General features: G+C 41.7%; 1 protein-coding gene and 1 non-coding gene across 5 annotated transcripts; both read right to left on the minus strand.

Moving 5' to 3' along the window:
* Positions 1-19666: 19666 nt before the first annotated feature.
* Positions 19667-82119, minus strand: AP1S3 (adaptor related protein complex 1 subunit sigma 3). Of its 4 annotated transcripts, none has more exons than XR_005020726.1 (6): positions 81987-82119; positions 41531-41709; positions 39199-39307; positions 30992-31129; positions 24295-25730; positions 19667-19848 (listed from the first exon to the last, which is right to left on the minus strand). XR_005020726.1 is itself a non-coding variant. In XM_036859081.1 (5 exons), the coding sequence occupies exons 1-5, from the start codon at positions 81987-81989 to the stop codon at positions 25695-25697; spliced, it is 465 nt and encodes a 154-aa protein (XP_036714976.1). In that variant the 5' UTR covers positions 81990-82119; the 3' UTR covers positions 23730-25694. The 4 variants fall into 4 exon arrangements, 1 of the variants encoding a protein (XP_036714976.1); XR_005020724.1 differs by lacking the exon at positions 19667-19848 and adding an exon at positions 23357-23574; XR_005020725.1 differs by lacking the exon at positions 19667-19848 and adding an exon at positions 23730-24053.
* On the minus strand, positions 25893-25965 carry TRNAK-UUU. Its single transcript has one exon. It is a non-coding gene; the product is annotated as a tRNA-Lys (tRNA).
* Positions 82120-122748: the final 40629 nt, after the last annotated feature.

Below are 122748 nucleotides of genomic sequence, written 5' to 3' on the forward strand. Positions count from 1 at the left end.
GGAGACATTCAAATATAAATGAGTAAAGTGAGGAAGTCAGACAGTTGGCTTTTTTTTTAATATTCTTTTTTTTTAATTGAAGTGCAGATGATGTACAATATTATATAAGTTACAGGTAAACAATATAGTGATTCACAATTTTTAAAAGTTATACTCCATTTATAGTTATTATAAAATATTGGCTATATTCCCTGTGTTGTACAATAACAGGTAATTGGCTCTTTATTGTCAAATGGTGCCTATAACAAACAAGCATGGAACCTCTGTGGAATACAGCACTGAGCTTGTGTTGCCCACATGTCCAGGGGGCTTAGCTAGGTGTCTGCTGATCTTGGCTGGGCTCCATCACAAATCAGGGGTGAAAGCCAATATGGCCACAGTAAACCAAAGGGGAGAGCAACCTGAAGGTAGAGATGTTGGCTTGAGCCAGGTTCATGCAGATGATGATAAAGAATTTGAACTTGATATATGTGTGATGGGAAGCTTTGGAGGCTTTTGAGAAAAGAAGTGCCATGATGTGATTATTATTTCAAAAAGATCACTCTTATTGTTACAGGATGAACTGTAGTAAAGCAAGAATGGAAATGGCCAGCTAAAGGACCTTTATGATATCCAGGCAATAAATTTTGGTGGCTTGACAGACTCAGATATAGAGAACAAACTAGTGGTTACCAGTGGGGAGGGGAGGGAAGGGCTATATAGGGGTGGGGGAGGGGGAGGTACAAAATATTGCGTGTAAGATGGGCTCAAGGATGTATTGTACAACCCAGGGAATATAGCCAATATATTGTAATAATTTGTAAATGGAAAGTAACCTTTAAAAATTGTATAAAATTTTTTTTTAATTTGGTGGCTTGAACTAGGGTAGTAAAGGCAGAGGTGACAAAAATAGTCTGAATTTTTAAAAGCTTTTGAAGAGACTTTTGACAGGTCTCAGAGGTGAGCTGGAGGTGAGGGAGAGGGATAAGCAAAGCCTAGAAGCAGATTCTGCAGGCTGGACTCACCAGTCAGCCCCACAGCAACATAGATTGGGTTCCCTTCTTAGCCCCTCTGACAGTTGTCCAGAGAGGTGACATTGCCCCTCTCCTCCACTCTGACAGGGGGCATCAGCAGATTAGACATAAAGCAGAGTGTCCCTCACCCCTGATTGCCAGTGGGAACGCTGAATCCACACCCAGCAGGCTCAGGGTCAGCAGTCTTGGGATTAAACCCTGTCTCTACAGTCTCTGCAAAACTACTTCACCTCTTGAGTCTCAACTTCCTCTTTACAATGGAAGTAATGACTGACAGCAGCAAGTGCTGGCAAAGATGTGGAGCAACAGGAACTCTCATTCATTGCTGGTGGGAATGCAAAATGGTACAGACAGTTTGGAAGACAATCTGGCAGTTTCTTAAAAAACCAACATACTCTTACCATACAATCTAGCAATCACACTCCTTGGTGTTTACCCAAAGGAGCTGAAAACATAAGTCCACACAAAAACCTGCACACGGATGTTTATAGCAGCTTTATTCATAATTACCAAAACTTGGAAGCAACCAAAATGTCCTTCAGTCAATAAATGGATAAATAAATTCCAGACCATGGAATATTATTCAGCATTAAAAAGAAATGAGCTATCAAGCCATGAAGTCATGGAGGAAACTTAAATACAAATTACTAAGTGAAAGAAGCCAATCTGAAAAAGCTACATACTGTATGAGTCCAAGTACATGACATTCTGGAAAAGACAAAACTACAGAGAAAGTAAAAAGATCAGTGGTTGCCAGGATTGGGGTAGAAGCAGAGCACAGAGGACTTTCACGGCAATGAAAATATTCTGCATGGTATTATAATGATGGATGTATGTCTTTATAAATTTGTCCAGGCCCATAGAATGTATAACACCAAGAGTGAAGCCTTAAGTAAATCATGGACTCTGAGTAATTATGATGTGTTAATGTAGGTTCATCCTTGGTGAAAAAAAGAAAAATGTACCATTCTGGTGAGTGATGTTGATAATGGGGGAGGCCATGCATGTTCTGGGGTAGGGAGTATATGGAAAACATCTATACCTCCTTCGATATTTTATTGTAAACCTAAAAATGCCTAAAAAATAAGAAAATTCAATGGGGGTAATAATGTCCACTCTGTAGGATTCTTGTGCACTAAGTGGGAAGACCGTGTGGACAAGCACCTACCATGGTGTGACCCCCTCCCCATCGGAGCATCAACTTTACATAAAGCCAAGGCAGCATCCTACATGAAGCATTAGTTCTCTGGGTTGTTAATAAGTACTTTCTGGAAAAAATGTTTCTATCACTCAAATACAATTAGGAAACACCAAATTCAAAGGTCTCTTTGCAGTAGGAGTTTCCCAAGCCTTCAATGGGCTCAGATGTACTGTGACTCTCCACGAGGGAGGAGAGACTGCAAAATTTCTGAATGTTTCTAAAGCATTTTTCATCACAGGACCTTATTTTCTTGAGTATCTCCTGCAAAGACTTGGATGTTTCACACCTAGGGGAGGAGCGGGGTAAAAGCAGGGTAGTCCAAGGACCCCCTAGTAAATACTCAGGAGAAGAAACCATTAACCCACTCACCTCTGCAGGGAAGTGGGTATGATGAGGTCCAGTCTCAGCCTTCAAGCTGCTGGGAAGGGTGATTCAGAGGAGTGGACTCCGAGGCCAATTCCAAGAGGTCAAATACCAGGGAAGGTTCTGGAGCCACACGGAACTGGGACGAGAGTGCAAGCAAGGAACCTGAGGTCAGAGGTCAGAGGTCAGAGTTGGAAAACCCCTCCTCTATGGGCCCCAAAGCTGGGGGCAACAAAAGAAAAGAGGGAATACGGAGCCAGGGATGAGCACAGGTTGACAGAGAGGGAGCCACGTTCAGTCTTGGCTCAAGGCAAACCTTGTGACTATGGAATTGTGACCCTGTGTCCCTCCCCTGATCTCTGGCTTGGCATGTTCTATTTGGGCTGGGGCAGGGCCTCTTAGAGGCAAGGACTGCTTCAATGATTGGGATGTTTGCATGGATTTGCCAACGGGACAGAAATGGGTCACTTTGCACCAAGGTCGGGTACCTCTGCTGGAGCAGCAAACATGGAGAGACCCCTTGGAGAAGGTTGGGGGCAGGGAGGGACTCCAAGCAAGAGTCTGCAAAGAAGAGCCGGGGACGGGCCACATGGTGAATGGCTTGTTTCTCAGTGTTGCACGGGCTTAGCTTGAACCCACAGCGATTTCTCTCACTCTAGGTCACAAGTCCATGGAGGACCCTGTGCAGGATCCTGTGTATCTCCAAGGACATCCAGAACTTGGAAGCACCTGAAAGACAGAACCACATTCCTCTCTTGCCCTCCTCCTTCTGGTCGAACTTCCATTCTTCCGTTTTGAGTACATTCTTGGCCAATCTAGGAATAGGCAGGAGTCCATTTTTAAAAACACTGAGAGCCAGGAATTTGACCTTTCACTCAGCTGTTTCTTTGGCAAAGTTCTTCGACACATTTCTCATCTGCCCACTCACCAGCATCCCGGACCAATTTACTTTCTGACTGCAGTGTGGCTGCCTCAGAAGAATGTCTGTCACTGCAACAGCTCAGTTCCACTCATTCAAGTACCCATAACTGGCTTTAGCTGACATTTATTGAGGACTTTCTGATTGTTAGGCATTGAACCAAGCTCTTACAAGCTTTACTTCTTTTAACTCCTACAACAACCTTAAACAAAACGGGGATGTTTTTCCCCTCAGTTTCACTGATGAAAAAATTGAGAAGTTAGGCAAAACACAAGGTCCCACAGAGAATAAGTGGCAGAGCTGAGATTCAAACCCAGCTCCAGCTTCAATATTAAATATGTTAACTATGACATCGAATAAGGAATTCTAGTTTAAACATGGCATTGAATAAGGAATTCTGGTCTAACTTCAACACTAAACAAGAAATCTGGAGATGTGGGTTCCAGCTCCAACTCCGCAATTCGTTATCCAATAGGAAAGTCACTTGCTGAAAATAAATTTATTTTAAACTTATTCGAAAGCTTTTCAATTATAATAAAGACATGGTGGGGTACGGGAAAGTGTTAAGGGTGAGAGAGCTAGATTGCAACTTAACTGGAGTGATCAACAAAGAACTCTCTGAGGAGGTGACATGTAGGTAGTAAGTTCCAAACATGCAAAAGTGCAGAAGAAAGCAAGAGCTTATCACATGTTGGAGGTGCAGTTACATGGGGTGTACTGTGATCACTGAGGTAGAGAGACTGGGACAAGGCCTCGTTCCACGCCAAGGAGTTTGGACATTATCTTACTGGCACCAGGGGACCATGGCAGGGTTTAGAGTAACAAAGGGAAAAGTATCTTAGCTGTGTTTTGCTCAGTCCCAAAGAAATCACTGGCGCAGGACCTGAGTTAGAAAATTCCTCTCAAATTCTTCATTGGAAAGACTGAAACAATCAACGTCTCTTTCCCTGAAAAAGGGCAAACAGGGGGGTCTGGGCAAGATGGCGGAAAAGTAAGACGCGGAGATCACCTTCCTCCCCACAGATACAGTAGAAATACATCTACACGTGGAACTGCTCCTACAGAACACCCACTGAACGCTGGCAGAAGACCTCAGACCTCCCAAAAGGCAAGAAACTCCCCACGTACCTGGGTAGGACAAAAGAAAAAAGAAATAACAGAGACAAAAGAATAGGGACGGGACCTGCACCAGTGGGAGGGAGCCGTGAAGGAGGAAAGGTGTCCACACACTAGGAGCCCCTTCGCGGGCGGAGACTGCGGGTGGCGGAGGGGGGAAGCTTCGGAGCCACGGAGGAGAGCGCAGCCACAGGGGTGCAGAGGACAAAGCGGAGAGATTCCCGCACGGAGGCTCGGCGCCGAGCGGCGCTCACCAGCCCGAGAGGCTTGTCTGCTCAGCCGCCGGGGCGGGCGGGGCTGGGAGCTGAGGCTCGGGCTGCGGTCGGATCCCAGGGAGAGGACTGGGGTTGGCGGCGTGAACACAGCCTGAAGGGGTTAGCGCGCCACAGCTAGCCGGGAGGGAGTCCGGGAAAAGTCTACAGCTGCCGAAGAGGCAAGAGACTTTTTCTTACCTCTTTGTTTCCTGGTGCGCGAGGAGAGGGGATTCAGAGCGCCGCCTCAACGAGCTCCAGAAACGGGCGCGAGCCGCGGCTATCAGCGCGGACCCCAGAGACGGGCATGAGACGCTAAGGCTGCTGCTGCCGCCACCAAGAAGCCTGTGTGCGAGCACAGGTCACTCTTCACACCGCCCCTTCCGGGAGCCTGTGCAGCCCGCCACTGCCAGGGTCCCGTGATCCGGGGACAACTTCCCCGGGAGAACGCACAGCGCGCCTCGGGCTGCTGCAACGTCACGACGCCTCTGACGCCGCAGGCTCGCCCCGCCTCCTCCGTACCGCTCCCTCCCCGCGGCCTGAGTGAGCCAGAGCCCCCGAAGCAGCTGCTCCTTTAACCCCGTCCTGTCTGAGCGGGAACAGACACCCTCAGCCGACCTACACGCAGAGGCGGATCCAAATCCAAAGCTGAACCCCAGGAGCTGTGCAAACAAAGAAGAGAAAGGGAAATCTCCCCCAGCAGCCTCAGGAGCAGCGGATTAAAGCTCCACAAACAACTTGATGTACCTGCATCTGTTGAATAGCTGAATAGACAACGAATCATCCCAAATTGAGGAGGTGGACTTTGGGAACAGGATATACTATTTTTTCCCCTTTTCCTCTTTTTCTGAGTGTGTATGTGTATGCTTCTGTGTGAGATTTTGTCTGTATAGCTTTGCTTTCACCGTTTGTCCTAGGGTTTGGTCCATCCGTTTTTTTATTTTACTTAAAAAAATTTTTTTTCTCAATAAATTTTTTATTAATAATTTTTTTCTTATTTTTTATTTTAAAAAATTAAAAAAAATTTTTATCTTAATAATTTTTTCTTATTTTTTATTTTAATAGCTTTATTTTATTTTATCTTTATTTTATTTTATTTTATTTTATCCTCTTTCTTTCTTTCTTTCTTTCTATTTTTTCTCCCTTTTATTCTGAGCCGTGTGGAGGAAAGGCTCTTGGTGCTCCAGCCAGGCATCAGGGCTGTGCCTCTGAGGTGGCAGAGCCAACTTCAGGACACTGGTCCACAAGAGACCTCCCAGCTCCACGTAATACCAAACGGCAAAAATCTCTCAGAGATCTCCATCTCAACACCAAGACCCAGCTTCACTCAACGACCAGCAAGCTACAGTGCTGGACACCCTATGCCAAACAACTAGCAAGACAAGAACACAGCCCCATCCATTAACAGAGAGGCTGCCTAAAATCATAATAAGGCCACAGACACCCCAAAACACACAACCAGATGTGGACGTGCCCACCAGAAAGACAAGATCCAGCCTCATCCACCAGAACACAGGCACTAGTCCCCTCCACCAGGAAGCCTACACAACCCACTGAACCAACCTTAGCCACTGGGGACATATACCAAAAAACAACAGGAACTACGAACCTGCAGCCTGTGAAAAGGAAACCACAAACACAGTAAGATAAGCAAAATGAGAAGACAGAAAAACACACAGCAGATGAAGGAACAAGGTAAAAACACACCAGACCTAACAAATGAAGAGGAAATAGGCAGTCTACCTGGAAAAGAATTCAGAATAATGATAGTAAAGATGATCCAAAATCTTGGAAATAGAATAGACAAAATGCAAGAAACATTTAACAAGGACGTAGAAGAACTAAAGAGGAACCAAGCAACGATGAAAAACACAATAAATGAAATTAAAAATACTCTAGACAGGATCAATAGCAGAATAACTGAGGCAGAAGAATGGATAAGTGACCTGGAAGATAAAATGGTGGAAATAACTACTGCAGAGCAGGATAAAGAAAAAAGAATGAAAAGAACTGAGGACAGTCTCAGAGACCTCTGGGACAACATTAAACGCACCAACATTCGAATTATAGGGGTCCCAGAAGAAGAAGAGGAAAATAAAGGGACTGAGAAAATACTTGAAGAGATTATAGTTGAAAACTTCCCTAATATGGGAAAGGAAATAGTTAATCAAGTCCTGGAAGCACAGAGAGTCCCATACATGATAAATCCAAGGAGAAACACGCCAAGATACATATTAATCAAACTATCAAAAATTAAATATAAAGAAAACATATTAAAAGCAGCAAGGGAAAAACAACAAATAACACACAAGGGAATCCCCATAAGGTTAACAGCTGATCTTTCAGCAGAAACTCTGCAAGCCAGAAGGGAGTGGCAGAACATATTTAAAGTGATGAAGGAGAAAAACCTACAACCAAGATTACTCTACCCAGCAAGGATCTCATTCAGATTTGATGGAGAAATTAAAACCTTTACAGACAAGCAAAAGCTGAGAGAGTTCAGCACCGCCAAACCAGCTTTACAACAAATGCTGAAGGAACTTCTCTAGGCAAGAAACACAAGAGAAGGAAAACACCTACAATAACAAACCCAAAACTTTTAAGAAAATGGTCATAGGAACATACATATCGATAATTACCTTAAACATGAATGGATTAAATGCTCCAACCAAAAGAGAGACTTGCTGAATGGATAAAAAAACAAGACCCATCTATATTCCGTCTACAAGAGACCCACTTCAGACCTAGGGACACATACAGACTGAAAGTGAGGGGATGGAAAAAGATATTCCATGCAAATGGAAATCAAAAGAAAGCTGGAGTAGCAATTCTCATATCAGACAAAATAGACTTTAAAATAAAGACTATTACAAGAGACAAAGAAGGACACTATATAATGATCAAGGGATCGATTCAAGAAGATATAACAATTGTAAATATTTATGCACCCAACATAGGAGCACCTCAATACATAAGGCAAATACTAACAGCCATAAAATGGGAAATCGACAGTAACACAGTCATAGTTGGGGAATATAACACCCCACTTTTACCAATGGACAGATCATCCAAAATGAAAATAAATAAGGAAACATAAGCTTTAAATGATACATTAAACAAGATGGACTTAATTGATATTTATAGGACATTCCACCCCAAAACAACAGAATACACATTTTTCTCAAGTGCTCATGGAACATTCTCCAGGATAGATCATATCTTGGGTCACAAATCAAGCCTTGGTAAATTTAAGAAAATTGAAATCCTATCAAGTATCTTTTCCGACCACAACGCTATGAGACTAGATATCAATTACAGGAAAAGATCTGTAAAAAATACAAACACATGGAAGCCACACAATACACTACTTAATAAAGAAGTGATCACTGAATAAATTAAGGGGAAATCAAAAAATACCTAGAAACAAATGACAATGGAGACACGACGACCCAAAACCTATGGGATGCAGCAAAAACAGTTCTAAGAGGGAAGTTTATAGCAATACAAGCCTACCTCAAGAAACAGGAAACATCTCGAATAAACAACCTAACCTTGCACCTAAAGCAATTAGAGAAAGAAGAACCAAAAAAACCCCAAAATTAGCAGAAGGAAAGAAATCATAAAGATCAGATCAGAAATAAATGAAAAAGAAATGAAGGAAACAATAACAAAGATCAACAAAACTAAAATCTGGTTCTTTGAGAAGATAAACAAAACTGATATACCATTAGCCAGACTCATCAAGAAAAAAAGGGAGAAGACTCAAATCAATAGAATTATAAATGAAAAATGAGAAGTAACCAATGACACTGCAGAAATACAAAGGATCATGAGAGATTACTACAAGCAACTCTATGCCAATAAAATGGACAACCTGGAAGAAATGGACAGATTCTTAGAAATGCACAACCTGCCAAGACTGAACCAGGAAGAAATAGAAAATATGAACAGACCAATCACAAGCACTGAAATTGAGACTGTGATTAAAAACCTTCCAACAAACAAAAGCCCAGGACCAGATGCCTTCACAGGCGAATTATATCAAACATTTAGAGAAGAGCTAATACCTATCCTTCTCAAACTCTTCCAAAATATTGCAGAGGGAGGAACACTCCCAAACTCATTCTATGAGGCCACCATCACCCTGATACCAAAACCAGACAAAGATGTCACAAAGAAAGAAAACTACAGGCCAATATCTCTGATGAACATAGATGCAAAAATCCTCAACAAAATACTAGCAAACAGAATCCAACAGCACATTAAAAGGATCATACACTATGATCAAGTGGGGTTTATCCCAGGAATGCAAGGATTCTTCAATATACGCAAATCAATCAACGTGATACACCATATTAACAAATTGAAGGAGAAAAACCATATGATCATCTCAATAGATGCAGAGAAAGCTTTCAACAAAATTCAACACCCATTTATGATAAAAGCCCTGCAGAAAGTAGGAATAGAGGGAACTTTCCTCAACATAATAAAGGCTATATATGACAAACCCACAGCCAACATCATCCTCAATGGTGAAAAACTGAAACCATTTCCACTAAGATCAGGAACAAGACAAGGTTGCTCACTCTCACTACTATTATTCAACATAGTTTTGGAAGTTTTAGCCACAGCAATCAGAGAAGAAAAAGAAATAAAAGGAATCCAAATCAGAAAAGAAGAAGTAAAGCTGTCACTGTTTGCAGATGGCATGATACTATACATAGAGAATCCTAAAGATGCTACCAGAAAACTCCTAGAGCTAATCAATGAATTTGGTAAAGTAGCAGGATACAAAATTAATGCACAGAAATCTCTTGCATTCCTATACACTAATGATGAAAAATCTGAAAACGAAATTAAGAAAACACACCCATTTACCATTGCAACAAAAAGAATAAAATATCTAGGAATAAACCTACCTAAGCAGACAAAAGACCTGTATGCAGAAAATTATAAGACAATGATGAAAGAAATTAAAGATGATACAAATAGATGGAGAGATATACCATGTTCTTGGATTGGAAGAATCAACATTGTGAAAATGACTTTACTACCCAAAGCAATCTACAGATTCAATGCAATCCCTATCAAACTACCACTGGCATTTTTTTTTTTTTAATTTTTATTTATTTATTTATTTATTTATTTACTTATGGCTGTATTGGGTCTTCGTTTCTGTGCGAGGGCTTTCTCCGGTTGTGGCAAGCGGGGGCGACTCTTCATCGCGGTGCGCGGGCCTCTCACTATCGCGGTCTCTCTTGCTGCGGAGCACAGGCTCCAGATGCGCAGGCTCAGTAATTTTGGCTCACGGGCCCAGTTGCTCCGCGGCATGTGGGATCTTCCCAGACCAGGGCTCGAACCCGTGTCCCCTGCATTGGCAGGCAGATTCTCAACCACAGCGCCACCAGGGAAGCCCACCACTGGCATTTTTCACAGAACTAGAACAAAAAATTTCACAATTTATATGGAAACACAAAAGACCCCGAATAGCCAAAGCAATCTTGAGAACGAAAAATGGAGCTGGAGGAATCAGGCTCCCTGACTTCAGACTATACTAGAAAGCTACAGTAATCAAGACAGTATGGTACTGGCACAATAACAGAAACATAGATCAATGGAACAGGATAGAAAGCCCAGAGATAAACCCACACACATATGGTCACCTTATCTTTGATAAAAGAGGCAAGCATATACAGTGGAGAAAAGACAGCCTCTTCAATAAGTGGTGCTGGGAAAACTGGACAGGTACATGTAAAAGTATGAAATTAGAACACTCCCTAACACCATACACAAAAATAAACTCAAAATGGATTAAAGACCTAAATGTAAGGCCAGACACTATCAAACTCTTAGAGGAACACATAGGCAGAACACTGTATGACATAAATCACAGCAAGATCCTTTTTGACCCAGCTCCTAGAGAAATGGAAATAAAAACAAAAATAAACAAATGGGACCTAATGAAACTTAAAAGCTTTTGCACAGCAAAGGAAACCATAAACAAGATCAAAAGACAACACTCAAAATGGGAGAAAATATTTGCAAATGAAGCAACTGACAAAGGATTAATCTCCAAGATTTACAAGCAGCTCATGCAGCTCAATAACAAAAAAACAAACAACCCAATTCAAAAATGGGCAGAAGACCTTAATAGACATTTCTCCAAGGAAGATATACAGATTGCCAACAAACACATGAAAGAATGCTCAACATCATTAATCATTAGAGAAATGCAAATCAAAACTACAATGAGATATCATCTCACACCGGTCAGAATGGCCATCATCAAAAAATCTAGAAACAATAAATGCTGGAGAGGGTGTGGAGAAAAGGGAACCCTCTTGCACTGTTGGTGGGAATGTAAATTGATACAGCCACTATGGAGAACAGTATGGAGGTTCCTTAAAAAACTAAAAATAGAACTACCATATGACCCAGCAATCCCACTACTGGGCATATACCCTGAGAAAACCATAATTCAAAAAGAGTCATATACCAAAATATTCATTTCAGCTCTATTTACAATAGCCAGGACATGGAAGCAGCCTAAATGTCCATCATCGAATGAATGGATAAAGAAGATGTGGCACATATATACAATGGAATATTACTCAGCCATAAAAAGAAACGAAATGGAGTTATTTGTAGTGAGGTGGATGGAGTTAGAGTCTGTCATACAGAGTGAAGTAAGTCAGAAAGAGAAAAACAAACACCGTGTGCTAACACATATATATGGAATCTAAGGGATAAAAAAAAAAAAAAAAAGGTCATGAAGAACCTAGTGGCAGGATGGGAATAAAGACACAGACCTACTAGAGAATGGACTTGAGGATATGGGGAGGGGGAAGGGTAAGATGTGACAAAGTGAGAGAGTGGCATGGACATAGATACACTACCAAACGTAAAATAGATAGCTAGTGGGAAGCAACCGCATAGCGCAGGGAGATCAGCTCTGTGCTTTGTGACCGCCTAGGGGGTGGGATGGGGAGGGTGGGAGGGAGGGAGATGCAGGAGGGAGGAGATGTGAGAACATATGTATATGTATGACTGATTCACTTTGTTATAGAGGAGAAACTAACATACCATTGTAAAGCAATTATACTCCAATAAAGATGTTTAAAAAAAAAACGACAAACATTGTGAACTATATCTGATGTTTTTCAACAGAACAAAAATGTGACCATGATTATATTCCTGGTCAAGCTTCTGAAGACAGACTTTTACAGAAATAACCACAAAAGCCACAAGAAATGAGATATATGTAACAAGCCTTACAGTATCTGGTTTCAGAAAGACATAAATCAATTAAAGAGTGTAAGAATCCCACACACCCACAGCATACTCTGTGGAAATGTGGAGGAAGGGGTCCTGAGAGATGCTGGGAAAAGGAGAAGCTTCTTTAAGAGAAAATGAAGAATAGAGTGTCCTGAGCTTGAACACCTCTCCAAGTAAACTGTGCAACCCTGGTCACCTCCTTGCTACAAGGGTCCTAAAAGCCAGAGCACAGGTATCAGGAGCTGTCAGGTCTATTCCTTAAGTTCAAGGCAGAACATCCTCAAATTTTTAAATGTGCAGTTTATCCAACATCTGCGTTGAGCACTTAGGAGTGAGAAGACGTGGGTGAGACTTGGCAATCCATAAAGCCTTCCTAAGACAGACAAAATTCACAATCACAGACCCGTGGCCCTCACTAGCCGTCACTTTATTGGTGGTCAAACATCCTCACATGAATTACTTAATAGCTACATAACTATCCCTCTATCCTAGGACCAATAGATCTAAATCTATCCATTTAGATTGGTCCTAATCTTTTGAACTATTGCAAAACTATTGCAAAGATCATCCTTGTTCAAGTAGATGCTCCATATTTTTGATTATTCCCTAAGTAAGATCTGGAATAGGCAAATTTATTGTGGAAAGGGCCAGAGAGCAAAAATTTTAGGCTTGTGGGGCATGCAGTCTTCCTCCTCCTCCTCCTTTTTTTTTCTCTTTCCTCTTTTAATAATTCTTTAAAACTGCACATCCATCCTTACCTGGCTGGTCATACAAAAAGAGTCCTTGGGTTGGATTTGGCCCATGGACCAGTTTGCCAACCCCTGCATTACATTCTCAAAATTCCTGGGTCAAAAGATATGACCATTAAAATGTTATTTACAGGCACTAACATTGCTTCTTCAGCAACGTATGCTGTTCACCTCTGGCATCCAATATTGGGTGTTATTTTTAGTTTTCATTCTTTTTTTGCTAAATATCACTTGAATTTTCATTAAAGAAATTTTGCCAGAAATTCTTATCATTTCAATTTTACTAAAACTTTTAAGAGTTTGGAAATGGAGCCCATGGGCCCAGAAAAATAAAATGCCTCCTTATGCCTTTCTTTTAACTGTACCGTGGAGAGGAAGCCTAACCATAATCATAGAAGGTAGCCGTGTCACGTCAGACCCTCAGCACACTGAGGATATTACGCTCCAAGATTAGCCTGTGGCCTTTTCAAGCTATGTAAAAATTAGCTTTTCATTTGGGAATTACCCTGAATATGTCAAAGGAAGAGACTATTTTAAACCTAGAGTTTGCCTATGATTAAAGCTCGTCTTGTGTCAAATTTGTCCTCTTGGCCTCAGGGGTGATATTAGTCTCACGCTCGCTTTGTCCACTGAAACAAGAAATTCGTCCTGGCCCCCATCACAGCTGCAGGCAGGAGTCCAGGAAGGACCCCACGGGGAGAGGGGGAGGAGGAAGACCACCACGTTTGCCTTAAAGGAATCCTCTTCTTTGAATTCAATATGTAAGAACTGGTATTCAAGTGCAATTTCTGTCATCTCTAATATCTGTAAACTCACAGGATGCTCTATTTTTCTTCCATGAAGCTATTTTAGGCAAAACAAACCACCTCCCCGACATCAGAGTTGGGATAGCTCTTCTGCCACTTATCAGACTGATCTCAGATGGCCTGGATCGGCAGCAGCTTGAAGCAGGATCTCAGTTCCCCGACTAGAGACTGAAGCCAGGCCACAGCAGTGAGAGCACTGAATTCTAACCACTAGACCATGAGGGTCAGTGGCTAGCGACAAGGCCCTGGCTTGTCTGCTTTGTAGAAATGAATGTCAACAAAGAGATGGAAAGTAGTGAAGCAAGTAAGGTGTTTAATGGGAGGAAAAAGAGTATAGTACTTGTGGATAGACACACGGGTGGGTTCAGAGAGAGAGTCACACCTCCATAGTAGTTTGAATCACTTATATGGGGCATTTCTTCCGGGTTTCCTCTGGCCAATTATCTTGCTTTGCCTGGCTCTGAGTCCGCATTTGGTTTATCTCAGGGTCCTCCCCGTGCGCGTGTGCATCTCTTAGCCAAGACGGATTCCAGTCCAGAGAGAGGCCTGTGGGAAGGTTGACACCACCTATTATGGGGTGGTTCCCCTTTCTTTTTTGATCCCCGAGGAAACTTTCTGCACAAGTGTAGTCAGGAAGTTCTCCTTGACCTCAAGAATGAGAAATATGTGGTCTGTTTATCTCTTATCTAGGCAGGACTCAGCTCCTCCACCCCACCCCTCCCACCTCACCCCCAGCATTGTCTTTATCTTAGAGTATCTGTCTACAGGGGACAGACTTCACTGCTCAGCCTGGGGCCTATCTATCTCCTGCCTCAAGATGATCCAGAAGAGAAACCAACACCAGCATTGACTAAGCACTTTCGAAGTTCCAGACCCTGTCCTGAGCACAGACAGGAAATTGAGGCCAGCGGAATATACCTGCCAAAGTCACACAATTGGTGTGTGACTGAATCCTGAAGTTCCAGGTCCAAAACCCACCTTACTAATCAGTTCAGAGATTCTAGGTACTAATTTCAAGAGTTTATAAAATGGAATACGTAAAGAGATTCCCCTGGTCTTAGAAGCTGAGAAAGACCCACCTCTCCCCTTGCTCCCATGCAGGTCTGCCTTTCCTGACCCTCAGAAGGACCAGTCTCAGCAAGGCTGATGGACAACCTTCCCCGGGCAGAGTTAGAACCCCAAGTCTGCAAAATTGTCAGTTCTACATACTTACCTTTTGTTTACCTCATCTTTTTCCCTTGGGAAAGTGGAGATGCCTCCAATGTCAGAAGAAATAGAGTTAAGTGTATCTCCCCAGCCACTTCAACTCTGGCTCTAACTATGTAATCCCAGGAAAGAGGAAAGACCCAAACTCCTCACAGGACCCACTACACTCTGCCCCCAAAACACCTTCCCTGGCTTTCCCCTTACTGGTCTCCATAAATATTTGTTTTCAATACCATACTCCTAAGCGATAGCATCTGACTACGGATGTTGTCGGGGGTCTACAAGACCAACCTCAGGCTCGATAATTCACTAGGACTCACAAGTCTCAGAAGCTATGAGGCACAGTTACAGTTTATGGCAGTAAAAGGATAGAAAACAGAATCAGCGAAGGGAAAAGAGATGTGGGGCAAAGTCCAAGAGAAACCAGGCACAAGCTTCCATGTGTCCCCTATTGGTGGTGTTGAAACAGGAGGGAAAGGGGCAGGGCACAACTTTTAAAAGAATGACATAGCCCAAGGACATGACATAAACTGATTAGAACAAAACAGGTCCAAGATGGCAGACAAGTCGACTTCCACTAGACCTTGAACCTCAGTATATGCTCATTGTAACACATCAAGAACCTAAATGACACACCCACACGCTCCATGACAGTTCCAAGGCTGGCCATAAAGGTCAAAAAGTGGGCAGTGGCCCAATTCCTGGAAATCCTCACCCCTTCCCCAGAATAGCTGGAATAATCCTCCCACTCATTAGCCTATGAAATGACCCACCCCTATAAAAACTGACAACCCCATACCCTGGTGCCACTCTCGCCTTCTGAGATGGCCCACACTCTGTCTGCGGAGTGTGTTTCTCTCTAACTAAATCCACTTCTTACCTATCACTTTGTCTCTCACTGAATTCTTTCTTTTCAATATATAGTGTAATATTTTATTGAGGTATAACTGATATATAACATTATATTAGTTTTAGGTACAACATATTGATTCAATATTTGTATGTATTGCACAATGATTATCACGGTAACTCTAGTTAATCTCTCTCTCACTGAATTCTTTCTGTGATGAGACATCAAGAACCTGAGCTTCATTAAGTCCTGTTACCAGGTGTGTCATCTCAGTTAGAGAACCATGGGTTCAAGACCCAATCTCAGTTGCACGGTTTCAGTGTCACATGGGAATACGCTTAATTCTCCCAGCAGCCATGTGCACAAAACATGCTAAGTGCTGCCAACTGGGGATGCTCACTGGGCCTTGGTATCCAGGAGTTCTACTGGGGATCAGTCCTGAAGGAGGGCAGAGCCCATGTGACTGATCTCAGGTACTCAGACTTCAGCCCCAACCCAGAGTTAAAAAAAAAAAAAAACAGGTGTTCACCATCAATCACATTGTCAGGATAAACTGTCACACTGCGGTAGCATGGCCCAGCCCTCAGGCATAAAAAACACTCTTATCAGGCAGAGCACTCCAAGGGCTCAGAGGTTATCTCCCTAGAGCCAGCCAGCTGGAGGCAGGTTTTTATTTAGAATGTGCAGGGTCTGAGCAACCCAGACCTGCTGAATTAACCCTTTCCTGTACTAGTTGTGATCTGAGAAAAAGATATATATATATATTTATAGATATATAAATAAGGTTACTTTTCTAAGTCCTCTCTCTAAGGTCAACTTTGTAAGGCTAGTTTTTACTGGGTAGTTTATGGCAGTTTCCCAACATTTTTTACATCATAGCACTCATAAAAAATAATCCAACTTGGCTCTCAGACCTCCTTGACAATATTTGCTCATTCTAAATCCTTATGCTACTATTGTTCATCTATTAACAGGAGCATGAGATGAGAGAATCAATAAATGGAGAACCTTTACATTTACCAACACAAAATAACTTATTCTCTTTTATGCTGCCTGTCCTTCCTTACCTGCTCATCTGTTCTAAATTTTTAAAAGAAACGGCCTTTCTTGTCCCTTATAAGTAATATCTTAGCTAGGTCTAGTGTGAATTGTAATTTATTGGTGGTTACCATTCCCATGGCAAATACCACCTTCTGCTATAGTAAGCTTCTTTGAAAGGTGTTTTTCCATTTCTGTTTACCAATGTGCCTTCATACCTTTGTTTTCACATCACTTGCGTTTGTACAGATCTCACATGGTACCTAAAAAGCAAGTCAACTCATTTTTGGAGCAGAGGGCAAAGGAAGACTGAAGAGACAGAGAGGAATTAGCACATCACTACTTTCTACTCCATGAGTTAGAAAAAAATAATCAGAAAGGGAGGTTCCATTCTAACAAAAAGCCAACCCCTGTAATAATCACGTAGAAGAGTCATACATTGTCCATGTGACACAGTTAAAAACACAAAGAGTGTACACCTTTGGGTAGAAGTGAACCATATATATATTTTTTTAGGAGGCTGTTCTTCTTTGTACAACCTCATCAACAAAACCCTCGGGTTCTCTCACCTTGCTGGTAAGAGCTGGTGATGGGTTTGCCACCCAGATGAATGGCTTCAACATAAAAGCTCAGTGTCACTCACATAAAAGATATTGAATTAAGGCTGACCTGGAAATGTGATAGTTTAACTTCCGGTCCCAACTCACTTGTGTTCTTTTCTTGTTTCTTCTTTCTCAAGAAAATAAATATATCTTTATGGTACCACCACTAAGCGCTCAGTTTTAAACTTAAGTCACTTTACTATCACAGGAACAACTGCAGCCAATTAGTTGCCATATTGAATTTAGTTTTTTGTCATCCAGTTTCATTTAGCAAACATTTATTGATATTTTACTGAGTGTCAGGCACTGGTAAGATTTCTGGGGACCCAGCTGCAGACAGAAGTGCAGCAGTGTCACCTGAAGTTTTGGGAGCCTGTCGTGCTTCAGAAATACAAGATTTTAATGCTATTTCTTATTTATTTGTTTGTTTGTTTGTTTATTTAGGCTGCACAGGGTCTTAGTTGAGGCACGTGGGATCTTCGTTGTGGCATGTGGGCTCGTAGTTGCAGCAAGCACGCGGGATCTAGTTCCCTGTTGGACCACCAGGGAAGTCCCTAATTTCTGAACTCAAGACAATACAAGAGATAGTATATCTTGATCAAAAATAAGCTATTCTGGTGATATTCTAGAAATGAGCAGACTGCTTGCTGGTCTAATGAATTTCTTTTTTTGTTTTTTAATGAATTCCTTAAGGTTCTTCAAAAACATTCCAATCTGGGAGTGTTAAGGAAAATATACCTTTTTAATTTTTTTTTTTTTTGGCCACACCATGCGGGTTGTGGGATCTTAGTTCCCCGACCAGGGTTTGAACCCAGGCCCATGGCAGTGAAAGCGCCGAGTCCTAACCACTGGACCACCAGGGAATTGCCAAAAAAACATACCTTTTTAAACGGGGGAGTTTCAGATTCTGGTTTGATATCTATAGGTTTCCTCCATTATCCGAAAGCAGGGTGTCCTATGAAACATTTCGTAAGCCAAAATGGTATAAAAGCAGATAAAGCACAGATGCTTATAGACACAGTTCAAAGCTATGGCGGCTTGAGGCTGAGATGCTGACTGTAGCTCCTGGGGAAGGAGCTTGGCAGTGCCAGTCTCCTGTTCAGGGTGCCCGCTGCCTTTATAATGGCTCCCCGCAAAACACACACTGAACCCTATTTCGTTTTCTGCTTTTTTGTAAAATCAAAAATCCTCTTCAGATTTCTTTTGGTTATAGAAAACAGGTACTAATGCAGGTCTTTTGTAAAAGCCAAGGGGCGTAAAGCGAACTTTCAAAAAGTAAGGAATAACTATATGAGAAATTGTGTCAGTGAATATAAAACTTTAACAGGCCCTTTAGGAGATTCAGAAAAGCAATCTTTCTCTGGCTGTCTGTCTCTCACTCACACACACACACACACATAAACACACACATACACACACACACACATGGCTCTCAAGGATTGTTCACATCAGCAAGAGATAGGGCACATATATAAATATTTATAATATAATACTAAAAATAAGTACCCTGGGAGGTACAAATGTAAAACAAAGGGGTCTTAGAGGAGGAAGGAAGGCTGGACTAAGAAAGGAGTCATGAAAGTGACACTTGAGCTGGGTATTAAAGAATCTGGACATAGGGAGGGGGTAAATAACATTTCAGGTAAAGGGAAAAAGTAGAACAAGCAACAGCCAAGAAGAAGAGTAATACATCGACCTGTGAAAGGATAGGATATGTGACTTGGAATTCAGATCATGGAAGGTCTCAAAAGCCAGACTAAGAAGCTGCATCAGCAACCACAGAAGCAAGGTAAAAATTTAGGGTGACAAGTGTGTAAATCGGTGAGGTGGGCAGGTATAGCAGTGGGGACTGTAGAAGTCAGCAGTACACACCCTCTAGCTTCAGTTGATTACTGCATGCAGATGTGCAGGCCCTAAGTGGCCAGTCCTTACAGTTTTTCAAGAGAAGGGGGAAAAAATCCAAGTTTTATATAAAATCACAAAATTGATTCCATTTTTCATACAGTGAGGGCCAAACAAAATTTGTATGCAGGCTCAGGGTAGCTTGTGGTACCCAATTTTTACCTCTACAAAACTGACTTCTTGTGTGGATAGTAACATTATCTTTCTACTTCTCAGCAGCCTCAATTCTTTTTTTTTTTTAATAAATTTATTTAGTTTTTTTTTTTTTTAATTTTCATTTTTGGCTGTGTTGGGTCTTTGTTGCTGTGCATGGGCTTTCTCTGATCCCACTGATGGTAGCCCACGATTGTTTCATGTGTCAGGGTAGGTTCACCGCCCTAACCAACAAATCCTGGAGTTCAGGGACTTAACACCATAGAAGTTTACTTCTGTCACACATGTTTACTTCTGTCCAGTGTGACTATTCCTGCTTGGTTGGCTTTCCTGACAGCCATTTTTAGGTTCCTTCCATCTCATGGCTCTCTGCCTTCTCTGGATCCTAGAGTATTTTCCTTTGGCTATAAACCGGGAAAGACAGAGAATGGAGGGTCACACGTGGGAGTGTTTTAAGAGTCAGACCTGCAGTTGGGCATATGTTACTTGGACCCACATGCCACTGGTTATGATTCCATTATGGATAAACCAAACTTCAAGAAGGGTGGGAAGTGAAGTCCAGCTGTAAACCCAGGAGGAAACAGGAAATGGTCTGGTAAACAAACATCTGGTCTCTATCATATTTTCCAAGCAGTGCTTTGGTTTCATCCAGCACTGGCTCCTTGACTCAGAACTACATGTGAAGGTCTTACTTCATAGTTAGGTATAAACAAGGTTGAAATGACAAGCTTTAGCTGAATGCAAGAAATGTCACATAATTCAATGACTTTTCTAGATCATTAGTCCCTTTTATTCACATTAGCCAAAAAATGTATTGCTCTCCTGTTCTCTCCTTTCACCTAAAACACGTAAGATATTCTACCTCCAAAATTCACCAATGCAACCTTGGTGATTCACTCTTTATCTGTAATCCAAGAGCAGCTCTTCTTTCTACTCCTATAATGGCACCCTTCATTTAAAGTGCACTCAATATACTTCACTTGTATCATTTAAAAGGGTGAAAAACATGCTTGAATGTCATTAGGCTTTTATTTCATACCAGGAAACAAGCTCATCAAATACTTTCATGAGGGGCTTCCCTGGTGGCGCAGTGGTTGAGAATCTGCCTGCCAGTGCAGGGGATACGGGTTCGAGCCCTGGTCTGGGAAGATCCCACATGCCGCGGAGCAACTGGGCCCGTGAGTCACAACTACTGAGCCTGCGTGTCTGGAGCCTGTGCTCCGCTACGAGAGGCCGCGATAGTGAGAGGCCCGCGCACCGCGATGAAGAGCGGCCCCCGCTTGCCGCAACTGGAGAAAGCCCTCGCACAGAAACGAAGACCCAACACAGCCAAAAATAAATATAAAAAGAAATAAAAATGCAATAAAATTTTAAAAAAAACTTTCATGAGGTAACACCTTTGATCAAGGCAAGATTTAATTAAGCAAATGATTAGCACTGGGACCTGATCAAAACATAAATGTCAATGTAATGATTATTCTTTCCTCTTCTGTATAATGAGTGGTTCAGACTAGCTCACTTCCGTGATCCCATCTGATTCTGCCATTCCATCCATTCCAAAGAGCAAGTGCATGAACCTTGTCAGTGGTACATGCAGGACAAGCGTGAAGGCTCCCAACCCCTAGTCCATTTTGATGCTCTAAACATCATTATGACACTTAGTCTTATGTCTCAGAACATCCCTACCAGAGAGAAAACCCACTTGCTTGCTCTGAGACTGATGGGTGAAAATCATATACAGAAGTTTTAGAAATGATAAGCAATTATTTCCCATCGATTCAAAAGTTCACAAGAGTTGAACTTATATTTGAATGGCATTTGGATGGCTGCCTCAGAAAAATTCCTAAATTCAGTAATTATGCTCATACGATTTTGAATACAGAAAGCACAGAGAACTGATAGGGCGTAAATAAAATATACACACATGTAACACTTCCAGATGAGGTAGTCTGATTTTTACTTTATGATTTATCATTCTTGAGCTTCTTTTTGTGTAGGTAAAAACTTTAAACTTTCTTCCAACTTAATTTGCTCTCTGCTCTTACATTTTTAATGAAGTGTTCAACTAATAGCGGAAGTATGTATACATCATTTTCTTTACAACTATTACTATCATCATATAAGATTAGACATTTTAAGTAGAACATAATTGATTTTATCCATTTTTCTTATTATGTGCCTTGGTTTATTCACTCATCCATCCATCATTTCAGTTTTAGCTTTTAATATTATAATTAGCCAAACTCTGACCCAATAAAAGAGCATTAAAATTTGGCTTCAAGAAATAAAAATGCTTATTTCTAAAAACAGGAAAATATAATCAATCCTTTAAATACAGATTCTCCAAAATTATTTAATCTTACATAAGTGAAAGTTATGTTTATAATTTAAGACATTTTTAGAAGTTTATTTTATTAAAGGGAAATTAATATTTTAATACTTCCAACACTGACTGCATTCATCTTCAAAATTATATTTTTATAATTTTAAAATTTATTTTTGTACCATTCTTAAACACATAAAAACTTAAATTATTTTTGAAACAATTTTCAACCATAAACCCCTTACAAGTCCGTTAGTTTTTTTTCTTCACATTTATATAGTCTCAAATTTTACAGATATTTTTCTACCGTAGAGGAAAAATTTTATTAAAACTGGAGGCTTCACAAATTCAACAGATTTCTCTCCCTGCAAAAAACAGTATAAAAGAGAGTTTAAAGTCACTATTAAAGCCGTATGAGGATTATCTCACATTTGGAACCAAGTGTTCTCGTAATTTTTCCTCTTCTTCAGTCTAAATGTCTTATTTACTTCAAAATATTATCAAGTAAACTATGCTGGCATCTTTCTACTAAACATCCACTTTACACAAGATTAACATTTTAAACATGCACAAGTATAAAATAAGAAGCAAAGTTCTCTTATAAATTATAGCAATATCAGGTGTAGCTCATAAAGCTAGTTATAAGATCATGCTAACAACAGCAAAAGCCCACATTAACTCACACAATTGCATAAATGCTCTCTTTACCACTCTCCATGGAAACACTCACTATTTTCCAAAGGAATGAGTAAAAATGACCACTTTGGAATAATACTATTAGTTAAACAAAGGACATGTCAACGACATGAAAACAACTCTATCTAATCTAGAAGACGGTTAAGTCTACCCTTGTTAGGAACTATGCTGTAAGCCCTGAAGGGAAATGCTTAGAACGTTCAATAAGGATTAAAAAAAAAATTTAATGACCCTCCCTTCACAAATTATTGAAAGAGTCATTGGCTTGCTTACTCACATTCTAGAGCATCTACTGAACTTAATTTAAAATTGCAGGGACCATGTGAAAAAAATATATTAACACTTACCAATAAAGTTTATTGATTAAAACTTAGAAAAGTAAAGTTAAAGACAGTTCTGAGCGATATTTCATGGGTATTATAACACAAATCCTAAAGAAGAATTACTAGCTGTAGAAGAACAACATTTGTTGTATGTTTGATGAAAAAGCTTTATACTGTTTTAGAAGACTTGACATGGGAAAAAGTTTGAATTAACAATTCACTTGGGCTTCCCTGGTCATGCAGTGGTTAAGAATCCACCTGCCAATGCAGGGGACACAGGTTCGAGCCCTGGTCCGGGAAGATTCCACATGCCGCAGAGCAACTAAGCCCCTCTGCCACAATTAATGAGCCTGCGTTCTAGAGCCCTCAAACCACAACTACTGAGACTGCATGCCACAGCTACTTAAGCCCGCACGCCTAGAGCCCATGCTCCGCAACAAGAGAAGCCACCGCAATGAGAAGCCCACGCACCACAACAAAGAGTAGCCCCCACTCTCCACAACCAGAGAAAGCCTGAGCGCGGCAACGAAGACCCAATGCAGCCAAAAATAAATAATTTTTTTTTAAAATTCACTTGATTTATCATAAGAAATGTCAACTTTACATTTGTTAATGAAAGAAAAGTAGTAGATTTAAAGGGTGATTGAGTCATTAACTACGTGTAAAGAGATCAGATTATCAAAATGTGGGTGAATGGTGAGAAAAAAGCCAATAGGAGCAAAACAATAAATTCTCTTCTCTCATTTGCTGTCACCTGCTTATGAAGTTCCACCTTGATAGGTAATTGCCTAGAAAATGAAGAGGTTATATTAGAAGGACTTCACCAAGAATTATGGGTAGCAATTTCAAGCATAAAATCTGATTTAAAAAAAATTATATTCATAAAAACACGCTTAAGCTCCTCAATAAAAAACTTAAAAAAAATTTTATTTGGAAGTTTTTATACAAGTTTAATATTTCTTATCTTTCCTTTCCCTTGGTGGTTTTATTACAATTATATGATATAAAGAAAACATAATGACAATTATATGATATAAAGAAAACATAATGATTATTTTCACCAAAGTCCATGTAAGATGTCCCCCAAATCCCTCAAATTTACCCCAGAGTGCCATATCATTATGTTCACGCTCTACGTGTGCTGTTGACACGAAGTCTGAGGAGGCTCCGCTATAACTAGACAGTGTCTAATATGGAATTCCCCAGAATATGTGGAGTACATTTGAATGAGATTCAATCAATACATTCATCCAAAAATGGTGGAGAGCTTCAAAAGAACCAGAAAAACTTACATCAATTTACATAAAGTTTATCTTTACACAATGTTTTTTAAAATAAAGAGTTCTGCCATATTAAAAAAAAAAAAAGCTAAAGCACAAAATCAAAGATCTAAAGTAAACAAAGTGATAAAAATGACAAACTTCAATCTGATGCCCTAATTGTAAATACATGATTAATTTGAGGAAATATTAGATATTAAAAGCCCCATAATTACTTCATATACTAACCTGAAGTATTTCCTTTTAATAATGGTTATATTTTGGAGTTGGTCAATTTTTCCTCATGTTCTTCCACTCTTGTCTTGCCATCTTTCCCTAAATACGTCCGGCATGATGAATCAAAGAGGACATTTTCCCCTCATGTTGGATTCTCCAACAGCAAGCACACTCTTCTCTTAGGAAGAATACTAGAAGGTCCCTAACCACTGCAACATGATGACATTTGACCTCAAAACTAACATTGAAAATGTACAGGTAAGACATCAAAAGCACGGCACCAGACGGAACAGTACAAGCTATTTCCCTAGAATGTCTGATCACTTCTACCACCTGGTTATATAGAACTTTCCAGGAAGCATGAATGCGACATAGTCATAATAATAACAGTCAGCAGCAAATATTTTCTTTGGGAGATGAGGAAAGAAAAAGGAGGAAAGGCACCTACTATACAGGCTGCAATAATATTAAATGCTCCAAGTAAGCCTAATAAACAGTGTCTTCAAATATATTAGATATACATGAAAACATACTGGAAACAAAAATCTCTCAAGCAACTAAGGGTGCTTGTAACATAAAAGATTATTAAAATAATAGTATTAATAAGTATTATTGCTACTGTTATTAATCTTTATTATACTATTTTTATAGTAAGGGAAGTTATAGACACTTTTTCAGATGTCTCAAAACCTTAATAAATACATAGAGTCTGTACAAAACACAACCTTATTGGAATGCCCCTTATATTCAATTAAAAGGTAAAATTAAAACCTCAGCCTAGATAGCAGCTTCCAAGGCATCAAAAACACTTAAGGCCTATACTATCTTTGGTTGTTGCCCTTAATTCCAGCTCTGAAAAATTAATGAATTCAGGACATTAAAATCAGATACACTGTATCTGGACTGAAATTACAGTATTAAGTGTATTAAAAATGTCTAACATCATGTATGAACTCTGAACTATTAACATAATTTTGAATCATTATACAATTTAAAAAGCTAAACATTTAGAAGAAGTATTATAGATACAAGATATACTTTACATTCAAAATCATGGGTAATGACAATATAGTTTACACCCTGTCAGTAGAGGACCAAATGCAACAAAATAAATGTATTTAAATTAGCTCAAAAATATGACATGGAGTTAAAACACTGCAAACAAACATTCAGCCTATTGAGCAATGAAGCAGTTGTTTTAACATCCAAGCAGTCATATACAGTATAATACAGACACGAATAATGATAAATACATTATGTTAAACAACTTTAATTTTTGCTAATTAAAAAAAATCCCTTTTAAGTTATTTTTGGCATGGTGCCAGAGGCTTTGTCAAATAACTGGATGCAAGGCACTGCTTATTTACAGGTTCACAACATGTAGCACTTGGAGTCTTCAAGTAGATGCATGGTTAAAACGTAGGCTTGTTCATGTATTCTTCCATTGTCTGAAAGAGAACCATAGATTAGAGCAATTTTCCCTTAAACCACATCCTTTAGCAGACTGTGAAAATTCTTCATTCTCTTACTCATTTATTTTGCCATTAGAGGAAAGAAGTTTTTGTTTTTGTTTTTGTTTTGGCTGCACCACGCAGCTTGTGGGATCTTAGTTCCCCGACCAGGGATCGAACCCAGGCCCGCAGCAGTAAAAGTCCGGAGTCCTAACCACTGGACCACCAGGGAATTCCCAAAAAGAAGTTTTTGAAGTGTACATGGTCATAAATCTTTGCATTCTAATCAAGAAAGGTGGTTCAAAGTTTGAGTATAATTTGTATACACATCCATATGGCTGGAATTAAATAACTTTCAACAGAGAAATGGCTAAGCTTGACCATAAAAGGAATGTCTGATAAGAGAAATGCTAAAGCAACAGCTGCGAAGCTATCACTGTTGACTTCAGAAAAATGTGCCTGCTAAAATAACCATGAGGACTACCTCCAGACACAGGCATTAGAGAAATTTGAATTGTATTTGTATAACGTATGCATCATTACATACATACATAACATACGTATCATTACACATACAGAACATCTTACTGCCAAGACATAAGGGATAAACAGACCATAATTCTTTTTTTTTTTTTTTTGAATTTTTTTAAACATCTTTATTGGAGTATAATTGCTTTACAATGGTGTGTTCGTTTCTGCTGTATAACAAAGTGAATCAGCTATACGTATACATATATCCCCATATCCCCTCCCTCTTGTGTCTCCCTCCCACCCTACTTATCCCACCCCTCTAGGTGGTCACAGAGCACCAAGCTGATCTCCCTGTGCTATGCGGCTGCTTCCCACTAGCTATCTATTTTACATCTGGTAGTGAACACATGTCCATGCCACTCTCTCACTTCATCCCAGCTTACCCTTCCCCCTCCCCGTGTCCTCAAATCCATTCTCTAGTAGCAGACCATAATTCTTAAGCATTTCTTTCACGTATTTTGAAAAGGCTTTCCTCCAAAGTACATAAATTATGTTTCTTCATCCTCCTCATCACTTACCAAGTTTGTTAACATGCCACAAGGCCCTAATTTTTTCCCAGTACTTTAAAAACAATGTTTAAATGGATTCACAGCCACAGGCAGAGTTCAAAGTTACAGTGATGCTGCAAGCCCTTTATTATGCATGATGGATGGACTTCCTCTTCCACTCTCTCCTGTTATAAACATATGTTTGTGTAACAAATATATTTGTGTAACAAGGCCCCTGGGTTGAATCAATCAGGGAGCTCAAAGGGCCAGCCCTTGGTAACACCCCTACCTCTTCCATGGAAGTCACAGCACAGCCAGCAATGCTTAACCTGTTCTTAAGCTTGAACCCCAGGAGATGTGATTCACGTGCACCTGCCAGGGAAGACATTGACCAGCCTTGCCCAAAGAGACCAAGACCATGGCTAAGCAAGACTGCTCAGAAGATACTAGGGTTAGAAATCAGGTTTTCTAACTGTGTTCACCAGCTCTACGTAGAACTCCAGTCCTCCTCTGCTGAAAATACCTGTGGTCCATTATCCACACTTTTCTTATAAAGCTCTTAAACCTCCTGGATGAGCAATGGCCAAGAGAAGCCCACACCTTAAGACCTCTGCCCTGTCTCTCCTCTTACAGATACTGCCCATGTCTGTCAACTTGGCAGGGGTATCACATTGGCCAGGGGCCCATGACTGTTTCTTGGTAACTAGAGTTTATCCCATTTAGAAGAGTATACAAAATTACAAATATAAAATTGGGTATAAAGTTTACTTAGAATGAGAAAAAAATGAAAGTAGATTACAATTTTGTTTTAAATTACAAATATCACAAAATCCAGAACAATAGCAGAATGGGTTTTATTCATTAAGTGCCTGACACACTTCTATAATATCTTATATGTTCATTATGTGGCCACAAATTCTTTGCAGCTGAGCTATCTTACCTTTGCAAATTTGACCATATGAGCCTGCAGCCTTAGAAGGGGTCTGGGCCAGGAAAGGCCCTGGAGTTGTCACTTCACTGGCTTCACAGTTCATTGGCCTCTAGCTATTGGCACTGCTTCACACCACCGGATAAGTCAATCTGCCTGAGACTGCGCTGGCTGCCCTTTCTGAGCTGTGCTGTTACTTAGAGTTACATGAGCCAATGACATATGAGGTTCGTACTTTCTTGGGCTTGCTCCCTTTAAAAGCTGGAACAGACTTTTAAGGCTGGCACAAACTTAAAGAGCTCTGCCCTAGCCTTTCACAAGAGGACTAGGGTATCTTGGGACCCCAGTTATCCATCCAGCACAGCAGTGTTTCTTGTGCATTCAGCACTATGCATGCTACGAGTTTTTACTGCATTATGGTTTAACCTGGTTAAACCATAATGCAATAGCTGTTTAACATGGTTTGTGCTTTTAAGGGTGACAGTGTTGGGGTGCACCTAGCCAGTTCTCATGAATCCACACATACACATATGAGGAATCCCATTGCTTGCCCTAATGAGGTACCATTTGACCCTCCCTTCTTAACTTGCTTTCTTATTCTGTGGTCGGAACATCTTCTGTTTGTCGCCCCCACTGGTGATCCCAAGAATTGCAACCTCTGTGTTTAAGGATCACTACCTTCCCCTTTCAGAGTTTCTTTTTCCTTCTAATCATTTTTGCACCATTGTCCACAGGTACCTTCAAAATAAGGTACCTCTTAAAGTCATCCCCAACCAATTAAACTGTTCCTTTCTTTCCATATTATCAACATCTAGCCCCGGTACACTCAGAATAAGCTCTGAGCATTTAGGGCTTTAAGACTACGTATCTTCTTACTAAAAATGTAGAGACAGTCTTTTTATTCTAAAAAACTTTTATTGGGTAGGGGTCAGGGAAAAGACCAGGGCCTACTCTGAGATTTTCAGTTGTGCTAAAAGTAAAAGCAATGTGACAAAGGCCTCCCTTAAACTTAAGCAACTAAGTTTGTATTCAATACAAATACGTGCTCAGGTCCGAAGGACAGGGAAAAAAGAAAGCAATAATTTTTTTCTCTTTATAAAATTATATTACTTGTGCCTATTCATATGCTCAACTGCTCTGACCAGATATACAAAGCAAACCATATATACAAAGTCAATTTTTCAGCCAGCTCGCCAGATGTTCATTGACTTAGCTGAAGTACCAGATCCCAAGAGAACACTGGTAACACTGTTTCTATTTGGCAGGTGCTGTGAATTCAGTGAAAGATTTAGAGGGCAGTCTTGATACTGCCTGCCCACTATGGGGACACAGCAGCTAAATGGAGGGTCCCCTGAGACCCACCTATCAAGACCTTCCACTCAATCACCAGGGACACCAGGGACACCAGGGAACGACCAATTAATGTTTAATTGTGAAAGGCCTCTCTCTTGAAATAGCAGTCAATACCTGCTTCCCAGATTTAAATGGAACTAGAAGCACCAGATAACCCACAAGCCCTTTAAATTCTACTTCCTACAGAGGGGAAATTCAAAATAACCCAGGTATATCTTGGCCCTAATTCAAGGAGCTTTAATTACTGAAGTGCCAAAGACCCTGTTAAATGTCTGTTTCTCCTATAACGTGAGTCCACAGTAAGGACCCTGAGGATAGAATTATAAATAACCCCCTGGCATATTTTAAGAAAGGTTATGTAGAATTTCCAAACCACTCGATTTCTCAAGTACCTTGTAAAATTCCCTTCCTATGTCATTTGGAGAGAGCCAAGTGAACATCAGAAAGTTTAAGTGCATTTTTTTGAGGTGATAACACGTCTAGAAATAAATGCATCAGCTTCCTAATAGGCAAGCACAGAGGCTCAGGGGTACCCTGTATCTTTCTTGGTATCCATTCACCTGAGGACTGGTTCCCTAGATGGGCAGGAGCAAGTAATCAGCTCAAAGATGTGCCAAAACTGTTGCTTGGAAGTCGTGTCTAATGTTTTATTAACTGAAGCAGGCTCTTATTTCCAAACAGCAGCAAGAATGGCTTTAATGCCAATTTTTAAAAGACACTTGATAATGCTCTGGAATCTTCTGACCAGCTATCATGAAAATAGAAAGATAGATTCAGTGATGCTGTGAGAAGAAGAACCTAGAGGTGGCAGAGCTGGGATGGAACCCAGGTCCCCAAAGGCATGCTGGGAGGGCAAAGTTCAGTGGGGTGAAGCGCTCTTTCTCACAGTGCCCACGGGAGGACTGAAGGGGTTAATGTAGGTACGTTCCGTTATTAGGGACGATGCAAATCTGGACTGTATCTACAAGAAAAGCCCCAGTGTATTTTATATAAGTATCACAGAGTCAGGAACATGACCAAACGGCTGCTGCAGGGCCCATTTATCCCTTGACAAGCAAGCCACAGAATTCCCAATTTATTTATGCAAATAGGAGCACACATACAGCCTCCCAGGAAGGTAGGAAATTTTCATTAATATGATGATCGCCATCTTCAATAATAAAGCTCTAGTATCCCTGGCAAGTAAAATCATGATGTATTGCTAGTCTCCTTTCCCAGGGCAGCACAGATATTTTAATGAAAGGCTTTTTATACCTCCCATAAAATTATTCTTGAAAAGAATAGCACCAAGTATGTAATCCCTTTTCGATAGTGTGGTGTCTGAAAAGCTCAGACATGAAGAGCAAAGACTCTGGAGCCCAATTACCTGGGTTCAAATCTCTAACCCATGCTTACTAGCTGTGTGAGGTTGAACAGTCATTAAACCTCTCTGTGTCTTAGTTTACTCATCTTTAAAATGAGGGTAACGATATACCTACCTCTTAGAGTTGCTGTGATAAGTAAGTTAATACACGTAACTTACTTAGAAACTGTACCCTGGGACTTCGCCGGTAGTCCAGTGGTAAAGAATCCGCCTTCCAATGCAGGGGACTCTGGTTCGATCCCTGGTCAAGGAACTAAGATCCCACATACCACGGGGCAACTAAGCCTGTGCGCCACAACTACTGAGCCTGCACGCCTCAACTAGAGCCCGCGTGCTGCAAACTACAGAGCCTATGCACTCTGGAGCCCACGTGCCACAACAAAAGATCCCACATGCTGCAACTAAGACCCAATGCAGCCGAAAATTTAAAAAATAAAATAAAAATTAAAAATAAAGAATTTACTTAAAAAAAAAAAACTGTACCCAGCACAGAGTAAACACCCAGTAAGTGTCAGCCAATCTATCACCACTACCACCATCACCATCACAGCACCACCATCATCTTTTCCCAGGGCATGAGAAACTGTGTACTGACCTCCTGTAACATATCAGAATCCTCAATGGCTTTAACAGCAGATTTCTTGGATGTTTCCTGAATTTCTCCACCGATTATAAACTCGTCCAGGATAAAATAAGCCTTTTCAAAATTAAAGATAATATCTAGCTCGCAGACCTGGTAAGACAAAAACGAATATTTTGATAAACTTGCAGTAGTATCAGGGGAAACATGGGCCAGTGATTCAAGCTTTTCAACAGTGACACCCACGTGGCACACCAAAGATAAAAATATCAGATGGTATTTTAAAGCCAGAAAAGTAGAACTGCGGAAATCCGGGCCCTGAATAAAAGTAAAACCACATTCTATTAAAGCAGAGCATGTCCTTAGATAATATTGTTTAATGTCACAACAGGAAATTTGAGACTCAGTCCAGGAGTCAAGCTGCCTAACTCATCTCTCCATCTGCACAGATAAAAGCTGAGCCGCCCTGCGTTACAGGCACGAGGGCAGTGCTTCGTTGCTCCTGCCCTCTGGTCTGTACATTTGGCTCCTAGCTTTAGAACTCTCAGAAGCTCATTCTTCAGAGGCAAATTAGCTCAATTGTGTTAATTTTTCTCAAAATTATGTCCCAGGCCGGTGCTTCTCAAACTACAGAGTATATCCCAATCACCCAGAAAGCTCATTGAAACACACACTACTGGGCCCTACCCTGGAGTTTCTGATTCAGTAGGTCTGGGTAAAGCCCGACAGTTTGAACTTCTAATGGGTTCCCAGGTGATGCTAATGATGCTGGTGTGGGGACCACACGTCAAGAACCGCTACCACTGTCACAGACCAAAGCAGAGTCTGATAGATTTGGTTAAATGTAGCAAGTAGCAAGACCACTCCCCATAATCCAAATAAGGCTCAATTCCAATGTTTCAACCAGACAGCCACTCAGGCACCATCCTTGCTGTTTCCCTTCTCACATATCCCTCAGCTCTCGCTTTCCACACCTTACGGAAGGTCTGCTCACTGAAAGTTTTCAGTCCTCCCCCACTTTCATGGCTCAACAGCAACTGATACACTTCACCCATCCCTTGTTTGAAAATCTCCTCTTGCTTACTCCCTGATGTTGGCAATACCACTCAGTGCCCGTTTTCCTCCTCATCATTTCTGATGATCATCTCTGATGATCCTTCTCAGGCTCCTTGGATGATTTATCTCCCCCCGGAAACTTGCATTCATTTAAGAAGTATTTACAGAATGCTTGTGACACATCAATCGGCAAAACAAACATCTCTGCAGCAGGATGCTTACATTCTAGGGACCCACCTTCTTCTTAAAGACTGGTGCTTCCCAAGAGAGCCTCTTCTCTTTGCAACATGTACATTCTCCTAGATAACCTCATTGACTCTCTACATCTGGGTCTTCCATGCAGGTGGCTTAACAAAGTGAGATCTTTGTCTGGGCCTGATCTCCCTCTGCAGCGTTAATCCAATATTTTCACCCACTCACCAGACATTTCTGCCTGGATATTCCTCAGTCCACATCCCCGTATTCCAAACTGAATCAAGCATATTCTTTTCCCTTTAGTCCCTATTTTGCTTAGTAGCTGCAAGCTCTATCTAGTGGCTCAATCTAATTCATTCTACAGTTCAGCTTCAGTTCCCCTCCCTCTCATTCCTCTCTCCCCCTTGATCTCATCCCTCTCAATTTGATCACCAATTTCTATTGATTCCATCTTGTAAATGAACCCCTAACCTCTCGTCCATTTTCGCCGCTGCTCAGGCCTGCAACGTCTCTCGCTTGGGGCGCTGCAGTGACTTTCTAGGTGGTGTCTACCCACGTGAGTCCAATGACCACTAGCACTTTGCTAAAATGCTGATCTGGGTCCTTTCTTGGGTGAGGTCTTCTGTTCAGGACAGTTTTGATTCCTCAGCATGACATATAGGAATCTTTACAGCCCAGCTCTCTGGCTTCCTGTGCCGGTACCCACACCATGCTAAAGCTACACATTCCACAAACTCACCCCGTTCTTTCATGCCTTTGCCCTTTGCACATTCCAGAAATTCCTGGAATGTTCCCCAAATGTCTTTTCCTTTATTCTGCTGGCAAAATCAAACTCATTTTTCAAGGCCATATTCAAAAGGTATGAGCACAATGATTCCCCCAAATCCTCTTTTCTCCCATAGAGATTCTGCATCACTTCCTTTGTGTTCTCTTACATCTTGTGTGCCCAAGTATACGTTTACTTATCAATCACTTCCCCTGAGCTCAGGTACAGAAATTGTTTCAGTCATCCATATACCTCTGGAGCCTGGCACATAGTAGGATGCAATAAATGTTCGCAGGATAAATGAATGAGTCGGCCACCACACAGGCCTTATTTTTATGATGCTGGGGACTAATGGCTTCCCAGATCAACAATCCTCTGATCCTGCTGAATTCTATGACTTTACATAAAATGGATGCCAATATTTTAACAAATTGCATCATATATTTAGGATTTAGGTCAATAAACTTGCAGACTCTCCAAGGAAAATGGTTTATATTGACAGATCCAACTGAATCTAGAAGCATAAGAACAAATAAGTAGAAAACCACTATAATAAATGGCCAGCTCAGAAAAACTAATGTAATGAATCTGCAAAGGTTATCGTCTCTTCATTCGTTAGAAAACAGCATCAAATCAACAAGTGTGTGTGTGTGTGTGTGTGTGTGTGTGTGTGTATACACACACGCACAGCTTATTTCCCCTTCCCTACAGGGTCTGTCTCTTTCTCTCTCTCTCCACACATACACATACACACACATATATGTGTAAAACCAGTTGAAAATAAGAGTCTATTCACTGGGACATGATACTATAATCCAGGACTTCCCCAGAACTTTAGGGTTCCCTCTTGAGAACAACCATCAGAAAAAGGATGGCATCACAGGAGGAAATATTCTCAGCTTATAAACCCCTTTATTTCTAGAACACTCACTCCAGGAATTTGAATGAGACTAGAATTGAGCTTCCCAGGCAAAAATGTAGAGATCAGAGTACAGGTTAAAAGTACAACAATGGATTGGGAATAGTATTTGCAACATATATAACAGAAAGGAAAGCATAGTATCCATGATATAGAAAGAATTCTCATGAATCCCTAAGATAAACACCACAACATAAAAAATCAAATAAAGGCTGTCAAGAAGCAATTAATAGACAAGGCAAGAAATGGAAAAGGCCAATGCACATCTAATAATATATACAGCCTCACTAGTAATCAGAAAAATGCAAATTGAATTAATGACCATCTGACTATTAAGAAGAGATAATATCCATTGCTGGTTAAGTGTAAGGATAAATAGGTACTCACACTCACTGTTGGTGGAATTTGTAAATTTTATAGGCATTTTGAAGGCTCAAATTGTAGTGTCCATCAGTTTCAAATGTATAAATCCTTTGACCCAATAATTCCGCAAGGAATTTATTCCTATGCTATACCCAAACCAGTGCATAATAATATATATTAACAACAAGGATGATGGCAGCATCATTTATAATAAAAATTGGAAACAACTCAAAAATCCAGCCATGATAGAATTGCTTAAAGTATGGTCTACCCCTACTTGTGTATCATATTATATACCATGGGAATTCTATGAATAAAGTTGGAAAGAATGAAGTAGATTTCCATGAATAGACGTGGAAATAGCTCTAAGATAGACTGGTAAGGGGAACAAAAGAAAGTTGCAGAATAATATGCATAATACAATACCATTTTTTATTTAAAAAACTGTATATGTCTAGAAGGATATGTAACAATATGCATTATTTTGCAATTTTAAACAATATAGATAAACAGAAAGAAAGCACAGTAGATTAGACATTCATGCACATTAAAGAAGGTACAAGAAGTAAGCAGTTACCAGAGATCAGAAGAGGTGGGAAGTCAGGATTTATAGTAGCAAGAGCTGGGGAACCCCAGAGTTCAAGGCAGGTGTAGACCAGGAATCCAGGACAGACAGGAACCTCATGAGAAGAAACAAGCAACCAGAATCCTGCAAAGTGAACTTGACAGATACTAATGCAAGTTCTCTGGGAACTTCTCATACCTCACTCTCCACTCTCCTAGCAGCAACCCATCCCCAAGGCTGCAGGGCTCGCCAATGGCCACGGGGCAATTAATTTACTGCACCTAGTTTCAAGGGGTAGGGATAAGGTTAGGTAATATGCAAAGCCAGATACACACACACACACACACACACACACACACACACACACACACACACCTTGATTATACAGTTACTATCTCCAGATTATAAGGGAAATGGCTACACAAGTTCTACTGGCCTTATAGAGAATGTTACAAACAAGCAAGTCATTCATATACAGCAACTTCAAAATACTACTCTATTTGCTATTCTTTGAGTCTAACCCCAAGGGGTTATTGTACCTGAGAGTAAGAAGAGAAAACACCTCAGAACCTGAGACATAATGTAGATTTCTTTAGCTACTGTCTAATTCCTCAAATACTACTCCTAATTCTACCTTCGGGGCGCTGCCCCAGTATATCAGAAATGTACCCTTGATGCTCAGATGACTGCACTCCATCTAATTCCGCAAAAGCACATGGCTTCTGTGTTAATAAACACATGAGCCTCTTTCCTTATTTTTTTCTCATTTTCTCATATCTCTCTATTCTGGAAGAAAGCTTATAAAAGGAAAAAGCAGTGGTAATTTAATGTTATCTTTGATCTCCTAGCCTTGTGCTTTACTACAATTTTACTATAATTTGGCTTGAGGGACTTCTGTTATAGCATAATACATGATGTAGTGAGATTATTTCTGGCATTTAAATAACTAACTCTTTTTGGATAGAATCTAAGAGGGACCTTCCCTTACTGAATTCTGTTCTAAAGTAAGTACAAAAAGTTCAAGTTATGTACAGCAAATGCATAAAAGGATGTATAAAATAATAATGCAAAGTACAGTTACATAGCGATTGACAGTTTATAGGTATTGTTAATTACACTATGTCTTTGATCCTCCTAATAGCCCCCATGAGATGAGCAGAGTAAATAGTCCTATTCAACTTTTTGAATGTCATTTTTCTTATCTGTGAAATAGAGATCTGTGATGAGTCACATCATGGGTTTGGTGAGAAAGCCAGCTGACACCAGGGTCCAGCAGGACACACAGCACCCCTCCCCCGACAACAAGAAAACTCCCTGAATCAAGACAGAACCTCTCCAGCGCAGCAACCTCTGCACCGTCTGGGGGCATCAGTAAAACCTCCCATAACAGCCTGTAATGGGAAAATATGGCAGGTGTCTAAGTCCTCAAACTGACCCTTATCTACTGTGAGACTCTGAGGCATTGCCTCTTAGCCTCTATAAACTGGGCTTCATGCTACTTACTGAAGACCGAAAGATTAACTAGTTAATCCTTGTAAATCTCCTGGGAATTGAAAAGTGCTAAAATAAATAAATAAATAAATAAATAAATAAATAAATTAGTAGCCAGAGATTTTGATTTATCTGTCATAGGAAGGTAATATTTTCTAGTCTTACGAGAAACTCAGTACAGAGTTCTTTTCTGGGATAATATAAGGGTAAAATTCAAGGAAACCTTCAGGATTAACACAAGAGGAAAAGAAAACCAAAGAGAAATATATCATTCCTGAGACAACGTCATAAGAATCAGTATTGCTGGGCTTACTCATCACAGCGAATTAATAAGAATTGAACGTGTACTGGGCACAGAGGCTTGAACTGCTCTTAGCTGCTCTTAGCTTAATGAAAGATTCATTGAATTTTTTTAGTGAATTAAATTTTGGTCCATGACAAAGACAGAGCTTCTAAAGGTATGCCAAAATAGGATGAAAAATTAATAATATTAGAGAAATAGGAATGCATCCTGATTCTACTGACACTTTAACTGGGCTTAGAATTAGTGAAGTTGATTCAAATTCTCTCGAGAAAGCAACGTGTTCTGAAATATCTGATATTTGGTCAGATAAGATTGAGATAAAATTCAATCCCAATTCACATGATCACAGTTGGATAAATCTAAGAAAACACAACAGGTCAAACCAGAGTGTGGAAACGAGGGGGAAAAGGCAGGCTATGGGAATCTCTGGGCCTCAGGAGAACTGTTTCAGGGTTTTGCTAAAGGCCAAGTCTGCGGTTTATTTCAAAAGAAAGTACTGCAATGTCAGAATTCCTCTGAATAATTGAAAGCATAAAATTAAATAATCTCAGGTTTGAAAACTTGCCACAATATATTTTCAAATCTCTCTTTTAAAAAATGAAAGTAAACTTGGTGAACCAGGAGACAGCAAAAGAAAAATGGTCTGTCTTATTATTTCTATACACTGACCAACAAACTGAAATCTCTGAAGCAATATTTAGGTCTTATAACATAACTTACAAGACAAAAAAAAAAAGAAGAAGAAGAATCAAAGAGAGGGAGAGAGGGAGGGAAAATTATTTCAGAAACCTTTCAGGTACTCATCCTTGTGAAAACTGTTGCAACAAATCTGATAAAACCTTAAGCAATACTTCAACTGCTGTTCATTCCATTATATAGAATACAGTACAGAAAACTCTTCTGAAAGCAAATTCTCCTAACAGCACTTAATAAAAATCTTCAGTGAGCCAGGAAATAGGGAAGAGAGTATAACTGAGAAGAAAACATTTTCCTAATCCACTGATTCATTTCTTGAGACTGTGAACTAGATAAAATGTTTCTGGAACATTCTTTAAAATCTGGCCCAGATCTGGTTCCAAGTGTTGAAAAGTCGAACAGATAAGTCCCAGGTCATAATCTCGAGATACTGGCAGTTTGGTGGTCAGGCAAATCCTGTACAAGTTGAGGATGATACAAGGCGGCTCCGTGTGGCTGGAGCCCTGGATATGTCAGGGGTAAAAAGACAGAGAAGTGAGAAGGCTGGAGCAGTGGTCTGGGACCAATGTTTACAATGAGTAAATGCCAAGCTAAGAAATTTGAATTGTATTCACTAAAGATGGAGGAGAGTGACTGAATGACACCAGAGATCTTTGCATTGGAAGGAAAATGGTAACAAACAGGCCAGGAAAGGCAGGCAGAGATGAGCCCAGAGGCAGAAAGGGGGAGAGGTGAGGTTTAAAGGAAAAGCAAAACTGTAATCCCAAGTGAAACTATACTAGTGAGAGTGAAACGAGATGAATTTTCATCCAATTTGAATAGACAGAGGCAGACTTAAGTAAAGGGTGGAGAAATATGTAAGGAACACTGTCCTTCTGCATTGAAAGATCCTAGGACATAATAATTTCAAGCACAAGACTGAACAGGTTTTCAGGAGCTGATTTTTTCTTGTCACGTGAAGACTGAGGTGACTGTGAGAAGCCCAGTGAAGACCGTCATCAGCAAAGTGAAGAAGAGTCATCTGGTGATGGATTTCCAGGAGAGAGTCTAGTAGACACACAGGAGAGAAGAAAGAAAGAGCAGGAGGGCATTTAGAGGGCAGGGGGGAGGGAGGGAGCTGGGGAAGAAACCAAGTTGGGGCCTTCAGAAACACAGGATGAGAATTAGCAGAACTCAGTGTCAGGGCAAAATAAAGAGGAGCAGATTTAAAGAAAGGATTGCACTGAGCAAGGGTCCAGTGCTGCAGAGAGGTTAAGGCAGGTGAAGATTAAAGCAGCGTCACTGGTGTTGACCATTATGATTTCCTTGCAGGAGTAAAGGTGAAGCCAAGCCACAAGCTGCCGCAGAGTGAATGTGTTCTGGGGATCAGGGCACCTCATAGAGTGTATTCCTTGGCAGTAAATGCATGGAGACTGAATAGCAATGTGAAGGAAAAGGATTTTGGTTTTGTTTGTCTGGTGTTTTGTTCTTTTTTTTCTTATGTATAAATAATATTAAAGAACACTTGGAGCTTAGTAAAAGAAACCAGAGAGAGGATAAAAAGTCACAATAGAAAAGAGAAGACAGTCAATGGGGAGTAAAGGACAAAATATCAAGGAATCCTTCACAATTAAATTCTAGTTTATTGAAACAAGGTGTCTAGTGTGGCTGTGGTCTGGACATACACACACCACCTGCCTCTGGAAAGCTCTGGATCTTCCATTTACTAAGAATTACAGGAAAGGGGGAAAGCCTTGCATTCTGATCCTCGGTGCAAATGCAGTTCATATTTTAGACTTGAGAGAGAGAAGGAATGTGATGACAGACAGAACTGAAGTCAGAGCTGAGGTGGAGACTGACTCATTCTAGAGACCAGGACACCACTTACATTTCCAAAGTATTTGTCCAGCATCTCCACATAACGATGCACAATCTCTAGTGTCAAGAGCTCATTGTCCTGATTTTCTACTGCACAGCAAAAATATAAACTAGCATACCTTGAAAAGAAAAGAAGATAACGTAAAATATAATGGCACATTACACAACCTGAAGATGGTTTTTTCCATGAATATGCAGTTACCACTTCCTCTCCGGGGATTCTCCTGTCCACATCCAAGAGGGAAATCATTATTCATCATATCTAATATCCTCCCAAAATGTAAAATAGAATATATAAAAAATATGGTGGGGATTGGGTTACTTCTGTTAATTATGTGAAAGGTCCTCAAAACTTTACCTTGAGGAGCTGTGATCAGGGGACAGAGTCCTTTGACCCATGGCAATCAGGGTGCCCATTCATGCCCCGCCCTGGATTGTGAATTGTCCTTTCTAAACTCCAGAGCCCTGACCAAGGGGTCCAGGGGCCCACATGCCCACCCTCTTACTTCATACTGTACTGCAGTGTGTCTCCCATCCTCAGCTTATCAAGTCCTCCCCTCCCATGTGTGTTTCTTCTGCCTAAAATACTCCTCCTCCCCCCATACATGTGGCTCACTCCTACTTCTCCTGTAGCTCTGAGCTTGGATGTCCTTTCCCCCAGGAAATCTCTGTCCTCTCTGACTGCACTGGACGCCCCTGCTATGCATTCCTGTGCCTTCCTCACAGAGCATCCAGAGCTCTTTCTTTTTCTTTATAAATTTATTTTATTTATTTATTTATTTTTGGCAGCGTTGGGTCTTCGTTGCTGCACGCGGGCTTTCTCTAGTTGTGGTGAGCGGGGGATACTTTCCGTTGCGGTGCACGGGCTTCTCACTGAAGTGGCTTCTCTTGTTGCGGAGCACGGGCTCTAGGCATGTGGGCTTCAGTAGTTGTGGCGCGTGGGCTCAGTAGTTGTGGCTCGTGGGCTCTAGAGCGCAGGCTCAGTAGTTGTGGTGCATGGGCTCAGTTGCTCTGCAGCATGTGGGATCTTCCTGGACCATGGATCGAACCCATGTCCCCTGCATTGGCAGGCGGATTCTTAACCACGGCGCCACCAGGGAAGCCCGCATCCAGAGCGCTTCATTCCTTATTTCATGGCCTGTCTCTCCCCCACTAAATCAGTGGCTTCCCAAAGGCAGGTACTGAGTCTGAGTTGTTCACCGTTGTTTACTCAGTAGTTATAGATATCTGTTGAGAGAATTGCTGAAGCCTATTCTTCATGTAATGGTTTAAATCACAATTGAACCCCAAGTTGTAGAAACCAGGCAGAGAGTAGGGACAAGCCTTTTGTCGGCAAGTATTTCTGGGACTCTGTCTTTCTATCCCTGGGATGCTTATCACTATAAGGGGCCTTTGCTGACATCTCCCACGATGCTACGAAAAGTTTTGACCCTGGGCCCAGCAAGAGAAGCTTGCTCCAGGCACTTCCTGGTAATTTACTCCATTGAATACAGCCTTTGATGTTACCTCTGTCTTTCCCCTTCCAGTTTTATAAACACACCTTGTGGGAGCAAACACATCCCTTTCTAATGTATGTTTTCCCTCTGAAAGTTGCAGTATGATGTTGGATGCAGGGTCAGATCGGCTGTGTTCTGGTCCCGGTTTAGGCATCAGTTATCTGGGTCTTTATGAGCAAAATGGCTTTACCTCTCAGGGCCTCAGTTTCCTCACCTAGAAATTGAGGTCCCTTTCTAGTATGGTCTTGCCATGGCAAGCAGGTACAGTAAAGAGAGGATATACAGTCTTTAAAGTCAGAAAAATCTGGATTTGAATCCTGACTCTGCTGATTACCACTCAATTACTGTGACTGGGAACTAATTACTTAAACTCTCTGCGGCTTCAGTTTCCTCATCTGCAACGTGAATAATAAAGAGCTGCCCATCTCTCTATCATGTTAACCTTTTTTCTATAGCATTTGTTACTAACTGAAACTGTTTTGTTTGCTTAACAGATGAATAAGTTCCAAGAGAGCAGGAATGTTCTGTGTCTTGTTTGCTACTGTATGCACAGTCATTAGAACAGTGCTGGAAATATAACAGATGCTCATAATTTCTTGAATGCATGTGTGCATTATCAACACATAAATTAAGTATCTAGAATAAGTATCTAGAATCCATCCTGGCACATGGAAAGCCTTTCAATAAATGAGAGTTCTCTTCTATTTAGTTTACTGGTACAAACATTTGGGCTCCAGCCTTCAAAGATTTCAGCAAATGATAGAATTGGTGTTGCAATCTAAAATGCTCAGGACTAAACAAACCAAATAGTAATAAGAAATTCAGTTCTCATAACATTACTCACACCTTTTATAAACAAGTTTTAGCTCCTTCCAATCAACAAAACTGCTTGTCCTCTGACCACGAGAGAGAATAATCTGAACGATTTCCCGGGTGATCTTTTTCCTTTCCTTGTCAGAGAGAGTAGTGTACCATTTCTGCAGCCGTAATTTCCCTTGTCGACTGAAGAGCAATATGAAATGAATCTAGAACAAATAAAGGAGAGAAAAAAAACAGAATTTGGTCAGCCAAATCATTCTACCATAGATATTAAAATACAGCAGCAGGGTTTACAAAGGATTATTCTGAACAGAGGAAAAAAATAATTACCAGCATGAAAACTATCCCATCTGACAATTACATTTAACCGAAAAAGAACAAAGAAATGTATACACCACAAACATAGCTTATTTATACTATAGGAGAGAGATAAGTTTTCTTTTATGAGTCACAGACTCATAGTGAGAAAAAATATATCAAGGCAGAATAGAACTCTTTTGAGAAAATATTAAATTCTTCCTTCACAAGCCAAAAAAAAAGTTAAAAACAGTAGAAGGGTTTACTTTAAAAATTATACTCTTGTTTCATATCACAAGTATAGAAACCAAATGATAATATAGACATAAAGAAGAGAAGTAAGGGAAGGAAATAAGGATGAAGCAAGGGGGAAAAGTGAGAAAACTAGAAGGGGACCATATTCTAATTTTTTAATAAAAATTATATATATATTTAAGGTGTACAGCATGATGATTTGGTATACATATCCATGGTGAAGTGATTACTATAGTCAAGCTAATTAACATATTATCTCCTCACACAGTTCTCAGTTTTTGTGTATGATGACAGCACCTGAAATATACTCTCTTAGCAAATTGCCTGTATTCAATATAGTATCATAAACTATAGTCAGCATGCTGTACACCAGATCTCTAGATTTATTCATCTTACATAACTGCAACTTTGTTCCCATTGACCAGCATCTCTCCATTTCTCCCACCTCCCCATCCCTTGTAACCACTGTTCTACTCTCTGCTTCTGTGAGTTTGATGTTTTTAGATTCCACATATAAGTAAGATCATGTAGTATCTGTCTTTTTGTGCCTGTCATATTTCATTTAGCATGATGTCTTCTAGGTTCATCCACATTGTTACAAATTTCCTTCTTTTTAAGGCTGAATAATATTCCATTGTATGTGTATGTACATATGTATACACATACACACAGCATACTTTCTTTATCCATTCATCTGTCAATGGACACTTAGGTTGGTTACATGTCTTAGCTATTGTGAATAACACTGCAATGAACATGGGAGTGCAGATATCTCTTTGAGAAACTGATTTCATTTCCTTTGGAAATATACCCAGAAGTAAGATTTCCCTTGGAAATATACCCAAAAGTACTATCATATGGTATTGCTATTTTTTAATTGTTTGAGGGACCTCCATACTATTTTCCATAATGGCTATCCCAATTTACATTCCCACAAACAGTGTGCAAGGGTTCCCTTTTCTTCACACCTTCACCAACACTTCTTATCTCCTATCTTTTTGATAATAACCATTCTAACAGGTATAAGATGATGTCTCATTGTGGTTTTGATTGGCATTTCCCTGATGATTAGTGATATTGAGCATATTTTCATATACCTGTTGGCCATCGGTATGTCTTCTTTGGAGATATGTCTATTCAGGTCTTTTGCCCATTTTTTTAAAATTGGATAATTTGTTTTCTTGCTATTGACTTGTTTGAATTCCTTATACATTTTGGGTATTAACCCCTTAACAGATGTATGGTTGCAAAAATTTTCTTCTATTCCATAAGTTGTCCCTTTACTTTGTTGTCTCCTTTGCTGTGCAGAGGCTTTTTAGTTTGATGCAATCCCATTTGTCTATTTTTGCTTTTGTTGCTTGTGCTTCTAGAGTCGTATCCAAAATATCATTGCCCAGATCAACGTCAATGTCAATATCAATGTCAAGAAGCATTTTCCGTAGGTTTTCTTCTAATAGTTTTACAGTTTCAGGCCTTACATTTAAGTCTTTAATCATTCTAAGTTGATTTTTGTATGTGAAGTGAGATAATGGTCCAATTTCATTCTTCTGTGTGTGGATGTTAGTTTTCCCAACACCATTTATTAAAGAGACTGTCCTTGTCCCATTGGGCGTTCTTGGCACCTTTCTCAAAGTTCAAACTAAGTCTCAAATGTAAGCTCTTTACTCCACTTTGTGGGTTACTTGGCTGAGAGTTTTAGAATCTACCATCTCAAGATACAGTTTGGCATCACAATAAATGTTTACAATATAAATAGTATGTTGACCACATTAGGAAGAAACCTGATTTTATTTTCAATTAAGTTTCAAAGTATGTATTTGAAATTCCTATTTCAATGAATTTTGAAAGCTTTACATGAATAGAAGACGCTGTAGAAATTTACCGTGGAGCCTGGGAGGTACGGAAGATTTGTTTTTCAGAAATTGTCAGATGGTCCGATCTTTATTTTATGAGATTAAGTTTTCTCAATCCACGGTATGAGAAGATCAAGTTTAGAATCATAATTTATTCTGTTGCGTGTTTGTTTTGTTTTTAAAAAAATAACTTTCATTATTGAGGTTAATTGTGTCATGGAGGGAACAATATATACTAGGAGCCAAAATAATTAAAATTTTAAAACTTTCTACAAATAAAATATTCAACTCTTTTTATTAAAGAGATTTGGCTCTGAATGTCACAGCACAAATCTTACAAACTCAGTCGGTGGATAATATCCAAAGACCAACAGAAAACAAGTTCTCTCCTCACAGCATCCCCTCCCCCAACCTACAGAATTTGAGGTCTTCTTTTTTTTTTTTTTTTAAACATCTTTATTGAAGTATAATTGCCTTACAATGGTGTGTTAGCTTCTGCTTTATAACAAAGTGAATCAGTTATACATATACAATATGTTCCCATATCTCTTCCCTCTTGCATCTCCCTCCCTCCCAACCTCCCTATCCCACCCCTCTAGGTGGTCACAAAACACCGAGCTGATCTCCCTGTGCTATGCGGCTGCTTCCCACTAGCTATCTATTTTACATTTGGTAGTGTATATATGTCCATGACACTCTCTCACCCTGTCACATCTCACCCCACCCCCTCCCCATATCCTCAAGTCCATTCTCTAGTAGGTCTGTGTCTTTATTCCCATCTTGCCACTAGGTTCTTCATGGCCTTTTTTTTTTTTTCCTTAGATTCCGTATATATGTGTTAGCATACAGTATTTGTTTTTCTCTTTCTGACTTACTTCACTCTGTATGACAGACTCTAACTCCATCCACCTCATTACAAATACCTCCATTTCATTTCTTTTTATGGCTGAGTAATATTCCATTGTATATATGTGCCACATCTTCTTTATCCATTCATCTGTCGATGGACATTTAGGTTGCTTCCATGTCCTGGCTATTGTAAATAGAGCTGCAATGAACATTTTGGTACATGACTCTTTTTGAACTATGGTTTTCTCAGGGTATATGCCCAGTAGTGGGATTGCTGGGTCGTATGGTAGTTCTATTTGTAGTTTTTTAAGGAACCTCCATACTGTTCTCCATAGTGGCTGTATCAATTTACATTCCCACCAACAGTGCAAGAGTGTTCCCTTTCCTCCACACCCTCTCCAGCATTTATTGTTTCTAGATTTTTTGATGATGGCCATTCTGACCGGTGTGAGATGATATCTCATTGTAGTTTTGATTTGCATTTCTCTAATGATTAATGATGTTGAGCATTCTTTCATGTGTCTGTTGAGGTCTTCTTAATAAACTCTATTCTTTCTTAGAAAGGAAACATCTGTTAATAAGGACTTGAAAACCAAGACATGGCCAGTGAAAAGAAAGCAAGTTAAAAAGCCCTGCTCGGGCTTCCCTGGTGGCGCAGGGGTTGAGAATCTGCCTGCCAATGCAGGGGACACGGGTTCGAGCCCTGGTCTGGGAAGATCCCACATGCCGCGGAGCAACTGGGCCCGTGAGCCACAATTACTGAGCCTGCGCGTCTGGAGCCTGTGCTCCGCAACAAGAGAGGCCGCGATAGTGAGGGGCCCGCGCACCGCGATGAAGAGTGGCCCCCACTCGCCTCAAGTAGAGAAAGCCCTCTCACAGAAACGAAGACCCAACACAGCCATAAATAAATAAATAAATAAATAAATAAATAAATAAATAAATAAATAAATAAATAAATAAATAAATAAATAAATAAATGATGTTCATGAAATATTAAAAAAAAAAAAAAAGCCCTGCTCAACTAGCAGCTTTAAGAAAAATCACCCTCCGTCTGGAATTTTAAGCATCTGCTTAGAACAGAGCATTTTCTTAAATACACGTTTCACTATCAGCACAGGTATAGATAATTCAATAATGAAACACAGCTGCCGCTTTCTAAGAATCACATTGAGAAAGGTATTTTTTGCTTCCAAGAAGAGTTCATCATAAAAGTGACATTCTAAAAGTACACAATTGGGGGCTTCCCTGGTGGCGCAGTGGTTGAGAATCTGCCTGCTAATGCAGGGGACACGGGTTCGAGCCCTGGTCTGGGAAGATCCCACATGCCGCAGAGCAACTAGGCCCGTGAGCCACAATTACTGAGCCTGCGCGTCTGGAGCCTGTGCCCCGCAACAAGAGAGGCCGCGATAGTGAGAGGCCCGCGCACCGCGATGAAGAGCGGTCCCCGCACCGCGATGAAGAGTGGCCCCCACTTGCCGCAACTAGAAGAAGCCCTCGCACGAACCGAAGACCCAGCACAGCCAAAAATAAATAAATAAATAAAAGTACACAATTGAATGGGAATAGAATAATAAAACCTCAGGATCTTGAGAACAAGGTTCAGCTTTGGATTATCACTGGTGGCTAAGACTCTTCAATCCTATTTCTAGTGACTGGTCAGACCTTTGCTAGAGAAATGAAATCCACACATTTTCTTGGTGTTTACTTTGCATTTCCTGTCAGAAAATTTTCTTCTTCAGATCTAACCTAAATCTTTTCTGTTACAATTTAAACCGATTTTCCCTGATTTTATCCACAGAGCATATTAAAAGACAATATATCACTACCCTTGAAATAATAATGAACTCTTCAAATACTTGAAGACAGACTTTAAAGTGTACCTGGAGTCCTTTCCTTCCGGAAGAAACTACCCTGGTTTCATGTCTTCTTCTTATTGGTTCTATTATCAGATTTCAAAACCATCATTGTTACAATTCCTCCAGGATTACTTCATAGATAAATGTCGCTTTTAATTTAAGGAGCTCAGATCAAGGAGCTCCAGTGAGTGGCTGGAACTATTGCTGAGTTTAATTATGGATTACTTTCTATTTCGTCTATTGCAACTTTCTCTCAAGATCAAGTGCCTGCCTTCTTAAACCACTCAACAAGGTAGACAATAAACAAATAACTCTTTTTCATTCTAACAATGAATTCAAAGAGAAAGGATGATCAGGAACGTAATACACACATCCATAAAGCGATTTAAAATATAAAAATGTGTTTCAAATTCAAAAGAAGTAACAAATAGGTTCAAGTTTATCCAATAATTGCATTGCATAAGACAGTGTTGACAGATTTCATCCTCTCAAGTTCTGCTCTGAGGGAGAAGTAGTGTCGCTCGCTCTCCAGAGTTAACAGTGTAGCATGAGAAAACTGGTGGAATGAATTGCAGTGATTCACAGGAGTTCATCACCTCGAGCAATTAATTGTATCCAATTTATCAGTTTAGTCATTCAAGGCATATTTGGATAATATGTTTCAAGAGGTTAATCAAATACCATTTTTAATTAGCATTAGCTTGAGAGTATGAGAAAAAGGCAATTGGGAGGGTTTGGGTTTTTTTCCAATATTTACAAAGAGCCAACTTCAACTCAAGTTGATGTCATAAACAAACTTCAACTGACTTCAGAACACCCAGGTATTTTGTTTCAATAATAGTGCTGGCAAGAAAGGAATAATGGAGAGGCTGATTGGTAATCCTCTTCTGGGAAACACCAACTCCAGAAACAACCATAACATCCAACGAAGTGTGATAAGCAAGGCTGACTTCTTACATTTGGCCCAAATGCTCTGGCCTTAGGTAAGGCATCTGATTTCACTGAGATCTCCCCTCCCTCATTCAAGGTTAACCTGAGACAATCGCAGAGGAAATAATCACATAGGCAGCTGAATTAATTGTATTTTACAGACCTTAGGGCACAGATCATTTATTCACTCAACGCACATTTACTGAGGGCCTACTCTGTGCACTATGAACCTACAACGTAAAACTTGGTTCTTTACCTTGAAGTGCTTTTAATCATGATAAAGAATACAAAAAAAAAAAAAAAAAAAACCCAAAGTAAACATATTGAATTAAACCACAGGGCTTTATCTCCTCTACCTCCCAAAATGTCACTAAAATGACAATAGTAGAAGTTTCTTAAATGCATTAACCCTCAAAGACTAGGAGAATGACAGAGGATGTGATAGCAGCCAAGAGATTTCAACAAATCTTTGGAAGATGGAAGGAGACAGAAGAGTGATAACTAACTTAGCAAAATAAGGAAAATCGTAGCTTAAGAGGCAGATTACAAAGACAAACCAGCCAACTCTCCCAGAGAAAGCCTGAGGGCAGCACTTGTGGGTGCCATGGCTCCACAAAGTTCTAAAAACAGGGACACCGGCTAAAGGTCTACCTACAGAGTGGCTGGCATGGACCACCCGTGGCATTTCCAGGGGATTACAGCTAAGTGAGGACACTCACGCATGTGTACACACATAGCACACATGCACATACAGACACTCCTCAGTAAGTTCCCAGCTGCTTTATTCAAGGGCACAGAAATTTAGTGGAGGTCATGCAGTTGAAGCACCTCTTAGCTCGGCTTCCTCTGACCCCCAGTCAGTAATGGATAGCAAGAAGCTGCCAATGATGATCGAAACAAGGCACGGTTTACTCAGCCTGAGAAGCTCACATCTGTGCAATGCCGTATTTCTTCTCTACTTACGGCTCTCAGAGACCTTACACAAGCAATCTATGCCCGTAAGAAGAAATATTTAGAGACACCTGCAACCCTCCTGGATCTTAAACGTAATTCAGAGCCTGCAAAGCTATATGTGTATCTTCACTAAGAGAGAAACATGTCCCTGCACCTCTACCACCAACTCTGTTGTATAAAAAACCCATCTCCTAATCAGGAAATGGAATGATTCCTCCCTGGAGACACTAACTGGCAGAGAAAAGACCTCTAGGTACTAACAATGGAGATTTCCAGGCCACCTGACTATGCCCTCAGAACTGCCTATTGGCATCTTAGCACCCACTTTTAAATATGAGCAGAGGCCAAGGATTACCAGACATTTGAGAATAGTCTCTAATGTCAAAGAAAGAGACTGAGAAAAACAAATAGAAAAAAAAAGTAAGCACTGGATACAGTAAGAAAGCATGGAGCAGGACAAACTGTTACACACACACACACATGAACATGAATATGTTCAGAGAGTTCAAAGAAGATGGAGTTCCTATATCAATAAAACAAAAAGCATTCTACTGGGGAAAAAAGAAAAAAAAACTCTTGCAAATTAAAAAGTATGGTAACCAAAATAAAGTCAGAGGACTCTCCAACAGATCAGAACAAACAGAAAAAGATGGAAAATTAGAGGAAAAAATAAAACTATTAAGGGGTCAACCCAGAAGGTGCAAAATCCAGAGAGCTACAACAGAGATAATGGAGAGGAAGAAAATCTCAAAGAAAGAATTCAAAAAATGTCCTAGGTCTAACAAGATGAGACTTTAGATTAGAAGGCTCATCACGTGCCCAGCACAATGAATTTTAAAAGTACATTGCATGAAACTTCAGAACAGTTATGATAAGGAGAGCAGCCTAAGAGATTCCAGGAGGACAAAAAGTTCACACTCAATGGATCAGCAATCAAAAGAGCATCAGGGGACTACCCTGGTGGTGCAGTGGTTAAGACTCCACTCTCCCAATGCAGGGGGCCCGGGTTCAATCCCTGGTCAAGGAACTAGATCCCATATGCATGCTGCAACTAAGAGTTTGCATGCCACAACTAAGGAGCCCACATGCTGCAATGAAGGAGCCCATGTGCCACAACTAAGGAGTCCACCTGCCGCAACTAAGACCCAGCACAACCAAATAAATGAAGAAATAAACATTTAAAAAAACAAAACAAAACAAAAGAGCATTGGACTCCTCATCTGCATTTGTTGGAAGACTACACGCCTACATCCAACCAAATTATCAATCGAGTGAAAGAGGGGAAGTGACCTTTGAATTTTGACACTTGCAAAGACTAAAAATAGAGAAAAATAAAGAAATTTTCACTCAGTATATCTTTCTTAGGAAGCCACTGTAAGACGTCTCTGAGCAAAGAGGAGAAAAGAGTTAGATATGGTTACCTAGGGCACAGGGAACCCAAAGCAAAATGATGCTGAAAGGAAAGGCCAGAATGACAGCCACATATCAGACCAAGAAAGACACCATTCCAGACGGAAGTGGTGGAGGCTGGAGGAGGGGGAGGGGAAGGGAGAAATAGAATTTATTGATCATTTCATTTCTTTTTACAGTTGGAAAAAATATTGATAGCCATCTGAAAGATCTGCTAGTGCATTGGTGGGAAAAAACAGGGATAGATACATAGAAAACCAGGCCAGTGGAAAAAATATAAACTCCAGAAAAAGAAATGATACAAGCAAGAAATCATCATCCTTAAAACTACTTTGGGAGAAAGAGAAGTGAGGAAATATGCATGTGAGAAGGAAGTAAATGCCCAATTACCATGACAGGAAGGCAGGAGACAATGTAAAGAATTAGGAGTAGAAAACTGCCAGCATAAGCATATTATTTAGAAATATAGACGTAACTACCCAAAGAAAGACTGCAAGTATTGAAAGTAATTACCTCTAGGAGAAGAACGTGGTAAACGAAAAGAGTTGCTGTGTTTCATTATAAATTATATGTCTGTTTGATTTTTTTTAACTATGTACCTATATTACTTAGATTTTAAATTTTTTTAAGGAATTAAAAATAAATAAATAAGGGATGGCAGAATGCCTGTATTTGACAGTGACATTAAAAGCATATTCTGAGGGGCTTCCCTGGTGGCGCAGTGGTTAAGAATCCACCTGCCAGTGCAGGCGACACGGGTTCAATCCCTGGTCCGGGAAGATCCCACATGCCATGGAGCAACTAATCCTGTGTGCCACAACTACTGAAGCCCATGTGCCTAGAGCCTGTGCTCCGCAACAAGAGAAGCCACCGCGATGAGAAGCCTGCGCACCACAACAAAGAGTAGCCCCTGCTCACCGCAACTAGAGAAAGCCTGCGGGCAGCAAGGAAGACCCAATGCAGCCAAAAATAAATAAATAGAAATAAAAAATAAACTTAGTTTTAAAAAAACGTATTCTGAGATATTTTCTCTTCTCCCTCCTAATATTAAACTCTGAAATTTAGAGGGAAAAATCCTTAAATACATTAACTATTCTAAACTATCAGTTATGAGCTCTCATTTGATTTTATCTGAGGCAGTTTTGTTTTTCAACCTGTACCAGTTCATGAATAAGAGTGCCATTAGTTTACTAGCTTCCAGGTAGAATAATACATTTTATGCCCTGATTTTACTTCAAGCACATAACATTTGACCAGAATTTTACTGTTCCTAATATAATTTTTAAAAAGAGAGGATGGATTAAAAAGTTTTTGCAGATTCTGTACCTATCCTTCATGTACTAACAATTCACTATACATCCCCCTTAGCTTTCACCTGTGCAGCAAAGACATTCACCTCTGAAGCTTCTTTTCATACCATGGGTTTCTCAATTCCCTTATCATTTTGCATGTTTCTTCCTGGATCATGTCTAACTCGACTCTTTGCTCATAACAGGGACTTAGTAAATATTGGTGGAAGTGTTGAATTTTGAGAAACGGCACCTAGCCCTTTATTAATATTCTGAGTAGAGAACTGGGTTTTCTATAAGGGTTAGAGAACACTGTGGTTTGGGGTTTTACTGGGATCATATGCTTGTAACTGGGATTACTTTTCTCCAGATGCAATAAACTCAACTCTCACTTGCTGTATTTGCCAGATCTTCTGGCAGCTTATCCTGTCCGGCTTAATAGTTCTCTGGCCAGAAGAGGTTAATAACATTTAAAAACCAAGAGCTCCCGCTGCCCTATTCTCTCTGCTAGATCAGTTGTAAAAAATGTTACCCACAACTGGTCTGGGCACTCATTCCTTCGGGGTCCCACAGTTGATACTTGCACGTAGGAATGATCCCTTTAACAATTAGCCCGATTTCCTTCCTCTAAGCCTGCTCGGAAAGCGGCAAGACCAACCCTCCAAGGCTGCTGCCTCTCACGCATCTCCCTTTGGTCAGAACCCCTATCAGAGGGGTTTCCAGAAAGTAGAAAGAAGCGATATCCACTGCTTCTTCACCAGCCTCATGTATTCACCTTCTCATTGGGCTCCAGGTCCCTCTTCCACAAGCCAAGTTTCCTTCTCTCTAAAAAGGTCATTTGCTTAAGCTTCCAGTGATCTACCTTTATTATAGATGTTACCAGCATGCCCCAGGTGGAAATAAGAAGATGATGTCAGGGCTTCCCTGGTGGTGCAGTGGTTGAGAATCTGCCTGCCAATGCAGGGGACACGGGTTCGAGCCCTGGTCTGGGAAGATCCCACATGCCGCGGAGCAGCTGGGCCCGTGAGCCACAACTACTGAGCCTGCGCGTCTGGAGCCTGTGCTCCGCAACAAGAGAGGCCGCGATAGTGAGAGGCCCGCGCACCGCGATGAAGAGTGGCCCCCGCTTGCCACAACTAGAGAAAGCCCTTGCACAGAAACGAAGACCCAACACAGCCATAAAAATAAATTAATTAATTAATTAATTTTAAAAAAAGAAAAGAAAAACCGCAATTTGGAAAAAAAAAAAAAAAAGATGATGTCAGACCACAAAGTTTCCCAGAAGTCATTTACTCGTGTCCTTAGGACAAAGGTTCATGGACAACTGGCTAGACCTCTAACTTAGTGACCCTTTGAAACAAACTAGTTGCATGCTGGAAATTTTTTTTTTCTTGGCCATACCACACGGCTTACAGGATCTTAGTTCCCCAACCAGGGATTGAAACCAGGCCCCTGGCAGTGAAAGCACTGAATCCTAACCACTGGACCACCAGGGAGTTCCCTGGAAATTAAAATTTTAGTTTTTTCAAACTCACTATATGCCACCCAACCCAAATGGTGTACCTCCACCGCTGTTTCAGATTTGATCCAGGACATGCTGTGCGTTTACCACCAGGCCAACCCAAATTGGATTCAGGACATGAAGGGCATTTATCACTAGGCCAGGCCTTGGCCAGGGCTGGGGGGCAGTAGAGCCGGTTGGTTGTTAAGTGGGAAGACTCTGGTGATAGGCAGCTTGAGAGTTTGCATTTGAATCCTGGTTCTGTCATTTGTAAGCTAAGTGGACTTGGACAAGTTACCTGACCTCTCTGGTCCTCAGTCTCCTCATCTATAAGATAGGGATGACAACAGTAATGACATCAGTAATGTTAGAGGGATACGATGATGTCACACGTCTACCTTTTAGTGCGGAGCCTAGCACAGAGTAAGCTCTCAATAAATACTTGCTATGGCTAACAAATCATCCAGGAGTCAGCCCAGCCCACTTACAATCCCATTTATCTTCATTGAGGCAAGCAAAAAATTCCCTGCTTCCACCTTTGGAATCACTCCATGTCTACCCCGTCACTTTTCCACTCATTGGTCCCCACATTCTGATGGAAAGTGTCTGTGACAGCCATTTCATAAGTACCCAGAAAGGCATTCTGCTGTTTCTTTGGATAATAAACCATCCAATTTCTAGCTGATTTGCTACCTTGCCTTCTCAGTCACTCTGTCTCATCAACCACCTTCTCAATGCTTAAATAAGGAGTTTAGTCCAGAGATAGCCCAAACGTGCAGGTAGTCCTTTAGGGTTCCTTTCTTTCTTTGGACTGCTGACCAGTGGTATTCTGATCATGTATTTGTTAATTCTCTCCAAGTTCCCTGTAAGGTGTTTACTTGGGGGTTCCTCATTTTTTCACTTGTGTGTCTGTGTATGGCTCTAGTTTCTTTTTCTATAATTGAGTAACAACAGGAGTTCAGGTTTTTCACCTTCCCTCCTGACTCTTTGTTTGAACTGCATCACACTTCTGTGGTGGGTCACGCTCACACCTTCCCCACCAGTTTCTCTTTCACGGGGCAACAGGGCTCAGTGGGAATTCCAGGGCAGGTGTGGCACTGAATCTGCTGTCACCTCCCCTCTCTGGGCCTCATCTCCTCCTCTAAAAAACAGGAGAGCAGGGTCATGTATTCAAATACCTTTCACAGGCTGGGCAGAGGCAGGCAACATTTTCAATGAGAGTAAGGGTTCCGTATTCAAAAGGGGTGGAAGACACAAAGTCAAACTGTAAATCACAAGTTCCAACTGAAGGGACAGACTCAACTCAGCCATAGGAAGGTATTGCCAAGAAAAACATTCAGCCAGTATTGCCAGGCCTTCAGATATCTTTTCTTTTTTCCAGAAGAAGCCTGAAACCTGGATGATTACGTGAAATACTAGGATTGTTTTAATATTGGCAATTAATAGGAATAATGATAACAAAACCCTGTGCAAGCCAAACAAAGCACATTGTGAGTGGCTGTGGTCTGTGAGCTGCATTTGGGCTGCAGGCCTCATTTGAAACTGCTGAATTAAATGACAGCTGAAGCGCCTTATTTCACGAATGCCTTTCTACAGCTTTATTGCGCTCAACAGATTTCCCCTTTTTTTGTGGTTTCTGAATCTACCTGTTTGAGGAAGTGGCCCTCAGACCCCAGAACCTGGCTTCCACCTCTCAGCCTACTATTATTGTTGAAACTATTCTCAGATCAGTGTCTCCTGTTAACTCTTACTCATCAAAATTTTTAACTTTTTTTTTTCCTCAAGATTTCCAGCTCAGGTTTCTGCTTCCACAGTACAGGAAGAGAAAATGTATATAGAGAAGTAAAATCTACACAATCTCAGGATCTCATTTTTGGCTTATTATGTCAACTTTCTTCCTGAGATAAAATGTTGAAAAGCTGCCACATTGGCCAGTGTGTTTCAAATCCTTTCCCAGGCCTTGCACACCATCTGGTGGCAGAACTATCTATTTATAACAAGTGAAATGCTCAGTGAAGAAGGAAAATTAGGTGAATTGGGTGAAGAAGAAAGAGTGAGGAAGAGTAAAGTAAGAGGGGCAGCAAGAGAAAAAAAAAAAAAAAGGAAATGAGATTGAAACAAAAGTCATGAGTAAGCCACAAATTAAAAAGTCAACTGCTGAGAATTAGCTCAAGACCATTTATGTAAAGCTTTAAAGATGCTTCTAAAATTGTCTGTTATCCATCTGCTTGTATTACACAGTAATGTTTATTGGAAGAAAGGAAGGAAGGTAAGAAAGAAGGATGGAGAGATGGATAGTTATACAAAAAGGACAGGATAAGCAGCCTGTTAGGGGTTGAATTGCATCACCCAAAGATTCATATGTTGACATGCTTCCTAACTCCAGCACCTCAGAATGTGACCTTGGTCACTGCAGATGTAATAAGTTAAGATGAGCTCATACTACAGTAGGGTGGGCCCCTAATTCAATATGATGGGTGTCATTATAAAAAAGGGAAATTTGGACAAGACATGCACACAGAAAGAACACCATGTGAAGATAAAGGCAGATCGAGGTGATGCAGCAGAAGTCAAGGAACACCAAAGATTGGCAGCAAAGCACCAGAAACTGGAAGAGAAGCATGGAACAGACTGTCTCTCAGAATCCTCAGAAGGAACCAGCCCCACTGAAACCTTGATTTTGGACTTCCAGCCTCCACAACTATGAAACTATACAATTCTATTGTTTAAGCCGCTCAGTGTGTGGTACTTTGTTACAACAGCCCTGATATACAGCTTGTCTCTGGCTTTTCATTTTGTCTTTTTTTTTTTTTTTTAAATCTCAAAATCACCACCATTGTTTTCTGTCATTACAATTCAATATCATAAAACTAAATCATCGGGACTTCCCTGGTGGCGCAGTGGTTAAGAATACGCCTGCCAATGCCGGGGACACGGGTTCGAGCCCTGGTCTGGGAAGATCCCACATGCTGCAGAGTAACTAAGCCCGTGCGTCACAACTACTGAGCCTGCGCTCTAAAGCCCACGAGCCACAACTACTGAAGCCCGCGCGCCTAGAGCACGTGCTCCGCAACAAGAGAAGCGACCGCAATGAGAAGTCCGCGCACGGCAACTAAGAGTGGCCCCCGCTCGCCGCAACTAGAGAAAGCCTGCATGCAGCAACAAACACCCAACGCAGCCAAAAATAAATAAATAAATAATTTAAAAAAAAATACGAGGGCTTCCCTGGTGGCACAGCGGTTAAGAATCTGCCTGCCAATGCAAGGGACACAGGTTCAAGCCCTGGCCTGGGAAGATCCCACATGCCGTGAGCCACAACTACTGAGCCTGAGCTCTAGAGCCCGCAAGCCACAACTACTGAGCCCACGTGCCACAACTACTGAAGCCTACACGCCTAGAGCCCGTGCTCCGCAGCAAGAGAAGCCACGACAACGAGAAGCCCGCGCACCGCAACAAAGAGTAGCCCGCGCACCGCAACAAAGAGTAGCCCCCGCTCACCCCAAGTAGAGAAAGCCCGCACACAGCAACGAAGACCCAATGCAGCCAAAAAATAAATAAATAAATAAAATTAAAAAAAATAATACGATCATCTCAATAGATGCAGAAAAAGCTTTTTAAAAAAATCATCTACATTCCAGAGATAAAGTCAGCAGATTCCATTCAACTTAGCAAATATTTATTCAGTGTCTACCCTAGTGAGGTATTTAAAATGAAATAACCACTCATTCCTGGACTCACAAAATGCTAATACCATTAGAAAGGACAGCAGAGCTGATTTGGTGCAAACCTCATCTTAAGACAGAGAGCTGGTGACTGGACCCTCAGTTGGGTAGTTAGCAAGTGGCAGAGTTAAGACAATCTCCTGGCTCCCAGCCCAAGGCTCTTTGCACTTGGCACCTCAAACCACTTTTTTCCGGCAAAGCTAATTAACTACTACTTTTTTTCCCATTTATGCAAATAATTACAATAGGCAAGTCTTATGCTAATCCCAGAGACCTATTTACAATGACTGGCATGTGTTGAACACGTGCCAGCACCATGCTAAGCACATTACATGCAGTACCTCATTTAACCCTCATTAAAACTGTAAGATGTAGATACTATTATTACCCTCATTTGATTGGTAAGGAAACTGGGTCCCAGCAAAGTTAAGTACCTTGCTCTGAGTTAATCAGCAAGAAGGTTCCAGAGGTGGGCTTTGATTCTGGAGCCCACTTTTTTTTTTTTTTTTTTTTTTTAATTTTATAGCTACTTTTATTATTTATTTATTTATTTATTTATTTTTGGCTGTGCTGGGTCTTCGGTTCGTACGAGGGCTTTCTCTAGTTGCGGCAAGTGGGGGCCACTCTTCGTCGTGGTGTGGGGACCGCTCTTCATCGCGGTGCGCGGGCCTTTCACTATCGTGGCCCCTCCCGTTGCGGGGCACAGGCTCCAGACGCGCAGGCTCAGTAGTTGTGGCTCACGGGCCCAGCCGCTCCGTGGCATGTGGGATCTTCCCAGACCAGGGCTCGAACCCGTGTCCCCTGCATTAGCAGGCAGATTCTCAACCACTGCGCCACCAGGGAAGCCCCTGGAGCCCACTTTTTAAATTGCTCTGCAACATCACCTCATGGGGAGACAGCACAGATACAGACACAGGCACCAATGAGGCTGGATTCACCCACTTCTAAAGTCAATATGATATTGATCATCTTTATAACTAGAAGGTAGTCCTTGAAGCTCTCCCTGCCCTATCCAATACCAAGAGCTTCTGTAACAATTTTAAAAATGAGCAGGAAGGGCCACACGATCTGTACTTATAGAAATCAAAATAAGAGAAATAAATATTCAACTGACGATAATAATGACGTTAGCACTGAATCACTCCGAGTCACTACTATTAAACATATCGCAGCAGTGACATCAAGATGGGTAGAGAAAGTATTAAGCGAAGTTTATTGGACTGGAAACTTTTTGCTGGCAGAGAAAGATCATCTAAAGCCATCTATGCAGTTTAGCTAGATCCAACATGGGCCCGTATCACTTCTCATATAAATGGGAGCAATGAGGAACTTGAACTTGGGAAAAATTTGCATGGATAACTCTACTCAGGGTCTGTAACATTATTGAGAGGGAAGGCCATTACTTCCTTTGAGGTGATAACTAAAACAGGGCCTGTATTGGTAGGGAAGTCCCTGTACCTAACAGAAATGGGGTAGGAGGTAGGGAGGAGCATGGCAAGAAAAGAGAGGAAGAAGGTACAGCTGCTACCTGCTGGGCTTGCTTTCTTATTGCAAATGCATAGAATTTTACTTTTCTTCCTTTCTTTCCTTCTTTCACATATTCATTCAGCAAGTATTTACTGAATATCTACTATGTGCCAGGTACTGTGTCAAGAGATGAGGATACCACCAAGAGCAGAACAGAAAAGTTCCTACCCTCATGGGGCACACCTTCTAACAGAGGGAGATGGACAACTAAACAGGATGCATTCTATCCGAGCCCGATGCGTTAAAGCACAAGTAGCACAAAGAGCTATGGGAAAATAAAATAACCTTGTCTAACGGTCAGGGAACCCTTGGGGAAGTGACATTCAAGATAGGATCTGAAAGATGAAGAGGGTCAGCCAAAGGGAAACAGGGAAAGGAAAGGGTCGAGCTAAGTAAGAATGACCAAGCAGAGGGAACGGTGGACAGGAAAGCCACAGGAAGGAAAGGCTACGGCATCTTCTGCAAACTGAGGACAGCACGTGTGGCTGGTTGACTGGAGAGGAAGAGTGGGGAGAAATGGCACAGGAGAGATGGCAGAGGCAAACAGAAGGAGGGTCTTGTAAGCCAGGGTAAGGAGCTTGGACTTTAGTCTAAGGGAAAGGGGAATAAAGAAGCCCAAGAATGGGGCTTCCCTGGTGGCACAGTGGTTGAGAATATGCCTGCCAATGCAGGGGACACGGATTCGAGCCCTGGTCTGGAAAGATCCCACATGCCGCGGAGCAACTGGGCCCGTGAGCCACAATTACTGAGCCTGCGCATCTGGAGCCTGTGCTCCGCAACAAGAGAGGCCGTGATAGTGAGAGGCCCGCGCACCGCGATGAAGAGTGGCCCCCGCTTGCCCCAACTAGAGAAAGCCCTAGCACAGAAACTAAGACCCAACACAGCCATAAAAAAAAAAAAAAAAAAAAAAAATGTTTCATAATAGGGAAGAGAAAAGGGGGGGGCCCTTAAAAAGGGAAACAAATATTTAAAAAAAAAAAAAGCCCAAGAATGGAGTAACACATGCAGTAGATGACAATAGTGGCCTCCATCACTGTAGCAGTGAGGATGGAGAGAAGTTGAAGGAGTCGAAGCTATTTAAGTAGTAGAACCAATGGGACTTGGTTAGCTGTGGGTGTGAGAGGGAGAGAAGGGTCAAAGATAATTCCCAAGAGTGGTAGCAAATTTTCTGAGCCGGGGAACCCAGGAAGAGTAGGAGATAAACCACCAAAGAGGAGGGGGCAGTCATGGTGGTGGCAACAGGCTTGGAGACTCAACCAGGTCATGCTTCAAGATCCTCTGGAATGTAGAGACTGTTCTCCAGCAGAGGCTTAGAATAGAGTTAAGTGAGAAGAACCTTTCTAAATCACTGGCTCTAATCCCATGCTTTTAAATAAAGCAACTGAGGCACAGAGATGGGAAATGACTCACCAAGACCACAGAGGAAGTGAGTAAGATCAGATGTAGTATCCAGCCCATGTCCACCAACCTACAGTGCTTCTCATGAAGCAAGAGTCAAACTCTTTACCCCTTCCCATCACCTCCCTAGAGCCAATCTGTACAACCTGGAGGGAAAGACAGCATTATTTATATCCTGTGCTGCTTATCTATTTCTTTTTAAATTTTGGATTCACTAAAGAAGAACATTTGAAAATGTCTCAGAAAAAAAGAAATAATACTATGTCGATCGGGAGTGTCTCAGTATTTTGCAATAATGAACCACTTTCCAATAATAAACCATGTAATCAGCAATGCTTCTATGCAGGGTCCCAATTAATGTTATTTTAACATGTAAAAAAAATTCATAGTGATTTTTGCTAGATTGTTATAGCCATTTCAAAGGTTTTCAAAATAAGGACAAATAAAAGTATTTTCTTATAAAACACAATGTAAAAATTACTAACAGTCTTTTGCCTTTTTGATTCCCAGTAATGAATCCCATTTTTAAAAAACAATTTCCAAAATCATAAATTACATTCTTAAGCAGTATGTGAACTATGTTAAAGAATAGTAGCTCTTACACAGTTTTAGCCAAAAAACCACACAAATCCCAAATGCAGCAAAGACAAACTGTTTTCCTCTATTGAACCTCAGTGTCAAGTAAATTAAGAGTTTCATCAATGGTTTCAAAAAGGAGCATTTTTTTAAGTGTTTAGTCCTCTCCACCATCCACAGTTCTCAAAAGGAATATCTTTCTGCAATATAGATAATCCAGAAATATTTTTGAACAATTAAGCATTTTTTATAGATGAAACTGCAATAAATAAGCATCTACATCCTTGGCTATATAAACTAGTATATGCTAGAACCAAAGTAAGATGGTTTTCCAGTTATGGCAATCTACTTAATTGTGTTAAAGTCTGAACATTTCCATCAATCAAAATTTCTGTATTGGTTGATAGTTCAGACCAACGTTTTTCTATGACTACTTGAACCCTGTTTAGGGTAACTTTAAACTGCAATGATGTTATCAAATGCAAATAAACACACATCAGCAGTCAAGTTTTTTCTTCGTGTAAATCACTGGTACTCAGTGAAGACAATCCACCCCAACTCCAAGATCTATCCTCAAACAGGTCATAAATTCACTTATCAGTCTTCCTCTTTTAGAAAGCTAAAGCTTTATTCAAAGTTGAATACAACCAGTTAATTTTTTAAATTTATATCCAAAGTGATCAAGAGGCCCCAAAATGGCATGCAAAAATTAGAGACTGTTAGTAACGTTTATAATGCCCCAATTTCATGGTGTAAGTTTAGTGTCACTAAATGTTACTGCTCAGCATTCCATATGTAAGTGCTTTCACTTCATGCAACAATTAATTGGTTTTACCCTAATAGCATGGCACCTAGCGTGAGGGTAAAAGTGACAGGTCAGACTCAAAGAAAATTGTTCTTAAGAAGTGCCAGGATGGCAGGTCACTGATTATCTGGTTTGAAAATTAGGTATCCAAAGAATACTTAATAATGAGTACAATTTCCCTGACCTTTGAAAGGTGGAATGGACAGCACAAATGTGGAGTGTAAGGATGTCTATTCAAACTTAAGTAGAATGTTGATTTTGACCCAACCTACCCTGCATCTCCCCTTTTCCATAGGCTCAATAATGGCCCTTTAACAAAAAACAATGTGTGATGAGAGTCAGGCAAAGCTAGACGTGGAGAACCTCCCAATTGACGCCTAGGTTCATGCCCCTAAATTTAGGTCCCACCCATGACTCTAGCATGACACAGCAGCCAGTAGCTGAGCACACATCCCAAACCCAAATTAGTGGCTGCAAATCTACGCTGCCAACACGGAGGTGGAACCACTAATTATCTCCACAAGGCACTCTCAAATGAGCATGCGTGCTTTGCCAGTGCCATAATCACCTTTCTTCCAGTTTTCCAGGTCCCTGATTCCAAACTAGGGGAGGTTGGAAAAGACAAGACTCTTCTGGATCAAATGAAAGGAAGGGGAGTTTCTAAAGTAAGGATATTAATGGTAAAATTTACAAATTGCGTTTGTATGTATGTCCATCTTGAATACTGAATCTATCTTAGGTAAAGTCTTAATTTTGCAGCAGTGTTGTAGGGAATGGGCACTTTGTTTCTAGTTAGTTGCAAACCACCTTAAACTAACAGCTAAAATTATACAGGCATTAAGCTCATATGTGTACGAGTCAAGTAAAACGAACCTGTGAGAAAACATTCCTGGAGAAACAAGTGAAGTAAGAATCTGCCTCTGAATGGCCAGCAAAGAAAAGGCCAACGTTGTGAACAGAAGCCTTTAAATCCATCAGTGGGCATAGGAAGTAGGAAATAGTGACCATTACAGCTTTAACATATGTTGATGTACAATTTTCCAAAATACTTCTGAAGATTGTGCCTTTATATTTACAATATATGGTGCTACACTTCTGGTGTCAAGACAAAATTATTTAGTCTCAGAGTTTATTCTGCTTGGTAAGTGATCCATCGGATACTTTAGATGTGTATTTAATACCATTCCAAATTACTTTAACAAATATATGCTTAATGCCTCGTTGTCATTGAGAGCTACATCTGACTTGTTATACTTCTAAAAAAAAGTATTTTGGTTTCTCACAGGCTGTTCCTCGACCTACTTTGCTTTGAAGTCTCAGAGAGGGTTTTCTTTCCCCCTTTTGCTTTACTTGTTTTACCCAAGTAGTATACATAATTGAGTTACAATTTTTTTCAGAACTTTTGCAAACGATGGTGAATCTGAGGTTAAATTTGAATACTTTCCGTGCCTTCACTAGTTTAAGTATACCAGAAACCTCCATTTCTAACACTGATCAAGTACAGAATCAAATGTTACAGGAGAGTTGGTGGTACTAAGTAAAGGTTTTAACAAATGAGAGACAGAGAAAGAATGTCAAACTTTTAACTTCTAGAAAAACAAAAATAAAGACAAACTTGAGTACAAACACTAGAAAAACTGCATAGCTCTCTAGCAGGTATGCTTGCCAAGTTAAAAAGAAACCAGACAGGTTCCAACTGAGTGGATGCTTTCACTTTTGAAAGTGCCAAACCCAAATAACCCCTCCTGGTAATCAGGCCAGTAAATGCAAAATGCACGTCTTGTGAAATTCATGGTCATATTTCAGTTTTTGGTATAAGGGAAGAATTATTTTTATATCATTTTAGCTGTATATATTTTCGTATCATTTAGCTATTGTTTTTATATAATTTTATGTCCTTTAGCTGTATTTCATATCATTTTAGCTGCATATCATTTTAGATTCCCCTTTTTTCTTTTCTTATTTTTGGAAGTTAACTTTATACTTTCACTATTCAGAATATATGTAAATACTTATATATAGATATATAATATATATATGCTGAGATATTGTTCATGTTTACTTTTTATAGTATTTGAAGAAAAAAGTAATAGTATAAACAACATTGCAGTGGTTCTCCCAAGGCATCATTTCAGGTGGTTTTTATTTTCTTCTTCACATTTCTGGGGTTTTTCCCAAGTTTTCTATAATAATTATGTATTAGTCACAATTTTAAAAAAATTTAAGTTACAATTCCTAGGGAAATATAGAATATAGTAGCTAATCCAACACAGGAAGGGAAGAACTGGGCTTTCTGGAATGCTGGATAGCTAGAGGCAGAGCTATTACTCAGGGACACCGGAGCAAGGACTCTGCCACACACCCCAGCCCACGCCCCAACACACTCCAGCCAAGAAAATATGGCTTTGCTGATGTTTGGCTTACATCAAGAAAGAGACTAACACTTGTAAGAATTTCCTTAATCAGAAGTGAAAAGGGGCTTCCCTGGTGGCGCAGTGGTTGAGAATCTGCCTGCCAGTGCAGGGGACACGGGTTCGAGCCCTGGTCTGGGAAGATCCCACATGCCGCGGAGCAACTGGGCCTGTGAGCCACAATTACTGAGCCTGCGCGTCTGGAGCCCGTGCTCCGCAACAAAAGAGGCCGCGATAGTGAGAGGCCCGCGCACCGCGATGAAGAGTGGCCCCCACTTGCCGCAAGTAGAGAAAGCCCTCGCACAGAAACGAAGACCCAACACAGCCAAAAATAAATAAATAAATAAATAAAATTAAAAAAAAAAAAAAAAAAGAAGTGAAAAAATCGGTAACACAAATTCTTCCCAATGGCAAGATAAGGCCTGAGAACACAAGAAGGTGACATAGGTAGAAAGGGCTTCAAGGATTTGGAGAAGCCCATCTTGTCACCCTGTCTTCACCAGCAGCTGCTAACCAACATCATCCCTGAGGGCCCCCGGAAGCCAGGCTGAGGAGCTCTGCTTCTGCTTCTCCCTGTGTAGCCCCATCCCTTTGGATAAGTTTTAAATTCTAGGCTAATTAATGGGGATTTAATGCTACATGGAAGGGGGATTTTTTTTTTTTTTTGGTCATTCCATAGGCCGCTGGAAGCATTACAGAAGGAAGGACTCTTTCCAATCACTTTTCATTTGAAAGTTGTATGATGTATAAGTTCTAATTTTAAATGACATCTTTTCATTAATGCAGACCTAAATAGGCCCCTACATTTTGATTCTTTGATGGCAAATCAACTAGAACGCACTAGCGTCATGAACTAGGAAACAATGCAGCTAAATTTCCTTGGAAATATTCAACATTTTCTTTTCAATAAATTTTGACAGGCTGGAGAAGTTTTAGGAGAGCTCATGAGGAAGATCATAACAATTATTTCCACCATTGCCCCCTTACCATCTGTTCTTAATTCAGCAGCCAGATCGATTGTAGGTCAGAGCAGGTCATTCTCCTCCTCAAACCCTTCTCTCCAAGCAAGAGCCAAGTCCTTACCATGACCTACACGAGGCCTTACTCCACATGCCCAGCTCTACCTCTGAGGTCATCATCTACTCCTGCCCTCTGCTCAATGCTCCCTTCCCCCAAATATCTGCTTGCCTCACTCCCTCACCTCCATCAAGTCTATTAAAAAATCTGCTTCTCAGTAAGGCCTACCCTGAACACTCCGTATAAAACGCGCCACTCTCACTACCCTACCTCAACACTCCTACTACTGAACCCCGCTCCATTACTTTTCACAGTATTTTTGACCTACTATTTTACTTATTATGTTGTTGCTACTCCACAACCCTACAATGTAAGCTCCAGAGCCAATGATTTTGCCTTTTGTTAATTGTTGTTTCCCACTCTTCCAGAACAGTGCCCAGCACATAGTAGGTCCTCAAGAAATACCTTCTGAATGAATGGATGAAGTTCTATGGCAGATCAACTCTTGTGTGAAGATGATAAAGCAACAATTTACCTAATACTAGTTCCATAATACAAAAAAGAAAATATAATGTGTAAAATGTAATCACTTAATTAACTTACAATAGAACTGTGAGAATTCAGAAGATTAATGTTTAGAATATTGATGGGTTTCGAATTATGTCTAAATCCATTGCTGCCTCACATTTTAATGGCCGATTTTGCCTGTGGGAGAGGAGATAAATTAATTTTTTCTGGAAATTGTTGATATGCTATCAGCATACAAGTATATTTGGTGTCAATCTCTGATGGATAATTCTAGGACAACATACTAAGAGCAAGATGAAAACACTATGAATTTTCCTTCCTGTAAATGTCATTGTAAAAAAAAGATGCAATGACCCATCATAGCAAAGTCAAAAAAAATCTCCCTTAGCCCATTTATTGGTAAGACTAACAATCATAAAGTAACTGCCATGGGGACTGAACATTTACTTGAACTCAAAACGAAGAAATGAGCATTTAACTTTTCTAACTGGCTATCAAATATCTGTTTTTCCAATACATTCAACATTATCCCCTCCTAGAAAATGAGACAGAGACAATAAACAATCAGAAAACAAATAATGGCCAAAAGAAAAGTCTTGACAACACAAAAGTAGACTAGGCTGTGCATCTGAGATGCACCTAGATTATGAGAATTCCCACTGTACAAAAGCAGAAAACAAGCCTCTACCTAAGGACACTTGAAACTGTAGGTAAGTATGAATTGAAATTTAAGAGTTTTCTTAAAGACATTATTAGGGGTAGCCATTTTACTTTTTTGTTTTTCTGGAAAAACTTAAGTTTTAATTTCCAAGCCACTAAATTCAGAATGGGGATCCAAGCCTTTGTCATCATCCATCCCCTTCTCTTCTCCTTATGATTTTTCTAGGTGTCCTTCAAGTCACAGAACAGCAGCAATGTCCACCAGCTGCAGAACGCTAGAATGAGTGAATAACTGATTCCAACAGCACTAGAATCAAGGGCTTCATAACAGTTTTCCCAATAATGTTTCTATCAATAAGACTGAGAACGATGTAATAGAACACCTTCTAAAATCAAGAGGCCTTTACATCTTTGACCATGGCCCTTCTCAAGTCAGGGCTATTGACTGAGTCCACTAGGCTTCCTATAGTTCATTCAAAATCAATCTTGGAGTTTTTTTGGTTTAGAAATTAGAAAAGAGCTATATGGATCAAGAGCAGAGAGCAAAATCTGTGTGAGCGATTTTTCTATGACTTTCAAAGCCTGTCGTTTAGAATTGATACCTAGAGATGGAGTACAGCATCTCTATGCAGTATATTCATGGGCCTTCATCTCCTACCTGATCCCAAGAGCAAAAGAACAAATAGATTAAAATCTTGGGGAGAAGAATAAATAGTACAACAAATAACAGTAATTTATCACCATTATACATTATTCAGAATATCATTTGCTACCAGTCAGTTTCCATTTCTTAAGTTGGGGCAACTGAGAAACAGAGAGGTTAAGTAACTTGTCCAAAGTCACACAGCTATAGTTGATAGAGCTGGGCTTGGAAGCCAGGCAGGTTGGCAGCAGATCCCCAACTCTGAATAATTTTTACCAACTATAGCCCTGTTTGGAGGACACAGCCTGGCTAAGCCCACTCTGACACAGCCCCTGCATGCCTCTTGTAAGCCATTTTCCAAAATATGGACACTATGAGTGCCAATGTGTGGGACAGCAAAGACAGACAAATCAGCCTCGGAATCGGAGGTAACCCCACTGAATGAAATTTAGAATCATGCATTACTCAGACCGTCACAGAAAAAACCCAATGAGTCTGAAAGAGGCATTCTTTATATGGCTATAAGCTTGTATCCCACTACCAGTTCAAGATCCTGGCATACACAATGAATCAATATATTTTTATAAATCCTTAAAATATTTTGCAAAAGGCAATATGGAAGTGCACAGAATTTTATGAACACTGCATGTATTATCTTGTTAGGCATAAGGTTTGAAAAGGTGCCACAATACTTATAGCCTTGTTTGGGTACTTCTTTGTTTTGTCACATGCCAGTGGCTTTAGACTATGGAAGTGGCCTGGGCTTTGCGCCCCCTCTGCCTCCCAGGCTCTAACCCCCTGTGGCTCTCATTGCCAGGAAGACTGCGCTGGGCAAGTCAGAGAAAAATCACAGGGAAGAGACCACGATGGACAGAGCTGGCATCATTGAGTATCCCACCCTCTGTTCTTTGTTTCGTCCGTAAACAGTGGTAAGCAGCTGTTCTCTGCCTTTCCTTTTCTGTTCTGCTCTGTTTAGTTCACAGCCTAGGAGCAGAGACCATGCCCATCAGTACTGAGCTTAACAAAGAGGCAAAAATGACAAAGGGCTGGCCTTTCTGCTTCTCAGACATCACCTAATTCTGAAACTGAATATGCTTGGAAGCTAACATTTAAACCATCCCTGGCCGCCCTCTAGGCCACAATAATCAGGGGCATGTGGCCAAGACAGGTTTTCCAATGACACTACCAAATAGCACAAATAAAATTCTCACTGATCATGTAAACAGCCACCATTTGCAAAATATGTAGTCTCATGTTTCAAATATAGTTGTACTTCAATCAAAACGAGGCTTGTACATTAAACAAAAAAATACTAAGACTGTATAGGAGATTTCAGGCTGACAATAATAACAAAGACCCAATCTTTATTTTAAATGAATGTGATTTTGTTTTTGATTTGGACTTTTGGACTTTTAATTCATTCTACCAATATGATAGATAAAGTTAGGAAAACAATACCATTGATTATGAAAGTAAATATCAACGTTCTATAAACCACATTGGAAAACCTTTGAGAATCTTTTGCTATAAAACTAGGACATTCATTGGTTCTCCTTGGTTGGTAAACTTCAGTTGTGGCCTCCAGTGTAGGTCATATTTTCTTTGAGAGGAAGAGTCTGAAGGAACTCATTCTGGAAGAAACCATCCAGGGTTGATTTTGGATGTAATTCAAGGAAAGCAGAGACTGGGTTAAATTCTAGACAGACCCAAGTAATGATTCTTCAGGGTCTGACTCAACTCTCAGATAACAATCACTTTCCCTCCTAAGTTTATGAACTAACTTCAAATTCCTAAGGACTGTGGTAGAAACAAGCCTAAAATGAATATTGCATAGATTTGTGAAACCAAACTAACATGTGAACCTTGTAAGAAAAACAAAGGCAATGGGTCCTAGTTGACTAAAATCTAAATTTTTTTAAATTCCACAGCAAATAATCCAAGCGCATAAACCATTCTTATTTATACATTATTCTGCATTCCACAGAACACAATACTACTAGAATGAACTTTGTCATCAGCTAGGTTAATTGGTTAAATTAGGAATGTAAGTAATATATTCAATGATAAATCTCCATGACAGATAGTAGATGATTATTTTTTCCATCCCCATGCATTTGAAAAAACTACTTCAGCTGGTCACTTGTCAAAAGCGAATCAACAGATCAGATGGCCCTTTGTGCACAAAGCCAGGGTTCCAGGCATGAACACGCAGCACTGCTAAAAGAAGCAGGAAATGTAAGTAGTCACAAGCTATCACCATCAAGATAACCACCAGTAAGGAACAGATAGTGAGTGTTCATTTGAGGGCACGGATAGATGCACCGTAATACCTACACTCATGACTGAGCTGTAAGGCTAGTAAATGGCAGAGAGGGATTCCAACACAGATCTGACTGTAAAGCCTGAGGTCTTCCCGTTATCCACACATCAGTCCTTCCCACAATCAAAGGCAGTCTTCATATGTGCACAGTGTAGATGGGACTGCTTTACACTACATGAGTCTTTTGAGTCTGTGTTAAATAAGTGCATAACACTAGGCTCAACAATACTGCAGACTGATCACAAATGACTACGTGCAATCCCCATAACTTGGCAATTAAAATAAAATAGTCCATAGGCAGCGTGATTAGCCCTCTGCAGAAGACATGTTCCAATCAACACAACCACGGTGTGGTCAGAGGACGACACGGCTGGAATGACAATCAGAAAGTGGCTCCAGGATCTACTCTACAGGAGCCTGTCTGAAGAAAGCTGTGTTAACAGCAGTGGTCTGGTTAGATTCCTTGAAAAAGAAGACAGTTTGGAAGAATTTGTGAACGCACCTCCAGGGGCAAAGGTGCCCCCATCTGGCCTCTGTGATTATCTGCTGTTGACTTCTTTACCTCAAGTGGAGACAGATGCAACAGCTATGAGTTATATGACACTAGAGACATTGTCACCGGCCCACCAACTCTCACTACTCCGGTCCTAAGCCCCCCAAAAATCTTCTGGTCATCATCTAACTTCTCAGGGGGCCTTTCCTCCAGGAAGATGCGAATCTGCTGACCAACTAAAATGAGTGCAGTGTTCCACATGACAATTATAGTTATCAGTAAAAATGGCCCACTGCGTGGCAGGCACAATGCTGGGTATGTTTATATGCATTATATTGGTTAATCCACATATCGAGGCGATGTACCAACATTAAAGACAATAATAATAATAATAATAAATTAAGTTTCTGACACTTAAAAGACTTTCCCGGAGTCATCAAGCTATAGATGGCAGGGCTAAGTATTGAATTCAGGTAGCATTCTATAGCTTTACAAGAAATGTCCAAGGTCTAAGGATAATCTGGAAGAGAAAGGTAGACTTGTTGGTAGACTTCCTAAAAGTATATTTTGGATTTATGAGCATTGCTCTGAGGACAAAGTGCAGAAATTTTGGCAGATTTCCGAAAGGATTCTTACCCCAGAAAACTTTTTAAGAATCACCAGCTGCTTTGAAGAGGACATTATTTAATAGTCACAGATTTAAGCTTCAGTCATGGAGAAATAGTTTAAATATATTTTAACTGCCAACAAAGTAATTTCAGGGCAGTTACATGATAGTGAGTCTGGGCTTCTGCTCAAATCTCATTATATAACCCCTTTCTGGGCTCTCTGTATTCTTATAACGTGATGAGACTAAGGCTGGGCAGTAAATAAACGCGCACCGGCTAGAGTGCACCCGTTCTCTACCTGGCGGTCTCCGGCTCCCTACACAGCAGCAGCTCAGGGAACACCAGACCACACCCAGCACCGGCCCGGCCCATCTTGGGTTCATGGCAATCAACCGTGTGCAGGCTGAAGATGGACTTGACATCTTCAAGTCTGAAAACTTGTTTCTTTTTTCATTGGACCTGCCAAAGAGTATGACTTTCTTAAGGGGAGGATGCGACAGATATTTTGGGGTCACTTTTGCGGGAAATAACCATTCTTTACGTCATCCAGCAGAGAAACAGGCAATGAAAGAAAAGCACACTCTATTTTTCTCAATTCTTTCCCTTGCCTAACATTTTAAATACTTATTTAAAATTCAGAAATCTAACCTAATTTTAGCAATGTATAACTACAATATAAACTGTAAAGTCATTGGCACCCATAAATAAATATGGCACTTGGCAGTAAAACTGATGTTTAATTATAAATCTTTCAAGCATGTTACCAAAAGAATACCACTCCAACATGCTTTGGTCTATTATATCTCAATAAAACTGGGAAGAAAAGAGAAGTTTTGGAAAGTACAGTTCTATTCTGTTTGTGATTATTTCACAGTTAATTAAAAAAGAATTTGTGCCTTTTTTTTTTTTTTTGGTCACTTTTTCAAGGTCCAAAATTTTTAGCTTCCATATCTAAGACTCTAGTACAGAATATAATTCTAAATTGGAAGAATATTATGGAAGCATTCATGTTGTAAATATTTGCTAAAAATATAATGATTATTGCAGTGAGTTATCTTAAATATTCTGTTCTTGAGCTCTTACTGATAAAACACAATTGTCTTCACTGGTTATAAAAAGGAGCTCAGAAAAATGAGATTTAAAAGCTGACTTTGTTTAAAAGTCTTGACATAATTCTTGTTAGAAAGATTTAGTGGGGTCTTTAAAATATCAATGTTTTGATCCCAAAACTGACTTATGTGCAGCAGAGATGGCACTAACGCAAATTTTATTGGCATAATGTTTGCTAAGCAGTTGCTCCAAAAATTACTTTTTATCATGATTTAAAAGGCATTTTTGATACTGATTTTACTAATAAGTATGGGTCAACATCAGTTAATCAGACAAGCCCATTATTACAAAGCAAGTCACTTTAAAAAGGTTTTTTCTCGGGACTTCCCTGGTGGCACAGTGGTTAAGAATCCGCCTGCCAATGCAGGGGACACAGGTTCGAGCCCTGGTTCGGGAAGATCCCACATGCCGCGGAGCAACTAAGCCCATGCACCGCAACTACTGAGCCTGCGCTCTAGAGCCCGCGAGCCACAACTACTGAGCCCACATGCCACAACTACTGAAGCCCACGCGCCTAGAGCCCGTGCTCTGCAACAAGAGAAGCCACCGCAATGAGAAGCCCGCACACCACAAGGAAGAGTAGCCCCCTCTCGCCGCAACTAGAGAAAGCCCGTACACAGCAGTGAAGACCCAATGCAGCCAAAAATAAATAAAATAAAATTAATTAATTAAAAAAAAAAAAAAAGGTTTTTTCTCAGACCAAAAGTTATTTGTCTTACAATTGACATAGGATAAGTCTTTTAACAAATGCTTTACACAGGAGCAAGAGTTGAAGTTTTCACATTGGTCCATTATGTTTTAAAATATTTTATTCTTCATTAAGTTTAATAGTTTGAATTTTAACAAGCAATGACATATAGCTGCTCAATAAATAAATATATTTGGCCTGAATTTCCTTAAAAAAATGACCATGGGTGTAAACTAGACTTATTGCAGTGATCATTTCACAATATATACATATACTGAATCGTTATGTTATATTAGTTACACCTGAAACTAATATAATGTTATATGTCAGTTACATCTCAAAAAAAAAATTTTTATAGCAATTTGGCATTGCCCCAACACCCAAGCTCATGATCAGGAGGTTCATCTCAATAAAGAGGAAAGAAAAAAGAAAATATTATGAAAGATAGATTCAAGTTTTTCTGAGATATGGGTGTGGTTGTTCAACTTACCTACTATAAAAGAAAATGAACATAAAACTTTAAATTTCACTTTAAAATCTTTCTGAACAGAAAACAAAAAAGCCAGACCTTCCTGAACTGTCCTCCCAACAAATGACAGGGAGAAAATCTCCTCTGGCATTCAACATCCTCCAGCAAATGACTCCACTTTTTCTCGGGAACTAGGTTTCTGGGTGTGTATGTTTCCCAAACTGATTCCCAGATGCAGCCACGCCAATCTGCTTGCAGGCCCTGAAACGCGCCTTGTTAGAACCCATCTCACACCCCAGCTCCTCCTTCCTCTCCCGTGCCCGAAATATACTCCTCACCCAACCAAGTCTACAACATCCTTTCAGAATCTCTCATAAAATTTACACTTTTCCCCATGTACCCTATCCCATCCCAGCTACATCTCTTATTTTCGACATTCTTGAAAGAAACATGCAAGTTGTTCTATTTATGTTTTCCCTCCCTGTGGGATAAGAAGCCTAATTATTTCTGTCTCCTTTATATCTCTTAATAATCTCCAATTCCGGGTACAGACCACACAGTGGGTATTCAGTAAATGTGTACCTACAGCAAAATAATGCTGTGCTTCTTTCACACTTGACTTGATTGAAGCCAAAAGTGCACTTAATCCTGTGCCTAAACACACACACAGATAGATGTGTGAGCAATGCAATGATTCGATGTAAAGTTACGTGAGCTCTGTGGGTATGGCCTTCATGGTACATGACAACCCCACCTGCAAGCTGCACTTAAGAGGAGCACAGCTCCTGATCAACAGCAGCACAAGAACATATGAACCAACAGTTCAGCAGCAGGCTTGCCCTGTTTCTGAATCTGACACATGCAGAAAATAATGTATATTGGGTTTGGAGAGGCATATGACTTTCTTGTAGCTGATTACAAACTGTGAGAGCCAGAAAGGATTTTTAAGATTCTCTCTCACCTCAAGTGACAGCTGAGGACTGGCCCTGGGAAGTTAGGTAACGTGGTAAATAAAGGTCATGGTTATTGGCATAGCTGGGTACAGGACCCGAATCCCCTTATCTTCCCGTCTAGCAATCCTTCCAAGCATCATGCTCTTCTGTCTTTCTAGTGATGTTTGTCTTAGGCTGCTATTAAGCTTTCCTTTTCAAAACATTCATTAGAGTGATGGAGGAAGGTAACAGCAATTGTTTCTGAGAGATACACAAAGAAACTAGCCCACTCAGAGACAAAACACACACACACATCCCTGAACACACCTGCAACTTCAGTAACATTGTTTCTTGGCTGCTAAGAAGGCAACCCATCTCCAAAACTATGCAGCTGCGTGAAGTGAGGCTCCTCGTGACTCTGGACAAGCCTAGAGCCCGTGCTCCGCAACAAGAGAAGCCACCGCAGTGAGAAGCCCAGCACCGCAACAAAGAGTAGCCCCCGCTCGCCGCAACTAGAGAAAGCCCGTGTGCAGCAATGAAGACCCAACACAGCCAAAAATATAAATAAATAAACAAATAAATAAATAAATAAATAAAATAAAACTGATTAAGAAAAAAAGGTGCATCTTTAAAAAAAAAAAAAAAAGAAAGAAAGAAACCAGTTTGTCATGGTAGACCTTCAGCAGGCCCTCCTCCAGGACTTACATTTTCTTAACACCACCTTTCCATGTTGTCTACTTATTAACCCCTTCCCACTCACATACATACCAGACACACACACCCTTTTCTGAAAAGCTGAAGGCAGGGTCACCTGCTCTTCCGGGCTCAGCCCCACGCCTGTCTCTCCCATGAGCCCCTCCCATGTCCTCCTGCATGGAATTCCTGCAGCAATTATGTAATCTGAACGACATACTTCACAGCTTAATTATCTACTCCCATACTCATCTAGGTTTCCTATGCATGTGAGAAATTTCTTCCCAACAACACAAGTTTCTTGTAATCAAGACACAGATCTCATACTTGTGGGGTTGTCTTTTCTAATAACTTCCTTGGTTAAGAACACAAGGATTAACAAATGAAGAAGGAAAAAAAAACCCTGAAAAGTGATTCATGTACTATTTCTCCATTTATCATTTCATCTGGACAAGGTAATCAACTTAGGGTATATCAACAATACCTGTTGGTGGTTTAATTTTGTCTTGTAGTCAATATGTCCCTAATTAGGTTTTCTCCTGGAGTCTTTTGAGAGGCAGACTGGCCTTTGGTTCTATTTCAAATCATTCAAGGAGGAAAAGGTCCTAGAAATAGGGAGCAGAAATTCCAAGCAATTTTCAATTCGCCTTTGAAGTCGAATGAAACCTTAATAACTTGGGACCCCATTCATATTTCATAGTGATGCTTATTTGATCTTTCTTAATGTGAATTTTTTTGTGGCTGGGAACAACTTGCTATGATTACTATGCTAAACTCAGTGCCCTGCATCGTAATGATCACTTAAACGTTTATTAAGAACCTTCCTTTTTCTTCCTATTGCAGCCTATACTCCACACTCATTAAAAATCTATCCCCAGGGCCTTTATACCTCGACAACCATGCCAACGGTTGTGCACAAAATTTAAGAGGTGGGAGATTGCACATCCATCACACTCTTTGAAAATTCAGGTTCAATCTGACAGACAGACCTGCCTTGTTATATAGTCAAGCCTCCTCTTTTCCCCTTATTTTTTTTACAAAGATTGTCAACGTAGACTAGATTTTCTGCATTCTTAAAGTATCCAAATCGTGAGGCCAAACAGACTTAGAAAGGTAGGACTCATACACAGGACACTTTGAATTGAGGACCTGACTTCTTACAAAGAAACTGGAGGCAAGCAGTTGTTTCAGAAATAAAAGGAAAACGTTCTGTACACACTCTGAGTTTAGAATCACATTTTTTTAAGTGTGGTATTACAATAACCCTTATCTTCTCCCACCTCCCCAATATCTGCAGTCTGTGATATTTTGTTTCTTTGTTTCATCTGTTCAAATAAATTTCTCATTAAAAAAAAAAAAAAAAACTTAAGAACTATTTTTAAGTTTTTCATTAGCTTTTTCCTATTTCCCTTAAAAACGTCCTGGCTAACGTTTATGGAATGTATGCCAGGTGCCAGCCCCTGAGCTAAGGGTTGAACTGGATTGGCTCATTCAATCTTCAGGGAAATTTAGGAAGCGGGCCTGGTTACAAGAGCAAAGAACAGAGCCTCCCAGATCACGCAGCCTGCACCCAGGAGCCCAGGGCCGTCTGCCTCACCACCACGTCACACCTGTATCCCACACCTGCCTTTGGAAATGAGCACAGGCAGGCTTCCTGAAACGCTGTAGGCATGTCACCTCCACAGGCAACGTGTGGCTCAACATTTACACAACAGAGATGTCTCCTCCAGCAGCACTTCTGCCTCCCGAGGAAGTTCAGACACTTCTCTTAAAAGAAACAGTCATCTTTTTCAGGCCTCTTGTAGCCTCACCTGCATAATGAAAAGTTGCTGCCCTGATTTTTTTTTTTTTTCAGGGAAGCCGAGAGAAGCTGTAGGTGGGCAGCAGACACTGAAACTGGGGGCTGAACTATTCAGTCGCAATCTGAATCTGGTACCGGGCTTGACTGATCCTTCCTGACTCTTTCAGGGACAGGACTTCTCAATCTTGCTAGAATGTTCCACTGTCTACTGAACACAGTGAGGCCAACCCTAGTTCATCTGACAAGCATCTCTGTGCTTTCATGGTTCTGTCCTGTGAGGTGACTAGCAATATTATTTTACCTTTTTACCAAAAGTTTTCAGAGTCGCTGAAGTGAGAAAGATGGATCACATTTTTTTTCCCCTCAGCTAGTCTCGATTCTCATTCAAAAGCAAGGTACAGGGCTTCCCTGGTGGCACAGTGGTTGAGAGACCGCCTGCCAATGCAGGGGACATGGGTTCGAGCCCTGGTCCGGGAAGATCCCACATGCCGCAGAGCAGCTGGGCCCGTGTGCCACAACTACTGAGCCCGCGTGCTACAACTACTGAAGCCCACATGCCTAGAGCCCGTGCTCCGTAACAAGAGAAGCCACCGCAATGAGAAGCCCGCGCACCGCAACGAAGAGTAGCCCCCGCTCGCCACAACTAGAGAAAGCCTGCGAACAGCAACAAAGACCCAGTGCAGCCAAAAATAAATAAAATAAATAAATTTATATATAAAAAAAAAGCAAGGTACAAACAGGAGTCCTGGAAGCCTGACCAAGAGCCCAAGTTAAAGAGAATAGAAGAGAGAAAGCGTCTATGTGTGTACATGTATGCATGTGCACATGTATGTGTGTGTACATGCATGTGTGTGTCTGTGTGTGTGTGTGTACGTATTTTAAGGAAACTTCTGCTTCCATCCCAATTCCAGACACATCCAGGCTTAAGAAGTTATAAAACATGGGGAAAAACAAAGCAGAGTTTTGCTGGAGAAGTAATATAAATGGGAACATTTTTTAAGTCATTTTTCATATAATTTAAAAGGTGCTACGTTCAAATACAAAAAAAACTGAGATGTCTAATAGAACACACAATAAAAAGTGACTCTTTTTACAACACCAGATGCTTAGAGCCCTTCCCAGAACCCATCACTGTCTCTAGCATACCCTTCTACAAGTTTTCTGTTTATTTGCAGGTATATCTGTGTCATCATTTTACACAAATTTGTCTAAGCTGACAAATTATACCACACCTGACAACCAGGGCAGACCCAGGAAGAGCTGGGGAAGCCATGGCATCCCGTGCCCCGGGCTCTGCTGGGACGTGGACAAAGGCAATGAGAGTAGCAGAAGCACTAACCCAAGGATCTAACCTGCAGCAAACGCGGGGAGACGGATACGGCTGAGAACTCCCCATCCAGTCAGAACTGGCTCAGGAAATGGCCAAGCACAGTCCGAGCCAGCCGGACAAACGGCCCCACGACCTCAGGACAAGAAAGGAAGGGGTGGCAGGGCCTGACATAGCCACCAGGATTAGCACTGCTCGGGTCCCCATGCCACCTGCCTGGGAATCATCTACAACTTCCATGAAGTAAAAATGAGATGATGACGAACCAGTGCTTTACAGTATAATCCTCTTCTGTATGCTTGATACAAAACACATCTTAAGAAAGTTTAGAGAACTTCCCGCCAAGAACGTGGGCTCCAGGAGAGCAGGAGAGCTCCTGGCATGTTCAATACAACGTCTGGGGCCTAGATCCAGGGCTGGCTTTTGTGGACACCAGAGCCCTGGGTTCACAAAGGGAGCACCCTTGATTTAATGCTCTGCTGCCATTGTCTTGAAATTCCCAATAAATTCTGAACGAGGGATCCTACATTTTCATTTTGCACTGGGCACCACAAATTATATAGCCAGTCCTGCCTGGAACACTGCTTGTCATAGGGCAGGTGTCCAATCTATTTGTCAAATGTACACATGAGTGAATTAATGGAAGTTGCCTGAAAACATGGGTCTACAGAACAAACTCAGCCTCCAGGCCAATTCTGGCCCTCCACCTCTTTTGGTAAATAAAGTTTAATTAAAACACAGTCACAAGGCTTCCCTGGTGGTGCAGTGGTTGAGAATCTGCCTGCCAATGCAGGGGACACGGGTTCGAGCCCTGGTCTGGGAAGATCCCAAATGCCTCGGAGCAACTAAGCCCACATGCCACAACTACTGAGCCTGTGCTCTAGAGCCAGAGCTCCACAACAAGAGAAGCCACAGCATTGAGAAGCCCGTGGACGCCGCAACAAAGAATAGCCCCTGCTTGCCCGAAGACCCAACACAGCCAAAAATAAATAAATAAAAATTAAAAAAAAAAAAAAAAAGCTCAGCCCAGTGCTAAATGGCCTCCGTTTATTTTAAAATAAATAAATAAATAAATAAATAATAAATAAATAAAATACAGTCACAGCCATTTGCATCTTGTCCGTGGCTCCTTTCACTCTACAACAGAGGGGTTGAGTAATAGTGACAGAGACTGTAAGGCCCAGAAAGCCTAAAATATTTACAATCCGGCCCTTTACAGAAAAATGTTTCTGACACCTGCCTTAGAACACTGTCTCAAACTTCTCTTCCCAAATAATTAGAACTGCAGAAAAGGCAGGTAGCCTTGTGAGACCTGGAGGGTCAGCCTTACGCAACTAGTCATAAACAAACTATTTCTTAGGCTTTTATCTTTAAAGTTTATGTGAATTTTGCCTCTTGGACCCAAATGCATTGATGTTTTAATGCAAAAACAAAAAAAAAATTTTTTTTAACCTATAATGAGCTGGATGAGTTGCTTTAACCCCTGGAGGTCTCCCCTTGACAAGGGTGAGTATACAAAGGGCAGAAGCACCACAGTTTGCAGACTGTGGCCTTAGTTCCTCCTCCTTAATAGACCCAGTGTAGAAGGAAGTCTCCAGTAGCATCTAAGTGGCCACTGAACCTTGCCACACACCCATCATTTCTTACCGGCCCAGAAGCCCTGCTAGAGAAGATCCAACAAGGACATTAAAAATGGAATCCTGCATGCCTATGTTCTTGACTGAATGTAATATAGGTCTATGCCCCATCGCACTGAGGGACTAACAAGTGGTTATATTATTTTTCCCCAGGCAGTTTTCAGAAACTATTTAGAGAGAGCTATTTCAGAACCCAGCTCTACCTGTTGGGAAGTGTTCAGACTTGGGACTTTGTGGGAGATTTTTTGAAGGAAGGACAGCTTCCTCAAAATGGTCAGAGGCATTTCATTTCTAACTGAAACAGTGTGCAGTACCCCCTTTCCACTGTAAAAATTCTTAATTTATCCCACGGTAGCAGTCATGCAAGAAGTTCATTTTCTCTTGTTAGTCAGAGTGCTGGCAAGACAGTTTAGTACACCCCTGAGAAGATTTTAGGGGTGCTTGCCTCTGATCTCTGCGTACATTCTTTTACATCACAGGATCTGGAAAGGGAGCTTCTCCTGGGTAAAGGGCTAGAAAACAAAGAATTGCATCAGAGAAAAACAAGATTCGTGAGAAAGGGAGACTATTAGAGAGGCAAGGGGACTTTCCCTGGTGGCGCAGTGGATAAGACTCCACGCTCCCGATGCAGAGGGCCCAGGTTCAATCCCTGGCTAGGGAACTAGATCCCACATGCATGCCACAACTAAGAGTTCACATGCCACAACCAAGGAACCCACGTGCTGCAACTAAGGAGCCATGAGCTGCAACTAAGAGGCCCATGAGCTGCAACTAAGGAGCCCACGTGCCGCAACTAAGACCCGGTGCAAACAAATAAATAAATAAATATTAAATAAATAAATAATTTAAATAAAATGGTGTAGCTGCTGTGGAAAACATTAAAAAAAAAGAGAGAGAGAGGCAAAGACAGGCCCCAGGAAAGAAGGAACACCAGTGAAATCTCAGCTCACTCGGAGAATCTCTGTACAGTAACAAGAAAATAAAATTGAAAGAATGATTCATAGAGATGTCAAGGAATGCTAATCTTTGGGGACTCATACAGGAACTTTCTTTATTTGTGTTAGGGGAAGGGGTGACTTTATCCATTATGTCTTCATCCGTAATAAAATAATTCATGGGACCCAAAAGGACAGACATTGGAAACAGTGGGGCAAATACACAATCTGCTGACCATTTCCTGCCAGCTGTTGTCAATAAAATACCACACAAAAATCATAACCTGCTGACAGTATGTGTCACAGAAACCAGTAATGGGAACTCAGAAGTAACAACCCTGGGGAGGGGTAAACACAAGTCTCACTGGTGCTGTTGGGAGGCCCGTGGGAAGGGCCTGTTGCGGGTGAACCCTCTTGGGAGAACCGAACACCACAGAGGGTCTCTTCCCAACCCCTCAACCCCACATTAAGTGCTGGCCAGCAGCCCAGACCACATCTCAGTGGAGGACGGCGCTCGCTACCGCTGCCATAATAGGCTTCCTCACTCTCAAGCTGGAATTTAAACCACCAAAATAACAATACATACTAATCACAATTTACTTAAGCCTCAGACAATAAAATTGATATATTGGGTGTTGGAGACGGGGTCACATGCAGGATCTCCAGGTTCAGAGTTAGATATCTCCACCCTCACCCTCTCGGCTTCTCACCGTTCCTATTTCTCTGTAATACAGTGAGATTATGATGAACGTGGGAAACTTGGAATTACCCTATTTAGGAAAAGGAAGCACTCATGCTGTTTCTAACATAAATTCAGACAAAGAAATAACTTCAGAGTTCAGCTTGGGAAGGTGAATTTACTGTATTGTATTGCAAATTTAAATAGAGAAAAATTTTAGATACTTACTGATTCACTTAAAAATTATAATCAACCTATTACACATTATCAGAAACAACTCTTTAATGAACAGTAACAATATTTTCCAAAGCAAAAAAAAAATTAGTCAGAAGAGTGGCACTGTTTTACTTTTTGGCAAATTTCCTTAATGTCTGGCTCAATAGGAGACAGCTAGACTCTGCTACCGCTTTTGCATTCACTCTGTTGCACTCTCCCAGGTCACGTTAGCCTTGAGAAAACTTCATGTACAGTCATGTAGGGATGAACGTGTAAAGGGCAAAGAATATCTCTGTGCGATTATGAAAATCGTTTTGGCCTTGTGGACCTCTAAAGTCTTGGGGACGCCTAAGTGTACCCAGACCACACTTTGAGAACCACTGCCTTATGAGTTGGGAACAGTTATTATCTCCATTTTACAAATGAGCAAACTGGCATAGAGAGGTCAAGTCATGGGCCAAGGACACATTGCTGGGACAGGTCAGAGCAGGTAAAATACAAAGAGCATGATACCCTCATCTGGTTGTTTGTTGCAAGAACTGACTGAGATCATGAAGGTAAAGAGTTGAGCATCCGCCTATCACAGGCACTCAACGACATCAATATTTCCCATTGGGCTTAGATCTAGTAGAAAAGCTAGGGAAACTGCACATTTCTGATCAACTCATCATTTGACACCAGCAAGAAAAAATAAAATTCCACTGCAGGTGTTGTCCAGAGCATGGACCCTACACAAGCTCTCGGGATGGAAGATTTTTGCTACTCAGAAACTCCAGGGCCTTACTCCACCCTCCATTAGGCAAAAAATGTGGCGGGCTGTACACATGTCACCTTCTTCCTTGGGAAACCTGAGCAAGCCAGGAGAGCTGCTCCATTATTTACAGCCTCCTTTTTGCATCATGCTATATTTACAAGGAACCCTCAACAAACAACAATGGCGCCTCCAGTCTGTGCAGCCAAACCTCTCCTTGGAAAGCATCTGTGGTCTTCCCGTCCAGGGGCTCGGCACTCCACATCTCTCCTTCTCCATCAACTATCATAACCCACAGGGCCCTCCTCCTCCTGCCTGTGGTGGGTACTCAAGCCCAGAGTGCAGGTCACTTCTGTTCCTCCTCTGAATGGGAAGTGAGCTCAGCTCGGGAAGTGGAACTCGTGCAGTTCAGGCCACCGAACTCTCAAAACACTACCCTAAACAGAAGGCAAGAACAAGAGGTGCCTGAAGCTATTGCTTCCATCCAAGTGCAGGCAACCAGGATCTCTCACCTGGAGCACTGCAAACTGGTCTCCCTGTCTCCACTTCCACACCTCCTCACACACGTACCCCAGGCTACTCTCCACCAACAGCCAAAGCGATCTTTAAAAAGTATAGAAGGGATAAAGTCAGTTTTCATGTTTAAACCGCTCCCAAGGCTCCCCCACTCAGTGGAAATAAAATCCAAACTCCTTCACTTCGTTTCTTAGGACCTGCCTCACCTGGCCCCTGCCTACCTTTCTCCCTACAAGCAAGGGTCCCTTCTCTCTGGCCTTTGCTCTCTCTGCTCCCACTGCCTGCAGAGCCCCCCTAGGACTTCCAACAGCTCAGAGGTCACCTCCTCAAGGAGGCCTTCACTGCCTGCCCGCTCTGCAGCTGCCGCCTCTCCATCCCTCCATCCGGTTGTACTTGAGACTTTAGAGCACTTACTCTAGGAAGTTATCTTCATTTTACTGGTATATTACTCATCTCCCTCCTTCCACATCGTCCTCCTAGAAGGTAAGCCGCCTATAGCAAGGGCTCCACCTGGTCCCCGCGACATCTCCAACCGCCTGGCACCGCGCCTGGCACAGACTAAGCGCTCAGCAAACGGTGGAATGAATGAAGCGGCAGTGCCCGAGAGTCCCAAGCTGGCGTCCCTAGCGCCCCAGGCGCATCCGCACCGTCCGGGCGCCGGGACTACAGGCGCGGGCGGGCCGGCGGGGCTGGGGGGCAGGCGGGGCGGGACGAGGCTGCTCGCCCACCCGGCCGCGCGCCCGGCTCGGCGCAGCAGGTGCCTCCCGGGAGCGCGCACACACACGTCCGCCCTGGTCCGCGCCGCCGCCCCGCTCTCCAGCACTAACCATGGTGGCCGGGTCGCCGCCGCCGTCCCCGCGGGCGAGAGACGAGCGCGGTGGACTCGAGGGCGAGAGGCGAGCGCAGGAGCCGGCGCGGCTGACAGGTGAGGTGCCCGCCTCAGACCATGGCTGCTTCCCACAATGCCCTCGAAGCGAAAGTTTGCAGACTCCTCCCCGCGCCTCTGCCCTCCCTCCCCTCCTGCTCCTACCAGCTCCCTCCCTGCCCCTCTCCCTCCCCCCTCCTTCCTCCTCCCTCCTCCCCCCTCCTCCCCCCTCCTCCCCCCTCCTCCCCCCTCCTCCCCCCTCCTCCTCCCTCCTCCTCCCTCCTCCTCCCTCCTCCTCCCCCCTCCTCATCCCTCCTCATCCCTCCTCATCCCTCCTCCTCCCTCCTCCTCCTCCTCCCGCCCCGCCCCGCCCCGCCCTGCCGCAGCTGGCCCCGCCCCGCGCCGCGCGGGCTGCCCTAGGTGCGAATACACCTGCGCGCGGGCCTCTGCCTCCAGCCTCTTAGGCCCAGGCGCCCGGAACCAGAGCCCGGGGTCTCCGCGCTGAGCAGCCCCGCGCGGGGAGCGCCGAGGGGGCTGCTTTCCTGACTCTGCGAGCGAGTGTGCCATTCATTCATCCCACAAACATTGATCAGACCTGGCTAAGAGATCTCCCGAGACACTTGCGGGAAGTGTCACTGGTTGTCTTGTCCTAAACCGCATAAGGGGGGGAGCGTTTGGCAGATCTGGAACTCTGCTGGCAAGAAGCGATTTCTTGCCTCGGATTTCTTTCTTTTCATATATATATACATAATCACACATATTCATGCATTATATATATATATATCTGCAATCCAAGGGCATAGGTCATTTTAAACTGGCCCGGTTTTAATAGGTCTCTCCTAAGACTGTGGCGTGGAGCCTCTAATCTCTCTCCTTCTCCCCTTGGTTTTTCTTAAGTCTGGAGTTTCCACCTGGGCCGTTAGGAGTCTCCAAACCCCCAAGTTGTAAGCAGAGTTATGAGTGCATTTTTATGTTCGTTTGGGAGAGTCGGTTTTATCAAATACCTAAAGAGATCTGTGACCCTAAAAAGGTTAAGAACCTTTGCCTGAGTGGTTTCTGGAAGCCAAAATTGGTGAAAATCCTCAGATCTGCCTTCTGCGGTGTGGTCCAGCCCAGGTGACCTGGAAATAAGGGAAGCTCCATCCATCTGTGCGTTGATGCCACATTAATCAGTGCTTTCTCTGTGCAGAGTCCTACAGAAGGAGGGTGGGAGATCCAGCTGGGAACAAACAAGCGCTTTCTTCTGAAGCTTATAATCTCTTGTGGCTCAACAAATAATAAACAAATAAATAGATCATTACAAAATAATGAGTGCTAAGTAGGTGAGATTACCAAGAAGATGAGTACAGGTTGCTGGGACAGGCACAAGGGAAGCTACGTTTATTTAGCTGGGGTGTCAGGGAGAGCCTCCCCCTGAGGAGGTGACATGAGATGTGGAGGTGAGATACCAGTGCACTGAAGGAAAAAAAAAAAAAGAGTTGTCCTTCTCAAAAGACCCCAAAGAGAGCCTCTGTGTCTGGAGTTAAGTGAGAGGAGGTCAGAGGGTGGGCAAGAGGGAATGGGTCTTCCCTACCTTAAGGCAACCCATGCACTAAAAAGCCACCAAGACAACCCCAGTCTCCAACCTGGAAATTCTCAACTAGAAGAGGATTATTTAAGCAATAATTAAACCCCTGGCTATGGGATGATCTGCAATTTACTGTAAATTTAGGAGAGATGCTTTCTAAACTAATTCTACCCCCAGGGTACATTTTCTTCCTTTCTTGGGCATTTTGGCTTCGGTCTGAACTTTGTGCCTCCTCCTTTCTATCTGACTTCAGGGCAGGGCCCAGCCCTGTCCCACCCACCTTGCCCATTCTGTGAAGCTTCTGCTTTAAGGATTTTGTTGCTAGTGGAAAGAGATGGGAATGCTAAAGGTGAGGCTTAAAGCTATAGAAATCTCTATGCTCTTGTAATGGCAGTTAAGTAAAAGATAAAAGCAGAAGAAAGTTCCCTTACTGTGTGGCCCAGGTTAGGAAAAGCGTGGGTCAAGAATAGGAGCATCTTTGCCTTCCTTCACGACCTTGCTGAGATGGGCAGAGGACACGCTCCTGAGCTTCTGCCCCCTAATGTTCTTCCCTCCAAATTCCCACATCACAGCTAAAATCACCCTCAGGGCAGGACACTTCCCATAGGTGGTCTTATCTGGCCTTCAAACAACCTGTAAAAGAGGGGGTGCTGGGCTTCCCTGGTGGCGCAGTGGTTAAGAATCCGCCTGCCAATGCAGGGCACACGGGTTCAAGCCCTGGCCCGGGAAGATCCCACATGCCATGGAGCAACTAAGCCCGTGCACCACAACTACTGAAGCCCGCATGCCTAGAGCCCATGCTCCACAACAAGAGAAGCCACCGCAATGAGAAGCCCGTGCACCACAACGAAGAGTAGCCCCCGCTTGCTGCAACTAGAGAAAAGCCCGCGCAGCAACAAAGACCCAACTCAGCCATAAATAAATAAATAAATAAATAAATAAATAAATAAATAAATAAGAGGGGGTGCTGTGCCCACTGTACAGATGAGAGCCTGAGTCTCAGAGGCGGTGAGACCAAAGCAAGCATAGACGGCTAATGAGGCCGAGCTGAGCCTACAATCAAGGCACCAAGGTGAAACAGGAGGAAAGGAGGCAGGGCACAACATTTGAAAGAATGACATAGCCCGAGGACATGACATAAACTGATTAGAACCAAATGGGTCCAAGATGGCAGACAAGTCGACTTCCACTAGACCTTGAGCCTAAGTATACGCTCACTGTAACACATCAGCAAGCTAAGTGACACACCCACAGGCTCCATGACAGTTCCAAGACCAACCATAACGATCAAAAAGTGGGCAGTGGCCCAGTTCCTGGAAATCCCCGCCCCTTCCTAAAATAGCTGGAATACTCCTCCCACTCATTAGCCTATGAAATTACCCACCACTATAAAAACTGACAACCCCATACCCTGGTGCCTTTCTCACCTTCTGAGATGGCCCACACTCTGTGGAATGTGTTTCTCTCTAAATAAATCCACTTCTTACCTGTCACTTTGTCTTTCACTGAATTCTTTCTGCAATGAGACATCAAGAACCTGAACTTCATTAAGTCCGGAAACCAGGTGTGTGATCTCAGTTGGAAGACTGTGGGTTTTGGCTGGGTTCCAGTCCCAGCCACGTGGGTTCAAGTCCCAACCTGGGTTTAGGCTGGGTTTGAGTCCCGGCACATGGGTTCAAGTCCCAATCTGAGGTGCACGGTTTCAGCTGGCGACCACGAAGGGATAGTGATTAGGTAAGAAAATGTTGAGAGTTTGGTCTTGGTTCTAAAGAGGCCCATGGGACACCACGAGCCAGGCACACTGTGGAGGACGCTCTGTCAATTGTCTGCTCGTTTTTGACCGGCAGGTCAACCCCATATACTTATGCACGTCCAACAGCAGATCCACGACAGAACTGTCAATTCCTATACTCTTCTCCTTGACTCTGAGGTTTTTCTCCTACCTTCTTGCATTCTTGTTCATTCCTGCTCTATTTCTTTCTTTCTTCTATTAGCCCCAGAAGACCTGTGAGACCACCAAGGTGTACTTTTTATTACTTTTACTCCCCTCCCTCTGACCCTTACAAGTGCTGACCCTTCATTCCCAATTTATAGCTAGACCAACTCCCGCTCATCGTCAACACCACTGGGGACATCTTCTGTGCCATTTCTTTGCAACTTTTGGGGCCCTAACCTGGTTGGGAGACTACCTTGGAAAGGAAAGCATCTAAAATCGTAAGTGCAAATCTTGACCAAATTGTGCAGTGGATTTTGACTTAAGAGTGGAATTTGGATAGCTCAGGAGTTAGAGACGTCACCTCAGGCTTGTCTGAAATGGGCCAGGCTGCATCAATCCCAACCAATACCCCCTGGACCATATACTCCGGGACTGGGAAAGATTTGGACAACAGTAATTAAAAGGAAAAACTTAGTAGGTTATGTAATCAGGTTTGACCACAATATGAGTTAGGAAATTTAAAATGAAGTACGCTATGTTCAAATTTTCACGGCCTTGTATCTAAGCAATGAAACCCAAAAGAAATCTAAGGCGTGTGTAGCTCAGACGGATAACTCTAGGAAGGACACAGAGGACTTTTTAACTGACCTACCCTACAGGGCCATGGATCCCAAACGAATGTGGATCCCCCTTCCCCCGAGGTACAGGCCCTTTTGGCTATGCATTTCATAGCCCAGTCTGCCCCAGACATCAGGTGCAAAATTCAGAAAGCAACTGCTGGTCCTCAGACCCCAATGAATGGTTTGTTCCAATTGGTTTATTTGGTTTACAGTAATAGGGATGTGGCCAAAAAGGCTGAACACACCCAGAGAAATATGCAAAAGACCCAAATGATTGCAGTAGCTTTGTCCGCTCAGAGACCTCCAAAGGGGAAGCTGCCTTTTCTGGGCCAATCTGGCCCTGACAGACCCCAAGGCCCACGGGTACCCATATAAGGCCAGTGTTACCCTGTGTGGACAAAAGGGGCACTGGAGGGAGGATTGTGATTGATGTGCCCTTTGCAAACAGCCAGGGCATTGGAAGAGAGAATGCCCCAGATGCCAGAGAGTGATTGGGGCCCCCTCCTCCATTGATGGTTGTGCAATCAGAAGACTGAAGGGGCCCAAGGCCGAAAGTGGCTCTGCCTAGAGATACCATCCACATAGCTAATGTCGAGCTGGGTGGTCATTGATGTGGCAGGCCGCTTGATAGAATTTCTTATAGACACTGGTGCAAGCTTCTTGGTCTTAACCCAAAGGATTGGAAACCTTAGCAATCATAAGGAATACGTAATGGGGTTGTCAGGGAAGAGACAGGGACACACTTTCCTGGAACCCCTTTTGTGAAAGATCAATGGCCAGCTGTTTTTACATTCCTTTCTGTTCATGCCTGACTGTCCCATCCCTTTAATGGCAAGAGATTTATTAACTAAGTTAGGGGCCACTCTGTTTCTCTAGGGGCAAGGGAACCACCCTCATCACCAAATGGTTCTAACAAAAAGCAAAAAGGAAGAGATAAAATCTGAAGCTAAAATAGAAGCCTTAGTAGACCCTGGAATGTGGAATATCGAGGCTCCGGGCTTGGCCAAAGAAATCCAGCCAGTGATTATTAAGTAAAAAGTGTTATATAGTGTCTGAATATAAGGTACAAATTTCTTAAACCAAGGGAAGATCCTCAAAGATGTTTGTGAGTAGATTACCAAAATAGGAGGCCACTGGTCTGACTAAGCTGACCATAGCTGATATTCAGAGCCTGATGGGAATTTTGGAAGAGGCCTTCTCCCCTAAGGTAAATGAGGAAAAGTAAAACTTAGGTGAATGGGTATGTCAGTCCTTCAGCATCATTGAGGTAACCACCCAATTCTTTGAAAAAGAAAACAAAACTGGGGACTTCCCTGGTGGCGCAGTGGTTAAGAATCCGCCTGCCAATGCAGGCGACATGGGTTCGAACCCTGGTCCGGGAAGATCCCACATGCCGCGGAGCAACTAAGCCCATGCGCAACACCTACTGAGCCTGCGCTCTAGAGCCCGCGAGCCACAACTACTGAGCCCACGTGCTACAACTACTGAAGCCCGCTCACCTAGAGCCCGTGCTCCACAACAAGAGAAGCCACCGCAATGAGAAGCCCACGCACCGCAACAAAGAGTAGCCCCCGCTCACCGCAACTAGAGAAAGCCCATGCACAGCAACGAAGACCCAATGCAGCCAAAAATAAATAAATAAAATAACTAAATTTAAAAAAAGAAAACAAAACTGTCCTTGTTTGACAAATGTAGTCTTTATAGGACCAGAGGTGTGGCTCCAAAAATAATCCAAAACCCACCAGTCCTTTTACCACTCCCAAAACATTCCCTATTTATTTTAAGAGGCTTGTAAGTATTAAACAAAGGGGAAACAAAATCATCCTAGGAGGAATTTGCCTGTACCTTTGAGATGAAAATGTCCTATCTGGTCTTCTCAGGAAGCCTTATCTCTGCCATCTTTTTAAATGCAAATTTTAAAAAAGAGGGTAAAGTAATTTAGAACTTGACTTGTCAAGGATAAATAGAAATCTTAAGTGTCTTTTCTGTAAACACTAGTAAAAAGAGTTTAGCCATCTAGGTAGGTGACCTTGATTTTCCATCTGTTAGAAACCCAATTTGAATCCAACCCCTTGTAACTGATGCTTTTATGCTGTACCTGACTCAGGGCTGAAATTTTGGAATGGCAACTATGAGGCCTCTGTGTTTATGTGTTCATATGTATCTATATGTGTGTTGTAGGTGTGTGGTATTGCCAAAAATGAATTCGTAAAAGAGCTCTACTTAATTGGCTTTAAAAAAAATAAGCAATTATATAAATACTCAGAAAGAGAAAATAATCTGGCCAGAATGAATTTCAGGTTCATGTCACCTGGAAAATATTCAGTACTAAACTGATATCTGGTATTGAAGGTGGCTTAAGTGTTGGTTTGGTTAATACAGGCAAGTTAGAGTCATCAATGTTGAGTATAATACTTGTGTTGTACCTAGGTTTATTAGAGGTCAAATAAGACCTTATTCTGTTACAAATTTGTCAACAAGAAAAGTAACTCAATGTGAAAAAAACTTCTAAGAAAAGTAAGATATGCGTTTTTAGTAAAAGAAGATGTGAAGAATGAAAAATACTGAAAAGAGTTATGCATGATCAGGATTTTCTAAGACTGGGTTGAATTTAGTTGAGTAAATGGATTTTGTTAGGAATGGGCTGGAACAAGACTGGATTTGGTTTCTCCCTCCAAAGTATTCTTGAAATTCTGCTTTTGACGACAGATTGTGTGAGTTTCTTTGCCTTTAAGTGACTTGTATTTGCTTTTGAGATCTTTTGTAACTTTGGTTAAGGAATAAGTATTGTCTCACAGTGACCTATGACCTTATTTGACCAAGTGTTTTAAAACTTTTTGACAAACTTCCCAAGTATCAAATTTTAATTGTTTCTTTTGATTTCCAGCTAACTTTGGGGTACTTTAGAGGTCCCCTGAGGTATCTTTTTTTTTTTTTTTTAATAAATTTATTTATTTATTTATTTATGGCTGTGTTGGGTCTTCGTTTCTGTGCGAGGGCTCTCTCCAGCTGTGGCGAGCGGGGGCCACTCTTCATCGCGGTGCGCGGGCCTCTCACCGTCACGGCCTCTCCCGTTGTGGAGCACAGGCTCCAGACGCGCAGGCTCAGTAGTTGTGACTCACGGGCTTAGTTGCTCCGCGGCATGTGGGATCTTCCCAGACCAGGGCTCGAACCCGTGTCCCCTGCATTGGCAGGCAGACTCTCAACCACTGAGCCACCAGGGAAGCCCCACCCTGAGGTATCTTAAAGAGAAATATTTAACTAGGATTATTTGGTATGTTAAGTTAAATGTAATCAGTCAGAATTCTGGTTATTGTAACCAAGTTTCTTTATTGATTACACTATAATCAGATGTTTAACCATGACTTTTAAGTCTTTTGTCATTTATAGATATTCTTGTAGTCTGATGCTGTTACAAAAAGTGCTTCATCATCAAGGAGATTCATAGAAAAGCTATGGAAGCAGTCACAGCAGTTCCACACCAAGATGATGGCTATGCGAGGATTACAGCCCATACTGACTTAAAACAAGGAGCTGCCCTGCCCCTGGGGCCCCTGGATCAGGCATCCAGAGATTTTCACTTCCTGAGGGGCAGGGTCCACACCCCCACGCAGCCCTGAAGCAGTTACATAAGACGGACCATCACCCTTCTGCTTCTCTTAAGAATATGGGAGTAAAATCTCTGAGGCGGGAATGAAACAGGAGGGAAGGAGGCAGGGCACAACCTTTGAAAGAATGACATAGCCCGAGGACATGACATAAACTGATTAGAACCAAATGGGTCCAAGATGGCTGAGAAGTCAACTTCCACTAGACCTTGAGCCTCAGTATATGCTCACTGTAACACATCAGCAAGCTAAATGACACACCCACAGGCTCCATGACAGTTCCAAGACCGACCATAAGGGTCAAAGAGTGCGGGGTGGCCCAATTCCTGGAAATCCCCGCCCCTTCCCGAAATAGCTGGAATACTCCTCCCACTCATTAGCCTATGAAATGACCCACCCCTATAAATACTGACAACCCCATACCCTGGTGCCTTTCTCACCTTGTGAGATGGCCCACACTCTGTCTGTGGAGTGTGTTTCTCTCTAAATAATTCCGCTTCTTACCTATCACTTTGTCTCTCACTGAATTCTTTCTGCAATGAGACATCAAGAACCTGAGCTTCATTAAGTCCTGAAACCAGGTGTGTGACCTCAGTTGGAAGACTGTGGGTTTTGGCTGGGTTCAAGTCCCAATCTCAGGTGCACGGTTTCAAAGGCTCGAGTTGATTCTCGCTGAAGCCTCACACCTGGCAGAGCCACTCAGGACACTCAGTGGGGGATGAGCCATGTTTATTCAGAATACCCATGGATCTTAGTGGAATTACTTGCATTTTTGAGTCTTGACTTCCCTATCCCATCTTTGCTCCCTTTTGAACTCCACAGCAGGCCCACCAATAATGAGGCCAACCCCGGGGAGGACCCAGAGGCCCTGTATATCACGGTGCTCCACCAGGAAGATGGTCCAATCCTGAAGGTGCCTTTGATTCCAAATCTACTGCCATAAGCAGAAGCCAGGGAGCACAGTGGGTGATGTGGTTCAGATCAGGCCATCTCTGAGCAGATTGGTGTGATTCTGTTCACAGAGCCTGGTATTAGGTCAACTCGATTTATGAGTTTCACTTCTCAGATCACTCTATAACTACATAGTAACAGAAAGTACAGAGAATTCAGTAAAAGCCACCGTGGAGTCCATAGAGGGGAAGTGGGGTGGGTGAGGTTACAAATCAGGGACATGGGAATAAAGCAAAATGATGACAGTCTATAAACCAGAATATCTAGAAACTGATATTCTAGAAATTGAGGAAAGTAAAGCTACAAGTTTAATAAAATAAAAGAAGCGGACTTCCCTGGTGGCACAGTGGTTAAGAATCCGCCTGACAATGCAGGAGACACGGGTTTGAGCCCTGGTCCAGGAAGAGCCCACGTGCTGCGGAGCAACTTAGTCCGTGCGCCACAACTACTGAGCCTGCGCTCTAGAGCCTGTGAGCCACAACTACTGAGCCCGTGAGCCACAACTACTGAAACCTGTGCGCCTAGAGCCCGGGCTCCACACAACAAGAGAAGCCACCGCAATGAGAAGCCCGCGCACCGCAACGAAGAGTAGCCCCCGCTTGCCACGACTAGAGAAAGCCCGCGTGCAGCAATGAAGACCCAACGCAGCCAAAAATAAATTTATAAAAAAAAAAAAAAAAGAAGCAAAGGAGAAGCCAAGTTCAAAGCCAGCCTGTGCAATTCCTGCATGGCAGCACACGTTTAATTGAAGCCTGGCCCTGCTGTTCTTCAGTGCCTTCCCATTAGTGTCTTAAGCAATCAACATCTCCAGTAATCCCCTCTGCAGTGTTCAGGAATTCACCTCGTCATGGGGAAACTTGTGGTTTGAGGACTTAAGTTTTTAGAAAACTTCTTTTCAAAACTGGACATTTTTTATTCCAAACTAAAGAACCCTATCCAATATGTTTCTAAAGAATATTTTTAGAAAATTTTCTGTTAAAAAATATTATAGGTTCACTGTAGATTTGGAAAACACAGGAAAGTGTTGTTTTAAAGCCCCACTCTTAATCTTACCATGAAGAAATAACCACTGTTACATTTGGTATATTTCCTTTCAGACAGATTTCAGACAGAGGAGAGGAGGGAAATTTAGTTTTTAAAACAAAAATTGGAATCCTACCATATGTACTGTTTTATATCCTACTGATTTTTTTGTTTGTTTGTTTGGGGGTTTTTTTTTTGGTAACTGAACAAATATTAATTGAGCATCTGCTTTGTGCCAAGAACTGTGTTGGCTACTGGGCATAGAACAATGAGAAAAAAAAAAGGCATGGTCCCTCTCAAGATGAGTATGCACTGCTATAGGGAAGACACTTTTTTCTGTAACTAACATACATAAATGTGTGATTATCACAAAGGAGATAGTGCTGTGCAAACATGTAAAAAAGTTCCTAGCAGACATTTGTTGTTTGCCTCTCCAGGATCCAGTCTCCCTGCCTCCTGAAGTCCCAGCTTAGGTTTGGGGACCCAACACACACATAACGCTTAGCCTTAGGGGTAGCACATGGCCTGACAGTGTCCTAGTGGATCAAAGCATTGCTTTCCCATGGTGACGATGATTGGTTCTAAAATAGGCATATGCTTGGAGTCAAGTAACCTAAGCCAACAAGACTAAATTCTGGGACACTTATTGGAATCTCCTTGGAGAAGTATATCCACTCTTCCTCCTAGGTTTGAAGGTGAAGAAGGAAGCCGGAGCCACTGCAGCCATCTTAGCATGAAAGGTGAGCTTCTCTTTGGAACCAGCACCAAAGAAATGCGGCCAAGAGACACTTTTTGAGTCCTGGATCAAGCCAGAAACTAATCCTGGATTTTGCAGTTACCTGAACTAATTTGGTTGTCACAGTTTGGGTGATTAAGATGATTTGAGGCATAAATGAGTCAGGTAAGGTTTCTCTGAGAAAGGGAGGTATAAGGTGAGATCTGAGGAATGAGTAGGAGTTAAGCAGGCCTGGAGCAGGAGGGAGGTGAGGAGACCAGTTGAAGGCAAGAAACAGCATGCTCGTGCTCAGGAGCCTGGAGCAGGTGAAGCTGCAGAACACGGGTCCAAAAAAGCTTGAGTGCAGGGACGGGGCAAATCACGCAGGGCCCTGGAGGTTGGATTAAGCATTCAGAATATGAGATCAAGAAGTGGGAAACCATTTAAGGCTTACAAGTAAAGAAGTGTCAAATTTGTATTTTAAAGATGTTTATTAACAATTTGCTGTGGTGTGGAGAACAGAACTGGTGGCAGACAGGAGAGGATACAGGGCATCTGGGTGGTCTTTGCAATATTTCAAGTGAAAGATGATACAGTGACTTTGACCAGGATGCTTGTAATGGATTTTTTTAAAATATATTTATTTATTTATTTGGCTGCATCGTGTTTTAGTTGCGGGATCTTTCGTTGCAGCACGCGGACTCCTCTCTAGTTGTGGTGCACAGGCTCTAGAGTGCACAGGCTTACTTGCCCCGTGGCATGTGGGATCTTAGTTCCCCTGACCAGGATCGAACCTGTGTCCCCTGCATTGGAAGGCGGATTCTTAACCACTGGTTCACCAGGGAAGTCCCTGGATTTTTTTACTTAATGCTATTTTGTGAGAATCTCTCAATATCAATTTCTAGTTAAAAAAAAAAAAAAAAAAAAAAAAAAACACAGGGACTTCCCTGGTCGCGCAGTGGTTAAGAATCTGCCTGCCAAGGCAGGGGACACAGGTTCGAGCCCTGGTCTGGGAAGATCCCACATGCTGCGGAGCAACTAAGCCCATGCACCACAACTACTGAGCCTGCTCTCTAGAGATGGGCGAATCAATAAGAAACCTGTTTGGACTTCCCTGGTGGTGCAGTGCTTAAGGATCCGCCTGCCTATACAGGGGACGCGGGTTTGATCCCTGGTCTGTGTGCCACAACTACTGAGCCCATGTGCCACAACTACTGAAGCCCGTGCGCCTAGAGCCCGTGCTCCACAACAAGAGAAGCCACTGCTCGCCACAACTAGAGAAAGCCTGCGGACAGCAACGAAGACCCAACGCAGCCAAAAAAACCAACAACAACAACAACACAATACTTAAAGGACATATAAATAGCCTATTCTTGGGCTATGCATATTCTATTTCCTTATAACTGACACATAATGAAATTCCAGGAATCTAAGTCCTTATGACTAAATACTGAGATTGTTTCCACTTGTTATTTTATGAATATTATTCAATACAATGGAAATCTTGTACATAAAATTTTTCTCCAAGCTTCTGGTTACATCAGGATAAATTCATAAAATTCAAATTACTAGTTGAAAGAATAAACCTTTTGAAGCATCTCTCTCTATATATATCCAGCTTACACTGGTCTATATTCCCACCAGTAATAAACAACCCACGTAACTCTTGAATTAAGAATAAATTTCAGTATAAACAGAGTTCCAGCTGAATTCAGTTGGAGAAAACTCACAACTCTGCTGGCCTGTCTCAGTTTAAATTCCTGCCCACACATTTAAATATCCTTTAGGGCCAACTGGCAGTCTCACCACATCCCCCAGCCAACCTGCTCCCCTCTGCTGAAGGACTGTTGAGGACCTTCTCTCCTCATACTTCAGCACCTCCTCCCCTTTCCTCCCAACAGCTTTTTATTCCACTGAGAAAATAGAAGCAATCAAAAGACACAGTGCTATATTTAAAATAGATAACCAACAAGGACTTACTGTATAACACAGGGAACTCTGCTCAATACTCTATAATAAGCTAAATGGGAAAAGAATTTGAAAAAGAAGAGATATATGTATATCTATAACTGAATCAGTTTGCTGTACACCTGCAATTAACACAAAATTGTTAATCAACTATATTCCCATATAAAATAAAAATTTAAAAAAAAAAGATAACTTCCCCAGCCTTAAAACACCAGTGTTCCAGCCTTCCCGAATTCTCTCATGTCTCCCCTTGCTCGTCCCTCCATTACTACCACGGATGGCCTGTCTGGACCTGTCCGCTTGGGCACGAAGTACCCCCCGCCCCTCACAGAGGCAAGGAGCCTGTTCTGGAATTGCCACACTTTTTTTCATCATCACTTCCTCCCATTCCACAAGCCTATCCCCATACAACATTTAAACATGCAGTAATATCCACCATCCTTTAAAAACAAGACAAAACTTCCTTTGGCCTCGTGTTCCCTTCTAGCTGCCACCCTATATCTCCTCTCTCCTTTATAATAATGTTAGGGGAACCACTGACTGAAACCGCCCACCCGGGCCAGGCACCACAGTAACCATTTGCATGAGTTATCTTGCGACAGGAGGTTCTGGTAAGGAACGCAGAGGTAACAAGCCACCACCAACCAGAAGAATTCGGGAAAGGTCAGAAGGAGAGAGGAGACCCCTGTCCAAATGTCCTACCAACTTCCCAGAATCCTTCTCGCTGGAATCCATCTTGGCTGAGTGATGCACGTGCCACCAGGAAGGACCCTGAGTCAAAGTGATTGGCCAGAGACAACCCGGAAACGAACCCCATCACCATAATATCTGAGACTGTGAGCCACACGGCAGAGCAGGTCTCCTGGGTTCCCTCACCCTCCTGCTCTCCACCCTGGTGCCCCTTCCCAATAAAGTCTGTTGCTTTGTCAGCACGTGTGTCTCCTCGGACAATTCGTTTCAGAGTGTTAAACAAGAGCCCGCTCTCGGGCCTGGAGGGGTCCCCCTTCCTGCAACAATAAAGACTCAGTTAGCTGTTACTCCCTGTCTTTGCCTCCTCTGATCCCACATTCTTTTGAACCCACTGCCATTAGGCTTTTGCCTCCACCACACTGCTTTTATCCAGATTGCCAATTGAGCTCACGTTGCCCAGGCCCGTGGGCAGCACTCAATCTTCATCTCAGTCCACCCATCAGCCAGGTTTGACCAAACTGCACGCAACCTCCTCCAGGAAACACTGTCTCCTTGGCCTCCAGGACACCACTCTCTCGGCTCTCCTTCTGCTTCACTGGCCCCGTCCTTTTGCCTTTGCTAAATCCCCCTCATCTTCCAATCCTCTAAGCGTTGGCCTACCCAGGCTCAGTGTTTGGACCTCTCTCATCTTCACGCTCACTCCCTAGTTTGGCTGAGATGTGGCATGCGTTAAGATAGTGTTTCAAAGCCACTAGTGTGGGGCTTCCCTGGTGGCGCAGTGGTTGAGAATCCGCCTGCCGATGCAGGGGACACGGGTTCGAGCCCTGGTCTGGGAAGATCCCACATGCCACGGAGCAACTGGGCCCGTGAGCCACAACTACTGAGCCTGCGCGTCTGGAGCCTGTGCTCCGCAACAAGAGAGGCCGCGATAATGAGAGGCCCGTGCACCGCGATGAAGAGTGGCCCCCGCTTGCCACAACAAGAGAAAGCCCTCGCACAGAAACGAAGACCCAACACAGCCAAAAATAAATAAATAAATAAATAAATAAATAAATAAATAAGCAAGCCACTAGTGTGTATTTGGACCAATTTTTTATTTTTTTTTTGGCTGCGTTGGGTCTTCCTTCCTGCGCTCAGGCTTTCCCTAGTTGCGGCGAGCAGGGGCTGTTCTTCATTGCTGTGCGCGGGCTTCTCATTGTGGTGGCTTCTCTTGTTGCAGAACCTGGGCTCCAGCCACATGGGCTTCAGTAGTTGCAGCACGTGGGCTCAGTAGTCGTAGCTCGCGGGCTCTAGAGCATAGGCTCAGTAGTTGTGGTGCACAGACTTAGTTGCTCCGTGGTATGTGGGCTCTTCCCAGACCAGGGATCAAACCCGTGTCCCCTGCTTTGGCAGGTGGATTCTTAACCACTGTGCCACCAGGGAAGTCCCTTGGACCAATTTTTGAAGGGCCCTAATGTCAGTCAAATAATTCCTGTTTTACTTTAGACAATGAGGATCTACTGAAGTTTTTATAGTGGGGGTGAGCATGTCAGGAGGGGCTTCAAGTGGAAAAGGTTAGCGTGTGGCTGAAACAAAGCTGTGCTTGAAAGAGATTAACTTGAGAAGGTATTTGGCTGCAGGGCATAAGGACATGATGCCTGGAGGGACTGTTCAAACAACTAGATGCCCAATCAAGTGGGACTTGAAGTGTACTTTTTGGGATTTGAGAAGAAACTAGTAACCTGGCCAAGAAATTCAGTGTGTGTATGTGACTTAATTCACTGACATGCATGTAGGCACATGCACACATGTGCATACACACACACACACACACATATCTCCAATAAAGGCAAAATTTCCACAAGAATTCAGTCCCTTTGTGTTATGGCTTTTAATGATTATTGAAACCAATCACCAGGGAAGGCAGTCCACAAACTCTCAAGCTGTTTCCATTTCTATATAAGCTTGTTTCCAACATGATTTTCATGCAGTAGGGATTTATGGAAAGAGGGTTGCAAGCCCTAGAGCCAGAGTTGTGGTGGAGTTGGGAAATATCCTTGAGGAAGGCGGGAAAGCCAGATGCTGCAGGTTTACTGTTGAAACCAAGCGGGGCCCTGTGGGGCTCCCAGGCACGGAGGCCCTTTTGTTCCCCCTTCCTTGTAGGCAAGACTCCAGCCTCCATGACCTTCCCTGAGTTCCAGAGTTGAACATTTGTTAATCAAGGGAGGAGTAGCCGAGAAACCACCTGAGGCAAGATTAAAGGGACCAGAGAAGTTCATCAAGATTAGGAAGACCAACCACCTGAGACAAGATGAAGGGAGTGCAAGCCCTGCTCACGCCCTCATCTGGCTGGAGACCCCACCTTTGAACCATTGTTATAAAAGCCCTCATCAAATCCTCCCGGGTTGCTACGCAGTTTTTCTAGGCAGAAGCCCAGTGTGTCCCCCTTTGCCCAGCAAAGTAATAAAGCTGTCCTTTTCTACTTCACCCAAAACTCTGTCTCTGAGACTTGATTCGGCCCCGGTGTTACCAAAAGAGAGGCCAAGCTTTTGGTAACACTGTCACCCCTACAAGTTCTCAGTGGCGGGTACTTTGAGACTCCTCCCTCTTAGGGGAAAGTCCTAGACTGCCAGGCCCCATTGGTGCCTCCCTAAGTTAAGTATGCCCATTATCTCTAGAGACCACAAATTGGCTTTAAAAACATAGCTACATGCGTATCACCAAGAGTGGGCTGATCTAACATCTCTTCCCGACATACTGAAGGATTCGTGCAGACATTGCAAATCCCTGAGAATGTGAAATTATTAAAGCATGAGACAAATATCCCTGCAGTTACCTGCATCTCTGCCTTAGAGGTTTAATGGTATCTAACCAGAGGTATGTACTGATTAATACTATTCAAATGTTAATTTATCACACTGTAAATGCCAGATTGTCTTTAGAAAAGAAAAAAGGTACAAAGTGTGCCTTTGTGTGTGTGGGGGGTGGGGGAGTGATTATGCAAAACCCTTCCTGATTGAATTCTTAACAGTAATCTTTGGAATCTGCAGATAAATGAGACTTACTGATGTCATCAAACAAGATTTGTCAGGAAATGTACAAGGTCATTCTTTTTTCCTAATCATAATGGTAATCTAGTTAAAGGCTAACTAAAATAAAAATAAATGGAATGGGAGGAGTAGTCCCTGGGTTTCTCATTTTGTTAATCTGGTCAAATACAAGATACTTCAACAAAGCAGGCAGATGGTTATCACTGCCACACCGAAGGAGAAAAGAAAATGGAATGCAGATACACCTTGATATTGGCTGGCAGCTACAATTACCATTAACAATGCAGAATATGTCAGTGTAATGGGTGCCATGGAAACTGGAGAGCCTTAGAAACAATTTATTGTGTGAGAGCTGGCCTTCGATTTGATCCTCCAGTCATGTTCAGAGACTTGCCTTCCCCATTCTGGGTCTTGGTTTCAAAGGATTGACATCAGTCCTGACTGCTGCATTGCGCTTTTGTCTGACTTCTGCCACCATTTTCTCACTGCTTATATCCACCCGACTTTGAATTCTGAATGCTCAATCACCATAGTCCAGGAAGTTCTTGTGGCCACTCACAATACCCAGTGGTGACGCTCATGAGTTGCCCAAGACATAGATGTGATGTTTGGGGCCAGATTTATAGCTGGGTAGGAGGGGGCTTCAGTTTGTTCTGAAGCTTAATGCCACATTGGTATCATACATTGGCAGTCTCCTGTGAAATATACTGAACTCCATGGTTGATATTTAAATTTCACATCAACCAGAGAATCCTTTGCCTTGGTGTTCCTGATAAGCAACAACTTTTGGTTTTGTAGCATTTAGATGAACTCCCCATGTAATCCTGTGGTCATGTGTAGGCTAAGCATGTGTACAGAGTCACTAGATAAATGTATATGTTGGGCAAGAGACTGAACGTCAAAGCCAGTGATTTCAAAATCCAGGGCGGGGAGTGGGGAGGGCGATGGAGAACAATTAGAATCACCTGGTCCTCAAGTGAGTTGGGACAGGGAAAGAGTGGAGAGCTAACATCTCCCCAAGGTAATGTGCTGGGATTGTCTTATGGGAGGAGAGGAGTTTCTGCAATCAGATGCCCTGAGTGCAAGTCTGGTCTTTCTTCTTACCCGCCATATGAATTTGGGCACTATGTTTAACCTCACTGTGCCTCAATTTCCTTATCTCATTCTTATGCCTCCTAAAGATGTTAGCAGTATTAAAAAGTCCACACTCAATAATTATAGCTGTTACTACCACTAGTAGTAAATTTGATAAGTATTAACTTTATTTAAAAGCTGCCTTGTATACTCACTGACCAAAACACCTTTTCTAAAGCATGATGTGCCTTCTTAAAAGCATGTTTCAAAGCAATGGAGAGAGCTAAGTGGGATGCATGGTAGCTCCATGGGTCCAGCCAGCTTGTCCTCAGCAGTGCAAGCCACACTTGACTTTCACATGAAACTCAAGTAATAAGCAGAATAATAATCTTCACACACAAGCAGGACTTGGGCGATCACATGGTCTCAAGGATCTTTAGGGTAAGTGATGTGAATGCCTAGGGGAGATGGTCACCTAAGAAAATGTCAGCTCACTGCCTCCTACATTCAGGAATTTGTGAGAGAGTATTTTTCCTCCTTCTGTTGAAAGAGATCAAGTTTTCTGCCTTCTAATTTCCATCCTTATAATATTATGCCATCATAAATACCTGATTACATGTCGGCTTTTTTCTTTTTCTTTTTTTTTAATAATAATAGCGAACATTTATTAACTGCTTACTGTGATTCCAGTAGAGGGTTTTAAATGTATTGCCTTATTTAATACAAAATCCATTGATATAGGTTGTATGTACTATTTGCATTTTCTTAAATTGAAGTATAGTTGATTTACAATGTTGTGTTAGTTTCTGGTGTATAGAAAAGTGATTCAGTTGTATATATATCTACATAGATATATTCTTTTTCATATTCTTTTCCATTATGGTTTGTTACAGGATAATGAATATAGTTCCCTGTGCTCTACAGTAGGACCTTTTTGTTTATCTATTTTATATATAGTAGTGTGTATCTGTTAATTCCAAACTCCTAATTTATCTCTCCCCCCCTTTCCTCTTTGGTAACTGTAAGTTTGTTTTCTATGTCTGTCAGTCTATTTCTGTTTTATAAATAAGTTCATTTGTATCATATTTTAGATTCCACATATAAGTGATATCGTGTGATATTTGTCTTTGTCTGACTTACTTCACTTAGTATGATAATCTCTAGGTCCATCCATGTTGCTGCAAATGGCATTATTTCATTCTTTTTTTATGGCTGAGTAGTATTCCATTGTATATATGTACCACATCTTCTTTATCCATTCATCTGTCAATGGACATTTAGGTTGCTTCCATGTCTTGGCTATTGTAAGTAGTGCTTACAATAGGGGTGCATATATCTTTTCGAATTAGAGTTTTCTCCAGATATATGCCCAGGAGTGGTATTTAGGATCATATGGCAACTCTCTTTTTAGTTTTTTAAGGAACCTCCATTCTCTTTTCCATAGTGGTTGCACCAATTTACATTCCCGCCAACAATATAGGAGGGTTCCTTTTTCTCCATACCTTCTCTAACATTTATTATTTGTAGTTTTTTTTTTTTAATAAATTAATTTATTCATTTGTTTTTGGCTGCGGTGGGTCTCCATTGCTGTGTGCGGGCTTTCCCTAGTTGCAGCGAGCGGGGGCTACTCTTCATTGCAGTGCACAGGCTTCTCACTGCAGTGGCTTCTCTTGTTATGGAGCACGGGCTCTGGGCACGTGGGCTCAGTAGTTGAGGCACACGGGCTTAGTTGCTCCACAGCATGTGGTATCTTCCCAGACCAGGGATTGAACCCGTGTCCCCTGCATTGGCAGGCAGATTCTTAACCACCGTGCCACCAGAGAAGTCCCTATTTGTAGACTTTTTAATGATCACCATTCTGATTGGTATGAGGTGATACCTCATTGTAGTTTCGATTTGCATTTCTCTGATAATTAGCAAAGTTGAGCATGTTTTCATGTGTCTATTGGCCAACTGTATATCTTCTTTGGAGAAGTGTCTATTTAGGTCTTTTGCTTATTTTTTGATTGGGAGGTTTTGCTGTTGTTATTATTGAGTTTTATGAGCTGTTTGTATATTTGTAAATTAAGCCTTTGTCAGTTGCTTGGCTTTTTTCTAATATGGGTCAGTATTCTAAAAACAGTGTTAGGAGGTAACAGATACTGACAATTTTATCTTTATTTCAAATATTCTGCCCTTTTGATATAGTATTTTAAGACTTGGGTGAAGCAAATAATTAGCAGGAATTCATTCAGCCGTGAGGTTTTCTATGCAGGCTCAGCCCCCTCTTTATCTATTTTCTTAAACCACAGACTTTTCCTCTCTGGTCACACTTTTTCCACTCTTGTTTCCTCCCTAGTCACACATTTTGGAAAGTACTGAGATTGTTCCAGATATTCTGTGTAAGTTATTATCTCTCTTTTGTAGATGAGAAAACTGAGGCTCAGAATGGTGAAAAACTTGTTAAGATCACCTCACTAGTAAAGTGCAGAGCTGGGGTTCAGATTGGGCAACCTTGGCCCCAAAGTCTAGTATCTTTCCACTAAGTGATCTTTCAGCACCCAGCCTGTGTTTTATCCAGACCTTGAGCTTTCCTTTATTCTTGTCCTCTTTATTCCCAACTCCAAAACTTCCAGCATTTTCGAGCACGATCCTGAAGAAGGTTCCCTGTTCTGCACACACTGTTCACATCTCCTTCTCAAGCCTGATGTATGGGAGTCCCCATCCTGGACACAGGCCAGGGTCCCACGGATGGGAAGGACGAACTCAAACACCCATGAGAAAATTCCTGCCATGGGAAGCCATGAGAACTCTGGCCCCACTCACTAGAGCCAGTGGACCCCAAACGTTGGTGTGCACAGAAATACTGAGGAAGGAACATGCTAAAGATATATATGCCAGCCCCTCCTGAGAAATGCAGACGCAGGAGATCTGTTCCAGGGCACAGAGTGAGGTAGTTATGGGCTCACATTCTACTACAAGGCTTTGATTTTAGTCCTGGCCTCACCACTTACTAGCTCTGCCACTTTGGACTGACTGCCTAGCTTCTCTGTGCCTCAGTTTCCTCATCTGTAAATGGAGATAACACCAGCATGCAATTCAGTTTTGTTGTGAGAATGAACCACAATAATAATACCTGAAAAGTGTCTAGCGTGGTACCCGGTACATAGTAAGTGCTTAATAAAAGTTAACTGTTCTTGTTGATACTAAATTTTGTGAATTTTTTCTTAAGCCAAAACAAAGATCTCACTCGGACTGTTTGCCCCCAAGACTAGTAGAGGAGCTGGAGTTCTGAGCTTGCCCTCCCTGCCCCTGACAGCCACACACATTCTGAAGCCCCACAGGCAGTTATTTTTCAGTTCAGTTCTGTCTGGAACGCTCCCTAATAAGACGCTCTCCCTGAGAGCTGCCTGGGTGGAGAACCCCAAAGTCAAGGCAGAGACTACCCCGAACTTTCCAGCATAAATGATTCAAGGACTCACAACTTGTGAAGACCCCAGAGCCACTTTCCTTATTCGCAAGCACTGCTCCATTCACCACCATTTCTTTCTTTTCTAAGCCCAATTCAGAAATTCTTTATTTTGTCCCTACTATGTGCTGGGCACTGAGCTAAGTGCATAAGCACCAGTGGATGCAACAGACAGTATCCAGTGAATTATAATCTAGTGGAGGGATGGAAAGTAACCAGTACACCAACAAAAACACTGTAATTGGAAATTGTGGTGAATTCTATGATGGATGAAACCAGTGGCCAGAGTATAATGGGGAATCTAATTAGAAAGGGAATAAAGGGAGAGAACGTCTGATGAAGAGACCTTTAACCTGAGGGCTGAAAGGGGACCAGCCAGGTAAAGGGGATGGGAGAGGACAGGTGAGTGCTTGGAGGAGCTGAAGGAGGGCAGGTGGGGCTGGAGCACAATGGAGAGCAGAGCAGTTGAAGAAGACCTCGGTCCCAGGTGAAGCAGGCCTCGAGGGCTCTGATAGAGCTAGAATTTTATTTGTAAAAAATCTCTTTCTTTTATCTTTCTAAACAAAATGGCACCCTAATCTCATGAGTTCCTATGATTAACAAATTCATGAACAGAATGCTCGTTCCCCACTCCTCTCTCCTCTCTCTGAATCCTTCTTTAAATGGTGTCACCTATCTCAACCCTTGGCTATGGGGGTATTTGCTCACCTGAGCTCCCCTAGACAGCACAGGAAATCATTTTTCTTGGAATGTGGTGATTGGGAGTGATCCACATTTTTCACTGCTCCTAATTAGTAATCATTGAGCATTTGCCTAGATAGTTCTCTTGCATTAAACCTACACTTCCAGGCAAAAGGGGAGTGTGAATATTAGCTCAGAGTTTGACTTCTGGTAAAATGAAGTTCCCAGAGCAATAAATAACTTCTGTTCCTGCTGGATTTAAAGACTAGATTCTAACAGTCTTATGAGAATTAGGTGTTAGTACAGCTTTCAAGGAAGACCAGAAGAGTGAGCTAATTTCAAGCCAAGACATGGCAGTAGAGACCCCCTGTGTTCATTTTGAGTAATAGCTGCTAGCATGAACCTGTTTTTCTCCTGACTTAAGAAAATTAGAGGAGGGAGGGATAAATCAGGGACTTGGGATGAACACACGCACACTACTCTATATAAGGTAGATGACCGACGGGGACCTACTGTATAGCACAGGGAACTATACCCAATATTCCGTGATAAACTATATGAGAAAAGAATCTAAAAAAGAATGAATATATGTATATGTATAACCGAATCACTTTGCTGTACACTTGAAACTAACACAACATAAATAAAATTAAATTAAAAAAAAAAGTGAATGGATTCCAATTATATGCCTTACAGACAGTAAGAATGTAATCAATGTTTGCTAAATTGAAATGAATTGATTTGAATACTTGGATAATAAAAAACACACACACACACAAAAAACAAAGAAATTTCTCCCTAAATTGTATTAATAAAAATAAGTGACATTTCACATAAAAAAAGAGAAAATTAGAGGAGTTAAGTAGAAAAATGTCCTTTATGCACCAGGGCCATTCTTAGGAACTTTATTTTGTCTATAATTAGTTGCCTCCTTTCCAAATAAACAAGTCATCTCAGATCAGTGGTACTAAGAAGTAGGGCCAGTAATGAACTGTCCTTCAGCCATACTGAGCCTTAAGTGTTACCATCTGTGAAAATAGTAAGTTCGGTCCATGTACTGTGCAGCGGCCGTTTCAACTCTAAACTCCCACACATACATATTGTATGTGATGAGGACTGGAGATGTGGATTCTAGTCTTGCCTTTGCCTTGGGATGGTCAAGTCACTGAGCCTCACCAGGTCTCAGGGTCATAGAGGAGCTGGGGGATTGCATCAGTGCTCTCCTAGGCACTTCTCAGCTACTTTAAACTTGTAACCTTCAAAAGTTCCACGCAACTTCCCAGGCTTAAAAGAGTCACCATTGCAACTTGTCCAAATCTATGGCATTCCCCAGGCTTGGCTCTCAGACTGGGCGGCTCCCATTACACTGTGGTCTCTGTCCCCAAATGAGAGGACATGATTACAAAAGGCCAGTCAGGAACCAGAGAAGAAAGACTCAGACGTGAAACCCTGGGATGCAACTTGGGCTTTTCAAACACCCCCTCATCAAGCAGGGCTGGGAACTGGGTCTGGGATCTGCCCGACACTGTCTTCGCCTTGATGACAATACCCAGCCTCCACCTGCCAGGCATGAGGGCCCTCTAAGTGCCTAGCAGTCCTCTGAGATGCATTATTATTCTTTGAATTTCTAATCTTCTGGCCCACTCTGGTGCATCAGAAAAGTTCAAATTTATATCTATAGAATGGAATACTACTCAGCAATAAAATAAGTAAACGAAAGGCTCACTCAGCAGCATAGCTGAATCTCCAAGTCATTATGCTGAGTAAAGGAAGACATACAGAAAACAGTACACATGGTACAATTCCATTCATATAAAATTCCAGAAAATGAAAACTAATGTATAGTGATGACAGAAAGCAGATCAGTGTTTGGAGACGGAGATGCAAGGGGGATGGATAACAAAGGGGCATGAGGAAGATTTGAGGGTGAGGGCAAGATCCATTACCTCGCTTGTGGTGATAGTTTCATGGGTGTGTACACATGTCAAAACTCACCAAAGTGTACACTTCAAAGATGGGCAATTTATTGTATGCCAGTCGTACATCAATTAAGTTGTAAAAAAATACATATGCATTTATTATATAATTTAAAAGCTACTGAAAAATATAATAAAAAAACAAAAAAAGTTCAAGTTTACTGAGCATTGAATATGTGGCAGGCAGGGTGCAAAACACCTTGCATGTATTAACTAATTTAATCTTCACTACAAGACTGTCTGCAGGTAATTACTCTCCCCACCTTATAGATAAAGAAATCTTAAGCCAGAGGTTAAATAACTGGTCTGAGACCACACAGCTCCTAAGGGAACTTGCAGTCCAGGCATTCGACTCCACAACCCATGGTCATGGCCACCACCCCCCCAACCGAACCCTAACAGCTTTGCAGAGTGGGTGCTCAATGAATACATGTTGAATGAATCAATTTTTTAATTTATAACTCCAAATGCTCTATATTTATTTATTTAAATATTTATTTATTTGGTTGCGCTGGGGGCAGGCGGGCTCATTAGTTGAATGAATCAATGCTGAATGAACGTTTGAGTGAATCAAAATGGAACTCACTTCAAGAGTCAAGATCCCGGGTTTCCCTGGTGGCGCAGTGGTTGAGAATCTGCCTGCCAATTCAGGGGACACGGGTTCGAGCCCTGGTCTGGGAAGATCCCACACGCCGCGGATCAACTGGGCCCGTGAGCCACAATTACTGAGCCTGCGCGTCTGGAGCCTGTGCTCTGCAACAAGAGAGGCCGCGATAGTGAGAGGCCCGCGCACCACGATGAAGAGAGGCCCCCGCTTGCCACAACTAGAGAAAGCCCTCGCACAGAAACGAGGACCCAATACAGCCATAAATAAATAAATTAAAAAAAAAAAAAAAAGATTCAAGATCCCACTGAGGAGTGTTCCTGGACTCCAGATTCTCCTAGCCCCTTCCCTTCCTTTCTGGCCCCTAAGGGACTCTTGGCCAGCAGGTCTATTCCGGGCCCATGGAGGCTGTTTCCCCTCCATGAGTACAGAGCACTCTTGGTTACCCTTGGAGAGGTGGCCTCACTCAATATCGCTCAATCCTGCTCAATCAGATTTTATGGTTTCTTTTCTTTGATTGGTAATAAGCACCCCTGGGGCTGGGTCAGGGAACACTTGCGTGCACTGCCCAGTATTGGCATTTTGTTCTTTTTAGGCCATGAACCAGGAACTCAGGATGCAATCAGACCACACACCTCAACTCTCCACCCCAAAGTAGGTTTTGCCTCAAGGGGCATATCCCACGCACCGCTCTCCTCTTCTCCATCGACTTCCCCAAAACATGTTCAATCTCCACTTCATTGCCATCATTTCTAATGAAAGGGAGGGAGAGGAAAGAAACTAATATCTATTATGGATACTAAGCTAGCTACTTTAAACACCTTGTGCTTTACATACGCAGTATTATTGTACTCATTCTACAGGTAATGAAAGCAATGAGTGGCCCGGATGTTTGCATAACTTGCCAGTGTTAACATATCCAATGAGCAGCAGCCCTGGAATTCAATCCCAGATAAACCTGGGAGCAAAGTCCACGCACTTTCTACCCCACGCTGTCTTGAAAGTGTTTATTGGCACTTCCTGTAGGCTTCCTCTAGGAAGTCAGAATCAACGCTTGGGCAGAAAAACCAGAATTTGAGGAGCATTTCTTCACCTGTAAAATAGGAATAAAAATAGTTCCTACCACAGAGGGTTTTTAAAAGGATTAAATCAAATAACCCAGATGAAGAATTTAGCACCGCATTTAGAAAAGAATAAGCACCACCACTCCTCCTCCTCCTCCACCTCCTCTGGACCGCAGGGAACCCACACTCGGCCTCACACAGGAGAAACAGTAATGCCAGGCCATTTGGAAGATGAAGCAGCAGCATGGTGGTAAAAAATAAAAGGGGGGCGGGGGGGAGTAAAGATGTAACTCTACATCCAGACGGGCTTGGCCTCAAATGAACACAATTTAAAATCATATGCTGGCAGCAAATACGTTTTGAATAGAGAAATTAGCTAAGCTCTAATTCAGATTTATAAATGAACTGCCGAAAATCCAACAGAGAAAATGTACAAATGCAAAGAGAAAGCAACAAATAACAAGAACACAGCATACTGAAGATGTTATGTGCTGTAGAAATTGGGCCTGACCCCCATGCTAAAATGTAAGCATTGGATTCAAGAACAAAATGCAATACAATACATATTCTGTGCCTTTTTAAATTTTTTTTAAATTTATTTATTTATTCATTTTGGCTGCGCTGGGTCTTCGTTTCTGTGTGAGGGCTTTCTCCAGTTGTGGCTAGCGGGGGCCACTCTTCATCGCGGTGCGCGGGCCTCTCACTATCGCAGCCTCTCTTGTTGCGGAGCACAGGCTCCAGACGCGTAGGCTCAGTAGTTGTGGCTCACGGGCCCAGTTGCTCCGTGGCACGTGGGATCTTCCCAGACCAGGGCTCGAACCCGTGTCCCCTGCATTGGCAGGCAGATTCTCAACCACTGCGCCACCAGGGAAGCCCTTTGTGCCTTTTTTTTTCAGCATGCAAGAGGCCATTCTTTGAAGGTGGACATTTTCAATTTTATTTTTATAAAAATATGGTAAATGGAAAGAAACAGGCTTATTAAAATTTAAGATTACAGTTAGGGACTTCCCTGGTGGTGCAGTGGTTAAGAATCCACCTGCCAATGCAGGGGACACGGGCTCTATCCCCGGTCCATGTGCCACAACTACCGAGCCCATGCACCACAACTACTGAGCCTGCTCTCTAGAACCCGTGAGCCACAACTGCTGAAGCCCGCACGCCTAGAGCCCGTGCTCCGCAACAACAGAAGCCATCGCAACGAGAAACCTGCACATCGCAACGAAGAGTAGCCCCAGCTCGCCACAACTAGAGAAAGCCCACGAGCAGCAACGAAGACCCAACGGAGCCAAAAATAAATAAATAATAAATAAATACATAAATAAATTTATAAGATTACAGTTAGAGGGAACCAATGTGGGAAAAGCTGTAAATTAAAGCTAAAGAGGTGAAACTACATGGACCTATGCATGTTTTAAAAAATCTTTAGTATGCAGTAGCTTCTGCATAACTTCCTACTCACAGTTTTCTCTCTTTTCCCCAGGGAAACACTTTAATAAAGTTGTATATCTAGATCTGTATCTATATCTCTATCCCCTAGGGATTCTTCACCAACCAATCTAACTAGTCCTTCACTAACCATCTTCACGTCCTACTCAGTGCTCCCCTCTCAACACAACTAAGGAGTCATCTCCAATTAATTGAAGCTTCCCAGGAAGATGGACTTTTCCTTCTTATTAAACTCTGTGTATCGCCCAAAAGACCCTGGAATTTTAATTAAGGTCCAGATAGATTATAAATAGTCCCTGGACACCAAAATGTCAGCTAACCCTTTCTGTTTTATTCCATCATCGTGTAATATTAAATCCAGCACTCAGAGATTCATGTGTTTTATTTATTGCTATATCCCTAGTGTTTTGCTTCAACCGGTGCCAGAAACTAAATATATGAAGAGGATATTTGACTGAATGAATAAATAAATAAATACATGAATCAATATTTACCCTCTTTGAACATTGGTTCTTCAATGCTCTACTTTTTAATTTGACTTTGTTGAAATCACCAGTTGGCTGTAAGTAATAACCCAATATTCTTTCATTTCACCAGAGATATCTAGAAGAATATATTGGACATTTTTGTTGTCGTTGAATTAACTCTGAGCCCTGTGATGTCAGAAAAAAAAAAGTCAAATAGGTTTCAAGACTTAAAGCACACACACTTCCTTTTATGTTCCTTCGAATATTTGCTTTCTAGACACTAAGCGCAAACACTGAGGCAAATTCTGTAATGGTATTTTATTTTCTGAGCTGTAAATGCCCCTCTGGATCCTGCTGTGACTTGGTTTTGAGACTTAGGCAATAGGTGGAAATAAATCCAGCACTCTGCATTTAATTAGAAGCTTTCACTGCATTCATTAGAATGCGGATAAATAGTTTAAATAGGGAGATTAAAGAGCATTTGAAATGATTATAGGAGTACAGAAACAACTTTGCTACTAGGGAGAATTTTCCTAAATGTGCAATTGCATTTTCAACACCATTAGGTACTTAATTGTGTACTATCCTTAATTAATACATCTTAACACATAAGCCATTAGATTGAAAAGCAAAAACTACCCTTGTCTACTGCCTTCTGGAAATCTGAAATCTGAAAATTATTTGGAGGTTTCTCCCTACCCTTTACCCAATAAGTTTTGAATACAGAAACAACTTTGCTACTAGGGAGAATTTTCCTAAATGTGCAATTGCATTTTCAACACCATTAGGTACTTAATTGTGTACTATCCTTAATTAATACATCTTAACACATAAGCCATTAGATTGAAAAGCAAAAACTACCCTTGTCTACTGCCTTCTGGAAATCTGAAATCTGAAAACTATTTGGAGGTTCCTCCCTACCCTTTACCCAGTAAGTTTTGAATGGTTCAAATTCACATAAGTATAACCTGCTTAATATTTGTAAACAATGCTTAAAGTTTTTCTAAAGAATTTGTTAGGAATAAAATAGATAAACAACAACAAGGACCTACTATATGGCACAGGAAGCCATATTCAATATCTTGTAATAACCTATAATGGAAAAGAATCTGAAAAAGAATATGTAAATATATATGTGTATATATATATATATATATATACATATACATATATATAGATAGATAAAACCAAATCACTTTGCTGTACACCAGAAACTAACACAACATTGTAAATCAACTATATTTTAATAAAAAGTCATCTGTTTTGAAAAATAAACTTCATATAATATTCAAAAATAAATAAATAAAAACAAAACGAATTTCTAAGGAGCCATGTGAAAGAAATATATATCACATTCCCAGACACCAGCTACCAATTTAACTTTGTTGTATAATTAGGACTTTGACATTTGTTACCATAATTAAATATGAAGGTTTGAGAAAACACTATATTAAAATGTACATTTCTTAATTTTCATTTTTCTGCTTTTACAAGTTGTGGTTGAAATGTGGCAGAAAAAAATCTTCAAGTAATTCATTATAACTATATCACTGATGTCCAGGTTTTATGAAGACTAACAGGGTTTTTTTTGGTGCGGGGAGAGGGAAACACAAAATTGTTTAAAAACCCTCAGCACTCAACCAATAAAATAATTCATTCAAGAAGCAGGATATAAAAAAAAAAAAATGGTTCTGAAGAACCTAGGGGCAGGACAGGAATAAAGACGCAGATGTAGAGAATGGACTTGAGGACACGGGGAGGGGGAAGGGTAAGCTGGGATGAAGTGAGAGAGTGGCAGGGACATATATACACTACCAAATGTAAAATAGATAGCTAGTGGGAAGCAGCCGCATAGCACAGGGAGATCAGCTCGGTGCTTTGTGACCACCTAGAGGGGTGGGATAGGGAGTGTGGGAGGGAGACACAAGAGGGAGGGGATATGGGGATATATGTATACATATAGCTGATTCATTTTGTTATACAGCAGAAACTAACACAACATTGTAAAGCAATTTTACTCCAATAAGGATATTTAAAAAAGAAAGAAGCAGGATATAATTTCAAAAGACAAAAACAAATCAATAACCTTCATATACACAATTACCAGTTAGAGGATATAATAGCTGAGAAACCTGCATTTACCCTAACAACAAAAATGAAAGAAAAAAAAAAAACCACTTGGGAATAAATTTAACACAAAATGTGCAAAACCTTAGAGGAGACCAAAATTTTCCTGAAAGACACAAAGTAGATTTGAACAAAAGGAACACATTCTCTTTTGCACAAGATGACTCAACATTATAAGATGTCAGTTCTCCCTAACTTAATTCATAAATAACTTATCCCAATAAAAGTACCAAGGCATTGTTTACAGAGCTAGACAAGTAGAAATGAAGTTTATATGGAAAAATAAACATTCAAGAACAATCAGGAAACATTTTAAAAGAGCTACAAAATAGACTAGCCCTACTAGACACTAACACATACGACGAAGCCTTTAGAACTAAAGCAGTACAGCACTTTGTGACCGGAGCAAATAGACCAGTGGAATGGCTTATAAAGTCGAGAGACAGACCCAAGTCTATTCGGAACTTTATGACAAAGCTTATCTCGAACCACTGACACAAAGATGGATTTTTTAATAAATGGTACTGGTACACTGATTTACCATTTGGAAAAAAATAAAGTCAGGTCTCTATGTCACGCCACATGAGAGTAAACTCCACAGGAATCAGGAATCTAACTGTAAAAAAGAAAGAAAGGGAGGAAGAGATAGAAAGAGGGAGGAGGGAGGGAGGAAGGAAGGATAAGAGAGAGAGCAAGAGATAAAGGAAGAATGAAAGAGAAAGGAAATCACACAGGACTAAAGAAAACATATAAATTCCTCTTTAACCTGTGTATGTGGAAGAGTTTTTCTAACAAGAGACAAAATCAATAAAAGATTGATAACTTTGGCTACATAAAATTTTTTTAAAAATTTTATGGCAGGAAAAAAACACCATAAGGACTTCCCTGGTGGCACAGTGGTTAAGAATCCGCCTACCAATGCAGGGCACATGGGTTCGAGCCCTGGTCCGGGAAGATCCCACATGCCACGGAGCACCTAAGCCTGTGCACCACAACTACTGAGCCTGTGCTCTAGAGCCTGCGAGCCACAACTACTGAGCCCACGTGCTGCAACTACTGAAGCCCACGCGCCTAGAGCCTGTGCTCCGCAACAAGAGAAGCCACCACAATGAGAAGCCCGCGCACCGCAACAAAGAGTAGCCCCAGCTCACCACAGCTAGAGAAAGCCCACGTGCAGCAACAAAAGACCCATCCCAGCCAAATATAAATAAATAAAAAAAAAAAAAAAAAAAAAAAAAAAAAAAAACAAAAAACAAAAAAACACCATAAGTCAAAAGACACATGAAAAACTGCGGAGGGACTTCCCTGGGGGTCCAGTAACTGGGTTAAGACTCCACGCTTCCACTGCAGGGGCCACAGGTTCAGTCCCTAGTTGGGGAACTAAGATCCAGCATGCCACATGCAGGATCAAACAAGACAAAAAAAGAAAAACAGGGGAAACATTTCTTGCAACATAGCCACAGATAAAGGGCTACTTCCCTAACATAGAAAGAACTTCTCAGAATTGAGAACAAAATGATCAAAATACCTGACTGAAAAATCTCTCTCTGTCTCTCTCTCTCTCTCTCTCTCTCTCTCACACACACACACACACTCACACATACACACACATGCACAAGTTGTTTTTGTTTGCTTTTTGTTTTTTATTGAGGTATAATTGACATCACACAATGTTTTAAATGACCATTAAATATATGTAAAGATGTTCAACTTGAGAAATGCAAATTAAAACCGGAGATTCCTCAACTTTTTGGTTAAGGATCGATCATTAAACAGTATGACAAAAAACTCTGTTGGCAGGCTGTGGGGAACAGGCTCTCTCATCCATTGTTGTGGGAATGCAAACCGGTTCAACCCTTATGAAGGGTAACTTGGCAACATCTAACAAAACTATATATGTGTTTACTTTTTGATCCAGAAATTCCACTTCTAAGAACACACATGAAGATACACCTCCAACAATACAAAAATACAGTGCACAAAATAAATCTCTGTGACATTATTGGTAATTGCAAAATATTGGAAACCACATGTAATCCATGCATAGGAGGCATCTAAATAAACTATGGTACAGCTATACTCTGCAGCAGCACAAATGAATGAGAAGAACTTCCGTGAACTGATGTGGGTGGTTCCTAGGATATATTGTTAAATGAAGAAAGCAAAGTACAAGAGTATGTATAGTACGCTACCTTCATACAACAAAAAAGAGCAAACAAAACACACGTGCATCTGCCTCTTGTACAAAAGGAGCATAAACCAGGCACTGTCCGATTATTTACCCAGGGACTGTGGGTGGGATGGGAGTGGAGAAGCTAGGAAGGGGCTAGGGGAATGTCACTTCTCTACGTATAGCTCTGGGCACAGTTCTAACATTTGGATCCAGGTTAATGTTTCACATCTGTATTAGTCAGGGTTTCCTAGAGAAACAGAACCAATAGGATGTGTATATATAGATGGCCCCCAACCTATGATGGTTCGACTTAAGATTTTTCAACCTTACCATGTTGTGAAAGTGATACGCATTCAGTAGGAACCATACTTCGAATTTTGAATTTCACTCTTTTCCAGGGCTAGCGATACCCAGTTCCATATTCTCTTGTGATGCTGGACGGTGGCAGTGAGATGCAACTCCCAGTCAGGCGATCATGAGAGTGAAAAACTTATATATTTAGAACCATTCTGAATCCAACAACCATTCTGTTTTTCATTGTCAGTACAGTATTCAATAAATTACAGGAGATATTCAACACTTTATTATAAAATAGGCTTTGTGTTAGATGATTTTGCCCAACTGTAGGCTAATGTAAGTGATCTGAGCACGTTTAAGGTAGGCTAGGCTAAGCTATGATGTTTGGTAGGTTAAGTGTATCAAATGCATTTTTGACTTAAGATATTCTTAACTTAAGATGGGTTTATTGGGTTGTAACCCCATTAAGAGTCGAGGGAGATCTATATAGAGAGAGACATTTATTTTAATAAATAGGCACATGCAATTATGGAGGCTGACAAGTCCAAAACCTGCAGCATACAGTTTTTGGACAATATCCCCTCTGGTTAAAGATAAAGAACTGTTAAATACTGGATCAGAATTTAGGAAACAAATTCTTCCTCTTCTCTCTCCTCCCCCCAACTCCTCCTCCTCCTTTCCCTTCTTCTTTGGAGATATAGATTAGGAATTCTAAAACTATTTCCTGTATGTTCTGGGATCCAACAAGTAAGTAAATATATTATGGGTCATGGGAGACAGGTTTCTCACTGTTGTAGAAGGGAGTCATAAATGCAGAAAGAGTGGGTGGTAGAATGAACCCTGTAGTGTTGGCTTGAAGTTGGAATTATCATTAAGAATGCATGATAGGGAATTCCCTGGCGGACCAGTGATTAGGACTCCATCCTTCCACTGCAGGGAGCACAGGTTCGATCCCTGATTGGGGACCTAAGATCCCACATGCTGTGTGGCATGGCCAAAAAAAAAAGAAAAGAAAAGAAAAAGAATGCACAATAGAGGTACAGAATAGATATAGGTATGTGTAGATATATATGTATATGTATATGTGTGTGTATGTGTGTGTGTGTGTGGAGACATATATCTATTTCCTAAACTCTCTCCTTTGAAAAGGCCTAAAATCGGTAATACCCCAGAAGCAATGAGCCCACCTAAAACCCAGATCTTGCTTCTATATACCATGAAATAAAACAAACTTTGAAGAAATGACAGGTACCAGGGCTGACAAAGGGAAAGTATAAGAAAAGCCTGGAATGTCTTGTTGTGCCAGAAAGTAAGCAAAGAATGATAGTGATATGTTAAGAGGACACAAGAGCCAGCTTGCAAGGACTCCCACAGGAAAAATCTAAACTAATTCAAGCAATAAAATAATAAAAAAGGATTATAACCTATTGGATAAAATAAGAATTCACTAGTTTACATGGATTGATTTATAAACAAACAAGAAAACAGATGAAGGGAAAGGCAAAGCTTTTTTTTAAAATTTAATTTAATTTATTTATTTTGTATACAGCAGGTTCTTATTAGTTATCTATTTTATACACATCAGTGTATACATGTCAACCCCAATCTCCCAATTCATCCCACCACCACCACCACCACCACCCACTGCCACTTCCCCCCTTGTTGTCCATATGTTTGTTCTCTACATCTGTGTCCATTTCTGCCTTGCAAACAGGTTCATCTGTACCATTTTTCTAGATTCCACATATATGCGTTAAGATACATTTGTTTTTCTCTTTCTGACATACTTCACTCCGTATGACAGCCTCTAGGTCCATCCACATCTCTACAAATGACCCAATTTCATTCCTTCTTACGGCTGAGTAATACTCCATTGTATAGATGTACCACATCTTCTTCATCCATTAGTCTGTCGATGGGCATTTAGGTTGCTTCCATGACCTGGCTATTGTAAATAGTGCTGCAATGAACATTGGGGTGCATGTGTCTTTTTGAATTATGGTTTTCTCTGGGTAGATGCCCAGTAGTGGGATTGCTGGGTCAAGGCAAAGCTTTTCTTACTAGAAAGCAACTAATAAATGTAGAATAAATGCTGGAATTAAAAAAACCATCAAGCAGTCTTGGTGAGTACAAAGAAAATCATCAAGCAAGAATCACCAATGGACGCTGAAACTAGTGGGTGAAAATTTGAAGAGTAATAGGGTGTTCACAGAGTCTCAAAGTATTCATTACATGTGTTACTGAACCAGGTTGGTTTGCCCAAAGCACCCCAAGCCAAACACTGAGATGCCAAGGGTTGTAGCAGAGAAGGGGTTTCTTCACAAGGCAGCCAAGTGAGGAGATGGGAGAACAATTCTCAAATCGGCCTCCCTGAGGGCGAGGGTCTTGGGATATTTATGCGTAGAGTATAGGGTGGTCAGAGGTGCAGGGGAAGGTGATTTGAGGCAGGAAAAAGGTGAGGTAATTGCTGCTCTGCACAGACATATCTGAGTTATGTGCTCTTCATGGGATGCATGTTCAGAAAATGGTGGCATTAGCTTGATCTGAGGCTGGAGATTTTGACCCTCTGACGTCAAAAGGTCAGACTGGACAGCTGCACAGGCCCAGTTTGAGGGTTGGTGGTCCCAACCAGTCTTAGCCAGCTCCAACTGTTACGACAGCAACCCATAGGTCAGAGGTATTATCCAAGGGGGGGGTGTGGAGTTAGGGAGTCTTGCGATATATTACCAAGACTGTGTGAAACTTGGAGGGTATACAACTTGCAAAAATAATTAAAGAGAGCTTAGTCAGTGAAGGCAGTTTACAGGACATTATTTATTAAGAGAATTATAGTTTAAGGGATCTAACCGATGACTGCCTTCAGTTTCACATGTAGTAAAATATTAACATTTGGAGAATTTGGGAAGGTGTATGGGAATTCTTGCAACTTTTTGTAAGTCTGAAGTTGTGTCAAAATAAAAAGTTAAGAAAAAAGCAGTTGACAGCATTCCCAATTATTGATAATTGAGGACCAAGATAAATTCAACAGTCTTATGCATGTCCCAGATGATTGGAGTTTTTAAAAATAATGTTTAAACGCTGACAAATACACCAAGACCATTTGTCTTTTAAAAAAAATTTTTATTGAAATATAGTTGATTTGCAATGTTGTGTTAGTTTCAGGAGTACAGCAAAGTGAATCTTTTTTAGACTCTTTTCCATTATAGGTTATTACAAGATATTGAACTTGGAACTAGGAGCTACTGTATAGTTCCCTGTGTTATACAGTAGGTCGTTGTTGGCCATTTGTTTTGAAGGACTTATTTCTATAATATATTTTCTATTTTTTAAAAAGATGATTATTGTAAAGACAAAAGGCCATTGAAATCTTTTTTACCTGGGGTGAAAGTCACTGTGAAATCATTGAAAACTAGAATTTAGTTGCTCTTTTCTCTAGTAATCAATTAGCAATACTGTGTCAAAGTAAAGAAAGCTGGGTGTTTTGTGGGGGTGGCGGTGGTCAGTGGGAAGGAAGGAAGGAAGCTTTCATATCTTGAGAGAGGTGGTGGTTATGCTTTAGCTTTTAATTCATGAAATTAAAATGGAAGGTTTAAACATTTTAGATTAAAATTACATTATGAGTAAAATGATGTCATAATAGTTTTAAGCCTTGGAGCTAAACTGGAAACCTAATTAAAATCAACATATATATCACTCATAATTATGACTATTAAACAATGTGAATTAATTTCAAAATCAAAATAGAAATTAAAAATGGAAAAATGCATCAAACATACTCTGTAGAAATAATAATTCAAAATCTTCTTTTCAAAATTTAATTCTAATGAAAATTGATCCTGTTTTAACTGGGTCTCTTGTAGAGTCTGATAGAAACTTTAACCTTGACTAATTTGGGTGAATATAACAAAGAAACAGAAGGAATTTGAGTATGACAACGTTTATATTTTATGAGAACTTGCAAGAGTGTTGGTATTAATCTAAAATTTGCCTCCCTGAGTAATATAAAGCCTGTCTGTTTATAGACAGAGAGGTGTTTATTTTAATTTACTAAGGCTTAATAAGCTGAATTTTGAATCTGCATAACATATCCTGAGCACACGTCCTATGTGCCAGGAACCATTCTAAACACTTCGACATGGATTAATTGATGTGGCCATAACAACCTCCCAATGATGAAGGCACCACCACAACCTTCTCTTTAGAGATAAGGAAACTAAGGCGCAGAGAGGTTAATTAACTTACCCAAGATCACACAGGCAGTAAGTGATAGCTGGGATTCAAGCCCAGGCATGAAGTCATCCGGGGATGCACTCCTACCCATTATCCCACACTGCCTCCCCTTCCCAAACAAAGTTAGTTGTTTGTAAAAGAAAGGGCTATCACCATTAACAACAAAAACTAAATTTTTTGAATTTATCAACTATATTTATCATCAGTCCCAACGAGGTTATTCTGCACATTCTTTGAAATAAACTATGTGAATTTCCTACTCCTGGGACTTGAAATATGAAACACTGTGATCCGCTTAACCCTTGGGCACCGTGCCCCAGAGTTCACTGAGATTGACCAATGTTTCCTGACATGTATAAAGTGTTTAAATTAAAACTTGCGGAACTTGAACTAATGAAGAGAAGACACTAGGCAACTTTTTAGATAAATGAAAGGCCAGCGAAGGGAGAACAATAACCATTTATTTTCACCAAAAGCAAAAAAACAAAAAAACTTCCGTTTCAGCAAGAATGCTGAAGAATGCTGGGCTGGGCTGTTAAGAACGTCCTCACATTCTTTGTAAATCACACAGACAGGTGGTTTTGCAGAGTCCATATGGGAACGTGTATGGATTAGAGAGTCCCTGGGCATTTGTTTCAATCTAGATTAAAACGTGAAATGAGGGGCTTCCCTGGTGGCGCAGCGGTTGGGAATCCGCCTGCCAATGCAGAGGACACGGGTTCGTACCCCGGTCCGGGAGGATCCCACATGCCGCGGAGCAACTGGGCCCGTGAGCCACAACTACTGAGACTGCGCGTCTGGAGCCTGTGCTCCGCAACAAGAGAGGCCACGATAATGAGAGGCCCGGGCACCGCGATGAAGAGTGGCCCCCGCTTGCCACAACTAGAGAAAAGCCCTCGCACAGAAACGAAGACCCAACACAGCCAAAAATAAATAAATAAATTAATAAAAACAAACAAACAAACAAAAAACTTGAAATGAGAAGCAATAGTTCTTAGAAATGGAAGACTGCAGGGACAAAACTCTTTGTTCAATATCTCCTGACTCGACTCCAAATCTCTATTTTGGTTGAGTGTTCCCTTCACTAACTCATTCTCATGACAGAGATTTCCTGAGCACCTGCCATGTGCCAGGCACAGTCCCAGGTGCTGTGACCAGGGCTGCATTATGACTTCTGTGGGCCCCAGGCCACTCTTGCCATCATGGCCCCCTGTCCCCATAAAAATACCTTAAATAGTATATTTTATGACTACGTTGGTATAAAGTCAAATATAATCCAGGCTAGACTCGTTATTATATATTCATTCTTCTTATCTTCATTTTTTCTTCTGATTTGAGAAGGAATTAAAATAAAAATGCTTTTGTGAGCCTGTAGGCATGATGCTTCCTAAACCTACTGGACAAGCAGGCTGTTTGTGACAAAGAGCTTATATTTTCATTGAGCTTATAGTCTAAGGCGAGACAGAAATATTAGTCACATTATTCACATTAGTAAATGAACGAAGAGGACAGCTTCAGATGATGGTAATTCCTAAGAAGATGAGGGTAACGTGACTCAGGTCAGGACTAGGGTGCAGCATGTGAGGCTCCCGGGGCATAACATTTAAGGAGTCAAAGCCACACAAGCTATTAATCCTGAGCTTGTAGGACCCTGAGGGTGAGGGTGATTCTGCACCATTTAATGGAACCAGAAAGCGAATGAAAGTGAACAAGCTTCCATTTAATTTCACTTATAATTAAAAGTAAGAAACCAAGATTTAAAAGCCCTGAGGCAGTCTGGAGCGGTTGTAGTTTTGCATGCACCCTGCATACCAGATCGCGTGCCACCGTCTATCAATGATAAAGGTATCAGTGGACACTTCACCCTTTTAAAATGGTATATATAAAATTATTAACTACAATGGACAAGAAAACAAATAAAATGGTATAACTGCAATGACTATTCCATGCTGGGATAATAAAATGTCTGCAGACCCCCTTCTCAAATGGACAAGCTAGGCATCTAACAAAGTATCCTGGACTAGTTCCCCACACCCACACCTCCCGAGGAGCTGAACAGTCCGGCAGGCATGACATTTATGCAGCAGTAATTCCCCTGCAAGCGCTGCCACCGTTCATCAATTCCCTCCTATTAAACATCTCCAAGGAATTCCCCGGCGGTCCAGTAGTTAGGACTCTGCACTTCCACTGCAGGGCGCACGGGTTCCATCCCTGCTCCGGGAACCAAGATCCCACATGCCACCTGGCACGGTCCAAAAAAACCCAAACCAAACAAAAAACCATCTCCAAATAATTCCCCGGCGGTCCAGTGGTTAGGACTCTGCGCTTCCACTGCAGGGCGCACGGGTTCCATCCTTGCTCCGGGAGCTAAGATCCCACATGCCGCCTGACACGGCCCCAAAAAACCCAAACCAAACAAAAAACAATCTCCAAATAACAGAAGTCTAGAACGACGTAAAAATGTAGTTTATCAGGCATTCCTAATTCACAGATCATCTGGCACCATAGTGAATCCAGATGTCAAAAATAAAATGGTGCCAAAGTCAGCATAGCAAAGATACAGAAACTATAGGTAACTCATATACCTTCTCTTAGAAACCTTACATACTTAGATACCTATGATTAGCAATTATGTATTTATTATGAGAAAACTATAGGTAGGACCCAAAGCAACCTGGCTTCAACAGCCTTTGGCAGCAATGTGTTCAAGCGATATGAGACAATAAACAGTAAGGACAGAAGCCATTCAAGTTGAATAAATGGGTAAATGCAGTGGATTTGTAGGTATAAAGATACTGGAGGATCTATTGATTCAGGAGAGGGGAGATTTAGAAGGCAGTGACACTTTTTAATCAATAATTAATTTTGTCTTACACAACTGGACAGTTGAGTAACATATTATGAAAAACAAATAGTGAAAATGCCAGCTGCTAAGGTCCAGTGGAGGAAGAGTGTCCCTGAGGGCTGCAGCAGAATCTACAGGCAGTAGAGTCAAAATGGAATTGAATCCCGGCTCCTCCACTTAGTAGGCTGGGCAACGTCACTGAACTTTAATGTCTCTGAACCTTTCAGAACTTTAGTTTCCTTCTCTGTAAAATGGGGATTCGTTCTCATTCATGGATGTTGTGTGAAATAAAGAAAAAATGCACACGGAATATTGGCTTGGCATCTGGTCAGTTCTGAGTATGCTGGGTTCTTTTTGTGGTACGAGTTCCGATCAGGGTTCCCCAACATCTACTTTTCAGCTCAACAACTGATCGTAATTCTGAGCTATATGGCAGCCCCACCCTTCCCAATGCTCAGGGGAAAACTTGGAGCGTTTTCTGACTGAGCCGCCATCATTTCTCTCCTGGATTACTTCCCAGCCTCTTCAGCTACCTGCCTGCCCACATCACTACAGCGTATGGGCAGCAGAGCAGCCAGTGACCCTCCTAATATGCGAGGCAGATCACGTCACTCCTGTACTCAAAGCCTTCAGGTGGCTCCTACCTCACTCCGTAAAAGCCAGCATCCTTGCAGTGGCCTCCGTGATCCAGCCCCCACTGAGCTCTCACTTTCTCTGCTAAAACTCTCCCCATCACTCATTCCACTGCAGCCACTCTGGTCTCCTTGCTCTTCCCCCGACACATCAAGCTCACCCCTGTCTTGGAATCTCTGATCCAGCTACCTTCCCTGGGAACTCCTTCCTTGATTTCCACTTAACTATGTTCCTCACCTCCTTCAAATCCTTTGAACATGTATCACCCTGATCACTCTATTTGGCAAACTACCCCTACCCACCACCTGCATGTTCCATTTGTGGCAACCTGTTCTTTGCCTTTTCTCCATAGCACTATTACCTTTTAGTATACTGTATAACTTATCTATTAGGCTTACTGTGCATTGTCTGTCTCCCTCTGTAGGAATGTAAACTCCACAAGGGCAGGATCTTTGCTTTGTTCTTTTTTTTTTTTTCTCAAGGATCTAGAATAGTACCTATACATGGTAGAAACTCAGTATCTTTTCAATGAATGGTGGTGTGTCAATAAAAACACAATATATATGATGTAATACACATCACATATAGTAACGTTTCAGTGCTTGGAAAACTGGGAATTCCATAATTCAGAACTCTCCATGTCCTAATCATGGTACATAACTTGCATTTACATAATGGGCAAAAAACATTGAGAAAATTAGAGCACCCTTAAATATGGCCAATATAAAATCTGAATATGCTTAGTACAGACTGGGTTAATTCAAAACCAAATTCATGTGGCAGCCTGGATGGGAGGGGAGTTTGGGGGAGAATGGATACATGCTGTGCACCTGAAATTATCACAACATTGTTTTTTGTTTGTTCGTTTTATTTATTTTTGGCTGCGTTGGGTCTTTGTTGCTGCGCGCAGGCTTTCTGTAGTTGCAGCGAGCAGGGGTTTCTCTTCGTCGCGGTGCGCAGGCTTCTCATTGCAGTGGCTTCTCTTGTTGCGGAGCACGGGCTCTAGGTGCGTGGGCTTCAGTAGTTGCGGCATGCAGGCTCAGTAGTTGTGGCGCACGGGCTTAGTTGCTCCGTGGCGTGTGGGATCTTCCCGGACCAGGGCTCGAACCCGTGTCCCCTGCATTGGCAGGTGGACTCTTAACCACTGCACCACCAGGGAAGCCCTATCACAACATTGTTAATTGGCTATACTCCAACATTAAATAAAAAGTTAAAAAAAGAAAACAAGTTTAATGTGGCCAGAAGGGAAATCTCAAAGAAAAATTTGGAGTGGAGGTAGGGCGATGGGCTTGGTGGGTAGGAACGTGGAGGCAATCTGAAGAAAGATAATGAGGATCATGACCCGTTAGCTACAGGTCCCTGGAGTACTCTTACGAGAAAGAAACCCAGTTGTTTCTGAAGAAGCTCGTGGGTACTATGTTGCCTTGGGTCCACTTCTCTTGCTTGGGTTGGCGGGTGGGTAGGGACGGTGCTCTGCCCTATGGCTCCCAGATGAGGAATGAATGGCTTGTTGTTCAGGTTACTACCGCTATGTAACAAATCACCCCACAAC

The sequence above is a fragment of the Balaenoptera musculus genome, chromosome 7 (genome assembly GCF_009873245.2).
Source record: "Balaenoptera musculus isolate JJ_BM4_2016_0621 chromosome 7, mBalMus1.pri.v3, whole genome shotgun sequence".
NCBI lineage: Eukaryota > Metazoa > Chordata > Mammalia > Artiodactyla > Balaenopteridae > Balaenoptera > Balaenoptera musculus.

Bases quoted from the DNA above. Each gene is read 5' to 3' on its own strand.
- AP1S3 (XM_036859081.1), bottom strand. The intron at 39,308-41,530 runs GTGTGAGTAATG...TTTCTTTTCAAG, and splicing joins CTAAAACTTGTTTATAAAAG to GTATGCTAGTTTATATTTTT. The intron at 31,130-39,198 runs GTAAGTGGTGTC...TTGTCTTACCAG, and splicing joins TGGACAAATACTTTGGAAAT to GTCTGCGAGCTAGATATTAT.